The 134,114-nt window shown below is 37.1% G+C and overlaps 5 protein-coding genes, 1 long non-coding RNA gene and 1 pseudogene across 12 annotated transcripts; 3 read left to right on the plus strand and 4 right to left on the minus strand.

Annotated features, from left to right (window-relative positions):
- Positions 1–4,264: 4,264 nt before the first annotated feature.
- Positions 4,265–8,236, minus strand: LOC107779149 (putative flavin-containing monooxygenase 1). The gene is made up of 5 exons (XM_016599505.2): positions 7,391–8,236; positions 6,515–6,752; positions 6,239–6,414; positions 5,106–5,464; positions 4,265–4,988 (listed from the first exon to the last, which is right to left on the minus strand). Exons 1-5 carry the CDS (start codon positions 7,844–7,846, stop codon positions 4,646–4,648), a joined length of 1,572 nt encoding a protein of 523 aa, XP_016454991.1. The 5' UTR covers positions 7,847–8,236; the 3' UTR covers positions 4,265–4,645.
- Positions 8,237–19,453: 11,217 nt separating this feature from the next.
- Positions 19,454–72,930, minus strand: LOC107779143 (isocitrate dehydrogenase [NAD] regulatory subunit 1, mitochondrial-like; annotated as a pseudogene).
- LOC107811324 (uncharacterized) lies at positions 53,288–74,709 on the plus strand. Of its 5 annotated transcripts, XR_012702844.1 has the most exons (9): positions 53,288–53,465; positions 67,131–67,435; positions 67,553–67,639; positions 67,723–67,785; positions 67,867–68,054; positions 68,144–68,305; positions 68,414–68,625; positions 68,946–69,029; positions 69,109–73,769. It is a non-coding gene; the product is annotated as an uncharacterized LOC107811324 (long non-coding RNA). The 5 variants fall into 5 exon arrangements; XR_012702847.1 differs by lacking the exon at positions 69,109–73,769 and adding an exon at positions 74,256–74,709 and having other exon boundaries at positions 67,131–67,639; positions 68,920–69,029; XR_012702846.1 differs by lacking the exon at positions 69,109–73,769 and adding an exon at positions 74,256–74,709 and having other exon boundaries at positions 67,131–67,639.
- Positions 74,710–78,357: 3,648 nt separating this feature from the next.
- Positions 78,358–81,058, minus strand: LOC107811326 (SEC1 family transport protein SLY1). Its single transcript, XM_016636230.2, has 3 exons — positions 80,878–81,058; positions 80,420–80,758; positions 78,358–80,068 (listed from the first exon to the last, which is right to left on the minus strand). The coding sequence occupies exons 1-3, from the start codon at positions 80,906–80,908 to the stop codon at positions 78,576–78,578; spliced, it is 1,863 nt and encodes a 620-aa protein (XP_016491716.2). The 5' UTR covers positions 80,909–81,058; the 3' UTR covers positions 78,358–78,575.
- Positions 81,059–81,132: 74 nt separating this feature from the next.
- On the plus strand, positions 81,133–85,992 carry LOC107794954 (uncharacterized). Its single transcript, XM_075238158.1, has 6 exons — positions 81,133–81,369; positions 83,155–83,235; positions 84,255–84,383; positions 85,036–85,098; positions 85,209–85,333; positions 85,569–85,992. The coding sequence occupies exons 1-6, from the start codon at positions 81,286–81,288 to the stop codon at positions 85,759–85,761; spliced, it is 675 nt and encodes a 224-aa protein (XP_075094259.1). The 5' UTR covers positions 81,133–81,285; the 3' UTR covers positions 85,762–85,992.
- A 1,126-nt stretch (positions 85,993–87,118) lies between these two features.
- Positions 87,119–95,150, minus strand: LOC107794953 (uncharacterized). Of its 2 annotated transcripts, XM_016617511.2 has the most exons (11): positions 94,973–95,150; positions 94,794–94,852; positions 94,641–94,681; positions 91,402–91,433; positions 91,066–91,094; positions 90,867–90,903; positions 90,630–90,686; positions 89,404–89,459; positions 89,238–89,314; positions 88,846–88,919; positions 87,119–87,444 (listed from the first exon to the last, which is right to left on the minus strand). In XM_016617511.2, exons 1-10 carry the CDS (start codon positions 95,054–95,056, stop codon positions 88,876–88,878), a joined length of 516 nt encoding a protein of 171 aa, XP_016472997.1. In that variant the 5' UTR covers positions 95,057–95,150; the 3' UTR covers positions 87,119–87,444; positions 88,846–88,875. The 2 variants fall into 2 exon arrangements, with proteins under 2 accessions (XP_016472997.1, XP_016472998.1); XM_016617512.2 differs by lacking the exon at positions 89,404–89,459 and having other exon boundaries at positions 94,973–95,147.
- Positions 95,151–99,513: 4,363 nt separating this feature from the next.
- Positions 99,514–110,698, plus strand: LOC142173259 (uncharacterized). Of its 2 annotated transcripts, XM_075238159.1 has the most exons (5): positions 99,514–99,645; positions 101,035–101,139; positions 108,610–109,321; positions 109,419–109,502; positions 110,389–110,698. In XM_075238159.1, the coding sequence occupies exons 2-5, from the start codon at positions 101,065–101,067 to the stop codon at positions 110,463–110,465; spliced, it is 948 nt and encodes a 315-aa protein (XP_075094260.1). In that variant the 5' UTR covers positions 99,514–99,645; positions 101,035–101,064; the 3' UTR covers positions 110,466–110,698. The 2 variants fall into 2 exon arrangements, with proteins under 2 accessions (XP_075094260.1, XP_075094261.1); XM_075238160.1 differs by lacking the exon at positions 101,035–101,139 and having other exon boundaries at positions 99,525–99,645.
- Positions 110,699–134,114: the final 23,416 nt, after the last annotated feature.

Consider the following 134,114-nt stretch of genomic DNA (forward strand, 5'->3'; position numbering starts at 1 on the left):
GTTTTTGTCTCAACTGAAATTCTACCTCAATCTTCACTTTGTTTAAGCTAAATCACTCTTTTGTGTGCTTGATAGCAACCTTTGTGTTGAGACGTCCTAACCTTCTAACTCCTAACTAGCCTTGAGATTACTTGCAAATTGCAATTAGTGCCACACATCCAAGAGGCTATCTGGTCTTAAACAATAAAACCCATTTAATTTACACTGGGCCTAACACAATTGAACTCCAAATGTACGTACCTACCCCAAACTTGGACGTACGCACACAAGTGTCGCAACTTCAAAGGAATTTAGAGGAAAGATTTGGACAAGTGTCTGAACTTTTTTAATGTTTTGATGTCTATGCCAACCCTCAATGTTTATACCAAAATTATCATATAGTGAAACCTCACTGGTGACTTGTCATATGATAACTCATACTACGTAGTACGTATTAATATATATCACTCAGTAGAGATTCATAAAGCTGAGCCACTATGACCGTCAAGCTACTATAAATATATAAATGAAGGGCTTCCAAAGATGGATCGATCACAAGCTTATTTAATTTGCGAAAGCAATGATAAAAGAGCGACAATTAAGCTTAAGGCACCGGGCCATCAACGCGAAGGAAAAGAAGAAAAGTACAGTAGGATTTTGAATACAAACGAGAAACAGATGAAAGAAGACCTCGAGGATACTCTTATACTATATGTTAGCCGGCGTAATCCATTGGTCCATAAGGATGGAACCACTCAGCTAAAATACCCTTTTTCCTTTTAGGATTCCATCCCATGTCTCTGCACAATTGGTCATTGTACCAAATATGCATGATCTCCTGTACCTGTAGTTGTTCAAATATGAATATCTCTTCTTGTATTTATCCCATTCTGCTATGTCTTTCTCCATTATCTTAATGTTAGGTACCTTAAATGTTTCGTCAAGAAGCTCTCCCAGCCAACGGCACTTTATTTCCGAGGTGTATAGATTTGATACGCTTTCTGAGAATCCAATTATTGCCAGTTGTGGTATTCGGGGATGAATGCATTCCCTGAAAATATATAAGAATTCTAATTACCGCTGCACAAGCCTTTTTAATTTAATTTATTACTCACCTATAGAGGAGAAGTGCAGAATATTCATCTGAGCCGGTTAAGAATTCCTGAAATTTTGGTGATTCAAAAATGTGTTTGAACTTATCAATTCCCTTGAAGCCAGTAGCGAGTATGACTAAGTCGGATTTTATTGGTTCAGCCTGACCCTCGACCTCGAGAACGATACCTTCTTTAGAGAATCCAAAATTCTCTTCTTGATGAGTTTGATACTTCCTTCCTCAACTCTGTCGTAGAAGCCCTCTGGCACTTTAGAAACTGAACATGAACTCAATTCGCTTAAGAAACTATGATCTGGTACCATTCCATGTTTTGCAAGCCCCAGTTTGTGTTTTATATGGCTTTCTACAAATTTTGAGAAGGCCCACCTCTGTAAAATATGATAGTGAAATCGACTAATTAGTTAGTTTTGTCACTTTGTGAGAGGAAGAGCAGGAATCGTACAAGTAAATTAACATCTGATTAGTAATCTTTATACGACTTGTAGTTAATCTTAACATTTTTTTCTTTCAATTTTTTCAAAAACAAAATATCAAGTGACTCCAAATAAAATCAGAATCAAATTGTTCTTTACATCCACTAAAATGGAGTCAAATGTTATATACATGCATGACATGTGTTTGCACTTACATTTTTTTCCACTTAATTATGATTATTTAATTTTCACATTATTAATCACTTAATCGTGATAAGTACATAAAATTTGATATAAACACTCGGATGCTGATAAGTTTCTACTAATGGATCTTCTACTCTTTTTTGCCCTTTCCTTTTTCTTTCTTCAAGTCTGTCCAATAAGAAAGAACGCTAATCTGTCTAGACTAGAGCTGAAGAAAAAACTATTGTATACAGCAGTAACCCATCCTACAGATGGCTAATTGACCAACAGTTTTGTTCTTATATACCTATCAAAATCAAATAACTAACATTTTAAATTAAACTTCATATATCCGGTAGAATAATATCACAATAGGTCAAGAGTGGTATTTCAACAAACTTGGCAGGAGGATCAGCCAACAACACGGCTATACATGGACTCCCATTTTATAGTTTGTTTGGTCAAACTTCTGGGCGTCAAAAGTATTTTTCCTGAAAAAATAATTTTTTTGGATATTGAGGTGTCCGGCCAAGACGGAAAAGTGCTTTTTAGCATAATCAAAAGCAATTCTAGTTTTTTTCGAAGAAACAGAATAAGTTGAAGTAGAAAACTAACTTTTTAAAGACAAAATATCTATTTTCAAAATTATCTTTCATTAATTTAACCTTTTTATTTTCCTTTTTTTTATTTATGCCATCCTCTTTTCTTCTCTTTTTGTTTTCACCGTATTATTGTCCTTCTCCTACTCTTCTTTGTAATAGTCTTTGTACTATAAATAGATTTTTGGCCAAATACATAGACAACCCATTAAACTTGGCCCAATTTTTTATTTTGGTACTATAACTCAATCTTGTTCCATTTTGGCCCTCCAACCCCATTTCTTATGTTTCACTTTAACACAAAAACTATTATCCGACGTAAAAATGCAGCGCGTATACATACTTGCTTGGCCAAATACATAGACAACCCATTGAACTTAGCTTCATTTTTTATTTTGGCACTCTATCTCAACCTTGTTCCATTTTGGCCCTCCAACTCTATTTCTTATGTTTCATTTTGGCACTCTATCTCAATCTTGTTCAATTTTAGCCCTCCAACTCTATTTCTTATGTTTCATTTTGGCACTCTATCTCAACCTTGTTCCATTACGGGTTCGAAAGTTTACGGTTTCGAAAATTTAGCGATTCAAAAGTTTATGAAATTTGTGGGTAATTCAGGATATGCATGCACACATGTTTCACAAAATATAAAATTTATTTCAAAATATTTTATTTTTTAATTTTTTTTACGAAATCGACCAACTTCGGTCGTTTTTTCTTTTGCGCAAAAATATAGGAAACTCTTTTAGTGTCCCGCAAAATTTATTTTTTAAGAAACCGACTGAAATCGGTTGGTTTTTATATAAACAGTAAATGAGGAAGGAAATAATGAAGTTGAAATATGGGGGAAGGAAGTTAGGAGATTAAAAATGGGGCCAACAATTATTTTATTACTGTTGGGAAGGAATTTTGTCATAAACAATCTGTCTCACGCACTTATCATGTGAGCCAATTCACACTATGTGACTAGTCAGCTTTCGTGTTAAAATGAAACATAAGAAATAGAGTTGGAGGGCCAAAATGAAACAAGGTTGAGATAGAGTGTCAAAATGAAAAAATGGAGCCAAGTTCAATGGGTTGGAGAAGGAAATTTGCCCAAAAAAATCTCCCTCACGCGCCTACAGGGTGAGACAACTCACACTCTGAATCTAGTCAGCTTTTGTGTTAAAGTGAAACATAAGAAATGAGGTTAGAGGGCCAAAATGAAACAAGATTGGATTAGAGTGCCAAAATGAAAAATTAAGCCAAGTTTAATGGGATGCCTATGTATTTGGCCTAGATTTTTTTTCCTGTCTTTTTCCTTTTCATCCTCTCCTATTTCTACTCCCATTCCTTTTTTGAAATAACTAAGCTAATCACCACATTTAAACACTTTTTTCATAAGGTATGATTCTTTTTGTTTCTTTTGTAATATACCAGATGTGAAATATTATTAATTTGGTATAACCATATTTTATATTGATTAAAATATTTAATTTTTATTATTAGTTTATATTTTATATTTTAATTAAATAGAAATAAAAACTTAATTAAATAATAGTAAACTGAACCTTGATAGTAATTTAATACTCAAAAGCACTTTTTATAAAGATTGGTTTTGCTTCTCAAATAATGTAAAAAACAATTCTCAAAGGGATTGGCCAAACACAAACTGTTACGCTCCAAAATTTACTATTTTGAAAATCCATTTTGGTAAAAGTGAATTGCAAAAGAAGCATTTTTTGGCAGTTTGGCCAATCTCTTAGACGAGCTAGAAATGTAAATTGTCAGCAGTAATTGTGCTTGGGAGCATTTGCAATGATACATTGACTACAGTTTCTAGAGAACAGAATAGTGGAAAAGATGTACTGAGAAAGAGGATCTGGCATACTTTTTTCCCTTGGTTCATTGTACTGGATGTCTCAAGGAAAATGAACACTTCCCTTTTCCAACCAAATGAACACTGTTTAGATTGACCAGAAATGGAAGGAAGACACTTTTCGGAACAAAAAGTATAGCAAATTTAAAATGCTAGCCTTATTGTTCAAGGTTAATGAACAAGAATACAACACACCGTTTCGTAGATCCATCTGATATTCTTGTGCCATTGAATCTACACAAACTGCTTGTCATTCAGTAGAGATTCATAAAGCTGAGCCAGCATGAACGTCAAGCTAGTATAAATCAGGGCTTCCACAGGTGGATCACAAGCTTATTGTGCGAATGCTATGATAAAAGAGTGACAAGCTAAGGCACCCGGCCATCAACACGAAGGAAAATACGAAACATACAATAGTATTTTGAGTACAAGCGAGAACAAAGAAAAGGAGACCTCTCTGAAGCTGTCAGAAGAGGACCTGATGATACTCTCATACTCGTTAGCCGGTGTAATCCATTGGTCCATAAGGATCGAACCACTCAGCCAAAAGACCCTTTTTCCTTTTAGGATTCCATCCCATGTCCTTGCACAGTTGGTCGTTGTACCAAATATGCAATGCACCGATGCATGATCTCCTGTAGTTCTTCAAATATGAATATCTCTTCTTGTATGTATCCCATTCTGCTATGTCTTCTTCCATGACCTTAATGCTAGGTAGCTTAAATTTTCCATCCAGAAGTTCTGCCAGCCATCGGCATCTTATTTCCGAGGTGTATAGATTTGCTATGCTTTCTGAGAATCCAATTATTGCCAGTTGTGGAATTCGGGGATGAATGCATTCCCTGAAATCATCCGGAATGACATTACTTTCACATGAGATGAGGTTATATACATTTGGATGAATATGATGAATGTATGCAAAAGAATTCCCACCACTGCACAAGGCTTTTAATACTCACCTATAGAGAGGAACTGCAGAATCATCTGTGCCTGCAATGAAGTCCTGAAATCTTGGTGATTCAAAAATGTGTTTGAGCTTATCAATTCCCTTGAAGCCAGTAGCGAGTATGACTAAGTCGGATTTTATTGGTTCAGCCTGACCCTCGAGAACGATACCTTCTTTCGAGAATCCAAAGCTCTTTGCTTTCTTCAGCTTGATACTTCCTTCCCCAACTCTATCGTAGAAGCCCTCAGGCACTAAAGAAATTAAACATGAACTCAATTCATTTAAGAAACTATGCTCTGGCACTATTCCATGTTTTGCAATCCCGAGTTTGTGTTGTATATGACTTTCTACAAATTTTGAGAAGGCCCACCTCTGTAAAATATGATAGATTTCGATTAGTACTGCATGTTAGTTTTGTGAAAGGAAGAATAGAAATCACATTGTTGTAACTTCGAGCATATAAGTAGTAACTTTAAGACAGATTTCTAGTAACTTTGGGATGGATTCTGATATTTTGAGAAGGAATAGTAGTTAACTTTGTCGACACATACTGCTCCGTTGTTGCTTCAGCAGCAATTGTATTTATTTTTCTTATTTCTTCACTTAACTTGCACACTTGCATGTATCTGTGTTACGTAACAGTCATGTATTTTGATTCTTATGATCTAAATAGCTGACATATAACCTTAAATTTGTAACTATCCAGTTAAACTCCGCTTATTTACTTGTTTTATCCTTTTGGATTCCCTAGTGGTGTCATGTAAAGAGTCTTTGCTTTTTTCCTTTTTCCATAACAGTTGGTGGAATAACTTTTCATCTCCAAATTCAAGATCTTTCCAATTTAGAAAGCTACTCAGATTCTCAGTCTTTGGTTATTGAAATTCAGGTATATAACTTAGAGTATATTTAGCCCGGTTTCTCTACAATGCTGAAGTTTTGAGCGAGATGTACAGTCCACGGCCAGAAATGAAAAGTACTTGTTTCCTAATATGTTCATCTCAGATAAAGAAACCTCTAGTCAACCTCAAAGTATTTGGCTTTGCTTTTAGATACATTTGTTAGTTTCAATGAGAAAGTATGACTAATCATTGCTGCACATAGTTCAGTTTTTTTATGAGTCAAATTAGTCAGGAAGAAAATAATTACCATAGGTGAAAGAGTTGTGGCGAGGAGACTTAGAAGAAGGCCTTCACCGGGTTTATGCACCATAAGTTCGGAGAATCGATTTAGGTAGAGATATGCCAAAGGGAATCCCCATGGAAAATAATCGGGAATGTTCCAATGCGGTGTCCTGGTTACTACTGTACATGGACGTTCAATCCCTGCAAAATTAGTGCAAACAGAATCAAGCTGATGTTTATAAACAAACAATAAAGAGGTCCAGGGAATGAAGGTATATGAAAGATCAGTAGCAGTACTTACCATTAACTGTGGAGCACTCCATGGCAATGTCCATTCCTGATTTCTGGGACCCAATGACGACTACATGTTTTCCTTTGACCAAGTTGGTTGCAGTTGTTGAATCCATTTTGGAATAGTCCATTGAATGGATTACTTCACCGTCGAAAGCTTGTGGACCTTTGTTTAGAGGGAATTGAGGGATATTTGGAACTTGGCTGAATCTTCCCAGGCAAACTACTACAAAATCAACTTGGTATACCTGCAGCCATGAGAGATATGCTTATCCTCCATTTGATTCTAAAAATCAACTTTATGGAGATACATATCAAGTAGGAGTCAACTCAGATATTAACCCAACAATAAATACTGAATTGAACTTGTAAAAATAATTTGTAGAAGTTTTTGAAATAGCACTCTGTCATACAGTTACAGAGAACCGTTTATGCAGCTCTCTTTGGGTTACAAACAATCATATTACACACTGCATTAGATTAGCTATTCTAGTAATTATTGGGGAATTATATTAAAACAGTGTTAGTAATACTAGCTTATCAGCTCTTCTACTCTTACTAATGAAGTATTGGCCTGGTGGTCAATATATAGGACAAGTTCGGTTAGATACAAATCCTACAAGGCATGAAGCTGAGTCATGCGTTAATGTATTAGCTAGTATATGCTAGAGAATGCCTAGTTACGTTGTAAATACTATTAATTGACCCAAAAATATGATGCCAAACAAGCTAAACAGAATAAGTATATTTCAGCATAATTTATTTGATCTTTAGACGATACTACTCAAATGTCATCATCGGACATTGACACCGACACAAATCTCCAATGCGTGAGAACATTTTAAAATAGGAGATAAAGAAAGTGGCATAGTAATTAATTAATTACTTGTGTGGAGAGGGTTCGAGTGTCGTGTACAGTGACATTCCACTTCCCTTTAGTGCTAAGAGGCTCGCCGGTGCCGCCCCACAAATTCCATTCTCCGTCGGAGTCGTCACCAGATTCATAGCTGAGGCTCAACACTTTGCTATTGAACTGAATGTGACGGAGCAAATCAAAGTGATGAGCGTAGGATTCAATGTAGTTCAGCACAGTTTGTTGGTCGGGAAACACATCGGTTACAGAATCAGGCCATGGAAAATCAGAGAACTGGTAAACAGGTCTTGGAGTCTGCAGCTTGGTACTCTCAATTGTCTTAGTCCACACACCTCCGATGCTACCCTCGGACTCAAACACTATGGGATCGAAACCTTTTGAAAGGCTGTATTTGCAGGACAATAGGCCGCTTATACCAGCTCCGATTATTGCTATCACCTGCTTCTTTCTGCGATCATTATTTGCCATTGTTATTGCGATAGGATGAATAACTAGATTTCTCTACTTCACCAAGTCCACACAAACTTTGATAGTCCTATAAGTAGTAATTTATTGGTAGTGGGTGTACCTTTCCTCTAATTGTATGATTTAAAAATCTTAATTACCCCTAGTACTATACAACAACATAAAAATATCTGAGTTATGCAATACACAGCACGACAATAAGGTCGCTTTCCAAGGTCCCTGTATTACCAGATTTCGATGCTAATCAGGAGTAACTACTTAAACGTGAGGGATTGCATTACTTAATCAGAACACGCAATCCTCTATCAGTGGCTTTTGCCAAGTCCCTCCCTGATCATTTTTACATCTCTCCGTCTCCACGTGATTGATTTTCTGTTGAGAATATCACTGTGTGGTATCAAAGTTAGAAAAGTTTGTAAAACGGTTATATAGTACTGATAGCTACATTTGTCTTGATAATCACATGTCCTAAGAGGACATGGGCCATACAACTGAATAACATTGCTCAATAATATGCAGGTCTTAATTAACTAGGCCCCGCTATTGAGCTTCCAAATGCATCGTGTTTCGTGAAAAAATAAAAAATAGAATAATTTTCAGAAATCACTATTGTTTAGTAGTTATTAACTTTCTATAGTTATCATATACATAATTACTTCCTACAGCTACTATTAAATTGTTACGGTAGTGTATTCGTTGTATTCGCGTTGCTGTATTGATGAATACAGCAGCAAAAAGCACCAAAAATCAGGGTAGTCCAGCTGTACGCGCATTTATTCACATATATTCGCGCCATGTATTCATGAGGGCTTAAAATCAAGGCACTACAGTTGTACGAGCATGTATTCACATGTATTCGGGACATGTATTCATGAATATAGCAGCAAAAAATACCTAAAATCAGGGCAGTCCAGCGGTACACACATATATTCGCGCTGCTGTAATCAAAATGGGCCTAAAATCAGGGCAGTCCAGTTATATGCGCATGTATTCACATGTATTCGCGCCATGTATTCATGAATACAGCAGCAAAAAGCGCCTAAAATCAGGGCAGTCCAGCTGTACGCGCATGTATTCGCGCTGTTGTATTAATGAAGGGCCTAAAATCAAGGCAGTCTACATGTACGCGCATGTATTCACATGTATTCGCGTAATGTATTCATGAATATAGTAACATAAATCACCTTAAAATAGGTATGTTCGACTGTCTAATAACTGAAATAATATCAATTAGTGTGATACACTCCTAATATAACTCAACAAAATCAATTCTAACATGCCTCATTATCAACCCAATTAATTAGAATCATTTTTGAGTTGTATATAACTTTTGTATTTAGTGTGTTTTAATTTATTAATTTTTATTGTTGCATTCATTAGATTCAATGTTTGTATTTACTGTATTCGCTATTTTATATACAGTGTATTCAAATATATTTGTATTAACAGTATTTTAGTTATTCCTAATACATGTTATTACTGATGTATTCAGTATATTTTATTGGTTGTATTCACTGTATTTCTACTTGTATTCACTGTATTTTACTGTATTTCACTGTATTTTAAAATTAAATGTATTCATTGTTTATATTTTGTTTTATTTTAATATTTGTATTCAGTATATTTTAATGTTTATATCCCGTATTCATGCATGAACACATATGTATTCGACTGTATTGAAAAACTACAAACCTTCGAAATACATAAATACAAGCAAACAAAATGTATTTATGCAAAAATACAATGTATTTGAGTGAATTTGTACAAAATATAATATATTTGTATCATTGTATGTGACTAAATAACAAAGAAGAGAAAAAAGTTTGTTGGAGATGGTGTTTTCCGGCCAAGAAAAATATATATGCATTGTATTAAAACTAAAAATGGAGACGAACAAAAACCCTGACCCTCGAATCTTCTCTGGCGTAAAGAATATTGCAGTATCCGTGTAGAGGAATCCATTGCAATATCCGACATAGAAGAAAGTCACAGTGGCCCTCTTGTTTCAAAGTTGTTGAATCAACCATTGAATAGGAAATTTGAAGTTTTCTGCTGAAAATCTAACAATGGTGAAGATTTAAAAAAAATGAAGAGAAATGAAGAAGCTTGAACCGACCAAAAACCCAAAAACTTTAACACTTACCACGAATTTTTGGAGCAAAAACGTTGAAAGTGAGAGAGAATCGTGCTTCAAAAATCGCGAATACAATCTTGTTGTGAGAGAGAGATCGTGGAGAGAGAAAGAAGAAATATTTTCCTGTGATTTTGGGAGAGAATAATCGAAAGAATGAGAGAGAAAAATGGTACATAGCGTATTTAATGCCTTAATGGTAGTCTATACCATAAATACCTATTTTGCTATAAAAAATAAAAGATAGCTATAGAAAATAATATTTTAAAAGGGTTTTGGTTTATAATAAATAGAGTATAAACCTTTGCTATATAATGTAAAATTTCCTAAAAAATAACTACAAAGATCAAACTGATTATTCTTGCCTACCCATTTACTTTCTACCAATCAAACTAATTATCTTTTCTACCACTGTAGCTTTTGTGGGTAATTCTCTTTTCTTTTTCTTTTTTTATTTCACTGCTTTTTTTCTCCTTTTCTGTTCATTTTTTCCCCCAAATCATATTATTCTTTATTTTCCTTTTCACCATAATCTCATTCTATACTCAATTTTGGCTAGTTTCTTTTCTTTTTTTATATTTCCCTTTTCTTTCCTTTTGTTCATTTCCTTTATTTCTTGTTCTTTTTCTAATTTCTTTAACTCTTTTTTCTTTTATTTCCTTTTTTCTCCATAATCCAATTTCATTCACTTATTATTTTATTTTATTTTTTTCCTTTTCTTTATTCTTTTTTTATATACAATAAGAAAAGATAATTGATATAGTAAATATTCATTCACCTTTTTTTAAATAGCTGGTATAATATACCTTTTGCCTTTCTTTCTCTTAGTTTTTGTTCTCTCAATCAGTTATTAGAACAACTTAAATATTATACGTGTTTTCTCTTCCCCTTATTTCATTGCATATTTCTTATTTTTCTCATAATCTAAATCTACACCTCATTGGCTCTTACTTTCTATTTTTTTACTATATTAATAAAAAAAAGATAACTGATATAGTATATCTTTTTATTTTTTTTTATTTTTTTCTATATTAATTATCAATAAACAACTTATTCTAACATATAGTATACCAAAAATAATATATTAGTAACAATTAAAGTATATTGTTGCATCATAGAATGATACCCATATGGTATATTATCATATATTGATAGGGTATCATAGAGGCTTGGTTCATTCCTTCAGAAACACATTCAGTTCTCTATGATGTGTATATGGTATATATCACATATTGATAGGGTATCATAGTGTCCAGTTCATTCCTTCCATAAAAATACCCAGTCTTGATGATACTTAACCTGGTATATATCTAGCAGTGTATCATATAAGACTGGTTCATTCCTTCAACAAAAAAAATATATTTTCAGTCCGCTATGATATCCACATGGTATATATGTCATATACTAATATGATATATGTCTAGTTCATTCCTTCAAAAAAAAAGAGCTCAATTCTTTATGATATCAAACTGGTATACAAGTATACTATTTTGGTATACGGTACAAATTCATTTTTTTCGCTAGCTAAACTTAATTTCAGCCCAAAGTTTACAATTTTAGTGCAAAATCTTCACCAAATTGGCGCAAAATTTAGCCACAACCTCCATTCAATAATTCAAACTAAATATTTTTGTTTAAGAAAAAATAAATTAAAAAGGCATGAAAACTGTATTGAAACATTGAAAAAGGTTCAAATGAAAAGGATACCAACCTGGTATATATTACTCCCTCCGGTCCACTTTTTGGCTTTTTTTGTGGTCCACAATATTTGATTTTTCAGATATCAAGAAGGAATTAATTTCTTCTTTCTAAAGTTGTCCTTGGAGCAAAGAACCTAGGAGTTGTTTGTTATATTTCCAATGAGCAAATTAAGGTTAATACGGTCAATTTCATTATTAATTAATGCTAAAAGGTGAATTTTTTAATATGTATGAAAAGAGCCAAAAAATCACTTAAAGTGAACCGGAGGGAGTATATACTAACAGGATATCATAGAGAACTGATTCATTCCTTTAACAAAAAAAACCCGTTAGTATTTTATGATACCTACATGTTATATATCATATACTAACAGAATAGAGGTTTGGTTCATTCATTCAAAAAAGAGCCCAGTCCTCTATTATGATACCAAACTGGTATACAGATATACCATTTTGGTATACAGTACAAATTCGTCTTCTTCACTAGTTTAACTCAATTTCAACCCAAATTTCACAACTCTAGTACAGAATCTCCACTAAATTGGCTCAAACTTTAGCCACAATCTCCATTCAACATTTAAAAGTAAATATTTTTGTTTAAGAAATATTTTTAAAAGGCATGAAAACTCCATTGAAACATTAAGAAAGATTCCAATGAAAATTTCCAACAAATTAAAAAAAGACCAAATTGTAACGATATATTATTACACTATATTGTATATTACAACAGTATATTATTGGAATAAACTATATACTGCTAAATTAAAAACTATATAAATCCATCTTCTTCATTAGTTCAACTAAATTTCAACTCAAATATCACAAGTTTACTACAAAATCTCCACCAAATTGGCTCAAACTTTTGTCACAACCTCTAATCAACATTTCAAACAAACCCCAAGCAGAATCAGATCAAAACAACTACAAACTCAAGAAACCCAATATATGAGTTTTAAGTTTCAAGGTCCTTCAATGGTGGATTTAATTCTTCTAATAACAAATCTCTAAAAATCTCATGTATGAACTTTCTAAAGGTACTGTAAATAGATATGTTAAAATATCTATTTTGAGTCAAGCAACAAATCTTAAAGTTGAACTTTCAATTCTAGAGCTTCAAGCTCAACAATGGTTAGTCTTTAAAAATTCAATCCCAAGCACCTCAAACTAGCTCCAAATGAAATCAAATTTTAGTATGAACTTCTCAAAGATACTAGAAATAGTTATTAACACCCATTTCGAATCAACAAAAAATCTTTAAGTTGATATTTTAAATTGGCAGAATGGCCTAGGAGACAATTGTACTTGTTCCGGATTGTCATCCCGGTCTCTACACTCCATAAAGTATCATCTAGACACCTCAGCTTAATCAAAACAAGACTTTTTAAACCCCTTCGGATTCGTGTGATGCTCACTTGCTTGATGTGAATGACAAATCAGCATCCACATCATATTCAATGCTAAAATAATATTATTTAACAAAATTTTAATTTCATAAATAAAAAATAAAAAAAGAAAAGAAAAAAATTAAAATTAAAGAAAACCCCCTCCTCCCTTCTTCAAACCCACCCACTCAACCTTCTTAAAAAAATAATGCCACCTTCCATGGCTCTTCCACCATGAGTACCACCACTTCCCATATCAATTCTTATTTCTTATAATCTTACCTTCACTCCTCTTTTAAAGAAAGTTATCTATCCATGAAAAATCCTCTTGAAAAATACATGAGCAGAGAATTAATTCTTTTGAATTTTGACTTATTCCTCTACCCAAATTTGGAAGGAGGCTGTGAAAAAATTGAAAGCTTAGACCATCAGAAAAAATGAAGGAGCCATAGAGAAGGGGAATATGACATGATGGAAGAAGAAATACACACTAAAGAGAAAATCTAATGGAAGAAGGGATGAAGAAAAATGAAGAAAAAGGGGAAGGGAGGGGATCTAAAGAAGAATGGGGGAACGAAGGGTAGGGGATCTGAAGAAGAAGAAGAAGAAGAGGAGAAGAATAGGCCGGGGAGAGGGGGGACAGAACGAAGGGGGAGGGTAAATATGAAGAAGACCAATTGAAGCATTAAAAGAGGAAAGGGTTGGGAAGTTAATGGGTTTTCATGCGATAGAAAGGGCTTTGAAAATAGGTAGTCGGGTAAATAATTTGGATTGAATATACACATATTGTAAGACAAACAGAATGGGCAAGAATAAGTAATAAAAATGACTTGAATGGGCATTTAGCATAGATTTTAGCCTATAAGATAGAAGCATATAACTTCCTTAAGACGTGATAATCTTTTTTTCAAAAAAAAATAATATACTTTAAATAAAAGAAGAATCGTATTCGTTTTGTTATTACATCCACTAAAATAGATGTTACTCGAGACATCTTGCAAGAGAGCGCATAACTCGGATTACACAATGAGTTCAATTGAATCATCTTCATCGAAATTTTTTAATGAGCAAATAAGGAAAAAACGATTGCAATATTCCACTACATACTGGCTAGTGTAAGGGTTTAAGTTACCCATTTAACTAGGGGACAAGATTTATATTGGAATGATATTCATAGATCTTGTTGGGCACGTTATGAATCTCCTAGAAATAAGGGACTATTCAAGCACAGTAGCAACGAAGGTTCATAAATTCCTTAAGCTACTTGTTTGAATGCAAGATTCTTCAAGGAGTACTAAATGGACATCCCACTGTATTCATAACAGAAATGTTGTTTGAACAAACTTGGTAGGAGGATTACCCAACAGCAAGGCCAATGTGCTTGCTTTAATAATTACTTCTTTCATTCCATATCAACTGCTTTTGGTTGACTTGACATGATTATTCAGACAAGTTAAAAATGTGAATTGTTAAACATTGGCGCATGCATCGACTAATAGTAGCAAACATGTTATTGTATGTGAAAGAAAGAAAAGTGGACAAAACAAAAGAAAGAAAAATCAAAAAGAGATGAACTTATGATGTAAGCGCTTACATCGGCATTCTTATGATATATTCGCTTACATCGGCAATCGTATGATGTAAGCGCTTACATCGGCATTCCTATGATGTAAGCGCTTACCTCGGCAGGGCATTCAAATGCCTATAAAACGGGTATGCATTTTCATTTACAAATCATCCCTCAACTTCTTCTTTCTTTTTTCAATTAATAAAGAGTTATTCTTTGTGTGACCGTGGAGTAGGCAAAATTATCGAACCACGTAAGTTTTGTCTTATCTTATCTTGTGCAATTTATTTCTTCTCTTTTAAATATTTTTTCCTTATATTAGCCTGACACGTTTTACAACAACTGGTATCAGAGTACAGACAGTGTAATTCTGATAGAAAAATACGGTACTGGTGCATGTACTATTCACAAAAATAGTGTGACATTATTGATCATCGTTACTATTCACAGGCAATATTCACATAAATATTTTTGTAAAAAATGGCATCGGAAGAAGGGAAGGTTAAGATTGACAAGTTCAATGGCAAAGATTTTGGATTCTGAAAAATGCAAATAGAGAATTATTTGTACCAGAAAAAATTACACTTACCTCTAACCGAGGTAAAACCAGAGAATATGGCCAAAGTGGATTGGGATCTATTAGATCGCCAAACTTTTGGTGTGATCCGTTTGACGCTAACACAAAATGTGGCGTTTAACATCATTAACGAGAAGACCACTGCAGGCCTGATGAAGGCCTTATCAAATATGTACGATAAGCCATCTGCTTCAAATAAAGTTTATTTGATGCGTCGATTGTTCAACTTAAAGATGACAGAAGGTGAATCGGTTACATAACATATCAATGAGTTTAATGTAATATTAACTCAGCTGAGTTCTGTCAATATAATATTCGATGACGAAGTCAGGGCATTGATTCTACTATCATATCTACCGGAGAGTTGGTCTGCAACAGTAACTGTAGTTAGCAGTTCATCAGGAAGTACCAAAATCAAATTGGATGATATTAGAGACTTGGTTCTAAGCGAAGATATTCGCCGGAGAGAATCAAGTAATTCCCTAGGATCTGCTTTGAATACCGAAAGCAGGGGGAGAAACAGCTAAAGAGGACAAAGTCATGGTCGTGGCAGATCAAAGTCAAGGAGAAGAGGGCAATTCAAAAATCGCAAAGACATTATGTGTTGGAATTGCGATAAAAAGGGTCACTACAGTAGTTAGTGTAGAGAGCCAATGAAGAAGAAGAACGATCAATACAAGGATGATAATTCAGCAAATGCAATTGCTGAGCAAGTCGGTGATGCACTAATTTGTTGTGCAGACAGTCCAGTCGAATCTTGGATTCTCGACTCAGGTGCATCCTTTCACTCTACATCATGCAAAGAATTATTGCATAATTAAATTGCTGGAAAATTTGGGAAAGTTTATCTAGCAGACGGCGAACCTCTGGACATTGTCAGGAAAGGTGAAGTTCATATAAAGACTTCACAAGGCACGCTATGGAAATTACAAAATGTCCGACATGTTCCCGGCCTCAAGAAAAAACTGATATCTATGGGTCAGATTGACAGTGAAGGATATACAATAACATTCGGTAACGGATCGTGGAAGATAACTAAAGGAAATTTGGTTGTGGCATGAGGCTTCAAAAGGGGAACACTGTATGCAACTGCAATACAACGAGATACTATAGCAACAGTTGATCATGGTCGTGATACAACATTGTGGCACCAGAGGCTCAGGCATATGAGTGAAAGGAATGCAGTTGTTGGCATCCAAAGAAAAGTTGCCAAACCTAAAGCATGTTGAATTAGGTTTGTACGAAGATTGTATCTACGAGAAACAAAAGAGAGTTAGTTTCTCAAAGGCGGGAAGGACGCCAAAGAAAGAGAAGCTGGAACTAGTGCATACAGATGTGTGGGGACCAACTCCTGTAACTTCTCCGGGAGGCTCACGCTAGTATGTCATCTTCATTGATGATTCCATAAGAAAGGTATGGGCTTATTTTTTGAAAAATAAATCTAATGTGTTTGTTACCTTTAAAAAATGGAAAGCTGAAGTTGAAAATTAGACAAGTCTAAAGTTAAAATGTCTGAAGTCTGACAATGGAAGAGAGTATGATAGACAAGAGTTTAAAGCATTCTGCTCTGAGAATGGGATCAGAATGATCAAGACAGTCCTTGGAACACCGGAACAAAATGGCGTTGTAGATAGGATGAACAGAACTCTGAATGAACGAGCCAGAAGTATGAAAATACATTCTGGATTGCCGAAGTATTTTTGGGCCGAGGCTGTTAACACAACAACTTACCTCGTAAAGATGGGACCCTCTGTACCGCTGAATTTTGAAATTCCTGAGGAGGTATGGACAGGAAAGGAGGTAACTCTCTCACATATGAAATTTTTTGGTTGTGTTGCTTATGTGCATGTAAACTCTAATGATAGAGATAAGCTTGATCCTAAAGCCAAGAAATGTTTCTTTCTTGGCTATGGTGATGATAATTTTGGTTATCGATTTTGGGATGATCAGAATAGAAAGATCCTAAGACACAAGAATGTCACATTCAATGAAAATGTGATGTACAAAGACAAGCTTGAAGTAGAACCAAACAGAACCAGCATACAGACATCTAAAATATTTGAGTTAGAAGAAATCTCAGAAAATAAAGTGGCTAGAGAGCCTACAACTGGATCTGAAATTGAAGATGCCGAACCAAAAGCCGAATCTGGATCAGAATTAGAACCAGAACCAGAGATAGAATCAGATGAAGAACTAGATCTGGATTCGGGACTTGAATCAAATTCGGGATAAGTTAATACTGAACCTACATTAAGGAGATCTAAAAGAGTCACGAATGCTCCAAATAGGTTAACTCTCTCTCTCTTCACTATTTACTTCTGACTGATGCTGGAGAACCAGAGCATTTTGTTGAAGCAATGCAGGTGATAAGCTCTGATAAGTGGAAGTTAGCCATGAAAGAAAAGATGAATTCTCTTCAAAAGAATAAAACATGGATACTTACAGAGTTAGCAAAAGGAAAGAAGGCATTGCAAAACAAGTGGGTGTACAGGGTCAAGGAAGAGCATGATGGTAAGAAGAGATACAAAGCACAATTAGTAGTAAAAGGCTTTCAGCAGAAGGAATGGATTGACTACACCGAGATCTTCTCTCCTGTAGTCAAATTAACTACTATCAGGTTGGTGCTAAGTATCGTAGCTGCAGAAAATATGCATTTAGAGCAGCTAGATGTTAAAACTGCTTTCTTGCATGGCGACCTTGAAGAAGACATCTACATGAAGCAACCTGAAAGTTTTCAAATTTTTAGTAAAGAAAACCTTATGTGTAAGTTGCAGAAGAGTTTGTATGGTTTGAAACAAGCACCCTGACAATGGTACAAGAAATTTGACGGATTCATGCATAATAATGGTTTCACGCGATGTGAGATGGACCATTGCTGTTATATCAAAAATCATGATAAATCCTATATCATTTTACTATTGTACGTTGATGATATGCTAATTGCAGGATCTAACACAAATGAGATCAACAGGGTTAAGCAACAACTGGCGAAGGAGTTTGAAATGAAAGACTTAGGACCAGCTAAGCAAATGCTTAGGATAAGGATTAGCAGAAACAGGTCTGAAGGAACCTTAAAATTGTCTCAAAAAAAGTACATACAGAAGGTACTAAGCAGGTTCAGTCTTCATGATGCAAAGACCAGAAGCACTCCACTCGGAAGCCATCTTAATCTGTCGAAGGACCAATCACTTAAGACAGATGAAGCATGAAAGTACATGTCCAAAGTTCCATATGCTTCAGCAGTGGAAAGTTTAATGTATGTTATGGTTTGCACTAGACCTGACATATCCCATGCAGTTGGAGTTGTCAGTAAATACATGTCAAATCCAGGAAAGGAGCTTTGGGAAGGTGTAAAATGGATATTGCGATGTCTCAAAGGCACCTAAGGTATGGCACTTTGTTTTAAAATGAGCAATATTATCTTACAAGGTTTTGCTGATACAAATTTAGGCGGCGATCTGGATAGTCGAAAAAGTACCACAGGCTACGTATTCATCTTGGGTGGTACTATTGTTAGCTGGATGTCTAAACTTCAGAAAAATATTGCCCTATCTACCACTGAAGCAGAGTATATGGCAATCTCAGAAGCTGGAAAAGAGATGACTTGGCTTAAGAATTTTCTTAAAGAGCTAGGTAAAGAGCAAGACAATTGTGAGCTTTTCAGCGATAGCCAGAATGCAATTCATCTTGCCAAGAATCCAGTGTTTCATGCAAGATTGAAGCATATCCAGTTGAGGTATCATCATATCCGAGAGTTGATAAGTGAAGAAACTCTTTCCCTGCAGAAGATACCAGGATCAAAGAACCTGTCAGACATGCTGACCAAAGTTGTTGGTGTTGACAAACTGAGGTTGTGCACTGCCTCAGTTAGTCTTCAAGACTGATAGGGTGAAGGCGCCACCAGAGAATAGCACATCTTTATTTTAATTTCTTTCTTAATGTAACATAGGTTTGAGGGAGAGATTGATAGTAGCAAACCTGTTATTGTATGTGAAAGAAAGAAAAGTGGACAAAACAAAAGAAAGAAAAATCAAAAAGAGATGAACTTATAATGTAAGCGCTTACATCGGCATTCTTATGATATATGCGTTTACATCGGCATTCGTATGATGTAAGCGCTTACATCGGTATTCCTATGATGTAAGCGCTTACCTCGGCAGGTCATTCAAATGCCTATAAAAGGGATATGCATTTTCATTTGCAAATCATCCATCAACTTCTTCTTTGTTTCTTCAATTAATAAAGAGTTATTCTTTGTATGACCGTGGAGTAGGCAAAATTGTCGAACCAAATAAATCTTGTCTTGTCTTATCTTGTGCAATTTATTGTTTTTCTCTTTCAAATATTTTTTCCTTCTATTAGCCTTACACGTTTTCCAACATTGACTATAGCATACCTTCTATCTCCATATACATTGTATTGGAACTGTCTTAATATGGAAAATAAACACTGTATAGATTAACCAAAAATTCGAGGAAAAAATGCTTTTTGGAACGAAGAAGAGCAGCGAATGTAAAATGCTAGCCTTATTGTTCAAGGTCCAATTAAATGAACTAGAATACAACGCCCAGCTTAGAAAATCCATCTGATATGCTTGTGCAAGTGAAACTACACAAACTGTTTTTGGAGATTATACCTCAAAGACCTGTCTCGAGAGCTTCAAAGAACACACGAGGAGATCACTCTCGAAATTCAGTCCAGATTTGCTATGACGGCATCCACAACTTCTTGGGTGGTACTATCTCCGCCAACATCCTTGGTCCTACCTTCTGACTTCTGCGATTACAAGCTTCACTGCAGTCTCTAGTCTATCTGCAAATGAAGGGAACTGCAAATGTCTCAACATCATGGCGGATGAAAGAAGCAAGGCAACAGGATTTGCCTTTTTTTGCTCCACTATCTTCTCATTTCCTACATTTCCTGCTGAAGCACCTTGCTCGACATTACCTGACACACAAAGTCCATTCTTCATTCATGTAATAAACACATTAATCATCTTAGGCATACCCCAAACGTTAAAGCTGCTCTGAAGATGAATGGCACTTTAAATGACACAAACCAAATTAGCAAGGAGAGAAATGAAAGAGGATGCAGAAAACCAACTTTTGAAAAGTATCCAAGTTAACTTGGAGAGAAAGCTGACTGCCAATGATACACACCTCCTGGCATTACACCCGTGCCTCCAGCAATACCAGCTGCTGTATTTGCCACCAGATTGCCATATTAGGGGTGACCTGTAACATACAATTTCAAAGTAACATCCACACGGGAAGATATAGTGACAATGAAATTCAGAAGAAGAATGAAAGAACACAAAGGTAAGCGCACACATGCTATACAATACACACACACATCATACATGCATACTACCATAACACAAGCACCCACACATATAATGTGTGTGTGCGTGTGTGTATTCACCTGATCAAACACATAAATCACGAGTTATTGATTTGCAACAGCACTGCTACAAACTCCAACAAAATGAAAACGTCAGCTCTATTTCCCATGTCAGCAACCTCAAGTTCAAACTTCATCTTATGAGTATACTTATCATCACCCATCACCTCTTCCCCACCCTCCATTGTTTGAAAAAGAGAATACTAAAATTTAACGTCGGCAAACTATCACATGCTCATTCAACTACTGTATAAGGAGAGAAAATGCTTCAAATAGTGATGAAAGTGAACATAGTGTGAGCATCATGCACAAGGCAACCAGTGGTGGAGGCAGGATCTCCACGAAGGGGTTCAAAAAAAATAAATTGTAGCTAGTGGGTTGAACCTTTCAAAGATTTTGAACTTCCTTGACCACTAAGCTACACTTTTGGGTTGTGTCAAGGGGGTTCAAAACTTAATATATAAAGGTAAAAAAATAGATATTGTCTTATATATACCGTGTAATTTTTCGGCGAAGAGGGTTCGGGTGAACCCTTTTCGCCCCTAAATCCGCCCGTGAAGGCAACTATTTCCGGAACCAAAAAGTAATCATGGATCAAAATTAAATGACTGATATTTGCACCAAATCCTTACCATAACGTCAAATTGCTTTGGCTTCGATACAAGTTGCATGCAGCAGTTATCCACAATGATCTCATTGTACTTGATACCAGGGTACTTGCTAGCAACCTAGCGACAAGACTCCAGAAATAAACCATCAGCGAGTTTCATGATGTTTGCTTTGCGTATAGCGGTCACTCTCTTGCGATTGTTGAGATATGCATATCAAAGGCATATTTTGCAATGCGTTCAGAGCAAAACTTTGTGATCACCTAGCAGTTAGTTTATAAAAATAACAATTACAAGACTCAGACTCCTCCAGGAGAAGCCATTACAAACTTCTCGAAGTTGAAATGTAAGTGCTGAACACAAAGTATAAAGCAACCAGCGAAGAACTCATGACTCCTAACCAGAGTGGTCAAAAATTCAAAAAGAAAATGGAACCCCGACACATTTCCTAGTGCCAAAAGACCAAGGAAAACAGAACACAGAAGAAATTCCCCAGGGACTATCTGTGTACGGTCAAAATCGATTCTCAATCATAAAGATCGGTCGAGACAATAACGTTTCAATCGAAGGGTATCCACATGACAAGCTCAGACGAATCCCGAAGTAGGGACGTCGAGCTTCGAGCTATAAGACCAATCAACGGCAAAACTCGATATCATTATCGAGCCCGTGTCCGAATCGGACTACGGGGCAACACCGATCGACACAGACCCCGAATATCGATGCCCCAAGGCAGAACCGAGCTCGAACCAAGACTGGGGGTTCGATCTAACACCGAGCTCGAGCCAGTGCCAAGCTCGCAGACAAGAGCCGTTACAACCGCACCGAGGGAGAGAATCTTGGCGAGAATCAAGGAAGAGACAAACCATCATGGGTCCTCCACTATATGTATTATTTTATTATGTTGTTATAGATAAAACAGTGACCCTCTACTATAAAAAAGGGGATAGACTGCAATAGACGCAGGTCCTCCAAGATACATTAAGATTTCATTGTGCTTGTTTTTCTAACTCATTTCAGTCTTCCCGTCCATCATTCCCATTTTATAGCAAAAATATCTGTATTGTCATTTTGTATCAAAGGAATTTGCATACCCTTAGAACCATATCTAAATTTAACGTTATCCGATTTTTCGGGTAAACAGTTTGGCGCCCACCGTGGGGCTAAAGGTAACAGTGATTGTTTGATATAAATCTACAGTATACTCCAGCTTACAACTTCAAATCAGCAATGGCTCTATCTATCAACCTCGAAGCCAGCCTTCAAGATGAAACCAACAACTTGGCGCCCGGGACTGGAAGGCTACCTGACGACGGCAACGAGGCTCGAATCGAAGAACCCGAAATTCGAGCCGAAGTACCATTGGATATCAATTCACAAATAGCTCTAGAAGCGAATCAGCGTTCTGAACCGGAAAGAAGCGTTTAGGGCGGTGCTCGGCCCATAACTCAAGACACCTACAGCACGGGGGAAATCGGGGTCAGCTTGCATATGATTTTCGAAATATTACAAGCCCAACAAGCAGCGATAGCTCAGTTGCAAAGCCGAACTCATATGCAAAGCGGGCCGAACTCCAATCCGCTTCTTCGAGAAGTCACCCCCAGAACGGAGCCCGCCGTAGTGAAATCAAACGAGTAGGAATCGGGGACCACTCCTGAAACTGCTAAATTGCTCGAGGAACTCACAAAACGAGTCGAAGCCAACGACAAAACAGTGAAAACGTATAACGCTAGGGTCGATCAAATCCCGGGGGCTCCGCTAATGATAAAAGGGCTCGATTCGAAAAAATTCATACAAAAGCCTTTTCTCTCGAGCGCGGCCCCAAAACCAATCCCCAAAAAATTTTGTATGTCCGAAATTCTCAAATATAACGGTACGACCGATCCTAACGAACACGTCACCTCCTACACATGTGCCATCAAAGGCAACGATTTGGAGGATGATGAGATCGAATCCGTGTTGTTGAAAAAGTTCGGAGAGACCCTCGCAAAGGGAGAAATGATCTGGTATCACAACTTACCACCAAATTCCATTGATTCTTTTGCCATGTTAGCAGATTCGTTCGTAAAAGCACATACTGGTACCATAAAGGTTGCAACAAGGAAATCAGACCTCTTCAAATTAAAACAAAGGGGTAACTAAATGCTGAGGGAATTCGTATCCCGATTTCAAATGGAACGTATGGACTTGCCACCGGTCACAGACGATTGGGCCGTACAAGCTTTCACCCAAAGACTGAACGGGCTAAGTTCGATAGCATCACGTAGGCTAAAACAAAATTTGATCGAGTACCCAGCAATAACTTGGGCAGATGTACACAACCGGTACCAATCAAAAATCAGGGTCGAAGATGATCAATTGGGAGCTCCGTATGGGCCCGTACGTCAGAACCACACAACCACTAAAAATCAGAGGGAAATCAACAGAGAACAAAGGTCGAACAGAGACCGATACCAACCGTACGACACAGATCGGATGAACAACGGTTCAGCACGTGATACGGTTCGGAACAACCGAAAGACTGATCGAGGGCGAAATTCTCGGGGACTTATGAGCAAGAGCGGCTTTGATAAATATGACGATCCTATAGAAGTCCCTCGATTATCGGAGTATAACTTCAACATTGATACATCCGCCATCGTGTCGGCCATCGGACGCATCAAAGACACCAGATAGCCTCGACCCATGCAGACCGATCCTGCCCAAAGGAATCCCAATCAAATGTACGAATATCATGGCACCCATGGCCACAAAACGGAAGATTGCAGGCAACTAAGAGAGGAAGTGACCCGCTTATTTAACAAAGGACACCTTCGAGAATTTCTGAGTGATAGGGCGAAGAACCATTTTAGGAACAAGGAATTCGGCAAGCAAAACGAGCCAAAAAAATCGCAACACGTCATTCACATGATCATCAACGGCGTCGATGCCCCTCAGGGACCAATGCTTAAACGCACTAAAACATCGATTGTGAGGAAAAATCGATCTCGAACTCAAGATTATACACCCATAGGGACTTTGTCCTTCAGTGATGAAGATACAGAGGGAATCATCCAACCCCATAACGATGCACTAGTAATATCCGTATTCATGAATAAAACTAAGATTAAGCGTGTGTTAATTGATCCAGGTAGCTCGGCCAATATCATCAGATCGAGGGTCGTAGAACAGCTCGGCCTGCAAGATCAGGTCGTACCTGTAACTCTGGTTCTAAACGGATTCAATATGGCATGTGAAACCACCAAAGTAGAGATTACCCTACCAATAAACGTGGCCGGAACCATCCAGGAAATAAAGTTTCACGTGATCGAAGGTGATATGAGATATAACGCCCTTTTCGAAAGGCCGTGGATCCACAACATGAGAGCTGTAACCTCGATCCTACACCAGGTCCTCAAATTCCCAACATCGGGAGGTGTCAAAATAGTGTACGGAGAACAACCGTCCGCAAAGGAAATGTTCTCCGTCGAAGAAGCAAAATCAATATCCTCGTCTTCGCCGATAAAAGGATCAGGTTCAGAAGGAGACACAATCGGAGAGCAAAGCGCCAAATTGCTACAGACATCAGCTTCGACCCAGCCAGGTAAGCAGAGCATTGAAGAAGATGATGATGATCGATGGATCCCTCGATCCTTCGTAACCCCTGAAGATTTCAATGCCACCAAATCAACAATTAAGGAACTGGAGCAAATCATACTGATCGAACACTGGCCCGAACGAAAGGTATACCTAGAAACGGGTTTGAGCCCCGAACTCAGGAAGAAACTCATTCAATTTTTTATCAATAACATCGACTTTTTTGCCTGGTCCCATCTAGATATAACAGGGATCCCGCCGGACATAACGGCGCACCAGCTAAGCTTGAACCCTAGGTTCAGACCGGTGAAGCAAAAAAGAAGGCCCCAGTCCGAGAAAAAGCACGCATTCATAAAGGACGAGGTAACCAAACTTCTCAAGATAGGGTCCATTCGGGAGGTAAAATACACCGAATGGATAGCCAATGTGGTTGTAGTACCTAAAAAAGGGAACAAACTTAGAATGTGTATGGACTATAAGGATTTGAACAAAGCATGCCCCAAAGATTCCTTTCCACTACCCAACATCGATCGTATGATCGATGCCACGGCCGGTCATGAGATCCTCACCTTTCTCGACGCCTATTCCGGGTATAATCAAATTCAGATGAACCCGGACGACCGGGAAAAGACTTTATTTGTGACCCGATATGGAACATATTGTTATAACATAATGCCCTTCGGGCTAAAAAATGCAGGAGCTACTTATCAACGCCTAGTAAACAGAATGTTCGAAGAACAAATAGGTAAAACAATGAAAGTCTATATTGATGACATGCTAGTTAAGTCCCTGCGCGCAGAGGACTATTTGGCCCATTTGCAGGAAACGTTCGAGATTCTGAGGAAATACAACATGAAGCTCAACCCCGAAAAATATGCTTTCGAGGTCGGTTCGGGAAAGTTCCTCGGCTTCATGGTATCAAATCGGGGAATTGAGATCAACCCCAACAAAATCAAGGCCATCGAAGACATCACCATCGTGGACAGCGTGAAAGCTGTACAAAGGTTAACGGGAAGAATTGCAGCCTTAGGCCGGTTCATTTCAAGATCATCAGAACGAAGTCACAAATTTTTCTCCCTACTCAAAAAGAAGAACGATTTCGCCTGGACACCGGAATGCCAACAAGCATTACAAGAATTGAAACGATATCTTTCGAGCCCACTACTGCTTCACACTCCAAAAACCAACGAAAAACTATACTTGTACTTATCGGTATCGGAAGTCGCCGTAAGCAGTGTCCTAGTTCGAGAAGAGCAAGGTACGCAATTTCCCGTTTATTACGTAAGTCGGACCTTAGGAGAAGCGAAAACTAAGTATCCGCACTTAGAAAAATTAGCACTTGCGCTGGTAAGCGCATCTAGAAAGTTAAGGTCATACTTTCAATGTCACCCCATAAGCATATTAACCACCTGCCCACTCCATAATATTTTACATAGGCCCGAACTATCAGGCCGATTGGCCAAATGGGCCATCGAACTCAGTGGCTACGATATCAGATATCAACCCCGTACGGCCATCAAGTCTCAAATTTTAGCAGACTTCATGGCCGACTTCATGCCAACCCCCATACCCGAAGTCGAAAAGGAACTCCCTTTGAAATCAAGTATATCGTCCCGGGTATGGATCCTTTTTACGGACGGTGCTTCGAATATAAAGGGGTCCGGGTTAGGCATAGTTTTGAAACCCCCCATGGGTAACATTATTAGGCAAGCTATTAAAACTATCAGGTTAAATAACAACGAGGCCCGAGTATGAAGCCATGATTACAGGTCTCGAACTAGCTAGAAACTTTGGAGCAGAAGTCATTGAGGCGCATTGTGACTCTTTGCTGGTGGTGAGTCAAGTAAATAAAACCTTTGAAGTCCGAGAAGGTAGGATGCAAAGGTATTTGGACAAACTGCTTATCACTTTACACCATTTCAAACAATGGACCCTACGGCATGTTCCACGAGAACGGAATAATGAGGCTGATGCTCTTGCAAATTTGGGATCTTCGGTCGAGGTAGATGATTTGAGCTCGGGGACTGTCGTTCAACTTTCAATATTGGTAATCGAAGATGGGCACGCCGAAATAAATTCTACTAGCTTAACCTGGGATTGGAGAAACAAGTATATTGAATACTTAAAAAACTGAAAGCTCCCTTCAGACCCTAAAGATTCCAGGGCCTTACGGACTAAAGCTGCTCGATTTACGTTGGCTGCGGACGGAATACTATATCGAAGAACATTCGATGGACCGATGGCGGTATGCGTGGGTCCGGGAGATACCAATTACATCCTCCGGGAAGTACACGAGGGCACTTGTGGCAATCACTCTGGTGCCGACACATTAGTTCGAAAAGTGATCAGAGCGGGGTATTATTGGATCGATATGGGCAAAGATGTGAAAGAATTTATTCGTAAATATGATAAATGTCAAAGGTTTGCGCCAATGATCCTTCAACCCGGAGAGCAACTTCACTCGGTCCTATCCCCATGGCCATTCATGAAATGGGGAATGGACATCGTCGACCCTCTGCCATCGACCCCAGGTAAAGCCAAATTTATTTTATTTATGACTGACTATTTTTTTAAATGGGTTGAAGCGCAGGCGTTCGAGAAAATAAGAGAGAAAGAAGTTATAGACTTTATTTGGGATCATATCATATGCCGATTCGGGATACCCGCCGAAATAGTATGCGACAATGGGAAGCAATTCATTGGCAGCAAAATCACAAAATTCTTCGAAGATCACAAAATAAGAAGGATATTATCAACACCATACCACCCCAGTGGGAACAGTCAGGCCGATTAACGAACAAGACTATTCTTCAAAACCTGAAGAAAAGATTGAACGACGCGAAGGGAAAATGGAGAGAAATCCTGCCCGAAGTCCTTTGGGCATACCGAACAACGTCAAAATCCAGTACGGGGGCGACCCCATTCCCCTTAGTATATGGTTCTAAAGCATTGATACCAGTCGAAGTCGGTGAACCTAGTCCCAGATTTCGATTCTTGACGGAAGAATCAAATAACGAGGCTATGAACACCAGCCTTGAATTATTGGACGAAGGACGAGAAGCTGCCCTCATCCGATTGGCCGCCCAAAAGCAACGAATCGAAAGGTATTATAATCGCAGAACTAAACTTCACCATTTCAAGCCCGGGGACTTATTGATAAGAAAAGTCACCATCAATACTCGGAATCTAAACGAAGGAAAATTAGGACCAAATTGGGAAGGACCATACCATGTGCTCGAGAACGTTGGAAAAGAATCATACAGGCTCGGCATCATAAACGGCAAACAGCTATCAAGCAGTTGGAATGTATCACATCTAAAACGGTACTACTGCTAAGGTACGACCTTTCCATATTCATCTAACTGACCCATGCAGAAGTCCGAACAAGAGCTGAAGAAGATCTTTCGCTTAAAAGCATGCGTTGCACTCTTTTTCCCTTAGACCGGTTTTCTCCCAAATGGGTTTTTCGGTAAGGTTTTTAATGAGGCAACCATCGATCGTGCTGCACTTTTAACAATATCCGAGGCCTCTTTCCAACCGACCTCGAATATCGGGGGGCATCAGGGCCCTCAAATACATCGAGTTCAGATGCAAGAAAGTCATCTCACAACAATAGGGTTCCAACAGGAAAAATTGTAAGAGCCAAATGGTCAAAATGAACCATGCTCATATAGATTGGCCCAAATATAAACACATGTGCAATGACTTGAGATTTATTGTGCAACCAGAATTAAGATTCACTCAACTATTAAGCCTACGGGCTACTTACATTCCGAGTTCAAAATAATCACTCGAATATTAAGCCTACGGGCTACTGTTATTCCGAGTTCGAGCAAGCACTCACTCGACCATTATGCCTACGGGCTACTTTCATTCCGAGTTCGAAATAATCATTCGACTATTAAGCCTACGGGCTACCTTTATCTCGAGTTCAAAACACTCACTCGACCATTGCGCCTACGGGCCACATTATCTCGAGTTCTTTACTCGACTATTAAGCCTACGGGCCATATTATCTCGAGTTCGAAATATTCACTCGACTATTAAGCCTACGGGCTACTGTTATTCCGAGTTCGAGCAAGCACTCACTCGACCATTACGCCTACGGGATACGATATTTCAAGTTTGGAACAATCATTCGACTATTAAGCCTACCGGCTACCTTTATCTTGAGTTCAAAACACTCACTCGACCATTGCGCCTACGGGCCACATTATCTCGAGTTCGAGAAACACTCACTCGACCATTATGCCTACGGGATACAATATTTCAAGTTCGAAACATTCACTCGACTATTAAGCCTACGGGCTACTGTTATTCCGAGTTCGAGCAAGCACTCACTCGACCATTACGCCTACGGGCTACAATATTTCAAGTTCAAAACATTCACTCGACGGCTAATAAGCTACTTTTACTCTGAGTTTACATTAACTCAACCATTACATTACACCTACGAATTATGTTCCATCAAAGTTTGAATCATCGACTCAACAAGCAAACACAGGGGCTACAAATCTGATCGATCAGAGAGACTACAAGTTCAACATTCGATTAAAAGTCTTCACAAAACAAAAACAAGTCGACCTCATTATACGTATATATACAAAAATTGCCTACGTGATTAATTTACAAACATGAAGAATTAGAAGCTAAGCTTCCTGGTCGAGCTCTTCCCCGTCCTCGGATCCGCTTTTGCTACCATCATCATCATCATCATCAGAAGCCAAGGCTTCAGCTTTCGCTTCGAGCTCTTTTGCCTTTTTTACCTCTTCGGTAAGGTCGAAACCTCGAGCGTGTATCTCCTCGAGGGTCTCCCTCCGAGACCTACACTTAGCAAGTTCGGCAACCCAATGAGCTCGAGTATAGGCGGTCTTCGCCGCTTCCCAGGCCTCCATCTGAGCAGCCTCAGCATCAGCCCGATATACAGCAATGGACTTATCCGCCAAGACTTTCGACGACTCAACCTCTGCCTTAGCCTCAGCAAGTCGTGTTTCAAGCTCCTCGATCTTCTTAGCTTGAACCGACCCCTTTTGCTTGACACTTCGAAGTTGAACGTCGGTCGATAATAATTTTGTTAAGATGGTTTCTTTTTTCGCTGCCAGGCGGTCGAGGGTCTCCTTCCACCGATTGTATTCAGCTCGGATTTGATCGACTTCTTCTCGAAGTAACCCGATCTTTTCGATCTTTTGCTGCAACTGAGACAACAAAGGGTTAACTTCCACGGTTGAGTCAGACCCATACTTTAACAGAACGAGGCTCACTTGCTTATCGAGCTCGACCCCTTCTTCACGGACCTTAGCCAAATCCGCTTGGAGGTCCTTTATAGCCTCGTCCTTTTGGCTGCAAAGAAGCCGCAGGGCATCTCTCTCACCTGAGACCTTCCGGAGCTCGGCCTCACACCGGCTAAGATCGACTCGAAACCTACTAATGGCATGCACAGTAAGAAACACAAGTCAAGTATGGAAAAGAACAAAGAAACCAAGTATGAAAGAATCATTACCTGAGTAATGAAACGTTGAGCCTCCTCTAATAAAAGAGAAGCGTCACCGATATCGGAACCATCATCGACTCCAGTATAACAATCCCTAAAAGGATCCCCTGCACCAGAGCCTGCGCCGATATCGGGAGTCTTCAACTCTCGAGCTTCCTTCAATGCCTCCTCAGAAAAAGATGGAAGAGAAGGCGAATGACCCATTGTCATAGCCCCGAGCAAATCACTCGGAGTACTCCGGTCGAGACTCAGGTCTTCGGAAACAACCCTGACAGGCACAACCGCCATCGGCTCGGGAGCTCTGGCAACCTCGATGGCCTCCATAGATCGGACTATGAAAGCCGAGGAGCTATTTTCTTCTTCTTCTTCTTCTCTCAGTCGTTGGACCGAGTCAATCGAAAGGGCAATTACTTTTCTCCTCACCCTTCGAGTTTTGGGCTTGGGGTCCTCTGACCGAGAGGAAGCTCTTCGCTTCTTATCTTCCCCCTGTTTAGGGACTATGGACTTGTTTCCTTCTTCACCGCTCGAAGGCCTCAAAGCGGCATCCCTGGTTACGCCTCCACAAAAGGAAATCGGTAACGAATAGAATGCAAAGAATACTTCGAAGGAAACAAGAAGCAAACCTCACCATGGTTCTTGGCCTCCCATATGCCTTTTGCCAAATCACGCCAAGCGCGCTCGGCGTAAGAGGAGGTCGAGGCTAACTTCCGAACCCAGTCCTCGAGGTCATGCACCGCTTGTGGCATCCAAGGGGCAGCTGAACATCAGGGAGGGACATCAGAAAAAATCGGAAAAGGACATGAAAAGTGAACAAAAATCACTTACGATCAAAATTCCATTCTTCAGGGAACGACATCTTCTCCTCCGGAATGAGATCACGGGTCCTCACTCGAATATAACGACCCATCCAACCCCGATCCTTGTCTTTATTGATGCTCGACATCAAAGCCTTCGATGCCCGACGATGAAGTCTGATTAGTCCTCGAAAGATCTGAGACCGATACAGTCGTATGAGGTGGTTCAGAGAAAAATCCAACCCCCGGCTTTGATAGAGAAGAAGCGCAATAAGATCACTATACGCCATAAAGAGGTATGAATTTGGGCAAGGGTGACTTGATACCTTTTGCAGAAATCAATAATCACTGGGTCGACGGGTCCCAGTGTGAAGAGATAAGTATAAACACTTAAAAACCCCTTCACGTAAGTGGTAACACTCTCATCGGAAGATGGAATTTGCAACACGACCTCCGAACCCCAGTTGCAATCTTTTATGACGGCCTCGAGGTGATCCTCCATTATAGAGCACGTATACATCGATACGTGTTCACATCGACCCAGAACGGAGGAAGGATTCTCCACCTTAAAATCGGTCTTCAAAGTGCACGGGCTAGGAACATAGTCATGAACTGACGACTCCACCGGCGCCTTATCATCAGACGGCTGTGAGGAAGAAGTTTTCTCCTTCTGAGGTACGGTTTTGGAAGTTTTCGCCATTGATATGAAAGGAAAGAGTGCAAAGGAAGGTGAAGAAATAGACAGCACCAAAATTATGGTATGGGCGGCCCCGTAGCAGCGAAATAGAGAGGATAAATAAGAAAGTTTGGAAGAAGAGAAGGCGCAAAAGTGGTAAAGGTTGTATGGAAAGACTATTTATAGACTAAGGCATGACGGTTCGGTATCAGCAGTGGCCGACCACCGTCTGACACACATTAAATGCTTCGGTAAAATCGAGCCGATAGGACAGCTATCATATACGTCAAGATCGGGTTTGATAGAAACGTCAGCATAAATTTGATCGAGCCACAGGAAAATCATATCGTTCTTCGCCACATCCTTTCCGAGAAATGAGGGGACTATTCCGAAGTAGGGACGTCGAGCTTCGAGCTATAAGATCAATCAACAGCAAAACTCGATATCATTATCGAGCTAGTGTCCGAATCGGACTACGGGGCAACACCGATCGACACAGGCCCCGAATATCGATGCCCCAAGGCAGAACCGAGCTTGAACCAAGACTGGGGGTTCGATCTAACACCGAGCTCGAGCCAGTGCCAAGCTCGCAGACAAGAGTCGTTACAACCGCACCGAGGGAGAGAATCTTGGCGAGAATCAAGGAAGATACAAACCATCATGTGTCCTCCACTAAATGTATTATTTTATTATATTGTTATAGATAAAACAGTGACCCTCTACTATAAAAAGGGGATAGACTGCAATAGACGCGGGTCCTCCAAGATACATTAAGATTTCATTGTGCTTGTTTTTCTAACTCATTTCAGTCTTCCCGTCCATCATTCCCATTTTATAGCAAAAATACCTGTATTCTCATTTTGTATCAAAGAAATTTATATACCCTTAGAATCATATCTAACTTTAACGTTATTCGATTTTTCGGGTAAACACACAACAACAAGCACACTGGAATCATTATAAGTATATAGATCAATAAGTTTTGACTTACAAAAAATTTAAAATAAATAAATTAAGAAAGACAGCAAGTTGTCCGAGCATAGAAATTGCAAATCCAGCGAGAAATACAAGAATCTACAGAAATAATGTGACATGCAGTCAAAGGACTGAAGATTAGTATGACCTCAGAAAGCCGAAGAACAGGGCAACATACAATACAGCGAGAATGCTTCTCAAGCTAGAAAGATATATACAATCTACTTTAAAGAGATCTTTTTTCTCTTTCCTTTTCTTTCGAGTAAAACTTTGAAGTCAAATTGAAAGGGTAAAAGCAAAGGCCAAAGGTCATAACTTATTCTATGTAACAAGGAATGCAAGGTCTCTCATGCGATTTTCATCAATATTGTGTCTTGAAACTTGTGGACGGTGTATAAATTCATAGATCTCGGGCCCTCAAACCAATTCCTTCCCAGATGTGGTGCTGACTGCAAATTATCAGTATTTTGGCCCTGTTTCTAATCTTTTAATACTTAAAATCATTTTTGGCTCACCTTTCTCACGAAACCAGCATCACGCAGGTTGAATATTACAGCTTGATGCCAGGAAGATGTATTAGTACGAGATTTGTCCTGTGAATGTGCATACATCCAAAGATCTGGAAGAATTTCCCTGAGAAAATATGAACCTACAGAGGTCCCTATAGATTGGCTCATTCTTCAACCATGGGTTAAGACTTAATACGTGGCTAGCTGGTATATGTGATTTTCTTATTTTAGACTTTTGTTCTTCCTAGTAGAATTGGTTCATGAGAGCATCCCTCTTTCATAGTACACACCATCTTGTTTATGCAGCTGCTGAGCTATTCAATAAAACACTACATATTAGATTACAAATAGAAAAGAAGAAAATAATTCTAATGACCCTCAATATTTAGTTGAGTTAAAGTAGTAGTAGTTTATAATTCACCGGACTTGACTTATCACCGTACCAAAAGTTTTAGATTTACATTTGAATGCTACTGCTTGACATTTAATGCCAAACACAGTAGTCAAAATTGACATATCAAACAAACATAGATCAAGCTCGAGCAAATAAATAGTACATAACTTGCTACTTACACAGGCTAAACAATCACATATTGAAGGAAAGCTGATTCAGAAGAAACCAATTATGTTCCTAACTAGATGAAGCACGCCCGTGCTAAGCACGGACCCAACAAAGTGGTGTTGCGATAACCTATCGAAAAAAATAAAAAGGTGTTGCGAGAATGTATGTAATTGTTTACACTACATACGTACAAAATTTCATATCCCAGTTGACAAGCATATAGTGTATTGCAAGAACTTTGCACTACCAAAAAATGTTTCCTCCTTTGTATTTGCTCTCGTGAATCAAAAGAAGTTACATCATAAAATAAAAACAAAGGATAAAGCTTCACTAAATAGGTATGTACAATCATTTTAGCAAACATTTTTTAGTTTCTTTCAAGCGCGGTAATTACCCTGAAAACCTTTGCTTGCTTGAAGGTGTCTGGAGGCTCACGCAGCACAACCAACAAGCCCAACCATTACAATCTGGAGGCACGTGAGCGTGACATCGGACATGTAAAGTGTATTGCTTTTCGCATAGTGGGTTCTCTCCATCTCCAATTCTGCCTTAACAAGAAGAATTATGTTAGAATTTATCAAAATAGCTAATATAGAAATTATGTAAGTCCGAATTAAATTTGAGTAAGAATGATGATAAATACTACAGATCAGTAAGTCACATTTGAAGAGTAAACCATTAATATTCCTCTAATGCAAAAGAAGCTACAGATTTTTCTAATATGCTGCTCTTTTGCGTGTCAAAGTTTGAAGTATGAGCTTGTCCCTAATTGGAATTTTCATTTCCCTTTAGTACAATAAAAGTAAGAGAGCTACTTTCATTTATTTTCAGAAAGAAACTAACAGAAATATTAAGTTTCATACCACAAATTCATACCAAAATTTTCTTAAACATTGAGATGGTACAAGATTTATCTAAATAATGCAACGGTAACACTTCAACTGCAGTACATACATTTGCTGGAAGAAGTGCATGTACTGATCAAACCCTTGCAATTATTAAAAACAAATGAAGTGGTCCTATATGTAGCACATAAAAGCAACAATCTAGACAGTGCATTATCAAATATGAGAAATGAGAAGCAATTATGTTTCTTTGCTACTTATTGTTGAGGTTTGGTCATTCACTGAATGACAAGAGCTATTATATTAGCGGAAACCCATGGTGCATCAACTTTAGGCAAGAGACGTAAGAGTTGACATGTCCATATAAATGACAGAATTAAGATTGTGTCAGCTGCATTCTCTATACAAAGAGTCTATCCTATTTTGTTTTTAAGTGTCATATGAGAAATCCGATGCTGTTTGTAGAACATGATCAGTTAATGCATTCCCAACACTACTGCTATCTTAGAAACAGTAAGCAATAAAAAAAATAGCCGCAATGAGGCCTAGATATCAACATGTATACATGTAAAATTCACTTCTACACCAAAAAGATCGTACCATTTCTTCCAATTATGTCCTTTTCAACTAAGGCTAAATCATAATATAAGCAGTTAGAAATGTCTAAAAAATTTGGGAGAGAATTGAGGTCCTTCTATGTCCTCTTCAATTGGCACCAAGACAAACTCTAGGCATATAAATTGGAAAACTAACATTGGAAAATTTTATAACTTTAGGAGAAAAAGGCTAAGATAAAGTTCTTGACATCTAAAGTGAAAGAAAATCTTAAATTAAAGATTGTAGTTTCAAAAATAAGATATAGTTTCTTTAGTAGTTTAGAGAGTCTTATTTCATGTTTCACATAATTAATACCGAGGAAAATATATCATGTCCAAATTCTCCAATATTAAAACTTATCTTAGTAATTAAGGTAAATTTTTAGTTTAATCAAGTTAGAGTGCAAAGTTGGGAAGATAAAATTATAGTCTGCAATTTATAGCACATGAGAGTTCTTTGAGGGTGTCAACTACTTATCGTACCTAGAATTATTTTACTTGAATCCTTTTTACTTTTATGAGAGAAACGGAGCAGAACAACATTGAAATATGATTAATAAGAAAGTGCAATACTTGCTTTTTTTAATTCAAAGATGCATATCCATATTTTACCCCTAGGTGAGCCCACAATAGTGATATATATTATCTCCACTCTAATTAAAAAGTTAAACATGAAGCAAAAAATAAACAAAAATACAAATACAAATTTAGAATAATGAAACTTTAATAATCAAAGTATGAATTTAAGATGAAGACCATGAAGCTAATATATAGCTATTCAGTGCTATCAGCAGTTGTCAAAGTCATACATCGGGATATTCCTTGTCCCTTTTTTTTTAAAAGAATGAAAGATCCATCTTAGATGTCAAATTTATTTAACAAAGAAGATCTTCAATTAGTTGATCCACAAAACATAAAGCAAACTAAATGGAACAGTTTTGCATAGAGTTTAAAACAAGAAATTTTATCCTTCTCCGCGAAATCAAACAAAAATAACATTTCAGCCCTGAAGCCCGGCCCCTTGAATTGCACCAATTTCTTAATCAAAGAGAAGACTTGTCATGGATTGAGGCATAATTATTATTGTTTCAGTTAAGACAAGGAAAGGGTCATGGTTAATGAAAGAGTTGCAAAGCTTCAAGTGCTTGCTAGGACAAATGTATCAACGCACCGGTACTCCTGAAAGCAAGTTAAAACTTCAGCTAATTTAATTGTTTAAACAATTGAACACAATACTATACCGAGCTGAGCATGATGATTTACAAACAATATGAGAATATGCACTGAAGAAACATAAGTTTAACAAAATGTATACGACAATCATTTTTATTCCTTTGTTTAATGAAATTTAAAAGAAAATTAATTTTTTTTTAATGATACAGTTGATCTGGATTTACTGATATTAAATAAAAACATATTCTCTTATAAATTTTATTTTAAAAAAAAATCAAATTATTAGCCAAGAGGCAAATCCCGAACTAAAAAGGCCATGACCGAATTAACACGTTTCGGAGACGTCCGAATTCCGTAACAAAACAGGCATTCGAATTCCCTCATAAACCGATTAAAAGGGCTACCCCGCCAAATCATAAAAGGCTTCGATAATATCAAGCCTCGAAAATTCCAATGAGTAAAAAATTATTCGAACTCTCAAACAGTTCCTTATTGCATGCTAAGGCATTACAAGTTTTGCAAATACAAATGATAAAAAAAAATTTCAAGTCGAAAAGAGGAGAAAGCCATAAACAATCTTTTTACAAAGGCTATATCGGCATAATACAAAAGCCTAAGGGTTGTTTTTGCTTTGAGTTCGAGAGACCATCCTCACTCAAATAAAAAACCTAAGGGTTACCTTATTTCGAGTTCGAGCAAGCACTCACTCAATCGTAAAGCCTAAGGGCTATACTAGTTCGGTTTCAATCAAATTGTCTAAACCTCGGACCTTAGAATACAACTTCATAATTTTATAAGGCAGAAAGGAAGAAAATTTTTATATATATGTCAAAAATTATTTACAAGGGCAACATGGCCCGATCAAATTTCTCTACAAAAGACCGAAACAGTCTTAAAAGAAACACAAAAAATACTAATCCTAAAAGACTTAGTCTTCTCCAGGTGAAGCATCTTCGCTTTCGAGGCCTTCTCCGCTTTCAAATCCGCTCATACTCCCAGAATCATCATCATCAGGAAAGGCCAACACTCTGGCTTCAGCTTCGAGCTCCTTAGCATTCTCGATCTCGGCTGTAAGATCGAAGCCACGAGCATGGATCTCCTTGAGAGTCTCCCTTCGAGACTGGCATTTAGCATGTTCAGCAACCCAGTTTGCTCGAGCCTGAGCAGCTTCGGCAACCTCCTTTGCTCGAACCTGAGCAGCTTCAGCATCGGACCGGTAGACGGCCACCATTGCATCATCATTAACCTTGGTCATTTCGACCTCCGATTTGGCCGCTGCAAGTTCTGTGGCCAGCCTCTCTCGATCGGAAGTTGCTGAATCCAACCGAGACTGGAACTCCTCAATTTTCTTGGCTTGCACCAAGACCTTCTCTTTCAAGCTTCAGAGTTGGGTCTCAGTCGAGGCCAGTTGAACTCGGGCAACTTCCTTTTCTGAGGCAAGGCGGTCCATGTTCTTCTTCCATGCCTCGGTCTCTGCTTTCACTTAGTCCACTTCCTCACGAAGTTGTCCGATCACATCGAGCTTTTGCTGGACCTGTGGGACCAAACTGTTAGCCACCACGCCCGAGTCAGTATCGTTAACTTCAAAGATTTGTTTTACCTTCTCGGCCAGATCAGCTTGTTCTTTTTGAGCTTCTTCTAGCTCATCCCGAAGTCCTTTTGCTTCCCCTTCTCTCTGCTCACTGAAAAGCTTGAAGGCATCTCTCTCCTTAGTAAGTCCTCGATTTTCGGCTTCGTACCGGCTCAGCTCCACTCAGGATCGGAAGAAATCCTTGCGATGAAGCACAGAATCCTACAAAAATAGGAAGAAGGAATTATACATGGGGAGAAAAGTACAAGTATGAAAAATGACAAAGAAAATATGAACTTACCCGGTTCAGGGCCTGTTGGGCTTCGTTGAAAAGACAAGATGCTTTCACCTCGTCCATTTGGGCTTGGTCTTCTTCCGTGACCGAACGTCGGAGGTAGCTAGCCACCCCTACGGGGGCAGTAAGAACTCGGGCATCCTCCGGGATCGTGGTAATGATTGTTCGCTTGCACCCGGGATCGGCACTAGGGGTCGAAAACTGATTGGTCAGTTTAAAACTCAAGAAAGCCTCGCCCGAACTCTTCTCCGGAACCTCTAAGTCACTCAGACCGGTGACACCTTCTACCCTAATAAAATAATCACGAAAAGGATCTTCCTCTTTGTGGGCTCCTTCCCCATAACAAGTCTCCACGGCCTGAGCATCGCATATCATCGACTCAGAAAATAAAGAAAATGAGGGGGAATCCCCGATCTCTATTGCCCCAAGTGGATCTTTTGGGGCGCCGCCTCCGTCTTAGAGAGCCTGAGCCCGATTTCTGCACCAGCATCCACCACATCTTCAACGGTCTCTTTGACCTGAGATAAAGCATCTTCGATGAATTTATCTCGGCTTGGGTACTTGGGCCGAAGTTTTCTCCTCGACCTCATCAAGCCTAGACGGAGTAGTATCAACTCCCACCAGTTCCGGAGTTCGCCGAATCTCGGTGCTAGCTCGCGCACGGGCCGCCAGCCCAGAATCATCTTCTTTCTCTTCTTTTTCTTCTTCTTTTTCTTCCCTTAGCCTTTGGACTTACTCCATATTCACTGGGATTGTGTTCCCCTTGGGTTTACAGGTTGTTCTCTTCTTGGGTTTTTGACCCTCAGAGTTCGAGGCCCTTTTCCTCTTATTCTCCTTTGCCGGTTTTGAGATAGGTGATGAAACTTCTTCATCACCGGACGGGGATCTCATAGTCGTGTCCTTTCCCAGACCTACAAAAGGAGAAAGTAAGTAAACTCATGTTTGAAAAGATGTTTGAACGATAAACAAATCGGTAAGTCAGGAAAAAGGCTTACCATGAGTACGAGCCTCCCACCGACCCTTTGACAAATCGCGCCATGCGCGCTTGGCGTGTGTTGACATCGAAACCAGGCTTCTAACCCAGTTCTTGAGGTGGGGAACTGCACTCGATATCCAAGCAACGGCTGCATCGAGAAAAATACTGATAAGAAAGAATGAAGAAGTAAAAACAACGAATAGAAATTAAAGACAGAATCATACTTACGTTTCATATTCGATTTCTCAGGAAATGGCATGCTCTCAGCCAGGATTAGGTATGTGGTCTTTCTCAGGTATGTGCTTAGATACTTTTTTTAGGTCTAATTTGCTATTTTTACTAGTTTTGACCTTTTTGCTTTATTTTCTCTTAAAAATGAAAAGTACAAAAATATTTTCCATTATTTTAGCTACTTATATCTCATCTAGCTATGTAGTTTATCTTACTTTTCATAAAATGGAAAAAAGACAAAATAAAAAAGAATTAAAAAATGAAAAAAAAGGAAGCAAAAATGGAACGTTGAATCTCATTTTTTGGGATTCTTATCCCAACTAACTTGGCCCCACACATGCACACAAGCACATAACAAAAGAATTTTTTTTGATTTTATTTTGATTATGGGGAACCACACGTTTAAGAGAGATTCTTCCTCTCCAAGCAAAAAGAATAGAAAAAGATAAAAAGATAATTGATAATTGAAGTGAAAGAGGGAATGGGGACAACACTTTGAGGGGAAGGGAGGATTTTCGGGAAAGAGAGTTTGAGTGGGGCAACACTTTAAGGGGGAGAGGGGAATTTTGGGAAGAGAGATTTTTCATACATAAATTTCGGAAAAAAGAGGGAGATGGATGAGGGGTTTAATGAAAAAAGAAAATATCATTTCTCTTGAATCTCTTCTCTCATTTTTGCTTCTTGAATTCCAGAAAAATCATACCAAAAAAAAAAGATTTCTGTTTTTAAGTGAGTAGGATCCGAATTTCGAAAATATATATGAAAAATATATTTCAACTTTTCTTTTGGTTTTTAATTTCAAAGATGGGGTACTCAGGTCACCGTTTGTGAGTTCGAGGTCCGGTCGTAAGGTTCATGTTGGTGATTTCAATTAAATTTTTATGCTGATTCTCGCTTAGATTTTGTAATCAACGATTTTTGTATCCACGGATTCTTTTACTCTGATTAAGAAAAAGTTTGGCTTCAACAAGTTCATTACTTTATCCCCTATTTATTTAATTTCAAAAGTAATTAAAAGATGAGTTGAATCAATAGTGAGAGCTAGTGTTTATTAATTTGTTAGTTTACGTGATTGTGGCTGCCTGTTTCTTCCTTAATTTCTTTTGGATAATTGTTTAGCATTTGAAGTGAGTTAATACTTGTTTGAACTTGTAGCTTTATATCTTTTGTGTTAAATCTGATAGTTGAGTGCTAAAAGTATTGTAGTTGACAAACATCATGTTTAGTTTTCAGCTTAAATAGGTGAATAAGACTTTAATGATTTCTCTGCAATTTCTTGGATTTTTAAAGGAATGAAATCATCTATTTATTATTTGAAGATCTATGAGCTGCTACCTAAATCTTCCATGTAAACAAGTGTTTTGAAGTATTTTTTTATTATTATTATTTGAGCCATGTTTGCTGCCAATCTCTCGTTCTTGAAGGTTAGAGTATCTTTCTAGATTAACAGTAGATTGGATAATATGAAAATAAATTTTCATCATGCCATTCCTACTTATAGAAATTACTCTTTAGTGGTTCAATGAGTTATTTTTATTGTATTTTGATAAAAGTGTTTCTACAGTTCATTTGAATTTTCTTGTTAAATTTGGATCGTATGCATTGAAATACATATTCCTTTTGTTGATTTTGGTTTAAACAAGGACTTGTTCTTGCTGAATATTTCTTTGTTATCTTGTTTAATGCTTCAGTGCTATTTAATTGTCCTAACGTGCTAAATTAAAATTAAACTACGGTGTCATCCTGTTTCATTTGGTTCTTTTGAGTGCTTATTTGATGGAATGTTTCTTTTTGTTCTTCTTTGTTTTCATTCCTATCTGCCATTGTATATATGCTTCTTCGTGTGAAAGGGTCTGAGGGGGTTTGGGGCGCTAAAGAAGTTAAAACGAGCCTGCCATGAATCTTTTTACTTAGTTTTTTTATTTTATTTTATTATTCTGGCCGCTAGGAGTATGTTTAGGCTGGCTACACTTGGGTAGGCAAACTTTAGGTTTTTTCTTTTATTTTGTTTTGAGGTAAGAGGTCGTTCCCTTTAGTTTATATTCAGAGGAATGCCCCGCATATTTTGTATATATTTTTTTCGGGGAATGCCCCGTAGTAAATGCAATTGGAGGCGGTGACGGACATTATGGAATGAGCACAGTGTAGACTTTTAGTATTTTCTTCTTCTTTTTTTTTTTTTTTTATTTAAGTGGGAACAACCTCGAGCCTTTTGTGTGTTTATTTTACGTTTGTGTGTTTTACCTCAATTAGAATATTCTTAAAAGCGAATTAGATTAAGTATGCAACCGTACTAGTTACGGAACTAGGGGAATGCCTAACACCTTCTCCCCGAGTCAAATGAACTCCCTTACTTAGAGTCTCTAGTGCAAACTAGTTTTGGAGTTTAAATGTGTTTTGAAAGGAAAAATTATTTTTTTTAAAAACAAAATGGTGACCTGGCACACCAAAACCAAATATCAGGTGGTGACTCTGAAAATCCTTTGAAACACGAATTATGTCACTTTTAAATTGAAAACCCTTTGAGCTTTTCACTTTATATCTATTTTAAATAGGGGTTAGCGAGGTAAAAATAAGGGGTGTGACACTCAAGATAAGAGCCTTAGTGGCCCGGCATTGAAACTTTATCATCCCACCTCGCTAGAGTCGAGGGGTATATAATCTTATAAGGTGGTCAAGGGTGAAGGGAAGCCTGTCAGTTTTGCTCACAAAGAAACGGAGCAGTATCACGATTCTGTAGAAAGAGGGGTGAATTTGGCCGAGGGTCACCTGGTATTTCTTGCAGAAGTCTACGATGATCGGATCGAGGGGACCTAATGTGAAAGGATAAGCGTAAACACTCAGGAACCCTTCCACGTGGGTGGTGTCGCTTCTTCCGGTGCCGGTATCACAGCCTTTTTGTTTCCCCAGTTGCAATCTTTCTTCACCTGGTCAAGGAGGTTTTTGGGTATCGAGTATATATATCTCGATATCGGCTCGCATCGACCAGGAACCGATGAGGGTTTCTCGATCTTAAAGTCGAAATCTATGACACACACCCCGGGAATAAGTTCTTCAGGGCTTGGCTCCACCACTAGTTTCTCGCCGGCCCACCGAGATGAGGAAGATGCCTCTTTCTGCGGAACAGTTTTAGATGTTTTGGCCATTTAGTTTTTGTGGGCAAAGAAGAATGGAGATTGAAGTATTTGGTGTTTTAGGAAGAACAAGTAAAGAAACTCAAAGATGTCACGACCCAAAATCTCACCACAGGCGTCGTGATGGCACCTAGTCTCTAAGACTAGGTAAGCCGATTTCTATTACATTCTGAAGCCATTTTTTTTATAAGTAAACCAAAACTAACAGCCGAATAAATATGAATATACAACCTCCCAAGACTAGTAGTACTGAGTCACAAACTCTAACTGAATACATGGAATGATCACGAGGAGCGAATATACAATACTGTTTGATTACAAATTAACAGTACAATAAAATGAAAAGACTCCAAGGGACTGCGACGGCTAAGCAGCTCTACCTTAAACCTTTACGATCGCGCTTTAACTCTACTCAAGTCTGATATCTCCAATACCTAGCTCTGCACAAAAATATACAGAAGTGTAGAGTGAACACACCACAGTGGTGCCCAATAAGTATCGAGACTAACCTCAATGGAGTAGAGACGAGGTACAGTCAAGAAACTCACTAGTCTAATAACATGTGCAATATAATATACAAAATAATAGGAAACAAATAACAATAGAGCAACATGAAACAACCAGTGATATACACAGCAGACAACAAGAATACCACTAATATCGCTCAACTATTAATAATTATAATTACACCCAATTAAATCAAGTACTTCAAATAAATGTCTTTCACATATAATTCTTCCAAATAATTCTCTTTCAAATATAATTCTTTCAATAAATCTTTTCAAGTAAAATTTCCTCAAATAAATATCTTTCAATTAAAATATCACCATGTGACACCTCATTTCAAAATCATAAAAAAATACGGGTCTCAGCCTATTTTCATATTTTTCATAAATACGGGTCTCGGTCCTTTTTCATATTTTTCATAAACACGGGTCTCAGCCCATTTTTCATATCTCCGCGGTATTTCGTGCCCATAATTAAATCATCATATTTCTCCGGCACCTCGTGCCCTCATTTCATATCTCAACTGCATGGACAACTCACGTGCCAATATCCTCAATGTATATAAGATCCACGTGATCAATTTATTTTCAATAAAGTAAGGTTAAAATTATTTAAATCAAGTAAGAAATCAACAAAAGGATAAGTTTATTTTAGAAATCGTTTGAGAGAGGAAAAATGGCATTTCCTTTAAAATAAAGCATCAGGTAAACTACTGATTTGGATATAAAATTTATTAAATTAAACATACTGGAAATTTTCTTTTATTTAAAACAACTCAATGATCAAAGACAAGTACAACCCATAATATACAAATTCTCAAAGTCTCGTACGAAAAAAGTCAAGGTCAACACAATACATCAAGAAATACAAAACACTTAATATTAAGTCAAATAATACATCACAAAAAATACAAAAATTTACAAATTACGGAAAAAAAAATAATCAAGGGCAAGTGCAAACATAGTCCCGAAGTAAGTGTTCAACAGGGGATCTCCCGAGGTACCGCCTCGTAGTCCCAAAATAAATATGCAACAACAATAATGCCCCCAGGCCATCACAAATCAATCCCCGACATAGCCCCTTGTCTCGCCACGTGTGCAATAGTAAAGTAAATGCCCGCCTTGTCTCGCCACATGCGTAAATCTACACATATATATAAATAGCCCGCCTTGTCACGCCGCATGTGCATAAATCAATAGTAATAATAGCACGGCAGAAACCTCGTGCAAACACCCGAACATAACTACCACAATATAATGTGCCAATATCACATCTCATAAACTACACCTCAAGTATTCAAATATTACAACATAGCATAGATTGCACATCAAATGCTCAATTATTACAACTTATCACAGACTGCATATCAAGTGCTCAAATATTACAAATTATCACAAAAATCAACAATACCTTATTTTCCACAATAAGGAGCCCATGGCTCGACCATAATATGCACAAAGAATCTTAACAAAATATCCGAAAGTGAACAACTCAACAAAAGAATATTTCACATAAAAATCAAGATGACAATCACACCAAATCATCATGTAAAAATAATTTCAACAAATATTGATCTAGGCATGACAAATAGAGGATTTAATGAGTGCCAATAATTTTCAATTTAATACATAAGGGCGTCTAAGGATTTTTAATCGATGAAATTTGCACATATAAACCAAGTACGTACTCGTCACCTCGCGTACATGGTTTTCAATTACACAAATTGCACATAAGACTCAATGCCTAAAGAAAAATTTCCTCACTCGAGGTTAAGCAAGACACTTACCTCTTTGAAGTTAGGCCGATATCCCAAAATAGCCTTCTTGCTTGAATTGACCTCCGGGCAGCTCAAATCTACCCAAATTAATTGTATAACTTCATTAAAATTCATCGAAATCAATTCCGAATAATAATACGTCGACTTAAAATTTTATTTCAAAAAGTCAATAAAAGTCAACGCGGGACCCGCCCCTCGGAACCCGGCAAATTTTTCATGAAATCCGAACACCCATTCCGATACGAGTTCAACCATACCAATTTTATCGAATTCCAATAATAACTCAACTTCCAAATCTTAAATTTTTGTTTTTGAAAGATTTTACAAAATTCTTGATTTTTCCTCCATTAAATCCGAATTAAATTATGGATTCAAAGACATAATCATGAAAATTAATCAAAACTGGATAAGAATCACTTACCCCAAATACCCACGCAAGAATCTCTCCAAAAATCGCCTTCTACCGAGCTCCAAATTTGATTTTGAGTTATGAACTCAAACCCCCATTTTTGGGACTTTTAATTCTGCCCAGATAGGCCTTCTTCGCGTTCGCGACCATAGCTTCACGTTCGCGAAGCACAAAAAATGTGCTGCCCAGATTCCTTCTTTGCGTTCGCGATATCCTCATCGCGTTCGCGATGCATTCCGACCTCTGCCCTTCGCGTTCGCGAGACACGAGTCGCGTTCGCGAAGGCTTAACGCCAGGCAGGCCCCCAACTCCCTTTCCTCTTCGCGTTCGCGTCTTCTTCATCGTGTTCGCGATGGGCAAATCCCAACCGTCCAAAATCCTTCTTCGCGAACACGTGAGACCCTCCGCGTTGGCGAATAACAATACCATATATCAGTTCCAGCAGTTGCAAAACAAGGAGAAATGATCTGAAACCATCCTGGAACTCACCCGAGCCCCCCGGGACCTCAACCAAATTTACCATCAAGTCCCAAAATATAACACGGACCTGCTCGAGGCCTCAAATCACATCGAACAATATCAAAACGATGAATCACACCTCAAATCAAAATCTATGAATTTTGAACTTTCAAATTTTATGTCTTGTGCCGAAATACATCAAATCAATTCAGAATGACTTCAAATTTTGCACACAAGTCATAATTGACATAACGAAGCTATTCAAATTTTCAGAATCAGATTCCGACCCCGATATCAAAAAGTCAACCCCCCGGTCAAACTTTTCAAAAATTCGACTTTCGCCATTTTAAGCTTAATTCCACTACGTACCTCCAAATAATTTTCCGGACACGCTCCTAAGTTCAAAATCACCCAACGGAGCTGACGGAATCGACAGAACTCCATTCCGGAGTCTTCTTTACACATTCCCGACTATGGTCAAAATCCTAAGACTTAAACTTCCGTTTTAGAGACCGAGTGTCCCAAATCACCCCGAATCATCCGGTAACTGAAATCAACCACGCATACAAGTTAATACACATAATACGAAGCTGCTCAAGACCTTAAGTCACTGAACGGGACGTAATTTCTTATAACGACAAGTCGGGTCGTTACAAAAGATCTGAAGATAGGATGCTTTGAAGAAGGCAAAGAACTATGGAGATTGGAATGAAAAAGATTTGAAAGTAAAGTTTGAAATAATGAAGAAGGGGGCTATTTATCAGTTTCACAATGACGGTTCAAAACTGGTAGTGGTCGACCATCGACTGACGCGCATTAAATACCTGGGAAACTGTACCGACGAGACATTTCAGTCACTTCTGCTGCTTATGTCACGACAATTACGTCATGATCGAAGGCTCAAATTGTTTCTTGTCATTACTCTCCAAAAAATGAGAGGACTATCTGTATACGGCCAAAATATGGTTAATCGAGACCGAGGTGGCAAACCGAGGTTCAATCCCAAGTTATATTGGATCGTTACATGAATAAATATTGCCTAGCTCGTAATTCAAGGATTGATCGAGATCGAGACCAGCTAAGGTCGAGACCGAGAAGGATAGAGATCTAGCGAGATCGAAGGAAGCCTGCTAAGTCGAATAACAGAAAGCCGAGGAATCCGTAACCAGGCGAGGATTGTGGCGGAGATCTCGGCATATATCAAGTCAAGACCGGTTGATTAGCCAATCAGAAGATTTTCTTCCGTATTTAGAATTGTGCCATATGTAGAACTCCTCCACTATATAAAGGGGGTTCCAATCATTTTGTAAGGACAGATTCACGCATAACAAATCAATATATTACCTTTTTCTCTCTTAAGCTCTCTCATTCAGCTGTCCAGTTCTTGCTTTTCAATAATATACTCAGTTGGTTCTAGGGCAACCTAGCTCGAGGGTCAAAGTTGCGCGTTGCATTGGTTGCTTCATTTTACAGTTAATTTCTAACTTCAATTCTCATATTTTTCAGTTTGTGCCAAGTGAAATCACATATCCTTAAAATCACTTATAAATTTAATTATTATCCGAATTTAAGAGTAAACAGCAGGGTTGGGTGGAAGACGGTATCTACGAGGGTTTGTTAGGCATAGTGACATAGGTTTCATCACCATTCTCTTTTGCTATTTAATTAAGTAGGCAAAAGGTATAAGTTTGCTCATGTTCTATTCAAAACTGCTTAATATTGTTTTTGTTATACTATTACCGGAGCTCCACCGTATAATGGTGAACTCCATATATATCGAGATAATGTCTAAATTATACGTACTGGATATTAATTGAAGACCTGTGGGAGTTGGGACCAACAAACTGGTATGGTGCTAATAACTTATTGTACCGAATCCTGAGATGGAGTACCAATTACTCCTTTAAAAATTTTACAACTTTTAAAATTTTAAATTGATATAGCAATTAAATTTTTAAACTTTGATGTAATGTTCTTATAATTAAAATAATTTTTCAACTATTTATTCTATCATTCTTCTACTCAAAATAGCATCTTAAACATAGGTCCAATCAAGCATTGTATACAAAACGAGACAGGGAATATTATAAATCTCTGCTGTTTATAATTAAAAATATTTATGACGTCTTTTGCCAAATGTGTTGAAAAGAAAAACAAATAATGTGATGAAAAGAGTTGAGTACTTTATACTTAAAGAACTCTAGAACATAAATCATATACTTCTGTCACAAATTAATACTTCTGTCACAGACTTGTATTATAGAGAGGATTAGATATATATATATATATATATATATATATATATATATATATATATATATATATATATATATATATATATATATATATATATATATATATATATATATATATATATATATATATATATATATATATATATATATATATATATATATATATATATATATATATATATATATATATATATATATATATATATATATATATATATATATATATATATATATATATATATATATATATATATATATATATATATATATATATATATATATCTATAAAATAATAAAATAAAATATTTTATAATAAAATCTAATGAAGGCCACATGAAAACATGAAATACTATATATTAGGTAATGTAATAGCAATAATTAAAAATTTAAAATATTTAAAATTATAAATAGGAGGGAAAGATGATTTGAACTTGAGATTAGATTAAAATTATGGTAAAAACGCTCAAACTATGAATATGACCGCAAAATTAAAGTTTTACTAGATAAAGAAAAATAATAATAGGATAACAAATTAAAATATTAAGAATACAAAATAAATGTCTCATGTAGATAATTTAGTAACGAAAATAAAATTAAAAGGAGAGAAAAAAGCCCTCTCCTTAAGCCAAGTGGCAGCCTAGAAAAAAGCCACATGGCATAATTAGTTAATAATTAATTATTTAATTAATAATTAATAATTGATTATTATTTTTTAATTTAAATATCTATAAAATAATAAAATAAAATATTTTATAATAAAATATAATGAAGGCCACGTGAAAATATGAAATACTATATATTAGGTAATGTAACATCAATAATTAAAAATTTAAAAATAATTAAAATTATAAATAGAAGGAAAAGATGATTTGAACTTGATATTAGATTAAAATTATGGTAAAAATGCTCAAACTATGGATATGACCACAAAATTAAAGTTTTACTAGATAAAGAAAAATAATAATAGGATAAAAAATAAAATATTAAGAATACAAAATAAATGTCTCATATAGATAATTTATTAACGAAAATAAAAATTAAACTTGAAACTAAAAGAGAAAGAAGTTTTAATTGCACGTGATATAAACTAATTATAGGAAAATACAATAGATTTAAAATTTGCTAATTAAAAAGACTTATTTATTCAATATTTTAGACTAATTCAAAGTTATGACTTAAAATAAAATGTGATATTACATATTTTGATTGTTGGTAAAATACTAATATAAAAAACTAATTAAATTTTTATAATAGGGCAAAACTATATAAAGAGAAAAATAAAGGGAGTGTGAGAATATTTATATTTTGAATTAATTTAAGGATAAGTATATTAAATAATTAAATAATACTTAAAAATATTTGATTATAGATTTAAATGACGAAAGAGTTCCAAGTAAGAGGATAAAAGTATAAAAATATATTAATTTTTAGGAATAAAATATTTATATTTATATATGATTTGTCACGACCCAAAAATCCCACTCGTCGTGATGGCGCCAATCCCAATACTAGGCAAGCCGACGATCTCAATAAACCACCATATCTTTTAAGTTTGAAAACATAATATCTAAATTTAGCGGAAGAAAAACTCACAATTATATATATAAACACTCCCAAAAATCGGTGTCACTGAGTACATGAGCATCTAATATGAATACAAGTCTGGAGAATACGGTCCAGAACAGTCTGAGACCAAATGCAGTAAATAAGGAGATAGGGAAGGAGAGGCAAGATCTGCGAAACACGATAGCTACCTCTGAATCTCCGAAAAATCAACTGTGTGAGAGAATTAGCACCCATTATATCCGAAAATACATGGATCTACACACGAAGTACAGGGATATAGTATGAGTACAACCAACTCAGCAAGTAACAATAATAACTAAGGAACTGAAGATAATGACGAGCTACACAGTTATAGTTCACTTTCAGTAATTCCAACAAAGAATAGACATGCTTTCAAATCCGGCAGTTTAAGCCAAATCAATTTTATACAGTTCAAGTTCATGTAATCTGGATATAAAATCTTTCAGAGATTTCACAACAATGACAGATAGCAACCAAGTGCAACAACAAATGCATAGCAAGTACAGCCTCTCAGGCAACAGTCACTCAACTCATCACAACAGCTTAACCATTCGGCTCTCAGCCATCAACACTCACACTCAATGGGTACCCGCGCTCACTGGGGGTGTACAGACTCCGGAGGGGTTCCTACAGCCCAAGCGCTATAATCTGCACTGACAACTCACGTGCCATAATATAAATATCTGGATCCGCATGGCCAACTCACATACTGCACGGCCAACTCATGTGCTATAGTATAATATAAGGATCCGCACGGCCAACTCACGTACTATAGTGTAATATAAGGATCCGCACGGATAACTCACGTGCTGCACGGCCAACTCACGTGCTATAGTATAATATAAGGATCCGCACGGACAACTCACGTGATCCACGGCTAACTCACGTGATATAGTATAATATCTCACAATCATGAAATCAGCCCAAAAATAATGATATGATACATCAATAATGAACAATAGAGACTGAGATAAAATAATTAAGTAAAATGTGACTGAGTACAAAATAATAATTTAGGCAGATAATTCAACATGTGTACGACCTCTGTGGGTCCCACAGTACCAACATATAGCCCAACCATGATTTCTAGTCAAATTTCCACAACACATAGAGAACGCATAGCTAACAACAAGTTATTCAACTTTACAATCTCACGGGACGGATCAAGTCACAATCCCCTCGGTGCATGCCCACACGCCCGTCACCTAGCATGTGCGTCACCTCCAAAGTAATCACATGATACCAATTTCCGGGGTTTCATACCCTCATGACCAGATTTAAAACTGTTACTTACCTCAGAGTGTGAAATTCTTTACACTGTTATGCCTTTGCCTCGCAAATCGCCTCCGAATACCTCGAATCTAGTCACAAATAATTTGTTTCAGTCAATAAAATTTATTGGAATTAATTCTATATGAAAATATAATTTTTCCATAAAAATCCGAATTTTAACTCCAAAAATCGCTCGTGGGGCCCACGTCTCGGAACTCGACAAAAGTTACAAAATATGAACCCCCATTCCACTACGAGTCTAACCATACCAAAATTACTAAATTTTGATAACAATTCGACCCTCAAATCCTCAAATTTATCCAAGAGAATTTTCAAAATTTTCCAACTTAATTCACCAATTAAATGGTAAAAACAACCATGGATTCGGATAATTTAACCAATATTGAGTTAAGAACACTTACCCCGTTATTTTCTCTGAAAATCTCCCCAAAATTGCCTCAATCCGAGCTCCAAAATCGTAAAAATAAAAAATGGTATGAAGTCCAATTTTCTGAACTTAAACTTTCTGTCCAGACCTCTCTTCTTCGCGAACGCGATAGGTCCCTCGCGTTCGCGAAGTACAACTCGACTGCCCACAAATTTAACCCTTCGTGAATGCAACTATGGCTTCACAAATGCGAAGCTTTACAAATCTTACCCTTCGCGACCACGACAACGATCACGGCTTCGCGAACGCGAAGCTTTACCAGCTCAGACCTTCGCGAATGCGACCACCACCTCGCGAACGCGTAGAACAAGGACCTGGGGTCCCCATAGCCTTACTCCTCTTCGCGAACACGATACCACTCATGTTCGCGATGCACACACAGACCATACCTTTGCGTCCTCCCCTTCGCGAATGCGAAGAACAAAACCTCACACTCAGAAAATACTCTTCGCGAACGCGAGGGCCCACTCGCGAACGCGAAAGAGAAAATCACAAAAATGCAGCAGTAGATATCAGCAATCTCACCAAGGCCAAAAATGATCCGTTAACCCCTCCGGAACTCACCCGAGCCCCCCGAGACCTCAACCAAACATATCATCAAGTCCTAAAATATCATACGAACTTAGTCGAACCCTCAATTCACCTCAAACAACGGTTAAACCACGAATTATACCCCAATTCAAGCTTAATGAACTTTGAAATTTCAAGTTTCTACAAACGACTCCGGAACCTATCAAATCACGTTCGATTGACCTCAAATTTTGCACACAAGTCATAAATGACATAACGAAGGTATTCTAATTTTCAGAATCGGATTCCGACCCCGATATCAAAAAGTCACCCCCGGACCCCGATATCAAAAAGTCAACCCCCCGGTCAAACTTTCCAAAATTTCAACTTTCGGCATTTCAAGCCTAATTCCACTACGGACATCCAAATAATTTTCGGACATGCTCCTAAGTCCAAAATCACCATACGGAGCTATTGTAATAATCAAAACTCCATTCCGGGATCGTTTAGACATAAGTCGATATCCGCTCACTATTTTAATTTAAGCTTTAAACCTTGGAACTAAGTGTTCCAATTCATTTCAAAACCTCACCGGACCCGAACCAATTAGCCCGGCAAGTCACAAAATAACTGTAAAGCATAATTTGAGCAGTAAATAGGGAAACGGGGTTGTAATACTCAAACGATCGGTCGGGTCGTTACATGATTATCAAAAGGGTAATAAGCAAGATATTAAGTCAATTAGTAAGTTAATAAAAGATCACATGAAAATTTAACAATGTTAGGTAATGAATAATGCAATAACTATAAGCAAAGATTAAAGAGATTTTTTTTATGGTGAAAAGGTAGAAGGATAAGACTTATTCGACTTTGAAGTAAAACATAAAGTGGTAGTAAGAATTTTATTAAAATAATATGCTCAAACAAGACAAAATACAACGTGATATGTTTAGTACTCTTTAATATCGACCACGGAATAAATACAAGTACTAAGATCAAGGATGTTACAGATATAAAATAGAAATATGTTATCCAGTACGAGATATGAGAAATAGTTTTATGTCGTGCTTCTTAATTGATATCTAATGATTATATGTAACTTTTATTCGGAGGGTTTAAATTTTAAGGTAAATTGCATATAATTTAAATAACCCATATCATAATTTGATATTTGTGTTCGCACATCGCACGGATACTAATACTAGTTTTAGACGGAGAAAACGATAAAGAATTTGAGAGTTTGATGAGGTGGCTAACCAATCAATAACACATGTCTGTTATAAATTACGAAAAGTCAAAAATGCCCTCAGATTGTGACCATATTCGCTCTTCTATATTTTTTTCCTCTAGTTCTTCCTCTACAGTTTGAGGGGCTTGGGGTCGTCCGGGGTATTTTGGAAAAACTGCAAATATTTTTGGCAACGTGTTAATACTACTTTAGTTTTGACACGTTGCTTTACACCGCTCAAACGAACATCTCATCTACACTCTGTTTCCTCCCGATTTGCAGTCTCTACAGTTTCTTCCTCAAAATTTCCAACGCTACTCACCTACTCTTCCAATTTCCCTTGTCTCTTTTAGTCTTCTCTCTTCCTAGACAGTTTATTCGCCTTGATTGTATAGTTATAAGGTGAGTTTTAGTTCCTTTTTTTTTATTTTTTTATTTTCAGAATAGCTGCTGCATATATATTGTTTAAACTGATTAAATTATTCGTCCATCATTCTTTATCATTCGTCCGGAAAAAACTGGGATATTTCGAGTTGTTTTCCATTTCAGTTGGGGTTGAATTCAATCCCCACAATTACTCACTTAACCCCCTCGAGTATATTTATTGATATTGATTTAGGTACTATGGGGGTAGTTATGGTTAAGGATGTTGTAATCTTTCTTAAAAACAGACATGTTCTTGAAGCATTTGTTGGGTTTAGTATTTTTTTCCTACGGTCTTGGTGTATCTGTTTATGCTTTTAAAGGTGTTGGAATAATTTTACCTTTTGGAAGCAGAGATGAACGACAATGACAAATTTGAGAAAATTTTGGGTTTGTCGATGGCTTTCATTTCTTTGATGTATGGTTCTTTGGGGGTATTGGGATACTTTACTTTTGGAAAAAAGACCAAAGATAAGATCACTACCAATCTTGGGAGAGGATTGGTTAGTACCTTAGTGCGGATTGGACTTTGCATATACCTTTTATTTACTTTCCCACTTATAATGAGTCATGTTTATGAAGTGATGGAAAGGAGATTTCGTGAAGGTAGATAGAGTTTGACACCAAAACAGTAAAATCAAAATTCTTGTTCCGACAAGGTTAGACATTAGAATCTCATTCAAGAAGCTTTATTAGTTGGAGTTCATAATGATTTACTACAGGAATAAGTTTGATTAAACTTATTTGTTTCTAGCAAATAGTCCAATATTACGAAAGTACAGTATGTTCCTCAAGGGGACCAATTAGCTTAGGTTTTTCATGTTTCAATTAGGGAGTGATAAGGCGAGTGGGTGTGGGGTGACTAGATCAAAGGCAATTACGAGAGTTATGAATATAGTTGCATTAAATTGTCAACTGAAGCTTCTTCGCCTCACTAGGATTATATCTGCCAAAATTCCAAAATTCAATTAGTTCCTCAACTCACTCCCTTGCCTTCTTCAACTTTACAAAGTGATTTGGCTTCCGCTCTCCACTTATCACATTCAGTAATAATCTCTTAAATTTCACTACTCTTACCGGTATTTAATTAAAAAGTTAGAAATAATTTAATCTTTTCTACTAATATGATTGGTTAAGGAAAGAGCACATATATGTATTTAGTATATAGTTTCATAAAATAATATTACTGTATTAGGGGTTCATGATCTTTAAGCTATAAATAAGTTCAGGCGATTGTCAACTTTACAAAGTGATTTACTCCGGGGTATACTGTAAAAGGTGGCCTTATTTTTAGGCTTTTTATTTGTGAGCCTTGTTGGCACATTTGGAGCCTTTTATTTAAGGCCTTGTTGGCCAAATAAATGGCCTTGTATTTTGAGAGGATGTGGCCAATTGTTGGCCAATCATTTCTTTCTTCTCTTCCTATATAATGAGGATTCTCTACTCATTTGGAAACACACCAACAAGACTTGAGTCTTCATTTCTTGTTTCTTCCTTTCTTCCTTTATTAAGAGTGTTTTGTATGAGAGTTAGTGTTGGGAAGCACTTGCGTGAACCCTTTCTTTGGAGTGATCTTGTGAGGTTATTCTCTTAGGGTATTTGGATTAATTAGAGTGTACTCTAATTTTGTACTCTCATTTGTACTCTTATTCGTATAGTAAATTGCTCCTCTCCGCTTGTGGCTAGGTCACTTTGACCAAACCACGTTAAATTTGTGTCTTTTTATCTACTTTAATTGCCGTTGTTATCAACTTCCATTGTCTTTGTTATTGCCATTATACCGTTGTTTGGCTAAATTTTGCACTACCCGGGTTTCCGATCCTAACAAATTGGTATCAGAGCCGGATCTAACCGGGTTAGTTTCAATAGCCAAAATGACTCTAACAAAGACCTATGTTGAAAAATTTGATCGAAGTGCAAACTTTGGAATGTGGCAATTAAAGATGGAGGCTATCCTAATTCAGGATGGCTTAGACTTGGCGTTACAAGGAAAGGAGAAGAAGCCGGATAAAATGACGGATGAGGAGTTTGCAGTTATAGACAAAAGGGCAAAAGCAGGTATCATTTTAAATCTCTCAAATGAGGTTTTACGTGAAGTTTCTGTAGAAACCACAGCCAAAGGCATGTGGGAAAAATTGAAAACCTTATATATGAAGAGGACGGTGGAAAATAGACTTTAGCTGAAGCAGAAGCTTTATACAATTCGTATGGGTGAAGGTACCTCTATTCTCTTTCATCTTGACACTTTTGATTCCATTCTTATGGATTTGAGTAATATAGATGCTGAAATTAAAGATGAGATCAAGCCGTGTTACTGCTTTGTTCTCTACCCCCATCTTTTAAGCATATAAGAGATACTATGCTCTATGCAAAGGATAATATCTCTTATAAGGATATTAAATCTATCTTAAAATCAAAAGAACAGATAGATAGTGATATTACTGGGGAAGCTAGTGGAACTCAAGCGGAAGTTGGCTTGTTTGTTAGGGGTAAATCCGACTCCATATCCAGATACAATAATTTACAGTGTCGCTATTGTCATAAGAAAGGTCACAATATCTCCGAATGCTATAAACTGAAAAATAAAGAAAAGCATAAAGAAAGAAAAAATGAGCACAAAAATACTGACACCGCCGAAGCTAGTATAGCAACTGATGAGATTGAGGGAACTATATTTTTAGTAACTAAAACTAGTTTCAGATTAGACAATGAGTGAATTTTAGATTCCGGTTGTTCATATCATATGTGTCCTAGCAGGGACTTGTTTTCTACATATGATTCAGTTGCAGGTGGAGTTGTCCAACTGGGTAACAATGTTACTTGCAACGTTATTGGCAAAGGTACAATTCGGTTCAGAATGCACGATGATGTGGTGAGAACTCTCACCGATGTTAGATATGTTCCTGAGTTGAAGAAAAATCTCATATCTTTGGGCACTTTAGAATCACTTGGGTGCAAATTCACTAGTGAAGGTGGAGTTTTAAAAGTTTTTCAAGATGCTCTTGTGATCATGAAAGCACACAGATCTGGTTCGTTGTATACTTTATTGGGCTCCAATGTTATAGGCCCTACTGCAGTTTCGGTATCAGACAACTTGTCTGATTTTGATAGCATTAAATTTTGATATATGCCCATTCACTATTAGAAATTCGCTAAAAACCGACCAAAAAAACTGACCAAAGTTGGTCGGTTATGGCCAATTACAGACCAAAACGCGACCATTACGGTGTGGACGGTGTTTTGATGGTCGGAATGGCTTACCGACCAAAGTTGGTCGGAAATTACCGACCAACTTTGGTCGGTAGCTTGAAACGACCATCTGACAAGTTTAATTACTTACCGACCAACTTTGGTCGGAAACATATTTTATTAATTTAATTTTACCGACCAAGGTTGGTCGGTTTAACTAAATTATGTTTTTTTATTAATTATTAAAATAAATAAAAACTGACCAACTTTGGTCGGTAATTGAAAAAATATATATTTTTAAAATAATTAAAATTAAACATTACCTACCAACTATAGTCGGTAATCTCAACAGTGCAGGAAAAATACCGACCAAAGTTGGTCGGTAATGTTGAATTCTGGGAATTCAATGTTCATTAACCGACTAACTTTGGTCGGTATTTTGGAATAATTTATTTTTTTTTTATTAAAAACCGACCAACTTTGGTCGGTTTTTCTAGGTTTAATTTTGACATAAAATGCCTGTTTTGGCAGCTACACCACCTGGCAGCATACCAATACACCTAATAACAACAACAACACAACAACAACAACAAAACAACAACAACAACACAACAACAACAACCAAAACATTCAATAAATACTTTAAAACTAACAAATTAAAGTTCAATTGAACATAAAAATCCAAAATCAAGTTAAAACTAATTACAACTAGTTCAAAACTGGTTCTATTTGTCTAGTTCAAAGTATATAAAAGTCAAGGGGTGTTTTCTACAACATCATCATCACCGTCTGATGAACTTTCATTTACAAGACGATATAGAGAACGGTCTTGTGGAGGACGGGAAGCACGATCACGGGGAGGACGGGAGGAACGATCACGAGCAGGACGGGAGGAACGATCACGTGGAGGTCGACCCTCTGGAGATGACTCACGAGATCGGGGCAACGAAAAAGCTCCACTAGATAGGAGAGTTCTGATCTGAGCTTGCATGCCAAGGAATTGAGCATCTCTAAGCCTTTCTCTTTCCTTGGCCGCTTCTAGCTTTGATGTGAGCTTTGTCACTGTCTCCCGCATAGCGGAGAGGCTCTCCCTATTAAGTTGCTCGCCTTGCGAGGAAGTTCCTATTCCTCGCATTCCACACTTATAGCGATGGAAGTTTTTAGTAGGAAGCCCGTATACCTTCCCCCATTTTGGACCGCCAACAGACTCCAACCATATTCTTTCAGCATCCTCGTCCGAAGGTTGGGTTGGCTCACCCGATTCACCATCTGGATGACTACGAATGAATTCCTCCACGTTACTTTGGTAGCGACCCTATATTATTTTAAATTAAATCAGTATTTCAAAATTTTTATAAAAGTAAATTATAATACTTAAAGAAAATTGAAAGCTTACATATGCAGTCGAGGCCCGGTCCTCGACCCACCTATCTTGATCCCCCTCTTTCTTCTTCTTCACAATATGTGTCTCCTTGAGTAGCTCATCATGACTCATTGGACGCCCATACTTCTTTTCCTGAAAACAAATTAATTTAGTTAATAAACAGAATAGATATACTTAGAAAAGTAAAATAATTTAAGCAATTATGTACCAATCTTCTTTTTATTGTCCCTAGGTTGATCGCACCTCCAGTGTGCAAGGAGCCTCCTTTCTCGGATGCGCGAGCTTTCTTTCCTTTTTCGCTCCTCTCTAAGAACTATGCGGTAAGCCATTGCCTTTGCAAATCATTCCACAAATTCTCAAGTAACCAGCCAGGCCTCTTGTTCTTCTTTCTAGCATCCGAGAAAGCATCTGCCAATCTCTTGCGAGCTTTATGATGAAAATTTATAGCCACTTCCGCGCTATAGCGGTCTTCCCATACACACTTGCTCTGTATTTCAAAAGTTAAATATTAGATGGAAACATCATAAATATAAATTATTAAACTGTTTAAAAGAACATTTATACCTTAAATTGATTGAAAATTTGCTCCTTCAGTGAGAATGGGCAATCAGTCCAAGTCGCATAAGGGCCATCATAAAGCTTTCTGATGGCATTGGTGATTATCTTCGTAGTCTTATTACCCGGCCTGAACCTGCAATTTAACAATAAAAATATCTTAATATCTTAGTAAAAATGTTACAAATCAATAGACGTAAAAATAATGAATAACACTTGCCCATCAACCTCGGGGACTATGATGATCCTGCCATATCGATCATAATGCACTACCTCGTCATCACCATCCGAAGCATGTGTATCAGAGGCATGTGAAGACGGTGTAGGCGGGTCAGAGCTACTGCCTCGCAGGCGAAGGCCTGCAATAGATGGAGTCGATGATGAAGATGGTTGTGATCCCTGTGACTGCGACATAGCTGGATGCGACCCAAGTGGATGTGATACCGATGGCTGTGACATGGATGGATGCGATCCATGTGGCTGTGATATGTAGGGATGTGATCCATGTGGATGTGATGTAGATGGCTGCGATGCAGATGGCTGTGAGGCAGCTGGACTGTATGTCGGACGAATAGTCCTTTGCCAATTGTCCTACATAATCTCATGTTAGCCAAGAACATTCAAATAAAATAGAATATTACATCAAACTTATAATATTACCTCTCAAAGGGATACATCCATCTGCATTGAACAGGCCCTCCAAGTCGTGCCTCGTGTACAAGGTGTATTGGAAAGTGTTCCATCACATCAAAGAAACCATATGGGAATATTTTTTCCATCTTACTCGAAGTTACACGGATGTTCTGGTCCATCCGAAGTAGGTTTTCTTCCCTTAATGTGGTAGAACACAAGTCTTTGAAAAATAAACTAATCTCTGTGATGGGTTTCCAGATTCTTTCAGGCAAACCACAAAATGCAATAGGCACTAAGGTCTCCATGAAAACATGACAGTCATGACTTTTCAAATGGCTCAACTTCCCTACCTCTATATCTACTTTTTTTCCAAGATTCGACGCATAACCCTCAGGCATCTTCAATTTCGTAACCCAATCACAAATTTGTCGTCTTTCCTCCAAAGTGAATGTGTAACTTGCTTTGGGCTTGAACACCTTACCATTGTTTGCTGTCTGCAAGTATAATTCAGGCCGCCTGCAATATTCTTGTAAGTCCATTCTAGCCTTCGGGTTATCTTTTGTCTTACGTTTAACATCCATCACTGTGTTGAACAAATTATCAAAATAATTCTTCTCAATATGCATGACATCAAGGTTGTGTCGGAGAAGATTATCCTTCCAATAAGGCAACTCCCAAAATATACTCTGTTTCATCCAATTATGATTAACACCATATCCGGGGAATCTATAAGGTGGAGCCTCAGTAACTTTACTGAAGTTCTGGACCCTCTCCCAAATTTCCTCACCTGAAAGTATCGGAGGTGGAGAATCATATTCCACTTTATTCTTTTTGAATGCATTTTTCATCCTTCTAAACTCATGATCATCAGGCAAGAATTGACGGTGACAATCAAACCATGATTGCTTTCGGCCATGTTTCAAAGTGAACGCTTTACTATTTTCCATGCAGTAAGGACAAGCTAGCTTCCCAGCAGTCATCCACCCAGACAACATTCCATACGCAGGAAAATCATTAATAGTCCACATTAAATTAGCACGCAAATTGAAATTCTGCTTGGTTGATATGTCATATGTTTCAACACCATCATACCACAATTGTTTTAGCTCATCAATCAAAGGTTGCAAATATACATCAATCAAACTTTTCGGATTACGTGGACCGGGGATAATACAATTTATGAATATATATGGACTAGTCATACACAACTCAGGTGGTAGATTATAAGGTGTAAGAAAGACAGGCCAACATGAATATGGTGTCACAGATATAGAAAAAGGCGTGAAGCCATCCGCACACAGACCTAACCGAATGTTCCTTGGTTCACTAGCAAAATCTGGATATGTCCTATCAAAGTGCTTCCAAGCTTCTCCATCTGAAGGATGACACATAACACCAGGTGGTCTTCTATTTTCAAAGTGCCATCTCATATGAGGAGCAGAACTCATCGACGCCATATAACCTCTTTAACCTAGGTATAAGAGGTAAATAATGCATCGCCTTGACAACGACCATATTCCCGCTGGAAAGCCTCTTGAAACGAGGCTTTTCGCAAAATTTACAATTGTCTAAAGTTGCATCATCTTTATAATATAACATGCAACCATCTTCATAACAATCAATTCTCATTGACGAAAGTCCTAACTTAGAAACCAATCTCTTTGCCTTATAGAAATCACCAGGTAAGTTGATATTAGGGTCTACTAGTTCACTCATAAGGTCAATGAAAGAGTCCATGGCTGCTTGAGAAATATTCCAATTAGATTTGATACTTAGTAATCTAACTGCAACAGATAGCTCAGAGTGCGGACTTCCTTCACGTAGTGGACGACTAGCTTCCTCTAACTGTTCATAAAAACGTTTTGCGTCATCATTAGGAGTTTGTTCAACATTTTCATTGGGCTCACCCCCGAAGTGCATCCCAAAAGTATCCGCAACCATATCCTGAATTCTAGAATCAAGATTTGTATTCTCCACCGACCTACTACTTTCACCAGCAACCATGTTATGAAATATTCCACGGCTACCATCGATCTCTCCATGATTAGTCCACACAAAGTAATTCTCTATAAACCCCTTCCTATAAAGATGAAGCTTAACTTCCTCCGATTTTTTGAACTTCATACAATCGCCCCTGACACAAGGGCACCTAATTACTCCTTCACTTTGGTATGGTGGAAGTGACATTGCATGTCTAATAAAGTCATCAACCCCTTCTACAAAATCCTCCCGCAATCCCCGCCGATTAGGATAATTCCTATTGTACATCCAAGTACGATGTTCCATCTATACAAATAAAACAAGAACAAATTAATTTATTCTACAATTATAAATTAATTATATCTTTTTAGTTAATTCAAGATAATAATTGGCTCCTAATTACACCAATTTATATCCTAAAAATTCAATTCATATCCAAAAGGTCCAATTCATATCTTAAAAGTTCAATTCATATCCTAAAAGTTCAATTCACAAGAACAAATCCTAAAAACTAAAATTTCAATTCATATCCTACGAGTTTAAACATAAACTAATTAAACTAAAGAAATTCAACCCATACCCTAAAAGTTCGATTCACAAGAACAAATTAATTTATTCTACAATTATAAATTAATTATATCTTTTTTAGTTAATTCAAGATAATAATTTTTTCCTAATTACACCAATTCATATCTTAAAAGTTCAATTCACAAGAACAAATCCTAAAAACTAAAATTTCAATTCATATCTTACGAGTTTAAACATAAACTAACTAAACTAAAGAAATTCAACCCATACCCTAAAAGTTCGATTCACAAGAATAAATTAATTTATTCTACAATTATAAATTAATTATATCTTTTTTAGTTAATTCAAGATAATTATTTTTTCCTAATTACACCAATTTATATCCTAAAAGTTCAATTCATATCCAAAAGGTCCAATTCATATCTTAAAGTTCAATTCATATCCTAAAAGTTCAATTCACAAGAACAAATCCTAAAAACTAAAATTTCAATTCATATCCTACGAGTTTAAACATAAACTAACTAAACTAAAGAAATTTAACCCATACCCTAAAAGTTCGATTCACAAGAACAAATTGTAAACCCTAGATTCTAACTAAACTATTCATGACAATACAAAGTTAATAATTCAATTCTAACTAAACTATTCAAGACAATACAAACTCAAAATTGAGACACTCATCAATTAAAATTAATTCATAACTAATTGACTAATTAACAAAACTAATTAGTTAATAAAACTAATTAACAAAACTAATTAAAACAAGACCTAAACCCTAATCCTCAATAAAATGCAATGTTCAAATAATTGAAACACTAATCAATTGAAACTAATTCATAACTAATTAACAAAACCTAGAAATAATAAATAAATGGGTTGTAATTCAAACCTAGAATTTTTAGGAGATGGAGAAGGAGAGGGACGGCAGTGGCAGTGGCAGCGGCGACGGCGAGGGCTGGGCGGTGGCGACGCGGGGTGGGGAATGGGATTTATGTGAGGGAAATAGAGAAGGAGAGGGGAAGGTTTTGAGTGAGGGAAATAGAGAAGGAGAGGGGAAAATAAGAGAGAAATGGGGGTTCCCCCGTTTTTCAATTCTGATTTCAGAATTACCGACTAAAGTTGGTCAGTAATTTTGGTCGGTACATTAAGTGTTGACCGTTTGACCAAAAACCGACCAACTTTGGTCAGTTTTTTTTTTTAAAAAAATTAAATTCTTTTTTTTTGTGTTTTTTTTCTTAAAATATTATAAACTATAAAAAAAAAAATATAATAAACTACAAGCATTTATTTTATTTAACTATGCAATTATTATAAATAATTATAAACTATAAGCATAATCTTTATAAATAATTATATTAACTATTTAATTTTAATAAATTATAATAGCATCTATCTAAGTAAATTTTCTAAGTTATAATTAAGTATGTGAGTAATTTCTCACACACACACATACACTATATTGTAATTGATGCTAATAACTTCTTTTTTCATTCGTTCATCACTAATAATGCATGACATAGATTAATCGATATATAGGTCGAGACGTTTTGATGAATCATCGATTAATATTCATCGATACATCTAAGTAAGTTATAAGTCGATGAATCAATTTACAAATAGATATATTTGATGATAAAGTATATATACTAATTAGTATCTTTCCAAGTCTATCCCTAAAAGAACCCGGCCCTGTGGTCCTAGCGCTTCGTGTTCTTATATATATATATATATATATATATATATATATATATATATATATATATATATACACACACACAAACACACTTCACTGTAATACTTTAACTATATATATAGCTTGTTATAGTATATGTTAGTGTGTATATATATAGCTTGTTAAAGTTTGACCATGTTTGACCTATTAATTTAACTCGTTTACTTAATACTAATAGCTTCTTTCGTTTATTTAATTTGTGATCCATATATATATATATATATTTACTTAATACTAATATATATATATATATATATGTCAAAGATGTTTAGTATTAATTCTTTTATTTTTCATTCATTCATCACTAATAATGCATGGCATAGCTAGATTAATCGATATAGGTCGAGACGTTTTGTTTTTACTATTAGTCGATATAAGTCAAACGTTTTGTTTTTAATATTCATCGATGCATCTAAGTAAGTTATATAAGTCGATGAATCAATTTACAAATAGCATGTTATATATAGTATATGTTAGTGTATTCATTATTTGTAGTACAAAAGTGTTAACGAATTATATTTATATTATTTAGATAGTAAATATAAAAGTAATTCGAAAGTTTGACCAATGTTGACGTAATAACCGACCAACTTTGGTCGGTTATTTTGCAGAAAATAACAATTACCGACCAAAGTTGGTCGGTAAATGCTTCCCCTACATTAACCAACCAACGTTGGTCGGTAATTTTAAATATAAATTCTTAAATATTATAAAATATTTTAAATAATAAAATAATTATTATAATTTAAAAAATTGGATCCAGATTATCGACCAACGTTGGTCGGTAATCCAAAATTTTCTTGTCTGACCAGTTGGGTCAATTCGTTAACCAATTTACCGACCAACGTTGGTCGGTATTTAGTTTAAAAAAATATAAATTTTTTTTCCCAGTTTCCGTCCAACCTAGACGGTTTTTGGTCGCTTTTTTTGACCGACCAACGTTGGTCGGAAATATTTGGTCAGTTTTTAGCAGATTTTTAGTAGTGATTGGGGCTTTTGCGGAGAAGGTGAAGCAAATTTACTATATCAACCAAAATTAGGCCAAGGTGGAGATTTGTAAAAGGTGACCTTATTTTTAGGCTTTTTATTTGTGAGCCTTGTTGGCACATTTGGAGCCTTTTATTTAAGGCCTTGTTGGCCAAATAAATGGCCTTGTATTTTGAGAGGATGTGGCCAATTGTTGGCCAAGCATTTCTTTCCTCTCTTCCTATATAATAAGGACTCTCTACTCATTTGGAAACACACCAACAAGATTTGAGTCTTCATTTCTTGTTCTTTCCTTTCTTCCTTTATTAAGAGTGTTTTGTATGAGAGTTAGTGTTGGGAAGCACTTGTGTGAACCCTTTTTTTGAAGTGATCTTGTGAGTTTATTCTCTTAGGGTATTTGGATTAATTAGAGTGTTTACTCTAATTTTGTACTCTTATTCGTATAGTAAATTCCTCCTCTCCGCTTGTGGATGTAGGTCACTTTGACCGAACCACGTTAAATTTGTGTCTTTTTATCTACTTTAATTGTCGTTGTTATCAACTTCCATTGTCTTTGTTATTGCCATTATACCGTTGTTTGGCTAAATTCCGCACTACCCGGGTTCCCGATCCTAACATACACATATTAGATACGGTAAGAATCACTTAAGTTTTATTACGCTTATTGTAACTTATTAATGGAAATAATTTAATCATTTCAATAGATTTGGCTAAGGAACAAGCACAGATCTGTATTTGGTGTATAAATTTCATAAAATAATGTCATTGTCTCATAGTTGACTGGCAATCTTTAAGCTATAAATATTAGGTGATCGTCAAAACTAATGCAATAGTTGCTCTTTACTTACATTTTATGCTACAATCTGTGTATTTGCTGTCATTGTATGAGTTCTCTGATAGCATTCTTATTTTGGTAGCTATAAAGAATAGAGTACCTAATGATATTTTGTTTAAACAAAGGAGAACTTTGATGTAGCTGAAGTGCTTGACAATATGCTTAACAGGTGACAACATATTTTATGTGTTATATATATCTTTCTAAAGGATGTGTCATGTCTTCAATTGTTGTATGCATATTTCTCATAGTTGTCTCTCGAAGTATTCTGGGGTTTGTGGAAAATGGATATGTAGGTTCTGATGTGATTTTGTGAAAATATATAAAATTCCGTTGTCACTAATCAACATATCTCAACACTAGCAAAACTCTACTACTGCTTTGTTGCACCAATGGCAAAGCTGGTTGTTATGCTTTTGCCTTATTTGACTCTAATTTACGTTTCTCTTCATCATTTTGGGAATTATGTAGAGTATAATATGTATGAAGCCTATTGTTCGTATTAAGTATATCTAAATAGCAGATGATCAATTGATGACAAGCTGAGTTAAGTTTTTTTTTTTGGCCAACAATCTTTGGCTTATGTTGTGCCAATGGAATGGCTGACTCTTGCGGTTTTTCCTTATTTGGGCTCTAATGTAGATTTTTTTTTATCGTTCTGAAAAATATGTGGATGTTTTGTTCTTCTTCATTGTCCTTGGTATAATATTTGTCCAAACTTCTTATTGTAAAAAGCTTATGAGCTTTAGTTAGTAAATTATACAAAGAAAGCAATTCTATTGCTGTAAAATTTGAGACGAAGGATCGTTGGTTATTTAGTCAGGGTTTTTGTACTCATCATTAATCTCTCTTTTGATCTGTAATTTTATAGAAAGGTGACAAATTTGTAAAAAGAGTGGAGTTTTTGAACATAATTTTACGGTGCTAAATAGTTTATGATGGTTTTTACTTTCCAAAAAAGAGATTTTTTACCTTTATGTACAGTGTGCAAAATTTGAACAGAGAGAATAGTAGGTTATTTAGGGGGGAAATGAAACATATTACCCATGTAAAGTTTGGATATCATAAGACATTTATACTCTTAGTGTAGGAGAAACTATGTAAATAACAAAGAAAACATCCTAGAGCATATAGTCCCCATTCTATACATATTTAGTAGCTCCTTGGTACATTTATATCAACAATAGAATCATCTATAAACAAAGATGACAGGGATTATTTGTCATGTTAATACATTCTTTTTGACTGAAGTCAGTCATGTTAATACTAGAGTTAACATGAATTTCTTTTGCATGTTGGATAACTGATCACCTTGAATATTAATGTATTACCATGATAACAGTTTCTGTTAATTAGTGAATAAGGCAAAACATGCTTTATCTCCTATATTTTTTTCCTTTTTCGGAGTACAGTCGTTTATACTCCAGTATCTGTTGTGACCGAAACTGGGCTTCATGATTTTTATATGAAAAGTTTTAAGCTTTTTGTGCATTAGTTTTAGATTTTTGGTCAAGATTTTTTTTTTCATTATTTTTTATATTGGGTTTTCCGGAGAATATAATACATGTGTTTTTGTTGTATCATCAACATGGATTGTATATAAATCATATAATCTTGACTTGGAGGTGATAATTTTATTGAAAAAAGGTGCAGCCTTGAAATTACGTCTTTGCTCTTTATGTTTTGCTGTCATGTATCTATAGTATACTAAGTGTTATCTTTTGTTCCCTTTTAAATATTTGTAGAAAATAATATATACCAATGTTCATGTATGGTCTTTTGTCTTCGTTTCAAACTAATAAAAAATTCATTGTATTGTAGGTTGCAAAAGTGATTGGCTGACACTTATAAAACATAAATTTTTTCGTGAATGAATCGTCAACAAAAAAGAAAACAACCTTGCATAACAACAGAAACTCATGATAAGAATGCCAAGCGGCGTGAACTGTATCATGACATGGCCACAGTTGAAAAGAACGCACTTTTGCTGCAACGCCGCCTCAAAAAGAGAGAGGCAACAACTAATCGTCTTCTTGGAAGTAGAAAATCTATCAATCTTGCCGAATCAATGTCTGCAATTCAGGGAAATGTTATTGTTGGAGGCTCTTCTTCGATTTAAAAAATATGTTAGAATATCAAATTCATTATTCCTTATTTCCTCACATGCGTCTTCTGTATGAGTGTGTGTGCGCAGTGGTTACGCTCCTGCAATCTCTATGTTTACTAATTATATTTTACTACAGTTGCAACTGATTGTGAGGTTTTTACACCACCAAATGTGCTTGACAAAGGGAAAAATGTGATTCATCCTATTTCTATTTTTGAAAAGGGTAAGCCTCTAAATCTGTGTTTACCATTTATTTTTCTTCGGTTACTATGCGCAAACATTTAATCGGCAACTATCTTGAATTAGGTTCGACATCAAGTACTTCAGGTAAATCAAGTGCTCCAACTACTGAAACAGTTCAGGTCGATGGTTAGTATCAACAAAACACTTTAACTCTGTTGTTCCTTGTTTTCTTCTTTTCTATTCCTTAAGGCTGTTTGATATATGCAGGTCACGTGAAGAATAAAAGAAATATGACTAATATTATCCGATTATGCCTTGATTATGTGTCGTTAAAAAAAGTTCCAAACTGTAAATTCTGCTTGGCAAAAAAATTTCAATACGAATCACCTGGATTTTGCTGTGGCCGCGGTTTTAATTCGCCTTTGACCATCAAATAAAATGTGTGCAATTACTTGGTGAGCTTCGTCCGTCTGTTTTTGCTTCTCTTTATCCCAGCTTATCTGCACATGCTTGTGGTTGGTAATCTCAATTTTATTTTTCACAGTATCGCAAATATTGTTGGATTCAAATGTAGTTGCATGCGGCTTTTGGGTGCAAATTCAGCTACTACTGGATTTGGAATTGTATATGAAGTATTGAACCCGAACAAATCTGTACCTAATCCTATGTAACTCAGAATGGTTTCAATCTCCCCGGCTCTTCTTTTGTATGCCCTTATTACTTTAATTTTTTACATTCTTTATTTCCAATGCATGAGATCTATGTAACTGTTTGCAATACTTGATAACACCACTGATTCTAGCACTGTTAACAGAGATTCATCTCTTCAGAAGAGTAATACCAAGTCTCACCCTGTGGGTTGGTGGTTTGAGAAAGAGGAGGAGCGAGCTGAAAAGCAGCAGTGCGTTGTTGCTGCCTCAAAAATTCTCCACAACTTCTCTTTTATGCCAGATAATGAAGTCATCATGCGCCAGCATAAACATTGCTTAGGAACTCTATTCCAATGTCAGCCAAATTATGTTACAGGTATGAAAGAAGCTCTGTTTGATATTTATGATTTTTGTTTGTGCTTACAACCTTGATTTCTGTGAAGTGGGATATTTCTATTATGAAAAGTTATAATGTTTGACATATGTGATATCTGGTCCTTTTTTCCTTGAGTTGCCCTCATGGTTATAATTTGGCTAGATTTTGATATTATTTTTCTTCAAGTAATATTTCGGATACCGTTAAAGGAGATAAAGTTCATAAAATAATCTCCGATCATTAAGATAAGTTCATATTCCTAGCTCACTTTAAGCGTGTTTCACGTTATGGCAGTTCCAAATGAAACCTGACCTATGCAGGGTTCACTTGACTAGAAAGACGACAGGGATGAAGATGATAACAATGAGAAAGACAATAAAGATGACATGAGGGCCAAACAGAAGGTACTCTTGCTTGCGGAAGTGAAATTACTATTTTTTTATTCCTTATTTCAGTAATCACTGAATCCTCTATTTTACGCAGGGTACAACTCATGACTTACTATCTTTTGGTTGCGAATGCCATCTTTTCTTTTGACGGAATGTAGGTACATTGACGGGTAAGTCTATAGAGTTGGCAAAGATCTTCCAGAAGAGGAGGGTCAATATAGCGTGTGTCCAAGAGACAAGGTGGGAAGGGTCGAGGGCGAGGGACGCTGACGGGTATAAACTTTGGTACTCAGGAGTCCAGAAGGGTAAGAATGGAGTGGGTATCTTGGTGGATAGGGAACTTAGAGAGTTTGTGGTTGAGGTTAGATGAGTGAATGATAGATTGATGATTATTAAGTTGGTGGTTGGAGAGTGCACTCTAAACGTCGTTAGCACCTATGCGTCGCATGCAGGCCTAGATGAGGAGGTTAAACGGCGTTTCTGGGAGGGGTTAGATGAGATTGTGCGCCAGGTTCCGACTGCTGAGAAGCTATTCATACGAGGGGATTTCAATGGTCATATTGGGTCGATCGCATGTGGTTAAGGCGAGGTGCATGGAGGCTTCGGTTTTGGGGAGAGGAACGGAAGAGGTACCTCGTTGTTGGACTTCGCTAAGGCTTTTGGGTTGGTGATTGCGAACTCTACCTTTCCGAAAGGGAGGAGTATTTGGTTACTTTTCAAAATGCGGTGGCGAAGACTCAGATTGACTCTCTTCTCCTCAGGAGGTGTGACAAAGGGTTGTGCAAGGATTGCAAGGTGATTCCAGGTGATATACTCGCGACGCAACATGTACTCTTGGTGATGGACTTTGGTATTATGTTGAAGAGGAGGAAAAGGTCTGCTCGAGGAAGGCCGAGAATCAGGTGGAGAGCCTTAACTAAGGATAAAGCCCAAGAGTTGGAGGGGCGGTTGTCGGCTATGGGAGCTTGGAGGAGCAGTAGTGACGCGAGCACTATGTGGTCAATGACAGCAGACTGTGTAAGGGAGGCTGCGAGAGAGGTGTGAGGGGTCTCGACGAGCGTCGCTGGCGGGCACAAAGGAGACTCGTGGTGGAATGAAGTGGTCCAGGGTAAAGTGGAAGCGAAGAAGGCAACGTACCTGAAGTTAGTGGGGAGCATAGGTGAGGAGGAGAGGCGTGCGTTCATGGAGAGGTATAAGGTAGCTAGGAAGGAAGCTAAGCTGGCGGTCACGGAGGCTAAGACTGCAGCTTATGGTCGAATGTACGAGGAACTGGGGGAAAAAGGCGGGGAGAAGAAGCTATTCCGGCTAGCCAAGTTGAGAGAGAGGAAGGCTCGGGATTTGGACCAAGTGAGGTGCATCAAGGACGACGATGGTAGAGTATTGATGGAAGATTCCCAGATTAAGAAGAGATGGCAGACTTACTTTCATATACTTCTAAATGAAGAAGGGGATCGGGATATCGTGCTAGGTGAATTGGAGCATTCCGAGAGTCGCCGTGATTTTGGGTACTGCATGCGCATCAAGGTTGAGGAGGTCGTGGGAGCTATGAGTTAGATGAGAAAGGGCAGAGCGAGAGGGCATGACGAGATTCCGGTGGAATTTTGAAAGTATGTGGGGAGAGCAGGTTTGGAGTGGTTGACTGGGTTGTTCAATGTTATTTTTAAGGCGAAGAGGATGTCGGATTAGTGGAGGTGGAGTACGGTGGTTCCATTGTATAAGAACAAAGGTGATATCCAGAGTTGTAACAATTATAAAGGTATCAAATTACTGAGTCATACCATGAAAGTGTGGGAGATGGTGGTTGAAGCGAGGGTGAGGATGTCGGTGTCTGTTTCCGACAACCAGTTCGGGTTTATGCCGGGTTGTTCTACTACAGAACTATACACCTTGTTAGGCGGTTGGTGGAACAGTACAGAGATAGGAAAAAGGACATGCACATGATTTTTATTGACCTAGAGAAAGCATATGACAAGGTTCCTAGAGAAGTTCTATGGAGATGCTTGGAGGCAACAGGTGTGTCGGTTCCTTATATTATGGCGATTAAGGACATGTATGATGGGGCTAAGATACGGGTAAGGACAGTAGGAGGCGACTCTGAGCATTTTCCGGTTGTTATGGGGCTATACCAAGGCTCTGCGCTCAGTCTGTTCCTATTCGCCCTGGTGTTGGACGCGTTAACACACCATATTCAAGAGGAGGTGCCATGGTGCATGTTATTCGCCGATGACATAGTTCTGATTGATGAAACGCGAGCCGGTGTTAACGAGAGGCTGGAGGTTTGGAGACAGGCTCTTGAGTCTAAGGGTTTCAAGCTGAGCACGACGAAGACGGAATACCTGGAGTATAAGTTCGGCGCTGAGCCGGGGGAAGTGGGTGTAGATATGAGGCTTGACTCACAGGTCATCCCAAGTAAAGGCAGCTTCAAGTATCTTGGTTTGGTTATCCAGGGGGAGGGAGATCGACGAGGATATCACACACCGTATTGGGATAGGATGGATGAAGTAAAGGTTAGCATCTAGAGTTATGTGTGACAAGAGAGTGCCACTAATACTCAAAGGTAAGTTTTATAAAGTGGTGGTTAGACCGGCCATGATGTACGGCGCTGAGTGTTGGGCTGTTAAGAACTCATATATCCATAAGATGAAAGTAGCAGAAATGAGGATGTTGAGGTGGATGTGCGGTCATATTAGGATGGATAAGATCAGGAATGATGATATCCTTAAGAAGGTGCGCGTGGCTCCCATTGATGACAAGATGCGGGAAGCGAGACTCAGATGGTTCGGGCATGTAAAGAGGAGGAGCCTAGATGCCCCAGTAAGGAGGTGTGAGCGGCTGGTTGTGGAGGGCACGAGAAGAGGTAGAGGGCGGCCGAAGAAGTATTGGGGAGAGGTGATCAGGCAGGACATGACGAGGCTTCAGATTTTCGAGGACATAGCACTTGATAGGAAGATGTGGAGGTCGAGTATTAGGGTTGTAGGTTAGGAGGTAGTTGAGTCTTGCCTTACTTCGTACCGTCGTGAGACTAGTCTGGTAGGGTTTTTGTCTAAGCTAGCTAGTGGCAATGTCGTGTCTTACTATTTTGCGTTTCAGTGCCGGACCTATTTACTAGCTATCGTTTTTGCTTTGTATCTTTCTTCTGGATTTCATGTTGTTCCTATTTTTCCTATGATTTCTGTGGTGATACTGATATTGTCTCCTTTTGTCTTTTTGTCCTCTTGAGCCGAGAGTCTTTCGGAAACAATCTCTCTACCTCTTCGGGGTAAGGGTAAGGTCTGCATACACGCTACACTCCCCAGACCACACTAATGGAATTTCAGTGGGTTGTTATATTTATATAAAAGTTGTTAGGCCTGGGCTGAGCCGGGGCAAACACCCACTAGTAATAGAAATATAGAAAAGTGTGAAAGGAAAGATCACTACCTTAAGGCTCTCAACAACGCCAGGAACAACCTCATGCTCAAGACCAGAATATTCACCCTCGGTGTTTTCCCTAATGACAACAATATCCACGTTGTCGTGGCGCGTGGGAAGGCCCTGCAAGTTGAAGCAGTGGACAAGGGAAGCATACAGATCGAGCTCTTTCCTAAGCTGAACGTTAATGGAGTTGACACCACCGCCAACGGGAGTCTTCAAGCCTCATTTAATACAGACCTTGTTTTTGCGGATGGAATCCATCACCTCACGAGGCATGATCTTCATGTAACCGTGACCCGTGAACATCAAAATGTTCGAAGTAAACGGGAGCGTACATTGCTTCCATGACTTGTTCGACGGCGCCGGTGACGAGAGGGCCAATTCCGTCGCTGGGAATAAGGGTGACAGCACGGGGAGTGCCATCTCTGGGTCGGGGCATATAAGTAATGGATCGGACGGAGGTGGAGGATTGGGCGAGAAAAGGATGGGCATCACATGTGGAAAAAGACCACGGCATAAAAGCAGAGGCAGACCTACATCGGGAGGTGGGGGATCACCGGAACCCGTTAACCTCGGCAAAAATACAGTATATATATTTTGTATCTATATGTATATACAGTGAGGACCCCTTAAATATTTTAAGTGTGCCCCCTAAACACAAAAGTTGGACAGAAGCGTTGGTTTAAGAAAGTGCTCAAAGTGCTTTCACTTCCCTGATGTCCCAAGTTCGAATCTCGTCTCCTATAACTTTTATAATTCTATTTTACTTTTACTTTGTTTTTAATTCAATTATTGTTTAATTACTTAGTAGTCAACCAGTTATAGTTTTATATCCTTTTCTGAATTCAATTATAATTTGATACTTCTACATAATAATAAACTTAATACTTAATTAACCTTTTTTTTTCTCAAATCCCCGACTCATTCAAAAGTCCGAATATTTATTAGCCTCCCCCTCCACAAATAGAGTAGCAAACTCTTCTGCCTCCCTTCAATTTAGTTAATTCTTTTTCAGTTCTCTGCATCTCTTCTAAATCCGATAGCCCTATTAGGTGTCGACAACGATGACTGATTTTGAGTCTCTTCTTCTTTGATTTTATTTGAGTCCGTTTTTTTCTTTTGAAAATATTACCTTAGTAAAATAATGTGCTACAAACTTTTTCTTTTCCGAAAAGATTCTTAGAGCTAGAAAGATATTATAAATATTTGCTTTTTCGATTTATGTAAATTATACCTAGATTAGCATTTGACTCTTGCATCACTTTGAGGAGAAAATGTTAAATTATATTTCAGGTATGTAATATATTGTTAGTTAAGGAGTAAAGATTTTTATTGATTCAATATTAATTTAGTCATATTGCTTACATATGAATGGTCAATTGGAGCCGTAGATTATTGAAATAGTCTACCTAAAAAGCGAAAATAGAAGAAAGATACTTCTTTAATTGAGAAGGAAGGATCCTTTTTTGATTGAGAAGAAATATCCTTTGGTGATTGAAGAAAATGTTATTTTGCTTGGAATCGTTATTTTTAGGGAGTTCTTGTTCTTGTGAATTTAGATGACGTATTCTTGGCGAAGTTTAATTATTTTCAATCAAGTTCTTGGTTTAAGAGACAATGCCTCTCATTTTATAGATGAGTTTGACGTGGAATCACATAATCCCGACCTTGATATGAGTGGACGATGTACTTATTTTATATTAGTACCAAATTAATGATATTCGATAATATCGAAGTTTGTATTTTGATGATAGTTATTATGATCATTAAGTTTTTATAGACTTGAACACTGAACTTTATCGCTAACTAGTACTTGGTATACTAAAGATGGTGCCCTCCGCTATACTCAAGTCCTGGGTCCGCCTCTGAGCTCAAGAGGTGTTTGAGAATAGGTACGGTTTGTCTCGCCATCAAATCAAGATTTGGATTGATGACAAGAGAGGTGTTTGAGGGGTTGCTGTTCAGGAGACGAATACACAAGCGGCCATGAATTGAGAAGAGAGGGGAGGGGCAGCCTCACGAATGTTTAAAAAAATAAAAAGGTGACAAAGTTAACTGGAATGTTCTTGTTCTTTTTTTCTCCCCGTTTTGGTACTACTCCTCCTATAGTCAAAATTTAACAAAATAAGAGATACTTTAAAATCTTGTGATCTTAAACTAACTTGTTTTGATTGTTACTTAAATTTTATTATATCGTTAAATCTGTCTTTACATAACGACGAAAAATATCACTTTATGGAACGGCCGATTTGGTGTGGTCGCGTCGTTCCCTTTTCTTTTTTTTCCTTCTTTTGCCACATATTACGTTTAACAGGGCGTGAATTTGGTGCCAATTGGAACTACTCGCCTTATCCTGGAAAATGATGGGGTTAGAATAGGATAGAGAAAGCATCTAACAACAATTTATCTTGAATTTTCTGAAATAAAATTTATATACGTAGTACTAAAATATTAAAGCTCACAATTCTTTTATACTGTTTGACAAAATCGGGATCAAGGAAAAAATTATTTCGTACTACATATAAGTGATTATGTCATAAAATGGAAGAGAAAAGAACTACCACTGTATCTTATATTTTGCTATTTCTCTGTGCTTGTTCTGATAAAAATGAGAGAACAGTTTATTTGTGCCTCCAATTTATTACCATAGTTGAGATCTTGAAAGCATTAAGGGAAAATTATACGGCCAACGGTCGCAAATAAGTAAATGGATGAGTTTTTAAACAACAACAACGACCCAGTGTATCCTGGACGGGAAGCTGATGAGTTTTTGAATGCTTGGATGAATAAACTCTACACAGTGCCAAAGCATGGCGTCTCCTAATTTTTGTCATTTGTGATGAGAACAAGAAACTCTTTTAATGTCTAATTTGTTATTAATCTGTATTCCTAAAATAAATTATGAAAACAGAAACAACCAAAAAGAAAAATGTAGTAGAAGCAGAATTATATTCGAATCCACTGTATTCACAGTATTTTTTTAAGGAATTTAATCATCTCCTAGTACCCGAGATTTAGGACTATTTTTGCCCAGGATAGTGTTGGATTTTGCATTTGTTATTGCTACTGTTTTTCTAGAATAATTAGTTGTTTAGTTTTAGGAGGAGTCTGCTAGAAGATTCAGAATTTTAATTATAGTAAGAGTTTAGTAATTTAATTGTAGGAGGAGTCTACTACTTTATTTATTTGGCTATTTAAAGCTCTATGATTAATAAAATTTTAGAAACAGTTTTTCAATCATATTTTTAACTTTCTTATTGCTTGCATATTTTTTCTAAAATCTATAACAGTGGTATCAGAGCCTCCATTGATCTTGACAGATCTCTGAATTCGCTGAAAAACAACCAATTTCAACCACTTTTAAATCATACGCATTTTTACCCATACCGATTTTTAACCAAATTTTTAACAATGGCAAGCAGCGGTCTCTCTTTGAATACCCTACAAACTTTCACTGGTGAAAACTATCAGATTTGGTCAGTGAAGATGAAATCTTATCTTGAAGTTTATGATCTATGGGAAATTGTAATGGAAGACAAACTTATACAATCACTTCATGCAAATCCTACCCTTGACAAATCAAAGCTCATTCAGATGAGAAAACCAAAAAATACAAAGCCAATACTATAATTCAAAATTCCGTTGCAGATTCAATCTTCTCTAAAATTATTGCATGTGATACTGCAAAAGAAGCTTGGGAAATACTCAAACAGGAGTATCAAGGAAGTGAACGATGCAGACAAAATCAGATTTTAAATTTGAAAAGAGATTTTGAATCTCTTAGAATGCAAGATGATGAGACCATCGCTAAGTATTCTGACCGAATTTCTTTAATTGTCAATAAAATCAGGTTACTTGGCGAGGATTTCAAAGATGACAGGATAGTTAAAAAAATTCTTGTGACAATTCCCGAGAGATTTGAATCCAAAATTTTCTCTCTGGAAGAGTCTAAAGATCTCTCTACCATCTCTGTTGCAGAATTAATAAGTGTTCTTCAAGCACAAGAGCAAAGAAGGGCCTTCAGATAAGACAAAGTTACTGAGGGTATTTTTTATGCGAAACACCAAAAAGAAAAAGCCGATTATCCTTATTGCAAATATTACAAAAAGAAAACACACTTAGAAAAATTTTGTTGGTGGAGACCTGATGCATTATGTGAAAATTGCAAACAAAAAGGTCATATTACAAAAGTGTGCAAGTTCAAAGATGCTCATGCACAAGCACTAATAGCAGAAGAAGGAATTGAGGATGACCTTCTTTAGACTGCACCAACAGAAGCAAGGAGGAGTGTTGGATTTTACATCTATTACTGCTACTGTTTTCTAGAATAATTAGTTGTTTAGTTTTAGGAGGAGTCTGCTAGAAGATTCAGAATTTTAATTATAGTAAGGGTTTAGTAATTTAGTTGTAGGAGGAGACTACTACTTTATTTATTTGGCTATTTAAAGCTCTATGATTAATAAAATTTTAGAGACAATTTTTCAATCCGATTTTCAACCTTCTTGCTGCTTGCATATTTTTTCTAAAATCCATAACAGATAGAATGGATAACCACACTGGTGTAGTGGTACTTCAGACACCAGTGTACAACGAACACAAATAGCGGCAGTGAATCACACTTTGTTGTTGTAAGAAAATAATGCAGAAAGGAAGAAGAGATTTTAGAATTTTCGTAAGGAAAATTTGAGGGAATGACCTGGTATTTATAGCAAAATAAAACGGAGGAAAATTAAATTACTGTTACTGAAACAGTTGATTTGGATTAAAAATTATTAGTTTAATATTACTATTTAACAAATAAATTTGGTCCAAGAAGTTAATTACTCATTTAGATCATTTGACCGAAAACGAGCGAGCGACGACGATGGTTTCAACTCGTAAGAGCTAGAAGAAGTGCAACTATATATATACTTAACAAACGAGTTTTACTCCTCCAATATGGGACAATGTTCCTTTGTAAAGGAGGGAAAATCAAAATTTTATTTTTTCCTCCATTTCCCATTCACCTTAATTTTTAGCTAAAAACCCAACGTAATTAAGTGAAAGTTCGAGCGTGGAGAGAAATTTGGACGGTCAAACATAGGGGTGGCAAACGGGCGGGTCGGGTCGTCTATGGAACGGGTCAAAACGGATAATGCAAAAACGAATAAATTATCCGGCACAACCCATATTTCATACAGATAAAAAATAGGTTAACCGGCAGATAATATGAATATCCATATTATCCATGACTTATTGAATATGATCGCTTTTGGAAGAATTCCTAGTCTTCCGAATTTAAGAAACTCTCAATTTGAGGCTTTACAAATATAAAAATTAAACTCATTAGTTATCCATTGATTATTCATTTTCTAAATGAAAAATATGGCTCTCATTGATATTCATAAAAAGTTTATTATCCAACTCATTTTTTAATGGATAATATGGATGGATAACTATTTTCTTTTATCCATTTTGGATTGATGTCCTCAAACGCCTTCACGAGACTAAAGAAAGTAATAATGATTCAATAATGAGGTCATGCTAATAAAGCAATTAGATATGCTTTTTACATATGAAAAGAAGCAGGTCAAAACGAACTGCGTTCTTGTTCACCCAAAAAAAATTGAGATTAGTAAATAGTTAGATAGACAGCTGGAATCTATTCTCTTAATGAGGCTTCCAGCTTAATTATTGTGGCGGAATGACTGCATTTAAGCTGTTCTTCGTTGTATGTGGCTCTTCCCAGAATGCTGATCTTGAAATGCCAGCAATGCGTGCATATTTAATTTTTCAAGTCAAGCTATGCAACGCATCGAGCTTTACAGAGAGGGAAAAACAAATTTTTATTGCAAAACAATAAAAACAATATAAGAATCCACACAAACTACCTTTGACTGTGCGATGGTATGCAAACAGCTCCAAGTATATCAACTACAGAACAGCTGTTATAAACAAACTCCAAAAAGATTTGAACATATATATGAATTCCTCATACTTTAAAGATTACTATGCATCAGCGTCAAATATCATAATCTAGGAGCACTATGAAGAATATGGTCAATAAATCCTTCTCCAATTACTCAACAAAACCCTGATAAAGTGCACACAGTCCATACTGAACAACAAAAGGTTTCTTTTGGGGATTGTACACAAAACGAATCTGCATTAATGGGCTGGTGCTGCACCACTAGTTCCCAATCCCATCTTCTTCCCCAGCAGTGCAAGCTGCTCAATGAACTCACCTCCTGAAAGAATTTCTGTTGTCCCATATATGACATGCTTAACTGGCTGCTGACGACTGGCAAGCTCTTGTAAGCTTCCATACTCCACATAGTTACCACCACCTATCATGAAGACGATAGCTTCTTTAAATGGTCCTTTCAGATGACTGCTACTCATCCCGGAGCTTGATTTAGGTGCACGAGGATCCAAAACAAGATAAGAATCAATCTCGGGGTTGGGTTTCCCCTCCATTAGTGCTTCTACTGTTCTTGACAAAGCTAACTGATGATCACTGGATAATAGGTTTTTCACACCTGCAGTTACAGCACTGATTGATTGCCCATATAGTTTTTCAGCCCAATCGACGATGTTGCTCCTACTTGCAGAATTTGCTGATGCTAAAGAGACATTCAATGATTTTATCTTCTTTACATACTGAAATGCAGTGGTATCGACCTCAGACTCCCTAAGTGCTGTTTCAATCATTTCAACTTCTGATTGAGGTAAGGTTTCAGTCGAGATAAGATACATGATAGCAAACCGCAGCTTATCCACCTTAGTCCCTTTTCCCCTGAGAGCTCCAATGAGCTCATTGCGATCAATGGCACCTCTTACCATCATATCACTCTCGTTTTTGGCATATGAATCAAGGGACCTCTCCTTGATCTCGCCTAACAATACAGTAGCAATATTTGTGTGCTTATCAATGACTTGCTTTCTCTCTGTCAACTCAGGCAGGGAATTTACAGCATTCATCAAATGCTTAGTATTTCCAATCAAGTCTGTCCCATCAAACTCAGCCCCTGCGTTCCCACCAGTTCTTTTATTTACCTCCTCAACATCCTTCTTGTACTTGTTCAACTGAGACTCTATCTCCACAGCAACCTCTGGAAACTCCAATGACCAATTTGCCGTCCAGAATGGATCAGATCTGTCCAACTCATATGATTTCATCCCACCTTTCTCTCCCTGCACACTCAACCTGTTCAATCTCAAACCAAGCACATCATGAACAAGTGGTCTATACCTAAAATCATGTTGTATAGCTACCGACAACTCAAAGTTTCTATCGAATAAACACAAAATTGGCCTCTGAAATGAGCTAGTGAAATTCCCACCCTCAGAAAATAAATTGTTTTTAGCCAACAGATGGTCTCGCAATCGCTGATCCAACAGGGATGCCACCATCTCAGCAGGCCCGCCACGGGGACACCTAATAATAGGGACAACAGAAAGAGTAGCCAGCACACAAAATAAGCCACTGACAATCTTTTCAATGATCTCTTCGATTTCTTTATCCCCAGCAGAGGGATCATTCAGCTGAAGATAACAGTTCTTGTAGGCAAGTGAGAACAAATTATCCTCAAGCGTGACAAACTCTAAATACTGATCATGCACTTTTGAGATCCTTTCAATCGATTCAGAATTAATCGTGCCTGGAGCAAAAACAAGTCGTAGGAGTTAATATTTCAAATCTTCACTCAGCACCACCCAGAAATTGTATTAACTATTAAGTGTTTCGATTTTAAATCAATTAATCAATCAAGCTGTTGCCTCTTCTCTCCGTAGATCCGTGCCCCCTTTGTACAGTTGAATGCAAAAATATCTATCTTCGAAACGCAAATTAAATTAGATCTTTTAATCCCTTATCCACTAGGTGGAAAAATTGGACCAGCTGGGGTGAATAAAACAGTATTCATTCCAATACTAGCTAGCCATTTCAAGCATAAAATTCAACAAAAAGAAAAGAAATTAATAATGATGAAAGGAGAAGGCGTAGGGTGCACCTGAAGCGAGATCTTCGAGCAAGGGCCTGGGAATAGAAGAGGAGAAGTTCAGATGGAAAGAATCGTAAAGAGAGTTGGAGGCATTGGCAACGATACGCTGTACATTAGGATGGGTGGGTTGGACGAAATAGACAGCTGGAACATCATGGACCGGTTTGCGATCCTTGTCAATGAGGAAGTAGAGGGTGACGCCGTGTTTGCGGAGGTCCTTGACGTGAATCAAAGGGGATAAAATGTCTTGGCAAAAGCGATCGTAAATCAGGATCTTATATACCTCCTCATTCGCTGTGCCACCCGCATTCACCGGCTGGTTCAGATTTAACATCCGCGTAATGCACTCTGCAATTCCACAAAAGTGTAAAGAATTCCAAATTATTAGATTCGTAAAAAAAAAAAAAAAAAAATGTGTGGAGAGAGCAGAAATAAATCTATACAACAGAGAGAAAAAATCCAGTTACCGGTTTGCTTTTGACGAAGATTTAGCGCCATAATTTGTCAAGCTTCAAACAAACTATCAGTTTACTTGTCAATTCTCCAACAAAGAGGAAGGGTATGGGGACGAGGAGGATGATGTTTTGGGGTTTGTAGACGATAAATGAGATCTTGTAGCTTGTTCCTTGCGCCTAACTAGCTGTACTCTCTCTGCTTAATCTTTTCGGGTCAGCAAAAAATGGACTGACCCGGATCCGCTTACCTGCTTAATGAACAAAGGCGACTGATTGTTCATTGTGCCTAAAATATTGTACCTTAATTCTTCGGTCGAATTAAATAATTAAAAAATATAAAACGACGTCGTGGAGCTACCTATAAGTACCGCCCCGGATTGGCTGAATAAAGGAAGAGCAGTGAAGAGTGGAGAGTAAAGAATGGCAGGCGTCGTTAACAGATATTGGGTGCTGAGGCATGGCAAAAGCATTCCCAACGAAACGGGCCTCATTGTTTCCTCCATGGTCCGTCCATTTCTTTTTTCTCTGTTGGATCATCATTTTCCCTTCTTCATTATATGCTAAAACAACTTTCCACTTCCTGTGTTATTTTGCTCCTGAATCCTGATACTATTCTGTAATGTTTATCTGTCAGTTAATCGGCTCTAAAATCAATGTTTTAGGGTGTGCGCGGAAAATGTTTTTCAATTTTTCTCATGAGTCACCCCAATTTCTCATGGGAGTTCTTGGAGATAGGTTTCCGAGTTTCTATCGGAAACAGCCTCTCTAACCCTGGATAGGGTAAGGTCTGCGTACAAACTACACTCCCTTAGATTTGTTGTTGTTGTTCGTGTTTGATTGACTTGGAATTTTTTTTTCAATGGAATGTTTACCCACAATCAAGAGAAGGAAAATATTTTCCATAACTTTTTTTTCAACCTCCCTGTCCTATTACCCACCCGCACACCCCACCTACCTACCTACCCCCACCCCTACTACACTCTACCCCACCCCACTCCAACCCCCGCCCCACCCTCGCCCCCCACCCCACCCTAAATAAAAATGGTTATTTTTTTTTCATGAAATAAAAAAGTGTTTTTTTTCAATTTAACAAAAAAATTACTTTCTTTGCATGATATAGAAAAGTTATTTTTTTATTTCAACAAAATGAGACTGTGGAAAAAATTATTTCAACAAAAAGTATTTTCTTTTCACTACATAGAAAAAGTATTTTTTTCCATTTCAACAAATTTAGAAAAAGTATTTTCTTTTATTTTAATAAAATAATTACTTTATTTTCATGTTTTGAAAAGAGTATTTTTTTTTTATAGTTATGGAGCATAAATTTCAAAGTTGTTTTGCATAAAAAAGCAAAGCAGTACATTAGTTCTTTTGGGTTTGTGTGAATTTTAGAAGAATAATTAAATTGTTGAAGAAAATAGAGTCATGAAACGTTGGATATTTGGGGGGGGGGGGAGGGGAAGGGGAAGGGAAGGACAAGAAACATGGGGGACTTGGGGGAAGGGGTGAGGAGAGTAACATAAAAAAATATTTTCCGAAAAAAGTTTTACACTCACCAAGCAAGTAAAAATAAGTGATAAAACCACTCGTTTTCCGTATATTTTCCATGGAAAGCATTTTCCTTCGTACCAAACACACCCTTAGTTTGGGTTAATTCTCTTTACTGGAGTATCTTCTTTAATAAGGTTTTTTTTTACAGTTAACAGTACATTTTAGCTAGTGTTCTAAAGGACTGAGCTTGCTTTCTGCTTGTCTTTTTTGAATTTTCCTTATAAAGTGACCAACTTTGACTAAATGCTATTGCACATTTGACATTCATTTGGTAGTCCATGGTTTGCCCTAACAACTGGTAAAGTTTGCAGCTTTTGAATACATTATTAAAAAAAGGCAACTTCCTCTCTCGCTTTGTTCCACTAACCCATCAACACAATGATCTTCCTCTGCCTGCCCCATGGCACTCTACTTAGATTAATTGGAATACTTGTCTAAGTAATTGACACATTGTACAGCGTGATCGCATTAATCACTTAGTTCCAAATAATAAGACAGACAGACCTTCTTTCTATTTGTACCACAGTTCAATCAACTAACGTTAATTGGGAACGTTAATTGGGATAGATGGTTTACCTAGCAGCGGGAAATGCACAGACCTTTAAAAGTCGGAAGAATACAAAATTTGACTGTTAGAGATATAATCCTTGGGGAGGTTTGAGAGTTGGTTGAAATGATTTTTTTTCCCTTGTTACTCTTGGCAATCTAAATTACTGAAAAGAACCATTATCTTTACAGGAAAATGGAAAACTTGAACAATATAAGTTGGCTCCTGAAGGAATCAAACAGGCAGAATTGGCTGGAGAGTTATTCCTAAAGGTTGGTATTCCCATTGAATTCTCAATTTTTGGTTTCCCAAAGTAGTCCTTGGCAGACATTTCATGATTCAGATGTTCCACCTATCTAGATATGGAGTTACGTGAACCATAATTGCTGTCGGCCATTGCTTTCCCTAGTTATTTTTAAGCATTTGACTGTGTATGGTGTTGTATGTCCTGGAATCCTATCACCTACCTCTTTTTGATGCTCAGAAACTTATTATATTCCAGTGAAATCCCTTGTGATTTTACAATGCCTCTGTACTAAAAAGTTTGGATGCTAGATCCATGTCCATTTCTCATTATAAGAACAATCATTGTGATGTCATAGTTTTCAAGTTAGCATAACTTCCTCATCCAAGGTAGACAGTATAATGAGGATAAGGAGATGGTGACATGTTAAACAACTGGAAACTCAGTTCACATGTGAACAGTCTGTTTCTTTTTCAGTGTCAAATCTTGGATAAAGTTGGAGGGTATGTAGTGGTTGAAAGAAAAATCTAAGCATCTCAGAGAAAGTGAACTAGTATTACCAAGCGAGTGTTCATAACAAGTAAATGATGAGTTCTATCTTCAGCAATAACATGATTCACATAAGCAAAAGAAAAGGTTTTAACCAAAACCGTCTAAGTAGAAGAGCAGGAAGAGAAAAGTGTTTTCTGAAAGGACCATGTATGGGCTTCTATCCCCTTAAACATTATCATGTGGAGGCTCACCTTTTGTCAAACTAAATGCTTTCTCCAGTTGTGAAATCATGTTTCCCTAGAGGCTTAGAGTTGAAACAGCCAGTTTATCTCCATACTTTATGGCTACTAACAGAGTCTCCCGATGATTAGCACCTTGATGTATGTATTTCTGTTTGCTGCCCTTCAGTTGAAGATAGGTAAAGAGAGACTGTCGTATCGTTCCTGATTCTGAGTAATTGCATATTAGTTACTTTTTTTGAGCTAAAAAGGGTCTATCTCTTCTCTATAAGCTTAGTTTAATGGTGTTTACAGGCAATCTGTTTTCTGATAACAGGTACTGAAAGAAGATGAAGTACCACTTGAAAATGTTCGAATCTGCTACTCTCCCTTCTCGAGGACCACTCATACTGCACAAGTGGTTGCATCTGTTCTAGATATTTCTTTTGAAGGACCGCAGTGTATGGTAAATCTTATCCGTCCGTCACAGGGACATATAGGCACTCTTGTAACCTCTTTTTGTATATTTTATTATCTAAGTGTTATCATGGTACTTTTGTTTGAAGAGGTACTTGAGATAATCAATTCATAAAGCTCTGATCACTGTTATTAGAACCCATGACATGAATAGAGTGTAAAAGTAGCAAGGACCTGGCAACAAAGTCATTTCATAGGCTGAAATCTCGTTTTGTCCTGTTGATATAAGCCATTCAGTTGAGAAATGCTCATGTAAATAGCAAGGATGAACTGTTTGGTCTATATCTCTTTTTCACCGGGCATCATGTCTTCCTTAAATGCACATTTCTAGATTTATATGCTTAAACTGAATTGCTATGTACTTTTCCTTCTGGTGATGAATTTGATTTAGCTGCATAACTTTTCATCTTTTATATCATTTTTCTCCTGATGCACTCGAGCCAATCAACACTAAGCCTAAAAAGCTTTTTGAGTGTTATATAAGGTAAAGCTCCATTTCCTTTTTCCCCTCTGCCTTTCCTGTCACGGTGAGATGCTTCTAACCTAAAACAATTGATCGATTGGTCTGTTATGATTTTGGCTTTAAGACAAGAATAGATTCTGCTGATAAGCTCTGAGTTCAGACAATTTTGTTATTACAGGTTCTAGAAGATCTTCGGGAGCGTTTCTTTGGTCCTTCATATGAACTTAAGTCTCATGATAAAGTGAGTTGTTATTTGTTCTCTGCATTTCAAAATCAAGTGGATCCTCAACATTTATAAGCATCTGCACTTGGTTTGTGGCTCTCAGACTGATTAATTATTTCTGATTTCAGTATCCAGATATATGGGCTCTAGATGAGAAGGATCCATTCATGCAGCCTGAAGGTGGAGAAAGTGTTGCAGATGTAGTGTCTAGACTCACAAGTGCATTGATTAACATGGAGTCACAATTTCGAGGGTAATGTTGTGCTTTTAAGTCCAACATTAATCATGTATTTTTTTAGTGCTAATGAGGGTTGCTTATTCTTTTTAACAAGTGAAGGAAATTTTGCATGGCAGTAGAATCACAGTTCATGCTTAAATTCAAGATTCTCCTAGTGTTTCACATATTCCCACTAATGAGGAGACCATAAGCCTATAATTGCATTTTCATGATATCTGATGGACTTATAAGTAACGATTGTGGATTGCAGATGCACAGTGTTGGTGGTCAGCCATGGTGACCCTCTGCAAATTTTCCAGACGGTACTAAATGCAGCTAAGAATTACAAAGGATCCTGTGAAAATGACTTGACCTCAAGAATACAAGCAGTCAAAATCCCTTCTGTTCTGTCGCAGCACCGGAGGTTTGCTCTACAAACAGGAGAATTGCGCTCAGTAGTATAATCCACAGCTTGAGCTGCACATTCTGTCAGCTCGTGCTGTTATTCTTCTCTATACATTCTGAATCCCCTTTCTAATTTATCTATGTCTAGGGATAATAATTTGGTTTTAACAAATATTTAAAACTAATGAAGTATAAACCGAATAAGGAAACGGCAGAATATTCAATTTGCAATCTCCTTTGCTAGGGAGGTGAGCTGCTGTAAGAGTACATTCATTGGAGAGCTTTTCTAATTATCTGGAATCTTTTTGGTTCTCCCTACCCCACCCCGGAAGAGTACTGAGTCAGTCAATATGAGGGGAAATTTATACTTTTAACCTTATAGTTCTATGTTGGCCTACGGATGATAAACATGTTAAGAAAGAAATCAGAAGATCGTTTCTCCATTCTAGATTTATCTTCCCAACTCTTGGCCGCATGACCTTTATGTATTAAACCAATTGCCTCCTGTTCCAGTAATGGCTTTTCGTCCTTGATGATTGGGAGATATAAAGATGGAGATGAAGTCAGAACAGACTCTTCCATTTCTTATTTGCAACAATCTTACCGGATTTGAGGCTAATTTTTCAGGTTATCGCTAGTTATTGCCAACTGATCCTTGAAGTTATACACACACACACACACACAGAGGGAGGGAGGGACTTTGTGTCCAAAATAAAAATGGTTAGGCGCTTATATAGCGCTGTTTAAATTTCTCTACCTGAAATGCCATGTTTTGCTACCAAAGAATCGCTTAAATCACCCATTCTCTATTTACATGCTGGAGTTGCTTAAACATACTGGACGCTGTTCCCTTACGGGCTACGAGAGCAAATCTACAATTACAGCAAATCTGCTTTTTGCTTTTTCGGATATGCAGAGTCGTTGCGTTAGATGCGTTATTGACTATATTAAATTCAGCATTAGTAATACTATGTCTGATTGCGATTTTAATCTCTGTATTGATAATCCTTGCATTACTTTTAATTTCAATGCGAAATAGCAAAACATTTATCAGCAACAGATTACATGATGCCTTTTGAAATTATTACTTGTTTAGTTAATCATCTTTAATTATGTTTCATTTGCTTTTGATAATGTTTATAATATTGACTCTATAATCACTAAAGAATCTTAACAAAGAAAAATAAAGGAGAATTGCATGATTCGTTAACTAACTTTTATTATTTATCTCATATTATAGTATAACTCACTGTAATTTTCATCATAAAAGTATTGCTTGTTTGACATAATTAAAAATTGAGAAATTTAAGTTTTATCTTATTCACACAACAATAAAACCAAGTTGTTAGATAAAGCAACTAATATACGCTAAGGGAATTATTTGGAACAATTATTTCTCCAATTTAAGACCAGATGCAAGTTTTAAATGTACATTGTATATCAATATTTTAATGTGATGAACTGAATGTCTAAACAAATACAATATTCTAGTGATAATTATTCATCCTATAATACTACATACACCTTTAACAATCCATGCATTACAATTCTAGTATAACTTGTGCACGAACGAAATGACTCCTTGGTACTCCGACCATACACCGGTTGCTCAAGCCTCTTCTTAAATCGCTAAAAGCACCTCACTTTCAAGTCACCAACACTAATAGCAGTGAGGCTAAGGTCATACTCAGCAATTGGAAACTGGATAATGAGATGACGGCCTTAGATTCTACAATTAGCGGCTGCAAATAAAAAAAGGAGGAGGAAAAAAGACTGCTGTTATAAAACGAGGCATGCTATATTGTATCATAACATAAAGCAGACTAACATCTTGACCAAAAATGGATGACAACCACTGATACCGGCAGGTTAGACGCTTTATATCTTCAACTGACGTCTTATATTTATTTCAATAATCTCACCCAATTACAAAAGGTAAATGTTGAACATTTCCCAAATTCCTAAAGGAATCATTTCCTTTCTATTGTTCTTCTCCTTGCATGCCAACAGGGAAAGAGCATCAGACATATCTGTCAAGGATAGTAATGGTGATTAACTCCATCGGCATGCGAGACAAGCCTAAGAGTTTGGAAGGGCAGTCATCCAAATAACTACGGTCATCCGAATGAATAACACAACCTTCAGTAACAAGTCAGGGGCGGCCCAAGGGTCAAACCACTTAAATTTTGAGGGGCCCAAATTTTTCTTTTGTTTTTCTACTCTTATTTGTAGTGAGACCCCGACTAATCTAGATTCGTACCGCGTAAGACCTAGTAAAAGAGAGAAAACGTTTTAACAGGATTTTTTTTAACCACAGGACTCGAACCCAATATATTTAATTAAGGTAAGTTGGATCAAATACATCTCACAACAATCTTTAGAGGCAGAGTCTAAATATATTGTGTATGTTAAAATAAAAAATAAAATATTTTATAAAAATTCAAGATAACTTTTAATTTAGTAGTGATGTAACCGTTTGAGCAAAAAATGCAGAAAGAGAATCACTCCCCCTAAACCCTTGTCGCGAATATAAAATTTTTCATTATTTAAATTTTACGAGTGACATCATTAGTGAGGTATCTATATGAATTTGGTTCTATTATCTAAGATCAACAATATCTTAAGAGAGACTAAATTATTTATAAAAGAAACTATTAATAACTGATGTTAGGCCAAAATTCTATATTTTTAGCACATTACTCGCCCTATATTTTGTTGGTTTAAGTGAGTTATTGTGCGACAATTGCGCTAAATTGTGTTGTTCTATGTGTAGGAACATCGGAATAAATCATATCGATGTTATGATAAAAAAAAAATTTCCTTCTAAAAGGCCCCAAATTAAAAATTTGCTTTAGGCCACCAATCTTCTTGGGCCGCCCCTGCAACAAGTGAGCTTTATCGTTTTGTGGCTTCAAGGCTCAAGCAGACTATTAAATGGGAAGACTTCCAGCAGACAATAAGTGGGGTTTATGGGTTCACCACTCAAAGAGGACGAGTAAATGCTACCAGAAGCCACCTTTTCTGAAGAACCTCTGAATGGACTTCAGATGGAAATCTCTCCCATCTCTACAACAGATACCAATTGGCGGAATGCAAAATGAAAGGCAGTATCACAAAGACAAGTAGATAATGAAAGGACTCACTGCAGTAGATAAATTGGTTGATATCAAGAGTCACTCGGCCTTGCTTGCTTGTGTCAAATGAATCAAAAAGGTTCCTGCAAAGATCAAAAGTATTATTAAAGTTTTTGCTAAGAAGTTCAGCACTGAACTAACATCTAAGAACTATTGGAATTGCAGCTCCACTGAATCACATTTTAACCTCATCAAGACCTACAAATCTTTGTAGTTGAAATGAATGTCTAACTCAAACATTAATTGACGTCTTAACCAAGAATCCTTCCTAAGTAAGGAAGACGCCAGTGACTCAATTTCAAAGTGACAGATATAAAACAAGTGTTCCTCATCATATACATCGATCATGAATATTATAAATGCAAGCGACAACCATCTCATGTAAATAAAGATCTACTCACCGTGCAGACTGTACAAAGATACAAAGAGATATGAAGTCATCAAGTCTGAATTTTCCATTCTTGTTCCTATCAAAACTCTGCAGAATTTACCCCGAAAAGGAATTATATCAGTTCAAAAGCAGAGGACTAGAAAGAACTTTTTTCACCCTCAAACCAATTAACATACAATGTATCACGTGATATTCCACATGCGTATCTTAGTTGCAATAAGAATATGTCATCCTGCGAGTAACCCTCCACGTGAACAACCAAATTGAGTGCCCCTGACTGCATGGCAATACAACTATACAAGGTGTAGTAATGCACCCAAGTGTGTGGCCTAGTGGTCAATGAAGTGGATGAGAACCATGAGGTTTCGGGTTCAAATCTCAGCTAAGGCAAAAACACTAGGTGAGTTACCTGGTACCTGTTGCTGGTGGGAGGTATCTTGTGGAATTACTCGAGGTGCGCGCAAGTTGGCCCGAATACCACGGTTATCCAAAAAAAAAAAAAAAGTGTAGTAATGAAAATCATTAAGCTGTGTTATTTTCTTCCCTGAACTGTAAAGGCGGAGAATTAAGCTATGTTTTACCATAGCATTTTATCATCCTACTCTCATGAACCTCAAAAAAGAGAAAAACCAAAATAACAATTTAATGAAGTTTGTGAGTATTTGCTCGTTCATTCTGACCATCTGCCACAACCCACACCATAATCATCACAATCAGCGTTATGACTATGGTTTGCAAGCCATTAACTAAAACCTTTTCGCGTACTCTCTATCCTTTTAACACGTTTATAATACCACCAAGTCATTATAAATGCAAAAAAAAAGAAAAAGAAAAAGAAAAAGAAAGACAAAGCTCATTGGGCTTTAAGCGAAAAGCGATAAGCAAAGGGCACTTCTATTTCAGTTTCTTCTAATCCATACTGCTAGCTTCAATTAAAATATAGTTTAACCAAATACATGTCAATAGGAACTCCATGCCTTTATTTACGATTTTCTTCTCCTCTACGAATATGGTTTAAACAACTAAAACGAATAAACCAAGGGTACTTGAACAAATTTAATGCTTTTTTCTAATGGAATAGCAAAAAGGAACATGATAAATGATGCTTTTTCTGATATATGTCATTTGGTTGTCGAATTTTATTTAAAACCAGCTACTTCATTAGCTTTTGTTTTGATGATGAAACAAAGGTATGAGCTACATGAGAAAATATGCAATGTAGGTAAAACGAACAGCATGTTCAGTTTCATTGGTGCTTTGAGAATAAGATACTACATAGTGTAGGCCTCAAGGAATTTTCATAACACACATTAAGTCCATTGAATGAGATATTTCTGCATCCCACTTCACAAAGAACAATATCTACTGAATCTCATAATGAATTCTATAACAATTATAGTACCTCGCACACAGTGTATAATGCTGGAGAGTCGAGCTGGAATCCTATTTTTATCAACGCCTGCAAATGATGCAACAATTTCATTGATAGATTATCGTCCGTTGCAAATAAACGGGCTGTTAAAGACCATTTGGCAGTCCAAGCATTCTTTCCTCATTTTCCTCGCCATAAGAAGGTCTGAGCTGTAGTAATAAGCAAACACAATAAGGCAGAAGGAGTTTGAGATTAAGGATTTCTTGCCTCGTAAACATCATCTGGAACAAGGAATCCACGACCCCTAATTCAATGACCAAAATAATATAAGAATTAACTTCCTAAAAATATATTTCCAAATTCCAACCAATGACACGATGAAGTATTAGGGGACTCAAAGTGTACCATATTAACAACAGAAACCAAAGTAATAAACGGGAATAGCTTTACCAAAAAAGAAATTCACCTCTCCAAGTCTGAGAACACATGTTGCACCTACAAATGATAGATTGATGGTTCATATAAATCAAACAATTGAAAACCTTTGAAAGAACACAACTTAGGAAAACATTTTATGAAGCATCTACAGGAAAAGAAGAAAGACACCATAGAGTTCATGCAACACTAAGTATTTCGTTCTAGTGCTGCCAAGATGAGGTTGTGCAACTATTGCCAAATGCTGTGTATGAGAAAACACAGCAAGGTGCCACTCAAATCACATGCAAATTGCATATAGAAAGACCAGTTAATGTTTTTGAAAAAAACAAATAGACAAAAAATGTAACTTGGGAAGAAAGCTGACCTTCAGCAGAAACTTGTTAAGTTCAACAAACTCTGGCAAACAGAAATTAGATTAATAACAGTCTGAGAATCTCAATGGAACAATTATTAAACATAAACTCAATTGCACCAAAATAAAGTAAAGAAGAGCCTAAAGTAGATTGAACAGCAGCTTAGCACCGGGGATCTAGACAATGCTTTGATATATCTCATGCCTGGAGAGTCGGAAGCAGTAGCTGCAATTAACAATCTCCCCCTCTCTTTCTCTCCCATTATATATAAAAGTAAGAAAAAGGGAATTATATGTTAAGGTTAAGTTAACATTTCATATATGCTCATTATGTCTTTTGAAAATTCTCCTTCCTAGTCTACCTTATAAAAAAAAAGGGCAGCCCAGTGCACTAACCACTAAGCTCTCGCTATGCGCGAGGTCCAGGGAAGGGCAACATCTTATATTGATTTCGTTTTTCTTGTATCGTTTTCCTTGTAGACATTACCACTCTCCTAGCTCAAAGCACATATGTGTTTGCTTTTCTCTATTTCTCTTTCAATGTTACTTCCAGGCGTCCAAGTTTTATAATGATCTTAAGGGGTCGTTGGTACGCGGGATAAAGTGGGATAAGGTGGGATTAAGTGTGGTACTAAATTTATACTATGTTTGGTTGACGGTATAAATTTATCCCGGGATAAATTTATACCTCCAATACCTCCAACCAAACATAGTATAAACTTTGTCCCAAACTTAATCTTGGATATTCCATCTTATCCCACCTTATCTCATCAAACTTGCTATTATTTTATCCCACCTCCCAGGAGGGATAAATTAGTCTAGGGATTATAATCCTAGGACTATAATCCAGGGATAATTTAGTCCGCGTACCAAACAACCCCTAAGGATAGGTATGATGGAGCTAAGACTCGGGTAAGGACAATGGAAGACGACTTGGAACATTTTCCGGTAGGGATGGGGTTACACCAAGGATCTGCTCTCAGCCCGTTCTTATTTGCTTTGGTGATGGATACACTGACGCGTCATATTCAAGGGGAGGTGCCTTGGTGTATATTATTTGCTGACGATACTGTGCTGATTGATGAGACGCGAGGCAGTGTCAACAAGAAGTTGGAGGTTTGGAGACAGACCTTAGAGTCTAAAGGTTTCAAGTTGAGCAGAACTAAGACGTAGTACTTAGAGTGCAAGTTCAGCGACGAGACGAGGGGAGCGGACATAGATGTGAGACTTGGTTCGCAAGTCATCCCTAAAAGAGGAAGTTTCAAGTATTTTGGGTCAGTTATCCAAGGGAACGGGAAGATTAAGGATGTCACACACCGTATAGGGGCAGGGTGAATGAAAGGGAGGTTAGCATCCGGCATCCTGTGTGACAAGCAGGTGCCAACAAAACTTAAAGGTCAGTTCTACAAAGCGGTGGTCAGACCGACAATGTTGTATGGGCAGAATGCTGGCCAGTCAAGAACGCCAATATCCAAAAAATGAACGTAACGGAAATGAGGATGTTGCGATGGATGTACGGGCACACTAGGTTGGATAAGATTAGCAATGAGGATATTCGGGAGAAAGTGGGTGTATCCCTACGGAGGATAAGATGCGGAAAACGAGATTTAGATGGTTCATGCATGTGAGACGGAGAAGGCTAGATGCTCCAATGAGGAGGTGTGAATGGTTGGTGCTAGCAGGTAGGAGAAAAGGTAGAGGGCGACCTAAGAAGTATTGGGAAGAGGTAATAACGCAGAACATGACGCGGTTGTTGTAGCTTACCGAGGACATGACACTTGATAGGAGGTTTGGAGGTCGAAGATTAGGGTGGAAGGGTAGTAGGTCGGAGTGTGTTTCTCTGTACCGTTTCGGGTTTGTTAGGGCTAGCCGGCTAGTACCTGTCGTTGTTTCTTAGAGGGCTAGTGTTAGGGTGGTTTTTAGTGCTATCTTCCGCTTAGGTTTTCTAGTACCTTGTCGTTGTTACTGCTTGACTATTGCTATTGTTGTTGCTATTGCTTTTTTCCACCTATTTTTCCGGTTCATACATTATTGGTTGCATTTTCCTGGCTTGTTGTTGATATTTACCTGTTTCTATTCTTCCTCTCGAGTCGAGGGTCTTTCGAAAACAGATTCTCTACCCCAAGGGTAGGGGTAAGGTCTGCGTACACATCAGGGGCGGCCCTTCCATAAAGCAAGTAAAGCAACTGCTTTAGGCCCCACATTTATAGGGGGGCATTTTTTGTTACACCTAATAGGCTATGTATAAGTTTAAAAAAATGTTCTATGAAGAGAAAAAGTTTGATTTCTTTCTTTAACAAGTATAGAGAAAAGGATTTGCAACTGCTATGATTTCTGCCAAGAAAATTACACTTGAAATGAATATCAAACCCGAATTTCGTAAGAAACGTATGATATATAGGAAGTAACAATTTGATAAGAATGTTGATAATAAAATCTCAAAATCTTTCGAAGGGTCCTTTGGAATTTATTACTTTATAAATAGTAGACAAGGCTATTTTTTTAACTTCAAAATAGATTTGAACAATTCGCAACATATGAAAATATATTTGATTTTCTATTTAGCGGTAAAAATTAAGATCACTAGATGATGAAAATTTGAAAAAATATTGCCTTAATCTTGAATGTTCCTTAAAGCATAATAATCAATTCGATATTGATGGTTTAGATTTATTTTCGGAATTAAAAATATTAAGAAAAATAGGATAATTAGAAGATAACAGTTTAATTGATACACTTGGTCAAATAAAAAAATTTGATTCTTTTATATCACTTATGGAAAATTGTAATGACTCTTGTTTCCGTCGTTTCAGCGGAAAGAAATTTTCAAAATTAAAATCGATAAAATCTCACATAAGATAAACAATGTCTCAATAAAGATTAAATGGATTAGCTATATTATCAATTAAGAAAGACTTATTAGGAGTTATTGATTATAAGAAAATTACTAATAACTTTGTATCTAAGATAAGAAACGCTAGAAAAATAAACTTCAAATAAATAAATATTTTTTTTTTGTTTAAAGTTAGGCCTCTCGTAAAGTTTGGCTTTAGGCCACAAAACTCACCAGGCCGCCCCTGGTACACATTATACTCCCCATACACCACTTGTGGGATTCCACCAGGTTGTTATTGTTATTTGAGATTACATCACTCTGATTGAGAGAATTTCTATAAATAAACAAAAAGCATAAAACTCATGAAACTCTATTAACGAGAGTAGAGAGACAATCAGCAAGAGATCATCCTCACCTTCAAAACTCATTGTTCCATTCCTGTCAAAATCATACATCCTGAAAATTGATATAAAATGGAAGAAATAAAGCTACAATTGGTAAAGACCTGTGTAGTAATTATTTGGATGTTATTGTCTCGTAAGTTAATACAAAGAGAGAAAAAAAAAACCTGATCATTTGCTGGACAACAGAGATAGGAAATTCTAAATTTCCAATCGCAAAAGCACTCTGAAAGGTAACGATCCCAAACAGGGCCGCGCGGTACATATATGGTATAAAAGGAAGGCGTCAAGTTCAGTAACGGAGTACGTAAAACGGAAGGCTTATTTCTACGAGACCAAAACAGACCTTGAGTTGAATAGCAGTGACGCTGCCGATTTTCTCCGAGTCGACCCGATCGAACCACTCTCTCAGAATCGCCGAGCTTTCCATTTTCCTCTGCTGCTTCCGCCTTGCTCCGCAATCCTACTCCTTGCTCACCGAACACAATGCCCTTTTATTAATTGCACTTTTCATCCTTCATTTATTCGCAAATTGTAATTTTAGTTCTTATAATAGTTCACTATATATAGGTTGACTCTAAATTAATTACAACGTGTGTGTTTTGACCCGTTAAAAATATTTAGATTGTTTTTTTAAAAATATATTTGTATTACCTTGTTGTAAATTTAAAAACGAATATATTATTAAATTTTAAATGATTCATATTCATACATTTATTTATTGAGTAAAACTAATACGACAATGTTTCAAAGGGCGAAGGCATGAGACTAATGGTGTTCTAAACCGAACCGAAATCGAAAACCGAACCGAAACCGAAGCTTAATGGCTTATTGATATCGGGTTAACGGTTTAATGGACGGGGAACGGATTGAAAATTTTTTATTAACGGCTTATCAGTTTGGGGGCGGATTATTTAATTTTCTTAACGGATAATCCGTTAACCCGTTAAGAATATATATAATTTTTATTTTTATCCATATATATATATTAAATAATCAAAAACCCTTCTTCCACTTCCAGTACTCTATCTCTATTCTCTATTACTAATTTACTATTACACATTTAGAAGCCCTAACGCCTAAATTTCAACCAGTAGCCACCAACACTCTATCTCGTCGACTTCCAGTACTTTATCTAACGCCAAAAATATATATAATAGTTTAGCCACACAAATTGGTTTTAATTAAAATTTGAATCCAAAGTGACTAATTTTGTAATTGTTTCAAGCCCATCCCTTTAGAAGCCCAATTTTCATGACCTGCCTGGCCCAACCGGATCTCCCATCTCTTTAAAACACTCATTTTTCCAAAACCTAAGAAAAAGACAGACGGATCCCCCTTTGAAAATCCTAGCCGCTTGGTCTCCTTCCTCGCTCACCCATTCTCTTTCACGCAAAAGGAAGCCGAGAATTCGCCATCATGCACACACATCTCACCTATGAAAAAAGTTAGAATAAAATCCCTGAATTCCCATTTTTCTACATCCGGATCTGAAGAAGAAAAACGAAAAAAAAAAGATTAAAAAGGTTTTCTGACTTCTGTTGTGTTACTTGGAGAATTTATGGGTTTCTCATTTGTTTTTGGATTGAAGTTGAGGTCGACATTGTTGTTCTTCTGCTGTTTGCTATCAAAATCGTAGTTGAACTTCCTTCATCTCTATTTCTGCCTTTATCAGTTGTTTCAAGCTCTATTTGTCAAGTATTTTAGGTACACATTCCTGAATCTGTACTATTTCTCCATAAAAATGACTGAAATCATGAATGAATTTGTTTCTGATGTTCCATCTCCATTTATGTGACTATTTTTCTTAATAAATTGTTAATTAGACTTATATATGATTTTGTTAACGAACCAAAGGGATGGCTGCCCATTTCAATTAAGTTTAGACCGTTGGAGTCTTGTTAAATATTAGTTAATTGAGATTAGTTTTTTTTTTATTTTCCGGAGTTGTTAATGGGCTTTAGGTGTATGCATACTAGTTAACAGTAGTATTTATCACAATCTCTATTTCGTTGCCTAATGTTGAAATTTGGTGTATGCATATTTTTTACAGGGATCTACTCACTTATGGATTAAGCTGATGTTTGAACTTTGAAGCTGCAGAAATTCAAGCACTGTTAGGCGTTAGCTGCATGACAAACATTTTTGTGTAGTCTGCTCACTTATGGATTAATCATTTTGAAGTATGTATTCTGGACTCACTTTGAATATAGACTCGAATTTTATCATTTCAGAATTAATCAGGGAGCATTGAATTTTCCTTTGCAGTTGTGGGCGGAGGAAAGACATATGTATTCTGGACTTATCTGTAATGTAGTTTGCTTTGGGATGTAATGGACTCATCTATTGTATTCTATAGACTGGAATGTAGTCTGCTGAGCATAGGAATTTTAGTTTGAGTCACAATGGTCAGCAAACAATTAATGCACGCAATATAGATTGAATTAGGCCGATAAACCGCTCGATAAGAGCTAAACCGATACCAATCCGCCCGATATCTTATCGGGTGGCTAGCGGATTAATATATTTAAAAGCCGATAACCGATAAGCCAAACCGTTAAGAGTAAATCCAATCCGCCCGATAAGCAGCCCTACATGAGACGATGCATTTAACCTTATATGAAGCGCATTTACCATAAAAACAACAACAACAACAACAACAACAACAACAACAACAACAACAACAACAACAACAACAACAACAACAACAACAACAACGAAGCCAGTGTATTCCCATAAATAGGGTATGGGGAGGGTAGTGTGTACGCAGACCGTACCCCTACCTTATAAAGATAGAGAGGATGCTTCTAATATGAAAATAAGGCAACAATTAGCAAACAATAGTAACAACAATATATTAAGGTAACGGGTCAAATGACACAGCATGTAATAGTAAAGAATCATGAATAAGATAACACAAAATAGTCTTAGTACTACTGGTAAGCCTGGGAGGAACACACTACTATCTTTCAACCTACAACCCTAATCCTCGACCTCCATGTCTTTCTATCGTGGGTCAAATCCTCGGTAAGCTGGAGCAATGACATGTCCTGCCTAACTACCTCTCACTAATACTTTTTAGGCTTACCCCTTCCCTTTCTCAGACCCACAATGGACAACCTCTCACATTTCCTCACAGGAGCATCTATGTCTCTTTTGTTCACATGCTCGAACCATCTCAGCCTCGACTACCGCAACTTGTCCTCCACATATGCCACTCCTACCTTGTCCCTAATAACTTCATTCCCGATCCTGTTCTTCCTGGTATGCCCACACATCCATCTCAACATCCTCATTTTAGTTGCTTTCATCTTCTCGACATGGGACTTCTTGACGGGCCAGCACTCAGCCCCATACAACATAGTCGGTCTAACCACCACTTCGTAGAACTTGCCCTTAAGTTCCAGGTGGCACACTCTCATCGCACCAAACCTTGGAGATGAGCCTCCGCCTCATCCACCCCGCACCAATACGATGAGTAACATCCTCGTCGATCTCCCCGTTGCCTTAAATAATATACCCAAGATACTTAAAACTACCTCGTTTGGGGATGACTTGAGTACCAATCTTCATTTTCACTCCTTTTTCATGCATCCCATCACTGAACTTGCACCTCAAGTACTCAGTTTTTGACCTACTCAACTTAAAAACCTTAGACTCCAGCGTATGTCTCCAAACTTCCAACCTAGCGTTAACTCCGTTATGCGTGTCATCAAATAGGACTATGTCATCAGCGAATAACATACACCATGGCACCTCCCCTTGTATGTGTCGCGTCAGCACCTCTAACGCTAAGGCAAACAAAAACAGGCTAAGAGTCGATCTCTGATACAACCCCATCTCCACTGGAAAATGATTCGAGCTTACACCTGCAGTCCTCACTCGAGTCTTCGCTCCCTCGTACATGTCCTTAATCATCCTAATGTACGCCACTAGGACACCTCTAGCCTCCATACATCTCTATAAGACCTTTCTCGGGACTTTATCATATTTTCTAGGTCTATGAATACCATATGCAAATTCTTTTTGCTTTCCCTATATTGCTCCACTAATCTCATCGCAAGGTGAATAGCTTCTGTAGTAGACCTTCTCAACATAAATCCCAGCGCATTGCCCCTTGAAGTGCAGTATTTTACAAATCACTCCGACTTATAAGGTATTTCAGTATTTATTTATTTTATTATCTTACAAATTGGACAATGTAAATACTTGAAAACTTAAAATACCAAAATCGGAACTACTTTGAATTGAATTTATCAATTACAATCCATATTTGAGATGATAGGTAGATGATTATGATTACTATCAATACTAGGAGAACAGGATCAATGAAAGTATTAATGCCGGTTAACATGTTTGCTTCGTGCAGTTATGTTAAGCTTTAATAAGAAATATCGAGGGAATAACAAACACACGCACATCTATCTACTATTTACACTAAACTTAGGTTAATTTACTTGAGAAGAGCATTTGTCACAAGTTAACTTGAGGTAGTTTCATTTTAAATTCCACAGTTGATTGTAAAAGTTATTGCTAAATGAAATTTGATTTTGTTTTGTTTTAATAATTGAAATTTATTAAATTGAACGTATTTATGAAGGATATTTGAAAATTGTATAATTAGATGGAGTATAAAAACAAGTAAGTAAAACATTAAAAGATTCTTTCTTTCTTATTTCTTAACATTATGTTAAAATATACTATACAATTAACTAATATAATGGCTAAATTATTGAAATCTATAAAAATAAAATATACATCTAATTCATTTGTTGGTTGGGCCTGAAAATTAGAAAATTTGGGTCTAATTGGACCACGTCCCAAATGGCCCACATGAGAATTGGGTCGTAACGGGTCACAATAATAACCAATGATTCTCCTCTTTGCACGCACCAGACACTAGACAGGCACGATCAACAATTTGAGGGCCACTGGTTGTTTGTGCCCACTATTCCTCCGTCGTTGTGATTACCTTCCACCCTCTGAAGAAATTGGCAGCATATCCGTGTACATATTAAGGTACTTATTTCATTTATTTTCTCTTTTGTTTTTTGATATGTTAGATTGTAGTTATGCAATCCAATTCTGTCGAATTGATATTTGATACTGTATGCATTTTTATAGCTCATTCTTGTTGGTTGATTGATTCACGGTATAAAGCTTCTGCTAAGTTGGATTTTAGATATATTCAAAAGAATTTCTGTAGCCGCTGGTACACGGATTGCACTATACGTACTATTGCTGGAGAAAGGGATCTCCGTTTTCTTTATTGGGAGTGTGGTATCACTATATTGCATTGCTCTAAAAGAAAAAAGCTTCCTAATTTTAGCTTATTAACATTGTAATTCAAAGGTGATTCCGTTGTCCAGGAAAGACTAAATGAATAGGCATTACGGGAAGATCAGGTTATGACCGATTCTTCTACTCAACCCATTTTAAACTGCCCCAAATTTTTTGCCATATCCATTACATTTTCTAAGCTTAATCACCAAACGAATACGATGAGATAGATAGATAGATAGATAGATGGATAGATAGATAGATAGATAGATAGAGAGAACTGCTTTTATTAGCTTAATACACATTAAACTATAGTTTACAGACTTCCTCAGCTCTACTCTCTCTTTTAAAGCTAATCTACCACTAGGGAGGTTACCTAGTGGCTAATTTGAGTAATAAAGATTCCAACTTGAGTTCAGAACGAGTGTACACTATTACAATGAAAACAAACCATGTCTAATGAAATAATGAAACTATCTAATGTCATCTTTGAATTTATTTAATATTCCGAGATGAACTCACATCGAACAAAATAATAAAATGCTCGAAAGAAATTGAAGTGTCCACACTGCCAAAGATTTCAAGATTTCATTTTGTGCAAGCTGCTTTCCACCTTGAAGTATCCGAATGCCACAGAATAGAATCATTGCCCCATCATCCGCCACCATATGCTAATGAAACTCTTCATGGTATAGAATGCCATTGTTTTCCTCCCTTCACTGCCTTGGTTCTCAATGATGGCCACTGTAGCTTATCCAAATTCAAAATGCCCTTCCTTTGGTGTCCAGCTCCACAAATGAATTGATTATGAGTTCCCCATCCGCATTGAAGGCTAAGTCTGCCAAACGATCAGCTAGCTTGTTACCTCAGTTAATGACTTGGTTATTTTTCTGTAGACCTGTCATTGCTCAAATTTCCGAGACGAATCATTCTATTAGTAGTATCTGCAAAAGTGCTTCTCTAAACTATGCAGATTAAGTGGACACATTCAAACCAATTTTAGCAGAACTTATTTTATTTATCTCAGTTTAGTAAATTTTTGTTGGATTCTCTTCCCTTTTGCTCTTTGTTTGGTGAAAAATGCTGAACTGGGAGTATGTTCTCATCTGAGTCGCTGCTTCTTTTCAGGGCTGCAGATAATTTTCATTATGTCTTGGAATGGAACCACCTCGAATGGAACATTTTCTTCTTATCATGTCATGCTCCATCATCTCGACGCAGTGTGCCTATGAGGTGAGACTGTGAGAGTAATATTCCCGACTCCATCACGCATGAGATACATTTAGTTCATTTTCTGCATAATTTCTTTGCTTAGGACATACATATGTACTTGACAAGCAAATGTAGGCATACATAGCATTTGTTCTAAATTCATTATTTATCAAGTTTCTTTTCATCCATGCAATTGTTTTATGTAAATCATGTCCTATTTATTTTTCCCTACACCACTCCTTGCTGTGAACATTTGAAATAAAATCCTACATTAATCTCGAATAGGGTCAAAATCACTGCTACCTATGAAGCCCCAACACCCTAGAGTATCTTTCTTTGGCCTCTCCTAGATGTGTAAAACTAGAATTATCTGATTATCTCCCAAGTACCACTAATTTGTTGAACAACTGCTGGGATGAATTGGTCCCTCTACAACACTGCGGCTCAAAATGGTTATCTTCTTAACGTCTGTTTTAAATTTTTCGGGTTTTCCTTATAATATTCTGAAAAGAAAATGATTTCAGTTATTAATACACAGCTTTCCAAAAGAAAAAATTGAAAATAACCTTTCAAAAGTTAAACACGCTCATTGAGTGTGGCAGGGTTGCTATCTACACTTAACTAGTGCTAGTTTTTGTAGTTTAGGAATTGATGTTGCAAATATGTTGGAAGTAGTTACCTTCTCTGAGCTGATTCTAGAGCTGATGGATTTGTTCCACTTAAGGAGCTTATTGATTAGTATATGCTTGTTCCTTCTATTATAATCAGTGCATAATAGAGTTGAAAATATACAGAATTTGGGATACAAGAGTCATCAATATATGCTAATGTAGAATTTCTCTGACTTGGGAAATGTGCCCCCCACAACCTGTGCCCCTCTCTCTCCGGTGAAGACCTTACTCCGGTGATTGTTTTTACTATGAGGGATTCCACTTATTCCGTTGCAGGTGATAAATCTTTCTAGTTAATAGACATTAGTGAAGATCTCGATAGGTGGTTTGTTCTAATTGAACGCGGAAGTAGATTCACAAGCAGAATCAAGATTGATGAAGCGAGCCTACATTGGGTTTGTGATATTCTACAAAAAGCTTCAAGAGGGTATGGGAATCTTTACAGGAAATGGGGAAGAAAAATTTAATCTTACATCTTCAGAGTCTTTCAAAACTACAACAACTTCGACAGATACATCAGAGCTGAAACATGGTTAGGGAACAAAAAATCAGCAATCATTATTCCAGAATTGGATTACAACAGGGGATGGGAAGATATTGCGAAGAAGCTGCTACACTTTCTGGGGAAATCCATTAACATCAGATTCAAGAACTTTACAGATGTGCAAAACAAATCTTATATGGATGCATCGAAGATCACTCAATGGTCTTTGAAACAAGCAGAGAACCCTAGCTAAAGAGGAACCGCAGAGGATTTTCTCTCCAAATGCCTGATTGGTCAATTCAACGACCCCTTTAACTACAACCCCAACACTGAAGTGATCCAAAAGTGGTTTCTCAACAGATGGAAAGCAGAATCACCCCTTTGGCCCATAACCAGTTCCTCTTTGAATTTCCCTCAAGGCAGGAAGCAGTGCGAGTCAAAGCTGGTGACTGGTTTTGGAATGGGAGACATCTCGCACTAGAGTGGTGGTCACCGGAAAAGACTACAATTGCAACTAAGAAAGAATCTGGGCAAAGATGAATAAAGGCCTTCGGGGTTCCATTACATGCATGGACCTTTGACACTTTCCGGCAAATCGGAGATCACTGTGGTGGTTTTATTGACATTGACGGGGACACAAAATCCAGAACACATTTCTTCTGGGCAAGGATTTGCACAAGTTCTACCGGAGAGGCTCTTCCTAATACAATGATACTGGAGGTTGATAAATTGAGATACAAAATCTCGATTCTGGAGGATGTACTAATGGAAGTTATTTCCGCCAGCGGTAGTAGCGGAGTCACAGAGCAAGAGAAGAAAGAGAAGACGGTGAACTGTTCGGTGGCCTCCTCGAGCCAAACAAAGCCTCGAACTGTACAAATCAACAGCTTCAAGGGTGTGCATAGGGGCCCTAGCCACTTTAATTTAAAAAAATGTCCTTTACAGGTCAGTAATCCGGCCCAAAAGCAGGCCCGGTTAGCTAACAATAATAAGGGTTTTAAAAAGGCAGGTAAATTGGGCCTTGATGTGTATTACTCAAAAGGCCCAAAAAATAAAGGTCCAAAGAAGCCCAAAACAGTGCAGCAATGGAGATTTCATAGGCTTATTTCGGACCCACTTTTAAATGAACCACACAGAATTATCTTGGAAAACAAATTTGACCCTCTGTCAATAGAGACAGATGCAGATTTTCCAGAGACATCTCATACAGACCCACCACTAGAAGCGAGAGGCGACTCTTTGTTTGAGGCTGACGACGAAGCAGAACTGGCGACTAATATCATCAGACCCCTCTGTACATCTGCACCCTTGTCGGAACAGTCAATGGTAAGTTCCTCTGAAAACGACTTTTCCTCACCCCCAAATCTTCTCTCTCTTCCCTGGCATGGCATGGGTGCTGCCAATTCTCAGATTATTCAAAGCCCAACGGTAATAGAGACATCTAGGTGGACTAAAACAGTCATGTCAAAGGCATGCAAAGCGTTTGGGATTAATGTGACCGGCTTTGAGCATGAAATCTTCGACATCATACTTCGTATGGAGGAAAGGAGACAACTGCAGCTGCAAAAGCAAAACTCATCAGACAATGGGAAAAAAAAGGGTAAGAAGAAACAAGAGGCAGAATTGGAAAGATTGAAGTGTGGACTCAACTATGATAGCAGGAGCAAAGGGGTTAGGGGCAGGTATTCCAAGGCCTTCTCATCATGAAACTCAAAATTCTCAGCTGGAACGTGCAGGGGGAATGATGGGGACAAGAGAAGTACAATAAAGTCCTTAATACAAAAGTGGAGGATAGATATTCTATGTATGCAAGAAACAAAAATTGAACAATGGTCCAACACCTTGGTCAGGCAATTATGGGGTAGTCGTTGGGTTGAATGGGCTGAACTAAAATCAAGCGGTGCAAGTGGGGGTATAATAGTGATCTGGGATAAGAGACAGTGGAACAATTTAGGGGTACATCAAGGAACCTATACTCTATCAGTTATGTTGGAAAGTACACAAGAAGGTTTCGGGTGGTGTTTTTCGGGGGTATATGGTCCTCGCTCAAACCCAGAAAGAGAGGTCCTTTGGTACGAGTTGGCAGCAATTAGGGGCATATGGGATGAACAATGGGTGGTAGGAGGAGATTTCAATGTATGCATGTATGAAAGCGAAAGATACAATTGCATAAGAAGATCCAGGGCAATGAAATCTTTCTCGAATGTCATCGAGGATCTTGACATCATTGACCTTCCACTACAAGGGTCTTATTACACATGGTCCAGAGGTGAGGATTCACTCCAAGCTTCTAGGATTGATAGATTCCTAATTTCTCCTGATTGGGATGACAGTTTCAAAGCTATAAAGCAAATTGCCTTCCCAAGTGTGGTTTCTGATCACAAACCTCTTCTTTTAGAGTGTGGTGATTGGGAAACCACTTCTTCCTATTTCAAATTTGAAAACATGTGGCTTCAGGCTGCAGGATTTACTGATACGGTTAAAGAGTGGTGGCAGAATTATGACATAAGGGGCAGGCCAGGTTTCATCTTGATGCAGAAACTTGGAAGATTGAAAAGAGACATCACTGATTGGAACAAGGGGGAATTTGGTAGACTGGAGGCTAGGAAAAACAATGCCTTGGAAGAACTATCTATGCTGGAACAGTTCACTGAAGGTAGGCTCCAAACACAAACGGAAAGAGCGAAAATACTAGGGCTAAAACTGGAGCTACAACAAGTGGCAAAGGAGGAAGATATATCTTGGAGGCTGAAGTCTAGGTGTCTTTGGCTCAAAGAAGTGATAGGAATACCAAGCACTTTCAAAGAATGGCAAATTCCAATATGAGATCCAACTGTATAGATAAATTGTTGATTGGTGATGCAATAATAGAAGACAAAGATGCAATCAAGGAAGAAATACTCACTTTCTACGAGGGTCTATACACGGAAGAGGAACAATGGAGGCCTACTGCTGATTTTGGTAATTTGGGATCTATCTCTAGTGATGAAAAGGACTGGCTAGAAAGGCCATTTGAAGAAGAGGAAGTTCTTGCTAGTATCAAATCATGTGCACCAGTCAAAGCTCCTGGACCTGATAGATACACTATGGCATTCTTCCAAAATACCTGGGGCATAATCAAGCATGACATAATGGGGGCCTTAAACCACTTCCATCACAATTGCTACATGGTCAGATCCTACAATGCCTCTTTCATAGCTCTAGTCCCTAAAAGGAAAGGAGCCTTACAACTAAAAGACTTCAGTCCTATAAGTCTTATAGGCAGTATCTACAAGATAGCAGCCAAGTTACTAGCAGAAAGGATCAAATCAGTGATAGGGAAACTCGTATCAGGAGTGCAAAATGCATTCATCAAGCACAGACAAATTACTGATGCAGCCTTAATAGCCAATGAGATGCTGGATGCCAGATTGAAGAGTGGAATTCCAGGCATACTATGTAAGTTGGATATAGAGAAGGCCTTTGACAAAGTTAGCTGGTCTTATCTACTATCAATGCTTGGAAAAATGGGGTTTGGGCGCATATGGATTAAATGGATTCTGCATAACGACTGTCAAATTCTCAGTCCTTATTAATAGAAGTCCAATTGGCTTTTTCTCTCCACAGAAAGGGTTAAGAGAGGGAGATCCCTTATCCCCCTTCCTCTTCATTCTAGCCATGGAAGGACTCAGTCAGATGCTAGACAAAGCAAAGCAGCTACAATGGATAGAAGGTTTCAGTGTTGGAAACTCTTCAATAGATTCCATCTCAGTTTCACACCTATTATATGCAGATGACACAATAATCTTTTGTGGTGCTGAAAGGTCTCAGGTACAATACCTCAATCTCATTCTACTCATATTTGAAGCAATCTCAGGCCTACATATCAATATGTTAAAGAGTGTAATATACCCCGCCAATGAAGTCCCCGATTTGGAAGCTTTGGCTGCTATCTTATGCTGTGATACTGGTACCTTTCCAACTACTTACTTGGGCCTCGCCTTGGGGGCTAAATACAAATCAGCTGATGTGTGGAATAGAGTCATTGAAAAGGTAGAAAAAAGACTGGCAACATGACAGCTACAATACATTTCAATGGGTGGCAGATTGACCTTGATAAATAGTGTCTTGGACAGCATTCCAACCTATTGCATGTCACTCTTTCCTATGCCTAGTAAGGTCCTAAAGCAACTGGACAAAGCCAGAAGAACCTTTCTATGGAAAGGTAACTCTGAAACTCATAAGTTCCACCTTGTCAAATGGTCCAGAGTAATACAACCTAAATCCCAAGGTGGACTTGGAATCAGAGACCTAGCAAAGCACAACAAGAGCATGCTAATGAAATGACTAGGGAGATTTGGAGATGAAGGCTCCAGCTTATGGAAGGAGGTGGTTGCTGCCAAACATGGACAACAAACCCACTGGTGCACTAAATACAACAGAGCACCTCATGGAGTAGGCCCTTGGAAGCACATCAACAGCCTGTGGGAGGAATTCTCACAGAACATATCATTCAAGATTGGAAATGGGTTACATGTCAAGTTCTGGAAGGATAAATGGTTAGACACAAACACATTGAAGGACAGCTATCCATCCTTATATCAGATAACCAATGCTCCAGATTCAACAATAGCTCAAAACAGATCAGAAGGAACTTGGAACATCCTGTTTAGAAGGAACATGCAAGACTGGGAACTAGAAAGTCTACTGGAACTGTATGGAAGACTTGGGAACTTCTCTATGAATGAACAAGCATCAGACAGACTCAAGTGGAGTAACTCTGAATCAGGCTCTTACAGTGTGAAGGCAGGCTACAAACACTTCTGCGAGCAAAATGAAATCATCGACTATTGGCCTTGGAAACTGATTTGGAAGACAAAACTGCCCACAAAAGTCATCTCCTACTCATGGACAACTCTAAGGGGAGCTTGTCTCACATAAGATAATCTCTGTAGAAGGAGTTTCCAACTAGCTAATAGATGCTAAATGTGCCAACAAAACTCAGAGTCTATTAACCATCTTTTTCTTCACTGCCCAGTAGCCACTTCCATGTGGTCTATGTTTTTTTCCATTATGGGAATAAGCTGGACCCTACCTCAGGGCATTAAGGAAGCAGTTGAAGGGTGGAACATGTGGAAAGTTGACGGAGCCATCAGGAAAATCTGGAAGATGATCCCTCCTTGCATCTTTTGGGTTCTTTGGACAGAGAGGAATCACAGATGTTTTGATGGAGTTTCCACTACTCCTCATTTTTTGAAAGCTAAAGGTCTGGTGTACCTTTTTAGTTGGAGCAACCTCACCCCTGTAAATAACGTTGCCTCCTATCTAGATTTTATCAGTTCACTTACATTGACTTAGGCCATACTTTCGTTCTTGTGTTTTTTTGTTGTTAGCTCTCCGACTGGAATTGAATCACATTGTAACGGAGCTAACAATGGCCTATTTTGTATTTCTGCATCCTCTGGATGCCATCAATGAATCATCTTACTTCATCAAAAATAAAATAAAATAATCAGTGCATAAGAAGAAGTGGTCTTGAATTTATCATGGTGAAGATTGAAGAGTTGTATTCTAATGGTTTGAGTATCACTTTTTTTCAGTGAATGGTGAATGAATTATAGCAATCCAGGGCTTCTATATTAAAAGCAAATATTTTTAAAAGAAAAGCGCAAAGAAGCAACAAGGTGCAGGGTTTGAAGCGAAAAGCAAAAAATGAAGCGCACAACTTACAGAAAATTACAAGCTACCAAACATATATGAATTTAGTACTATAATGATCAAATTGCAATTGCAAGATTAGTTTTATCATCATCCAATATATAGTAATACTGATATTAATCGAACTCTTCAAATTTGAGATTCAAAGAACCAACAACTTTGTGTTTGGATCACTTTGTGCATTATTGTTTGAAGCGTGTGAGACTCATGAAGCGATAATCCCTCGCTTCACCTTGCTCATCCTTTTAAGCGAAGAAGAGATAGACTTTTAATAACATTGTTTAAAACACGTTAAATGTACAACAACAACAACAAACCCAGTATAGTCCCTTAAGTGGGGTCTGGGGAGGGTAGATAGTACGCAGACCTTACCCCTACAGTGAAAAACACGTTAAATGTATTTTTGCAAAAAGAAAAAAAAACGAGGTATATGTAGTAGTGCTTTTTATTGTCTTCTTATAGTTATTGTCTCATTTCCAAATTGTAGATGAATTTAGAGAGTATCAGAAGAGCATATTGATTTGGAGTGGTTGCTGTTATATGATAAAGAATTTTTTTAACTTTTGTACTTAAGATTTTGTTCATATTTACTAGAAAAGGCAAGATCTATCTAATTGTCTAACATACACCTTCTCTTAGATGGGTCAACAAACAGTAGATTCAAAAACAAGTGACCACGGGAAGGCTAATACTAAATCTGGTGTACCCAAGCATGATAAACCGCTATCAGTGCCAGAAGCTGTAATGGGTACTGCAGTACAAGATTCGCAGAGCGAGAATGTGGCTGCAGCCTCCAAATCAATTGAAAGCCCACTATTTCCTGAAGCGAATAATATGGTCAATAATGTTTCTAATATAACTGGCTCCAAAAGACCTACCCCTGAATGCCTAGTGAACCCCCTCAATCGATACTCAACAAACAATTCTGGTAGCGGGCATCTTGTCTATGTTCGTAGAAGACCTGACGGAGAGTTAAGCAAGACTGCTGCTAGTAACAACCAAAGTGGTGTTACTGATTATTCACAACTGAAAAAGCTTAGTCAACATGATGAGAAAGCTCAGACCGAAATCCAGATAAAAGAAGCTAGATATTACGGTCCAGAAGTTTCATCAATGTCAAGGACTCCTTCGAGGGGCTCCTTGTCCATGAAACCTTCAGTTCCTCCCTCTACAGGAGAGTCCAACAACAATTTAGCTTCAGTTAATGTTAGCAACTATCAAGTAACTTCTACCAGCCTATTGTTGGATAATCCCAAGAAGGTTAATTTTAAGCACTGGGAAGAGCGGTATTTCCAATTGCAGAACTTATTGCACAAACTGGAGCAATCAAAGCAAGAGGATTATATCCAGAGTATGTATTCAAATTTCTTTAGGCTTATTCACTGAATTATCTGTTTGTAGTAATCCTTCTTCTCACTCATTTACTCAAATATAATCTCATCGAGCAGTGCTTCGTTCTCTGTCCTCTGTTGACCTAAGCAAACATGCTGTTGAACTGGAGAAGAGGTCCATCCGGCTTGCATTGGAGGAAGGTACTTTGTGATTTTGCTTTTATTGTTGCTTTATTATAGCCCTAGAGATATGTGTAATTTTACAACAGAAATTTGAATGAAAAAGTAAGTAAACCTGCAGACTCTATTGTTGTACTCTTGGATTTGCCTTGATGTATCTTTTTCCATTTTTTTGATAAGTTGGATTTTTCTGGTTGATCTTGTAAGATGCATTTTGCTTCAAGAATTGACTCCTGTCCGTTTAGTATTTTAATAGGCTAGAAATGATACAGGATGGTGTTTGATATCTCATAAAGTCTTGTGTCTGTATTTGCCTTGGTTCTAATGAAAGGGATGACCTAGAAGATAGTTATGAATCGGACTACAAGCTAATTGTGCATTTTTCTCTATAGAATCTTTTTGGGTAAGCCATTCTCACAGTCCTGGGAATGGCCTCTGACTAAGTTTTGGTAAATTTGAATCCTAAAAAGAGGATGAATTGTGCATTGTATGGATTAACATTTTGTTAGTTCCTCTTGGTTCAAGTTTGGAGTGGTTATATAATATTGTTGCACTGACATATGATAGGACGAGGTGTTTGAATCCAATGTAATCAAGGTCCTTCCTTGTGGCATCTGAAAGAGAATCGCTGCCACATTTGATACCGGACCTAATTTTAATTATTGGGCTTTTAACTCGTTTCCTCTCTCCCCTCTTTGTTCCAGTGAGATGGTGAATAGAAACGGAAAAAAAAAAAGATTGTCTCATGTTTGCAGTTTTCAACCCAAAAAAAAAATTATTAAATTGAGGACTTCCTAATCTATAGAGTTTTTTTAGCACAATTAGTCCTAAAGACCTTTTTGGTGCTGGTATTGATTCTAAATTTCACCTCTTTTTTTTTTTTTGGTTTTCTTCTTAAATTTCTCAGCGAAAGAGGTGCAACGAGTAAGAGTCTCGGATGTTTTGGGGCAATATCCAAAGAACCCCAAAAGCTCTCTAGCTTGACGTCCTGAACAGCTTCCGAAGGAAGGAAATGTGACTATTGTAAAACAGAATTTGTACATTTTGTAACCTGATATTTACTAGTGTCGTAGTTAGAGTCTTGTCTGGTCTTAGCCAGTTAATGTGTTGTACTATTCTTTGTTACCACTAACTTATAGTGCCTTGTAATGAGGAAATGGTAATGGCATTCCTCAGGTCCATCTACAATAGTTGAGATTGAATTCTTGTGCTTTATGTATCATGTAAATCTCTTTTTATCTATGCTTAGTTCTAGAACTTAATCGAAAAGAAAAAAGAATCTGTTACTCACAAGATTTTGGCAGAAATTTGTTGTGGGATTGCAATCTGTATTCATGTTGAATTTGTGAATATCTGGCCATATAATCAGCCCCAACCAATATTTTTAGTATGGTGCCATCTTTTTGGAGCGACGTGATTCACAGTTTACTTTTTAGTATGGACAGTTTGAGGGAGGTGAAGATAGGGATCATTACCCTACATAACAATTCTGATGGTAAAATATGTAGACATGATCAGAATTCAATGGAATAACATTACCCCCGCCGCCCAGGCCCCAGGCGTGTGTCTGTCTGGCCATTTTGATATGTTTCTAATGGGTTTCTACTTTCTATGGGTGATAAAACAAGCCATTGTAGGCTAAAATGCGGAAATTAAACAATTACTAAGTGATATTTTCTCCTTCGATTTTTCTCTTTACTTTTGATATCTTCGTAAAAACAATTACTAAGTGATTTGAAGGTTGTAGGGTCAGTTTTCTTTGTGGAAACATACCTACTTCAAAATACTTGCTTGTCCCACATTATATGGGGGCGACTCCGACACCGACAGTGATTGAGATTTTTGGCTACTTCAAAAATAAAAGAGTTTCTGCGTAAGTTAAGTTTTAGCACATAATTTATTCTTTCTCACTAAAGTAGGTGTAATTGATTCGTTTATTTTCTAACCAACCACTTAGTCTCTCAATAAAATCAGAAGCAAAATAACATACACACAAACTTTTTATTTTTCTCGTCAAAATAGTACAGACTATTACCGTAATAGATGAACATCCAAAATTTGTGGTGGTTTTAGTACAGATTTCTGTTGGTCTCTCATTATGCCTGGCGTCAACGTTCATGATCTATCTAGCATGTAATATATCGATTCACGTGAATTTAGTAACTTTTGCTCCAATATATGTTTGTATGTATTAAGAAATTTACTAAATATCAATAACTATTAGATTATGTTCATTATCGCGCGAGTTATATAACACGATTCTATCGATCATTTGTTAGCAGTGGGGCAACTAGGCATTAGGCAGACCCAGCAGTGGTGTCTATTGAAGGCTTTGAGGCCCTCTATTAATTTTTAACAAATCTTTGACATTGACCGTCCGTATTACACTTGGGTTTACTCGATGTTTTGAGAATGTTGTATCTAGTTGCAGAAGTAAGACATGCATAATGCTGTACACACACACACACACACACACACACACACACACATATATATATATATATATATATATATATATATATATATATATATATATATATATATATATATATCCGTTTTATCCTGTGGTTAGTTGATCCTCTTACGGATGTGGTCTATAGTTTTTAGTCTCAAAGTTATCCCAATTTACGGAGTGATGGGAAATTCATTAAAAAGTGTCTAACTATATATATATATATATATATATATATATATATATATATATATGCTCCATTATTCCTTTGGTAAGAGTAAAGAATATAGCATTAATAGGGCATTTGCAAATTCTTGTGTATTGCGTTAGTAGGCTAAATATCTAGAGTGAGTGAGATGCAATGGATCTTTCACATACAGCACCTAATGGTCATCTTCTAACATAAGCAGCAAATTAAAAACGATTTGCTTTGTGCATCTTCTCATCCATCCAGCACATCATTTCTTCTATTTCTAAATATATATGTAATTGTGTGTGTGTTGTGCACATACCTAGCTAGCTAGCTGATTGTATTTATTTTAATACCGTCGATTTAAAGTCAGAAAAGAAAGAAGAATCTTGTTTGAATCTTTCTTTGATTCAATAATATTGAGCTCCGCTGGGGATCTTCTTTCTTATCTCTTACAGCTGCCTGAAGCCAGAAAATTGAAATACTACTACTATATATGATTTCTCTCACCATCTCTCTATCCATTATACACAATAATTATATATGTTCTGCTGCAATAATACAATATATACTAGTAATAGTTAGAGAGTAGAATACGACTTTTTCTTTTTTCTTTCTACAAACAAAAGAAAAAACTTTTTTGACTTTTATTTAAAGTTTCTTCCCGCTGACTTTTATTATTGTATAGTACATGTTTCTTGCCTTGCTTGCATATGTTTCAACTTTGAATATACCATTAGGTTTTTTTTTCTAATTTTATTTGAGTCTACGTATACCATTACTTGTATTTTGTACATCAGGTAGTAGTAATACGTCATGAACACATCTATTACAAATTTCTGTTATTTCCCTAAAATGAGAAAGAAAATAAACAACTCATCTCATACATTCTCATATTTGGTCAGGAAATGTCAGCCCTAAACTAGCTACATAATTCTACTTTAAAATTTAAGTTCGTAGGGACGAGAGTTGTTCATAATTCATTGAAGGTGAAGTCAAAATTACATACATTTAATTAGTAACCAATTTAGATAATTAGTAGGGTATATATCCAACATGTGCTTAAAAATATTCAAAAGTAAAAGGCTAGCTATTATTCCTGCTGGGGGATTGGTACAAGATGCTTAAGTAAGCAGACAACGTTTGGCTTCATTTGCCGTGTTCTACCGAAAATTAAATCCCCATGTCAACCAAAAGTATAGAGAAAAAGTAAAAACCTAAAAAAGAAAAATTAAACTAATTAAGATGGTCATTTTCAAGGCCGTCCATTACCAAAAATTGGTACAACTGTCCCATTGACAAATAGTGATGACTCATTCTATATAGATTAGCTATAAGATATTTGTGATCAATTAATCTGCACAAATAGGTAATTAATCATTTAATTTTATATGTGTCTACACAATTTTCTACGTAATTTTATAGGCATCAATTCACGTCTGACTATTCTTAGTTAATTCTGAACTATACCAATAATGCCCCTACGTAAGTACTACTTCTCTACTCCTCATAAAGATAACTTGATCTGGTATATACTTCTACGTTTTCAATAAATAAAAAAGAATCTCGCTTAGGGTGTACATAAATAGGGTTACTTCAGATAATCAGATTTTTCAATTATCAAACCAAATTAATGGTGTCGGATTTTTAAATTTATAAACCAAACTAAATCAATAAAGTCGAGTTTTTCAATCTCGTTTTTCTCGGAGTTTTTCGGTAGTCTTCATAGCATAAAATATGTAACTTGTGCTCCAAATATTTTTTAAGTCCTAGTAAAATACAACTATAAATGTGTTTTCCAAGAAACTAACACAATAATATGAGATAAGTCATACCATTATACTAAAATATTCAATAACACCGATAAAATAATAAAATTATATAAAACAAATATTGCTAATTAATAAGCCATAATAAAAATTAACATAATCTAAAAATACTATATAGGTCATGCTAAAATAAGTATAGTTAATAAGTAAATATTAATTACATAACTAAGCACTAGAGAAAAAGATAAACTATGTTATGCATTTTCATTATAAACTAATATAAAATTAAAATAGTTATCCAACATTATCGTCATTCCTAATATTGAATTGAATTTCTTTTGTTAGCATTAATATTGATTTGAACTTTGTTTGAGTCACTACATTTGTGGTCTATAAAATTTTGTTTACCATTCAAGAATGTTAAGTCTAAACTTGAAATAATACATTAAAAGATAAAACTGTTAAAAAGTTTAAAAAATATTATAAATTACATTACAATAAATATTTATATGTCTAAAATATTTTTAAAAATTATACTCCTTCCGTTTCAATTTATGTGACCCTATTTCCTTTTTAGTCTGTGCCAAAAAGAATGACCGCTTTCCTTATTTGGAAATAATTTACCTTTATGCAATGATTTATAACCATACAAAATATATGTGCCTCATTTTACACCACAAGTTCAAAAGTCTTCTTTCTTTTCTTAAACTTCCTGCCCAGTCAAATGTGTTCACATAAATTAAAACGGAGGGAGTATAAATGTACTATTGGGTTGGTTTGATTTCGGTTTGACTTTTTTTAGTTAAAACTAAACCAAACCAATTATGGTCGGATTTTATTTTCCAATACCAAACCGAATTTTTTCGGTTTGATTTGGATTATCGGTTTGATGCGGTTTATCGATTTTGTTTCTCTTATTATTATTTTTTCGGATCATTAATGCCACGCGGATATCTTCGTATTTACCAAGGACGTACGGACTGATAAATTTCTTTTTCCTTTTCCCGCATGTTCTTGTGTAGGCAACTCATCGAATCTCTAATATTAAAATTTCATTATTTCAACATATAACTTATATGTTAGTTGATAACAACGAAACCCTTTTCTTCATATATCAAATGAGTAAAAGATAATCCTGAAAATTAAATTGCTGTATCACACTTGAAAATAAACAACAGGAAGATAGAAGATAAACGTTGACGTAAGTGCGCAAAGAGATTCCAAGCTACATTAATAATAGTAAATTTTTTTATAGAAATTTAAACGAAAGAAAAAAGGAAAAAGAAATGAGATGCTAATGTCAGCATTCAGCAAGGTCAGATACCGTCGAATTAAACAAAGCAATAATGAGTGTGGAGAACCTTACATCAACCAACTAGCATCAAGCTCTAATAATCATAACCAATATATTAACAAAAAAAATTTATAAAAAAAGAGTAAAACTTAAAGAGTTGGTGTGGAATGCACGTAAGTACAAAAATTAGTTTATGTGAGGCCTAAAATCTGACATAAGCTTTATGGAAAGAGGGAATGAAAGGAACATATAATCATAATTAACACTTGGAACAGCGAGTGAAGACCATGTGCTGTTGTCATTACCCATAAGTGGATATTAATGTACTTTTACATCTTTTTCGATGACGCATCAACCTTTTTTTTATGCATGCAGTTTGTTTTTTAATTGAATTTTTGGACTTCGAGTAACACTAAATGTGAAAAAACTATAGATTTTTTTAATTTGGGATAATTTTTTTTTTTAAAAATTAAATAAATTGAATCTTTCACTACTTTTCAATTTTATCTACTCCGTATAATATAAGGTCCATGCGACATTACTAGTCTCTATATATATATATAACTTTTGCATATGTGATTAAGTGTAGTACGAATAACCCCTGATTAAGCATGTGAATTCCTATAGAGAAAAGCATCACAAAACGAGACCCATCACTCTTTTTTACTGCAAAAGTAAAAAAGAAAAAGAAATAGATCGTACCATGGAACAAGTATTCAACCTATTTAGTGAAGGCATCTAGTTATTTATGCAAGAACAAAGGAGCTTTCCTGTGGGTTCAGCTTTTATTACCGTCTTTGGTCATTCTATTTTATACCTAGTGTTATATTAAGAAGTAAAAAGAAAGGAAAAAGTGGTTATTGAGGATGATAATTAAAGCTGAGAAAGTATATTATCATATAAAAACTGAGAAAGTATATTATAGGATGATAATTAAAGCTGAGAAAGTATATTACACTAACAAATAGGTCTTTGGATTCGAGTGAAAATTCGAATACCAAACATCATTGGAAAAAAGAAAGAAAGTAGTATATGATATTACACGTTCAGAAATGATGGTTAGGTTGGAGTAAACCAAAGACCAATATAATATGAAGGGAGATGATGATATCAGCAAATAGGTTTGTTCAAATAATTAAGATCATTCATTGTAATAATTGGAGGGGGGTGTGGGGGTTGTAATTGTGTTGCTTCCTCATTAGCGGCAGGTTATAGGGCCCACTGTATATCGTCAGCACGAATTTATATAATTTTTATACTCAGAATTTTACTCTGTTATTAATGACAACAAATAAAGGATCAGCATAAAATACTAATAAATTAAAGAGCACTACCTACGATGACCAAAGCACTCCCCTTTGATTCAGAATCCAGAGAGGAATCCAGTTAAACGAGACTACCACCCAAACACCCTCTGCTAATTATTATAAAAAGAATACTTAGAGAAAAGTTTTATAGAGTATAAATTTAGTTAGAATGAAGACAAATTAAAGAGGGGGACCAGGCCCGCAAAGTGAAGGCCAATTCCCATATTTTTCGTGCGATGCGGCGAAGAGCGATGCTAATTCTCTTGGAGCCATTACCTTGAGCCTGCCCCTTTAGATATTAGAGAGTCGCCTTTGTAAACTATGGAATATTAATCCAAGATCTGTACTTAGATAGGTAATAATAAATGACCCAGCCAAGATTTTAAAAAATGACAATAGATTCCAATTGAAATATATCGTCAGCATTCAGGATTCAGAATGGCCTAACTTCATATCTTTTTAAGGTTGACCAGTACAATTTCATACCATGTTCGCATATCTTTAAAGTACAGCTTAGGAGTTGTTTAAAGTTAGTTTTAAAAAGAAAGAGACGGAAATAATGGTAGTTATTACCCTGACCGGCGACAGCCAAGCCAATTTTTTACTTCTACGTGTTTTGAGGTCGTCATAACTCATAAGTAACATGGAAACTGCCGAACCATAATTTACGATAACGATTATCATCAACAGGGAAATTAGTTAGGCTCTCCGGCATGAGAAATGGAGAGTGCAAGCAGCTTAACCAAAGTCCATATGATGTAGCAATATCAATTTGTGGTTGAGTGACATAGCACGACTATTGTTTTATACTTCAATACCACACAGGGGGTGATTTGTATGGTGCCTGATTTTCGCGTGCACTGGATTATCGAAAGACCTGATCCTTCTATGCGTTCCTTACACTACAATTGCGGAATAAATAACACAAAAAGTAAAGAACACAAGGATTTTTACGTGGAAAACACCCGACTCAAAAGGTGAAAAAATCACGACCTACTACCCAGTAGGATTTTTTCCAAACACTTCACTACAACTCCGAGACAACAACAAAGTTTACAAACTCTTGCAAACCTAAGGATTACCTCTAACCCTTGTAGCAATCTGCCACAGGCTGTTGCGACTGCTTCAAGTTAACTCTAACTTGAACAATACAACCAGAGTTTACAATCTCTTGCAAACCTAAGGATTAACTCTAACACTTATAGCAATACGCCAAAGACTGCTGTAATTACTTCAAGTTAACTCTAACTTGAAAGATACAACTCAGGTACCTAGTACAATTTGCTTCTTAGAAAGCTGAAATGTACAACTCAAAACGCCTACTACACTTTGAACTAGAAATAAAGAAAGACACATAAAACTCTTTGTGGAGCTGGTTCTTCAATCTGGTTCGTATAGCTTTAGGATCACACTCTTAAATCTCACAGGAATTGCTCACAAAATACCTTGCTATTTTGCTCTCAATTCGTGCTTAACTTCAGTATGTGTGCATCACCTGTAAAAAAGAACACAACTGATATATATATATATAGAGAGAGTTAGTAAATAAAGATTAACAAGAAGTCTAATGCTTTACTCTTCCTTGATGGAAGAGTTCTAGTTATCTTCAACTTCTAACTCTTTTCTTATCTTGGATAGAGTTCTCTTCAAGTAAGGAGTCATGCTCCTTATCAAATATGCAACCTTTTCGTTCAGGGATTATCAGAAATAACCACTTATACGTATCCCTTTCACGTGCATGCCTTTTGCTTGATTCTGCCCGTCACTTGTGTACACTGTCTATGGACCTGGTTCATACATGTGTTCCTTTGTCAATCATCAAAACCAAAACCGCTCAGGTCAACAAATTCTCCTTTTTTGATGATGACAAACTCAATGCTTTTCATAAGTATGAAACCTGCTTCAACTCAGCTCAACATCAACACAATGTTAGAACATTTTGCCTTCTTAAAGTCACTTATCATCAAAGACCAGGTTCATTAAGTTATAAACATCATAGTCCAAAGTAAAAGCACAACCTAATTCCCCCTTTTGGCATCATCGAAAAGTTGCATAATAAAGTAAGTAACCAGATTTTAGCAGATATCACTCATGGCCACTGAGGCTACTTCAAGTGCAATCATGGATTCAATTTTCTCTTTATCAATCTAAGGATATTATCCACCTAAGAAATATCAACAAACAATTAGAGCAAAAGCAGTGAATTTCATTGATTGATAAGATCATACCACAAATCATAAGAAGAAATAAAAACATAGAACCATGAAGAAAAGACAGAGAAATCTCACTTGGATCACTGATTACAACTGGGCTAGGAAAAATTTAGGACTGGGAAGGACCTGGTACTTGGTTCTTGGCTCGAAGTAGTTTCAGCATATCTTGAAGAATACCATCATTCTTCTCCTTTTACTTTGCAAGATCACATTGAGATAGTCTCTCTCAACCTCTACTTTAGCTAACCTAGTCTTCAATCGTTAAATATCAACATCCTTAACCATTTTCTTCCACTATTTGAGCCTTCTTGCTCCTTTTAGCACACCTAGTTCTTTTAGACACAATTGAGCCCTCAGTCTCAGCCTCTGTTTCTCGAGAATTCTTTTGAGAAGTATCTCTTTTTGGCACTAGGTGTGGGTACTTCCACATCCTCATATTTATCTTCAAGAACCAGGTTCATCTTTTCAATCTGGACTACTCTACTTGGCTTACCAGCCTTTTTTTCAAGCGACTTTCTTGGCATTCTCAGCTAAGGCCTTTTTTATATTGGCCTCACTCTGCTTCTTCTGTCTCCTTGTAGTTCTTCCTCTTGTGGGAGGAATTGCTACATGGATAGAAGGAGCACTCTTTCTCTTAGTGCCACCCATGCCCTTTCCTGTAGTCTTTCCAACTATGTTCTTCTTTTTTATTGTAACTATCTGACACCTCTTAGTGCCACCCATGCCCTCTTCTGACTCTTGTCTATTTTAGCAAGAGAAGGAACTGGTTCATGAAACCGTTTCCTTAACCTAACCAGCCCATCTGCTGCACTTCTATCACCAGAACCATCACCTATCTCCTGTGATTCTATCCCTATACTTTCATGCATAGTCTCCTCATTTTCACTAATCTCTTCACTTAATACAATCATTGCTCCATCTTCTTTAGTCAAACTAACAAGAGTGGGTGAAGGAGATCCAACCACTCTTTCTTTTCCCTTTCTCTTTACATCTACTTCAACACCCTCACTCTTTTTTTTTCTTTTTCATTTTTACCACTAATTTTTCCAGACCGACCAGTTTCTACACCAACAATCATACCAACCAACACAAACCTATTTTCAAGATTCTCAGCAATTTTAGCAGTAACATCAACCCAGAAGTTATCTGCTCAGTTTCAGATGAAACTGGTTCTTCCCCCTCAGTTGCAGACTTGAAGGACTCATCAGATTTTTAGGATTCTCCTGCTTGACTGGCTTGTAGCATCTCACTCAATTTCTTAGCTGGTTCTCCACTGGCCACTGTGTTGCATGCAATCATTTTGATATGCTTTTTATTGGGGGATTGGATGGTTGAAAGTATGGGTTAAGGTTCTTTGGGTGGTGAGGAAGGGTTAAGAGTTTTTGGGATTCTCATGGGTGTTTGCCATTTGATTAGTTCAGAAACTTGAGAGAAATAGAGAGAGTTTTAAGGTTTTGGAGATTTTGATCTTTCGAAAATATTTTAGATAAGAGGGTAAGGTCAGATCAATTTAAAGAGGAAAAGCTTGAGTGGATAACGACACCTTTTTGAAGTCTAGAAGTCTAATCACATTGGAAGTTTCAGTTCATGATCCATATGAAGTTATTTCAAATTATGTGGAGTGTAGAATACATACCTTATAAGCTCGATGAACCAGGTTCTTCACTGAAAGTTCTTTTGTGTAAGACTGATTTTTTCCAAGAAAATAAGGATAATATCATTAGACATAAGTGAGACATTTTAGTACATGGCACAAGAGTATACTAATAAAGTATGATACTGAGCAATATCTAGTCTAATTATTCACAAAATTCACAAATTATCTAACCAGTCATTGAGTTAGAATCGGTTTCTTTTAGGTGATCTTAATCATCCCTAATTATAACATGTTCCTTTCAAAGTGATCCCTACTCAAAGCTTTTGTGAAGATGTCAGCAATTTACTTATCAGTAGCACAAAATTCCACAGTGATCAACACCTCTCAAAATTATCCCTTTGAAAACGATGCCCAACATCTGTGTGCTTAGTTCTTTTGTGATGGACTGGGTTCTGATCATACTAATTGCACTAGTGTTATCAAAAAAAATGGGGATACAACCTTTGAATACCATAAACAGAGGTCAGTGGTGCCTTTTAGGTATCTCAAGATCCCCTTGACAGTAGTCAAGTGCGACTCCTTTTGATTTGCCTGAAATCTAGCACAAAGTCCTACATTGAAAACAATGTCATGTCTGCTAGCAGTAAGATATAACAAAGAGCTAATCATTCCCCTATACAACTTCTGATCAACAGATGAACGAGGTTCATCCACATCCAATTTTGTGGTTGTTGCTATAGGAGTGTCAATTTCTTTGGAATCTTCTATTTTAAACTTTTTAAAGCAACTCTTTCACATACTTCTGCTAATTTATCAAAGTTACATTTGAATTTTGTTTAATTTATAAGCCTAAAATTAAATTAAGCTCACTCATCATACTTTTTTCAAATTCACTCCCCATTAGTTTAGCAAATTCCTTACTTAACTTATCAGTAGTTGCTCCAAAGATTATATCATCAACATATATCTGAACAACCAAGAAATCTTTACCTTTTTATTTCAAGAACAAAGTATTGTCAATTTTACCTCTCTTGTAGCCATGCTCAAGCAGAAATTTTGATAATCTTTCATACCATGCTCTTGGAGCCTACTTGAGCCCATAAACTACCTTCTCAAGCTTGCACACATGATCAGTACATTCCTTGCTTTCAAAGCACATAGGTTGCTTGACAAACACTTCTTCCTTTAGATAGCCATTGCGGAAGGCACTCTTGACATCCATATGATAGAGAGTGAATTACATATAAGTAGCAAAGGCTATGAGGAGTCTAATTGCTTCCAATCTTGCAACTGGAGCAAAGGTTTCATCATAGTTTGTGCCCTCCTCTTGACTATATTCTTGAACCACCAATCTTGCCTTATTCCTTGTAACTGTTCCATCTTCATCAAGTTTGTTTCTGAAGACTCATTTTGTGCCAATTACTGATCTGTCCTTGGGTCTTGGTACCAGATGCCAAACTTGACTTCTCTCAAATTGGTTGAGTTCATCTTGCATTGCATTCACCTAGTCTGCATCCTGCAAAGCTTCAGCAATATTTATAGGTTCAATAAGAGATATAAAAGCATCAAACGCACAAAGATTCTTCAACGAAGATCTGGTTTTGATTCTAGAGGTTGGATCAGTAATTATGTTCTCAATGGGATGAGAACTCTTATACTTGTAAGGTTTCACAACCAAATAGTTTTCCCTAGATGTTCCTTCAATGTTTTGTTGCTGAGGAACATGTTCATGGACAGGTTCCTTCGATATTTTAGGATCACTTCCTCTTTGTTCAATTCCCCCTGTCAAGTTGCCCTGGGTGGAAGGACCTGTTCCATCACATGTTCCTACTTCTGGTGCAACTTCAGTCTGGGCTGTGGTTTCATTTGAGTTTCTCACTAGCCCAATTGCTTCATCATCATGTTCCTGCCTCTCAGAAAGAATGTTAGTTTCATCAAAAACCACATGTACACTTTCTTCTACACACATAGTTCTTTTGTTATAAATCTTATAAGCTTTACTATGTGAAGAATATCCCAATAATACTCCCTCATCACTTCTAGGATCAAACTTAACTAGGGAGTCTTTACCATTATTTTTCACAAAGTACTTGCATCCAAATGCCCTAAGGTGGGATATATTTGGTTTTCTCCCTTTAAGTAACTCATAGGGAGTCTTCTCAACAAGAGGTCTAGTCATGCACCTATTTATGATGTAGCATGCAGTGTTCACATCTTCTACCAAGAAGCTATAGGGAAATTTACTAGGAAGTAGCATAGTCCTAGCCATTTCCTCCAATGTCCTATTCTTTCTTTCAACTACTCCATTTTATTGTGGAGTTCTAGGAGTAAAAAAATTATGATCTATGCCATGCTCATCACGAAATTTAGCAAAATTAGCATTCTCAAATTCAGTACCATGATCAGACCCTATTGATGCAAGCTGATTACGTAGTTATTTTTTTTAGTTTTATCTAACAAATGAAGTGAACATGTCAAATGCTTCATCTTTAGATATTAAAAATAGTGTCCAAGTAAACCTAGAGTAATCATCAACAAGTACCATAACGTATCTCTTACCATCTCTACTCATTGTCCTTATTGGTCCATACAGATCCATATGGACCAGTTCCATCGACCTGGTAGTACTCACCATTTTCTTAGTTCTGAAAGAAGATCTTACATGCTTCCCTCTTCCACAAGCCTCACAAACTATATCTTTCTTGGACTTAATGTTAGGCAGTCCTATCACCAAGTCCTTGGAGACTAGTTTGTTGAGTTGACTTAGACTAGCATATCCAAGTCTCTTATACCAAAGGAGGAGATCACTATCCAATACACTTAAGTAAGTGAGTTCATTTTTTGAAAGTGTGGACATATCTACAACATATATGTTGTTCACTCTTTTTCCCTGCAAAACTATCTTATGAGTGGTAAGATTAATCACAAAGCATTTGGTAGATGTGAATGCTATAATGTTACCTCTATCATACAATTGTGATACACTTATTAGACTGTGCTTCAGTCCATCTATCAAATCAATCTTACCTGCCTTTCCAACCCCAACGATCTCACTTTTTTTCCCATTTCCAAAGGAGATATTACCTCATTTAAGGTCCTCAAGTGAAAGGAAGTGGTTCTTGCTTCCTATCATATGCTTTGAGTAGTAACTGTCCATGTACCATATTTGGCTGCTCCCCTTCACTTGGACCCGTAAAAGAAAATCAGGGGTTAGTCTTAGGAACCCAAACTAGTTTGGGTCCCTTTCTATAGGCAAAAGGATGAATCAAATTCCTTTTAGCCCAATTTGGGAGCCTATTTTTCCCTAGAACAAAATTTTTGTTCTTTTGATATGCCTTTTCTTTCGCAGTGCAATCACTCTTGTAGTGACCAGTGTTTCCACAGTGTGTGCAAATCTTATTCTCATGGAGTGTTAGGTACTTATTTTTGTGATCCCATTCGGATGCAAAGTTCCCAAAGATAAGTCCCTTTCTGTTGCTACTATGGTGTTCTTGTAGCCATGAAAGTGCATTGGAGGACCTGTTCCATTTACATGTTCTATCAAGCTCATGTTTAACCTTTGTTAAGTCCTCTTTCAAAACTCTTACATTTTCTTCCTTTTTGTATAGCTCATCTTTAACCTTCCTTAAGCCATCCTCTAGGTTGAGTTGTATATCACTTGTTATCTCTTTTTCTGTCCCTAACTTTAACTTTACATTTTTAGATCTAAGTTCTAAGACAACTGTATCAAGTGCATGAACCTGGTTCTTCAAAGCAGTATTTTCCTTTTCAATTTTACAAATGTTTATTTCCAGGTTTTTGCATTCTGCTTTTAAAAAGTTACACTCTTTTAACAATTGTTCTTTTTCAGAACATATATTCTTAGATTCATCAATTAAAGTTAGCAAAAATTCTAATAGTCTATCTTTAGAAAGGAGTTTAATTTTATCCTTAAGGTCCAGAAAACTTATCTCAGATTCTTCATCAAGTTCATCTTCAGATTCTCGAATTGCTATGAGAGCTCGTTCAACACTATCATCAATATCCTCATCTGAACTATCTTTCCAAGTAGCAACCATTTCTTTAGATGACCTTTTGTTGTATTCTTCTTTTCATGAACCTGTTCCTTCTCTCTGTTCATTCTGTCAGATTTCTCCTTTTTCCACTCGACTTCCCACATAGGACAGTTCTTGATCATGTGGTTCTTTTTACCACATTTGAAGCACCCATCAGTCATCTGCAAGTGGTCAATTTTCCTCTCCTTCCACAAAGAATAGTAGTGATCATTGAATAGTGGTGGCCTAGTAGTGGATTGCTCTTTACAGTTTTCAGGTAGTGCACTCATCTTGATCTTTTTCTAAGGTGTTAGCCTCTTCAAGGATAACCCGCTCTGATACCAATTATTTTTTTATACTTTAATACCACACAAGAGGGGGGAGGGGGAGGGGTGATTTGTGTGGTGCTTGATTTTCGCGTGCACTGGATTATCGAAGGACCTGGTTCTTCTATGCATTCCTTACACTACAGTTGCGGAATAAATAACGCAGAAAGTAAAGAACACAAGGATTTTTACTTGAAAAACACCCGGCTCAAAAGGTGAAAAAACCACGACCTACTACCCAGTAGGATTTTCTCCAAACACTTCACTACAACTCTGAACCAACAACAAAGTTTACAAACTCTTGCAAACCTAAGGATTACCTCTAACCCTTGTAGCAACCTACCACAGGCTGTTGCGACCGCTTCAAGTTAACTCTAATTTGAACAATACAACTAGAGTTTACAACCTCTTGCAAACCTAAGGATTAACTCTAACCCTTATAGAAACACGCCACAGGCTGTTGTAATTACTTCAAGTTAACTCTAACTTGAAAGATACAACTCAGGTACGTAGTACAATTTTCTTCTTAGAAAACTGAAATGTACAACTCAAAACGCCTACTACACTTTGAACTAGAAATAAAGAAAGACACATAAAACTCTTTGTGGAGCTGGTTCTTCAATCTGGTTCGTGTAGCTTCAGGATCGCACTCTTAAATCTCACAGGAATTGCTCACAAAATGCCTTGCTATTTTGCTCTCAATTCGTGCTTAACTTCAGTGTGTGTGCATCACCTATAAAAGAGAACACAACTGATATATATAGAGTTAGTAAATAAAGATTAACTAGAAGTCTAATGCTTTACTCTTCCTTGGTGGAAGAGTTCTAGTTATCTTCAACTTCTAACTCTTTCCTTATCTTGGATAGAGTTTCCTTCAAGTAAAGAGTCCTGCTCCTTATCAAATATGCAATATTTTCGTTCAGGGATTATCAGAAATAACCATTTATACTTATCTCTTTCACGTGCATGCCTTTTGCTTGATTCTGCCCGTCACCTGTGTACATTGTCCATGGACCTGGTTTATGCATGTGTTCCTTTGTCAATCATCAAAACCAAAACCGCTCAGGTCAACAATGACAAAAGAGGTCGTTCTCTTTACAACCAAAATTTAGGGGCCAACTTTAGTTTAGATTTATTGCAACTCTTGGGGATCGAGGGGATTAAACTCTTATCTGTAAAAACTTATCCGCACCGGGTGTTTACATCTAATTTAGTTAAGTTAATCATAGAAGACAACCTAAGTCTATTAGAAGTCTAATTTTTAATAAATAAAAAAAGAAAAAGAAAAATAAAGTCATAATATTTAACTTAACGTTAGAAAGTTTAGCGCTAAAGTCACCGTCCTTTTTTGTTATTTCATTCCATTCTTCTTCTAGGTTCTGGCTGAGCTCGAAGTTAAGAAATTGGAATATAGCATGTTGGTTAATTTTATACTTCTACAGGTATATTTGCATGTTGAAAGAATTATGCTTTTTAAGAAAATGTTATTTACACATAAGTTCAATTTTCTTCTCGAGATTAAGTTTTTAAAAATATATGTTCTTAATTTTCATGACTAATAACAGCGTAAGTATGGAATCAAGTGTAATTCTGTGATGTTTATTTGTAAAAGTTTGCCAACTTTTGAAATTTATTTTTAGGATTATGATGGTAGGCTATAATCCCATGTTTTAATCGCTTATTACACTTTAATTCACAGCACTTTACGTATGTTGAGCTTTAATTAGGCGTATTTTGCACTTATTGTGTGTTTTATGCCCCGTATGAGTGTTTTCGAGCTATGTAGATATTGTGGGATAAATTCATGCTATTTTGGAGCTTTGAAGTCTGATTAAAAGCCCAAGGATTAAGTTGGGATTGTGTTCGGGGATCAATGGATGATAGTGCACTTTAAGAACAAAACGAAAAATCGAGCAAGCATACTGCGCATTGGTGAGTAAAATGCACATAACGTTTCGCTCAGAAATCCGTTTGGGCTCCACAATATATCGTTGAAAAGCTATTTAAAAGGGACACAACTTTCATGTTTTACATTTTCCCAATTTCTCAACTGATACCACCCAGGTGCGCGAGTGTGCACTGGGCGCGCACTTGGGGCAGAACAATGTGCAAAATGCACGACCAAGAGCGCGAGCAGGTCTCCAAGTGCGCGGCCATGCATGTACTGTCTGGGAAGAGTCCTATTTCACTAAGAAAAGGGTAGTTTTGTCCGAGGTTTATTTTGGGGGCGGCTTAAATACACCAAAACATCATTTTTGAGGTACTTTTGACATACCTTAGACCTAAGGAACCTAAAAAGAAGAGGGAGAAGCAAGAGCACAAGAATTTCATCCTTCCTTCCCCGCTCAAGATCCGCGTTTGGATTGTATTTATGAATTCCTATACTTTTATTTTATTTGTGAAGAACTTCTCTATGTCTATGGAGTAGATCCTTTTGGGTTTTGATGGATTTAGTGTATTGATGATTGTTTGTGGATTATAACTCTATTTTTATGTATTTGAGTCATTTTTGGAAGATTTAATTGTTGCATCTATACACTTCTTCTTGTAATCGAAAGAGGCATAACTTGTGATATCTTTGCATTATATTGTTGGTTGAGTTCATAGATTCTGTTAGAACTGGGATTGAAGATGAGCTTGAAGCTCGATCTGGAGTCCTTCTAGAGAGTTCTGTGAGAGAGAAAACATAAGAGAGAAATAGGAATTGGGAAAGTGAAAGCTCGCTTTCTTTTCTCATTGTAGTATAAAGTATATATATGTACAATACCAGAAACTACAACTAATGCTGAGATGGCTAAGTTTTCCCATTAACTAACTCCCCTAACTGTACAACTAACTATCATTACATATAAAAATATATTTATACAAGTCTCAACGCCCCCCTCAAGTTGAAGGTGTTGTAAACACTACCAACTTGCCCAATATCGTTGAATGTTTTACTCATGCTAGAGCCTTGGTGAGAACATCAGCCAACAAATTGTGTGTTGTTACATGGTGGAGTAAAATAAGCCCTTCTTGCAGCTTGCTTCTTACAAAGTGACAGTCCACTTCTATGTGTTTAGTCCGCTCATAAAATACAAGGTTTCTTGCTATGTGTAGAGCTGATTGGCTATTACAAAAGACTTCTACAGGTTTAGCAAAGGGCACAGTAAGCTCTTTAAGTAATCTGCACAGCCACACCAACTACCCTACTACTTTTCTGAGTGCTCTGTATTCTGCCTCTGCTGATTATAGTGAAATAGTCTCCTACTTCTTAGATTTCCAGCATACAGGAATATTTCCTAATAGATTTATGTATCCACTCACTAACTTTCTTGAGTCTAGGCAGGCAGCCCAATCAGAGTCACAGTAAGCCTTAATATTACAGTTTGGATCATATGACATGAAGATCCCCATGGTCGGATCACCCTTTAAGTATCTGAGCAAGTGAAAGGTTGATTTCAAGTGGGGTTCTCTTGTATCTTCGATGAATTGGCTAAGATGTTGTATACTATAGGCTATGTCCATCCTTGTGTTGGTGAGAAAGTTCAACTTTCCAATTAGTTTCCTGTAATGGGTAGGATCAGTTAATGTAGTATCCTCTTTAGCTTTCAACTTCACTGTTGGATCAAATGGTGAGGGAAGGCTACTATAATCCATACAGTTGTACTCCTTTAGCAGATCAAGCACAAACTTTCTTTGTGAGATTATAACTCCATTAGTTTTATAGAGTATCTCCAGCCCCAGAAAATAATGCAGTTTACCCAAGTCTTTGATCTTGAAGCTATCATGTAGGAATGCCTTCAACTCCTCTATCTCCTTTTTGTTTGTTCCTGTTAGGATCACATCATCTACATATACTGCCACATATACTGTTGACTCATATGTATTCTTGTAGAAAAGTGAGTAATCATACAAAGAATGGGTATATCATTTGCAGCACAGTGCTTCACTCAATTTGGCATACCACTGTCTACTTGCTTGCTTAAGTCCATACAAGGACTTCTTGAGTTTACATACCAGATTTCCACTATCTACTACTAAGCCTTGTGGCACTTCCATATATACATCTTCATGGAGGTCCCCATGAAGGAAGGCATTATTCACATCTAGCTGGAATATGTGTGTAAGGCCCCGTAAAATTTCGCAAAGAAAAATAATATTTGGCAAAAAAATGCGTTTCTGCGGTCCATTATGCGATCACAAAATCACTTTGCGGACCGCATAATGGCCGTAAAGTGAGGCAAGTGCGGGCCGATTTCGGATGCCATTCTGCGGTCGACTATGCGACCGCAGAACTGCTCTGTGCTTCATTATGCAACCGTAAAACAGGTCTACGGGCCGCATAGTGACCGCAGACCCAGGCAGATTTTTGCCAGTTTTGGATACCAATTATGCGGCCGATATGCAGACGAAATTCCAATTATGTGACTGCAGACCTTGTTCCAGAGCTTCATTTTTGGATTTTTACAATCCGACCCTACTTCGTTAAATAGATGCAATGAACCATTTTTGACTAAAAATATGACATTTTAGAGTGAGAGAGAGTGCCCTAGAGTGAGAAGGTGTTCCTCAATAATTGTTCTTCAATTTTTGCTCAAATCTTGGAAGATTAAGAAGGGAAACTCCCTAGGTCTTCACCCTAGAGGTAAGATTCTACACCCTAACCCTCAATTTCAAATTTTGTCTAGAATTGGGTAATTAGTAAGATAAGTTTTGGGCATGAAAGTTGTTCATCTTGCATGCATGTGTTATCAAATGGTGTAAGAAGATTGTTGATTTAAGAATGGTAAAGAATGGGTTGTGGGATGATGGAATCCTCCATAAAAGGACCTTGAAACCTTATGCACACCTAGTGTTTGATAAAATGCTCAAATGCTCAAATGAGCTAGAACTATAATCATCTTCCTAATTTTGGTTCAACTTATTATATTTCTAAAATAGATTGAAGTTGCTAAGAATTCCGGAACATTTTAGAGTGTAAGGAAGCTCAATTGAGGTATGTTGGCTAAACTCTTCTCTTAGAATTGAATCCCATAGTATTCATGTAATTTATGTAAGACCCGAGCGGTTCATTATAAAATGGCTATTCCGAGTTAGTTTGTGTTGAAAGATATGTGTTCAATAAGTATCCTAAATGCTTTATTCATATTATGTTATCAATTGAGGATGTGTTCAAGTATGGGTTGTGCATTAATAATGTTTCGACTTCAAGTCAAGTTCAAACGAAGGCTATTATGCTAAATTTTGTGAAATATCTCTATGTGCCTTAAACTCTTAATTGCTCACATGTGTACTACACACCTTGATTTGAATTGTCGTTGTTGGTGATGATGATGTTGATGTTTGAAAGTGAAAAGGTGAGCATGAAATACTAAATATGGCCAACATGCCAAGAATAATTTTATAATTATGGCCACTAGTGCCAATGAAATGAAAAGATGTGAAAGAAGTATGAAATGCGATGATTGATATAAAAAGGTTGATGTCTCTAATAAGACAACCTAGCCGATCGGGTCGTGATCAAACACCATGCCGCACACATGGTGTGGATTGTGCTGGAAATTGCAATTGAAATTATGATTGTGGTTGATATCTCTAATGAGATAGCCTAGCCAATCGGGTCGTGATCGGACTCCGTGTTAAAGGTACAGGGTTATTGATATTGAGAGTGATTGTGGTTGATGTCTCTAATGAGATAACCTAGCCGATCGGGTCGTGATCGGACTCCGTGCTAAGAGTACGGACGTATTAGTATTGTGAATAATGGTATTGTGAACAATGGTTTATCGGTGCTATGAATCACCAATATGAAAATATGGGAATTTACGTGAAACTTGATGTTTTGGTATTATTCGAGACTTTCATTGATTTAATAATTATTCCTCCTTGTAATATTATTTGTTCTATTGAGAGGGTATTTAGTTATACATACTAGTACTATTCGACAGTACTAATGTCCCTTTTGCCAGGGGCGCTACATCTTTAACTGGATACATGTGGTTCCACAGTAGGAGATATTGATCAGTGATAGCAACACACCTTCTTCCCAGCTGACTTGGTAAGCCCCACTTTATCCCGGGGTCATGTATCTTTTGTACTTTGTATATTCTATTTGAGGTATAGTTGGGGACTTATTGTCGGCATTATCATTGTAATCTTCTTTATCTATAGAGGCTCTGTAGACATAGTGTGGGTTGTATATTGGTGCTAGGAAAGTCAAACTAGTTATGTTGTGCTTGAATTACTATTTCCACTTCAGATTATGAAAAATATGTGTGAAATTGAGACTTTAAAATGAAGAAACTAATGGTAAGAGATTGGTATTGCAGACATGATCATTTTACTGTCTGATTAACGAAAATATATATTCTATATATTCATGAATGAGTTTAGGTAGAAGGAAATCTAATTGGCTTGCTCGGTCGGGTTCACTCGGTTGAGCGCCGGTCGCGCTCGGTTTTGGGGCATGACAATGTCCCAGCCTCTCTTAACCGCAGCAGCTATGAGAGATCTTACTGTTTTGATTTTCCCCACCGGACTGAATGTTTCTATGTAATTAATTCCAACTTGCTGGGTATAGCCCTTTACCACCAACCTAGCCTTGAACCTCTCTATGCTACCATCTGCCTTATGTTTCACTTTATACACCCACTTGCACCATATGGCTTGTTTCCCAACTGGTAGTGGTACTATTTCCCAAGTGTTATTGGCATGCAATGCTTCAAACTCTTGTGTCGTGGTTACTTACCAGGCAGGATTCACAGCTACTTCTTCATATGATTTAGGCTCTTTGTCACTGCAAATACTTCTCACAAGGCACTGACTATCCTGGTTCAGATCCTCAGCAGGTTTATGATTGTGGGGAGAAGATAAGGCATTGAGAGAAAAGGGTACATTGGTTTTGTTATTGGTATTGTGCTCACTGGTATTTGGTTTCAGCTGGGGTAATTTATGGACACAATCCTTCAAGTATATGGGAACTTTGTGTGTTCTATGAGATTGTCTTGGTTGCAAAACATGCTCAGATGAGGTATTCCTTATAGACCTTATTGGTGGATTATTTTGTGAGTTTTCTGGAATATGTAAATCTATAGTATTGGGAGAGTGTGGTGAAGGAGATGGATTAGATGTCAAATCTGGATGTGTGACATTTGAATCCCATTGATCATTTGGCTCACTAGTTGGAGTCTGCTTATTGTCACTAGACACATGATCAATAAAAAGAATGGATTTTAGAACAGAGGGAAAGGAAACAGTATCCTTAGACATACTAAAAGGAAGGATATTTTCATTTAACACTACATCTCTAGATACCTATGTTTTCTTAGTGGCCAGACTGAGCACTTTATACCCCTTTACCTGTCACAACCGAAAATCCCAACCTGTCGTGATGGCGCCTATCTCGATACTAGGCAAGTCGATAATCAAGATAAACCATAATTTATCTTAAGTTTGAAAATACAATACCAAATCCCATAAATACTGACACGAATACTCCCCAAACCCTGGTGTCACTGGGTACATGAGTATCTAATATAGATACAAATCTGAAACATAAGGTCTATAATAGTCTAAGATCAAAATACAGTAAACAAGGAGATAGGGAAAGAGAGACAAGGTCTGCGAAACACGGCAGCTACCTCTGAATCTCCTGAAAATCAACTGCGTGAAATGATCAACACCCGCTATGTCCGGAAACACCTGGATCTGCACACAAAGTGCAGGGTGTAGTATGTGTACAACCAACTCAGCAAGTAACAATAATAACTAAGGAACTGAAGATAATGACGAGCTACACAGTTACAGTTCACTTTCAGTAATTCCAGCAAAGAATAGATATACTTTCAAATCCGGCAGTTTAAGTCAAATTAATTTTATACAGTTTAATTTCATGTAATCCGGATATAAAATCTTTTAGAGATTTCATTACAATGACAGATAGCAATCAAGTGCAATAATAAATACAAAGCAAGTACAGCCTCTCAGGCAACAATCACTCAACTCATCACTCGACTCTCAGCCCTCAGGACTCACACTCAATGGGTACCCGCGCTCATTGGGGGTGTACAGACTCCGGAGGGGCTCCTACAGCCCAAGCGCCATAATTTGCACGGACAACTCACGTGCTGCACGGACAATTCATGTGCCATAATATCCTTACCTCACCAACAGGCCCTCGGCCTTACTCAGTTCTCAACCTCTCAAGTCTCTCAGGCTCTCAGGAATCACAAAGATCAACCCAAACAAAGATAACATAATGCATCAACAAATATCAAGAAAACCTGAGGTATGATACACAAGTAAAATCATGACTGAGCACAAGATAGTAATTAACAAATAATTTAATAAGTACGTGACCTCTGTGGGTCCCAATAGTACTATCACATAGCCTAAGCATGATTTCTAATATGATTTACAGTCAAATTTCTTCAACACTTAGAGAGCATATAGCTAACAATAAGTTATTCAACTTTATAGTTTCACGGGACATATCAAGTCACAATCCCCTTGTTGCAAGCCCACATGCCCGTCACCCAGCATGTGCGTCACCTCCAAAATAATCACATGACACAAAATCTGGGGTTTCATACCCTCAAGACCAGATTTATAACTGTTACTTACCTCAGAGCGTGAAATTCTTCACTCTGCTATGCCTTTGCCTCGTAAATCGACCTCTAAATGCTTCGAATCTAGTCACAAATAATTCGTTTCAGTCAATAAAATTTATTGGAATTAATTCCATATGAAAAATACAATTTTCCATAAAAATCCGAATTTTAGCTGAAACATCGCCCATGGGGACCATGTCTCGGAACCCGACAAAAGTTACAAAATTCGAAAGCCCATTCAACCACGAGTCTACCCATACCAATTTTACCAAATTCTGACCCCAACTCGACCCTTATATCTGTAAATCCTATTTCCAAATTTCTAAGTTCAAATCTCCGATTTACACCTAAAAAATATGTAATATATTCGGATTATTCGATGATAATTTAATATTATGGAGTAGAAGTCATCACAAGGGACTTACCTCAAGTTTTCCCGTGAAAACCTTGCTCAAAATCGCCAAACCCGAGCTTGAAATGCCCAAAAATGGCGAAAGCTCAAAAACCCTATGTTTTTGTACTGCCCATGTATTTTTCCACCTACGGCAACTTGGCCGCTTCTGCGCCAACCGCATGTGCGGAAAGCCCCCCGCATATGCGCCTTTGCCCGCATGTGCGCGCATGTGTGCGCTTCTGCGCGCGTCTTTCCGCATTTGCGCTCACGCAGGTGCGAAATTTCCCTCGCACCTGCGACCGCTGTCCTACAGTCCATTTTTGCATCTGCGCTTGCCATACTCACTTCTGCGAGCTCGCACCTATGATGGAATTTCCGTAGGTGCGATTGCATTAGAGGGCAGAAACTTCAGCTTTTTCTTCTAAGTCTGAATTAATCTGTTAACCATCCAAAACTCACCTGAGCC

The sequence above is a fragment of the Nicotiana tabacum genome, chromosome 19 (assembly GCF_000715075.1).
Source record: "Nicotiana tabacum cultivar K326 chromosome 19, ASM71507v2, whole genome shotgun sequence".
NCBI classification, from domain to species: domain Eukaryota; kingdom Viridiplantae; phylum Streptophyta; class Magnoliopsida; order Solanales; family Solanaceae; genus Nicotiana; species Nicotiana tabacum.

Excerpts from the sequence above, each read along its gene's own strand:
- LOC107779149 (XM_016599505.2), bottom strand. The coding sequence starts at position 7,846 with ATGGCAAATAATGATCGCAGAAAGAAGCAGGTGATAGCAATAATCGGA. Across the intron at positions 6,753-7,390 it reads CTCGAACCCTCTCCACACAA|GTATACCAAGTTGATTTTGT; the intron begins GTAATTAATTAA and ends TCATGGCTGCAG. Across the intron at positions 4,989-5,105 it reads TCTGCAGTTCCTCTCTATAG|GGAATGCATTCATCCCCGAA; the intron begins GTGAGTATTAAA and ends GGATGATTTCAG.
- LOC107811326 (XM_016636230.2), bottom strand. The coding sequence starts at position 80,908 with ATGGCGCTAAATCTTCGTCAAAAGCAAACCG. Across the intron at positions 80,759-80,877 it reads TCTTCGTCAAAAGCAAACCG|AGTGCATTACGCGGATGTTA; the intron begins GTAACTGGATTT and ends GTGGAATTGCAG. Across the intron at positions 80,069-80,419 it reads GCTCGAAGATCTCGCTTCAG|GCACGATTAATTCTGAATCG; the intron begins GTGCACCCTACG and ends TTTTTGCTCCAG.
- LOC107794954 (XM_075238158.1), top strand. The coding sequence starts at position 81,286 with ATGGCAGGCGTCGTTAACAGATATTGGGTGCTGAGGCATGGCAAAAGC. Across the intron at positions 81,370-83,154 it reads GCCTCATTGTTTCCTCCATG|GAAAATGGAAAACTTGAACA; the intron begins GTCCGTCCATTT and ends TTATCTTTACAG. Across the intron at positions 85,099-85,208 it reads AACTTAAGTCTCATGATAAA|TATCCAGATATATGGGCTCT; the intron begins GTGAGTTGTTAT and ends TTCTGATTTCAG.
- LOC107794953 (XM_016617511.2), bottom strand. The coding sequence starts at position 95,056 with ATGGAAAGCTCGGCGATTCTGAGAGAGTGGTTCGATCGGGTCGACTCG. Across the intron at positions 90,687-90,866 it reads TTCCAGATGATGTTTACGAG|GCGTTGATAAAAATAGGATT; the intron begins GCAAGAAATCCT and ends CATCATTTGCAG. Across the intron at positions 89,315-89,403 it reads GGAATATCACGTGATACATT|AGTTTTGATAGGAACAAGAA; the intron begins GTATGTTAATTG and ends TAAATTCTGCAG.
- LOC142173259 (XM_075238159.1), top strand. The coding sequence starts at position 101,065 with ATGGAACCACCTCGAATGGAACATTTTCTTCTTATCATGTCATGCTCC. Across the intron at positions 109,322-109,418 it reads GCAAGAGGATTATATCCAGA|TGCTTCGTTCTCTGTCCTCT; the intron begins GTATGTATTCAA and ends CTCATCGAGCAG. Across the intron at positions 109,503-110,388 it reads CCGGCTTGCATTGGAGGAAG|CGAAAGAGGTGCAACGAGTA; the intron begins GTACTTTGTGAT and ends TAAATTTCTCAG.